At 53.7% G+C, this 102134-nt stretch overlaps 4 protein-coding genes and 1 long non-coding RNA gene across 7 annotated transcripts in view; 3 read left to right on the top strand and 2 right to left on the bottom strand.

Annotated features, from left to right (window-relative positions):
• The window catches only part of P2RX3 (purinergic receptor P2X 3), a 28055-nt gene extending 16642 nt beyond the window's left edge, over positions 1-11413 (top strand). Inside the window, exons 9-12 of the mRNA XM_049646749.1 lie at positions 9011-9104; positions 9419-9484; positions 10106-10183; positions 10618-11413. Of these exons, the coding sequence (XP_049502706.1) occupies positions 9011-9104; positions 9419-9484; positions 10106-10183; positions 10618-10731 (352 nt within the window). The 3' untranslated portion in view covers positions 10732-11413. The remainder of the gene's footprint in view (positions 1-9010; positions 9105-9418; positions 9485-10105; positions 10184-10617) is intronic.
• Positions 11414-15900: 4487 nt separating this feature from the next.
• Positions 15901-19308, bottom strand: LOC125933652 (proteoglycan 3-like). Its single transcript, XM_049646709.1, has 5 exons — positions 19248-19308; positions 18523-18836; positions 17711-17842; positions 16788-16899; positions 15901-16003 (listed from the first exon to the last, which is right to left on the bottom strand). The coding sequence occupies exons 1-5, from the start codon at positions 19306-19308 to the stop codon at positions 15945-15947; spliced, it is 678 nt and encodes a 225-aa protein (XP_049502666.1). The 3' UTR covers positions 15901-15944.
• On the top strand, positions 16009-23305 carry LOC125933660 (uncharacterized). Its single transcript, XR_007461049.1, has 4 exons — positions 16009-16219; positions 16778-16916; positions 18887-18965; positions 23109-23305. It is a non-coding gene; the product is annotated as an uncharacterized LOC125933660 (long non-coding RNA).
• Positions 23306-39372: 16067 nt separating this feature from the next.
• On the bottom strand, positions 39373-61530 carry SLC43A3 (solute carrier family 43 member 3). 2 transcript variants are annotated; one of them, XM_049646693.1, is made up of 12 exons: positions 61163-61530; positions 60792-60921; positions 54144-54190; positions 52723-52799; positions 52409-52501; positions 49870-50009; positions 48471-48568; positions 46977-47168; positions 46607-46726; positions 42489-42675; positions 41743-41866; positions 39373-40479 (listed from the first exon to the last, which is right to left on the bottom strand). In XM_049646693.1, the coding sequence occupies exons 1-12, from the start codon at positions 61344-61346 to the stop codon at positions 40378-40380; spliced, it is 1494 nt and encodes a 497-aa protein (XP_049502650.1). In that variant the 5' UTR covers positions 61347-61530; the 3' UTR covers positions 39373-40377. The 2 variants fall into 2 exon arrangements, with proteins under 2 accessions (XP_049502650.1, XP_049502659.1); XM_049646702.1 differs by having other exon boundaries at positions 39389-40479; positions 46977-47150.
• Positions 61531-85665: 24135 nt separating this feature from the next.
• RTN4RL2 (reticulon 4 receptor like 2) lies at positions 85666-100359 on the top strand. 2 transcript variants are annotated; one of them, XM_049646679.1, is made up of 3 exons: positions 85666-86050; positions 91657-92138; positions 98771-100359. In XM_049646679.1, the coding sequence occupies exons 1-3, from the start codon at positions 86020-86022 to the stop codon at positions 99518-99520; spliced, it is 1263 nt and encodes a 420-aa protein (XP_049502636.1). In that variant the 5' UTR covers positions 85666-86019; the 3' UTR covers positions 99521-100359. The 2 variants fall into 2 exon arrangements, with proteins under 2 accessions (XP_049502636.1, XP_049502630.1); XM_049646673.1 differs by lacking the exon at positions 85666-86050 and having other exon boundaries at positions 91491-92138.
• Positions 100360-102134: the final 1775 nt, after the last annotated feature.

The following is a 102134-nucleotide window of genomic DNA, read 5'->3' as shown; positions in this document are numbered from 1 at the left end:
CCCTCTCCTCGGGAGCTGGGGAGGAACCAAAGGGCAGGGCATTGATCGGCTCCATTTCCCCTTCCCCCCCCCCCCCCCCCCCCCCACCCCGAGCGCTGCTAAGACAGCTTTGCGACTAAAAGGCAAGGCGGTTTTGGATTTCCTCTCTTGGTGTCTGGGACAAAAAACACTTGTTCAGCTGCGAGATGTTCCTCATGCGGTAGGTGTTTCTAGTGATCGCTTCGTGTTGGAAATGTACCCACGAAGCTCGGAAATCTGGCACCTGCTCTGTTTCCACGCCGAAACGTGCGGATCAGCAAGATCTTAGGCCAATCGACAGAGACAGAATCGAAAGTGTGCCCTTGGCTTTGATCATTCTTTCTGCAATCTGGATTTTTCTCCTTCCAAAAGCCATGTGTTAAAAGCAGCCATTTCCGTCATCTCCCCAGAGACACTCGAAGGCCCCTTCGACGGGGGTGTATTTTGCTTGAATTCTCCATGATCCATTTTCCTCTTCCCTTTGTTTAGCTGGAAGTGGAAGAGAGGCCACTGGAGCGATCCTGAATTTTTACAGCCTTGTATAACGTTCCTGTCTAGCCTGTCCACACAACAACCAACTTTATTGTAGAATATAATGGCTAACCCTCACTGAGTGCTTACCCAGTGAGCCAGGGACTTAGCAAGTGCTCTTTGTGGATTATCTCATCAACTCTGAAGAATTTTATAGCTGGAAACTGAATGCTCAGAGGTTTCATTATCTGCCCAAGGCCACACAGCAAATACTGCTGGACTGGATTTCAAATTCTGACAGCCTCCAGAGCCTGTGCTGGTAACCACAAGTATCCCGGTAGGACCGTATGGTTACCCCCATTTTACAGATGAGGAAACTGAGACTACAAAGATTACTCCCGGAACAGACGGCTAGCCACCTGGCTCTCGGGTAGGTACTTCTTCCAACTGTGTGTCCGTTGATCTTTCCCTGCCTCATCAAAGATGAATTAATAGTAATATGTAAAAAGATCAACAACAAACCATTGTTTAAGTGTCTGTCCCTGAAGCTGATTAGGCTCCGAGAATATCAGTAAGTAAGTATGGCTTGGGGTCTTCGCTAAGGGAAGGCGTCCCAGCTCCAAGGATGTTGCCCCCCCTCCCCATGCAGTGAGTCTGCCAGGAGATATTTTCCTATCAGTATAAAATCAACTGTAAAAGTGTATTTCAGCTGGCAAAACTGCTTCTCACCAGGCAAAAGCTTTGCTGGGAACACCACTTCCTTCACTTGGAAACTCACATTCCGGGCCCTAGTTTTCCCTTACAAGTCCAACCCGGATCCCGCAAGTTTGCTGCTATTTTTTCTGCGGCTGTGACAGTTACGTGTCCCTGCTTTAGGAAGGAATCTCCATCACTCCATGGGATCGTTTCTAAACAGATGTCTGAGAGCTTCCAAGGGATTTGTACATTGTGATAAAACCCTTCTCCATTCAGCAGACGGTTATTGACTGCCGACTGGTGCAAATGTCAGCCCAGCGTGGAGAAGCGTTTCTAAGAGCTGGAGCCACCCGAGGCTGGAACTGGGCTGCTTCTGAAGGCAGCGAGTTTCGCCTCTCTGGGGGGATCCCGGGAGCGGGCAGCGGTGGCCAGCCTCTTGTGGCTAACGAGGGGAGGGCTCTGAAAATCTCTTCCAATTCCAGATTATATCAGGCTTTGTGACTCATACAAACGTGAACGAGACCAGTTCCTATGGTCAAGTGGAAATGATACAAACCTGAACCCAAATAACAAAATGTTTTATACGACAAATCTTTTGTGCCAGAGCGAGCCGAGAATAATGAAGGTGAAGCAGAGAGAGCCCCGGGGGGGGGGGTGAGGCAGGAGGCCTGCAGGCTGTGGTTGAGGCTCCCCCCCCAGATGCTCAGTGTGATCTTCAGCAAGTCTCAGCCCCTCCGGGGGCCTCAGTTTCTTCTTCTGTGAAATGGGCTGTTCAAAGGTGATAAGGCTCTAGAAGTCTGAACCAGTGCCTGTGGGTGTCTGGGGAGAGGCTTTGGAAGGTCGGGCTGCTGAAGCGTGCACTATTATTTATGGACCTGTCTCATCGGAACGTACTTTCAACCCTGCCCAGCAGAAGCACATCTGACAAATGATTTATTACGGTAATTGATGTTTGTACTTACTCATTCTTTATCTATTGCTGCTCGCAGCATGAGGGATCACGTGCGCGCGCACACACACCCTCCCGACCCCGACAGCTGCAGCCCTGCCTGGCCACCCCCCAGGCTCCCTGCCCCTTCCGGGCGCAGTGGCCTCAGGCGTCCAGCTCCATTCTCTCCTTGCCGCCCCGGCTGCGCTCTCTCTCCCCAGCAGCTGTTTTCACAGGGCACCAGCTTAGCAAGTCCTTGCGCCACCCCGAGGCCACCACGAAGTCTCCTTTCTGGGCCCTGTCCCGGGGGAGCGGCAAGGGGGGGGCATTCGAGCTCAGATCCCGTCTGTGCCCCCGGCAGGCCCAGGAGCAGGAACAGAGCGGCCGTTCTTCTCTCCAGCCCGATGATCACGGGATGATGTTCCCCGAAAGCCCTGTGCCTCACGCCCAGCAGCTCACAGAATCCTCCGTAACAAGCCCATAGCACCTGCCGGCAGCTCTGTTTCACATCTGGGGAGACTGAGACGCCCCCAGGTGAGGGGCTTCACCTCAGCTGATGAGGGCTAATTGGGAGCCGCGGTGCCAGCCCAGGACGGTGTCGTTTCAAAGCCCTTCCACCGACGGCCAGAGGACCGGGCGGCCGTGAGGTGTCGGGGAGGCAGGAAGTGTGGAAGCCTCGGGCCCAGCGCTCAGCAGGACGAAGCACTCCGCACATATGACGTCTCTGCTGTTGTCCCCGCTTCTCCTCCACAGGGGCTGGTTCCCACCGACAGCGCCTACTCTCCCACCCAGCCACCTGCCACATCTAAATGTTTTCTATTTGGGAGACAAACAGCCCGATGCTGCCACCTTCTAGCAGCTCCACCTAGAGAACGGGAGCTTTCCGAGAGGCCGAGTCAGGAGGGGGAAACCGGAGGCCGACGTGGCTAAACTGAGTCTGTGGGATGTCAGGAATCTGGGGAACCAGCGACAACTGCACTTGGTAGGCCCTTGGGCAACGGCGGAGCGTGGGGGTCTGCCTCCGAGTCCTAACTGTCAACCACAGTCTGGGGCAGCAGGTGCTGAGGCAGAGACCCCGGGGCCGGGCAGAGGCAAGACAGGTAGCTCGTTACAGTTACAGCCTCCGCCCCATGCTGGCAAAGCAGCTCTGGAGAAAAGGGAGACACCGGATTCCCCGTGTCTGCCCATCTCTGCGGTGTAAATACGCCTCCCTTGTCAACTCGAAGCTACAAGCGTGAGGTCGCCGAGTGTGGACTTGGGAAGAGACGCACGCACGGGCCCACCCGTCTCTGTCCTCCAGTCCACCGAGCTCCTGCGGCTTCTTCAGAGACACCGTGTCCTTTCCCGCGAGAGGGCTTGCGGTTCCCTCAGCTAGGACAGCTGCCTCCGCCTCTGGCCTGCTCACGTCTCACCTCTCCTTCCGGGTCGCAGCTTTAATGTCACTTCGCACAGAGCCTTCCTTGACTCTGCAGCCTAGCTCTTCACTCGATGAGCTCTTCGAATGGTGCTCTCTCCTTTTCAGCCCCGACGTCGGGCTTTAGCTACTTATGGGAATGTGTGGCTGTTAGTATTTCTCTCCCTGTGAGGAGAGCAGAGCTGGCCAAGGTATCAGCAGTGCCTAGCACAGTGTGCCAGTGCCTGGCAAAGGGTAGGTGTGCTCTAAATATCTGCTGGGCCCTAGTGGATGAATAGGAGTTTGCAAGGTGGGAAGGGAGGGGAGGGGAACAGCATGGGCAGAGGCAAGAAGTCCGTGTCTATGAGGTGTGCTCAGGAAGGCAGGCAGGGTGGTGTGGCTGTTACTTCTGGTGCCTGGCACCGAGGGAGCATCTGCCAGTAGGTGAGGAAGGCGGACTGGGCCCGGCGGGGTGTTGGTGGCGTCGCTCTCGCCAGCCGCATTTCCCAGCCGAGAAAACCAAAGCTGGAGAGGTAGGAATCGGAGGATTTGGGAGAAATCAGGGCCGGGCACGGTGTAGCTCAGCCCATCCCCTTTACAGACAAGGAAGCTGGGCATCCCTCTCCCAACACTGCATGGCCGGCGTGTGCTTCCTGTTCTGCTCCCAGCCAGTGACTCTGGGTCATTGGCTCCGGGTCATTGGCTCTGGGTCGAGAGACCCACCTTCCCAACACAGAAGGTCCCCCGCTGGAGAACTGAAAGCAATTGGCCAGGATCTCACAGAAGTCAGGCAGCGAAAAGAACAGTCTAGAACGCTGGCTACGAGTGTGGGCTGTGGCACTGGACTGCCTGAGTTTGAATCCCAGGTTCGCTCACCGACTGGTGGTTTGGGGACCTTACACAAATTGCTCAACCTGTGTGATCCTGGTTCCTCATCTGTAAAATGGGAAGAGCAGCAGTGCACGATTCCACGGGGTTGAGTATTCAATGCGCTAGTAAGTGCCATTCACTTGGCACAGTGCCGGGCACGTAGTAAGCACTCAGCACATGCTGGCCGTTCTTCCCACTGGTAGGACTCTCTCCAGGATAGATATTGTTTCATGTATCATGATCCTAGGATATGAAAGGAAAGGGACAAGCTTTAGGTACTTTTCCGTCCTCCCTGTGGCTCTTTCTGTTCTCACCGCTCGGTTGAGGAAGAAAGCTCAGAGAGGTTTCCACTTGTCCAGGGTGGAAAAATTAGTCAAAGACCACAGAACCACGCCCAGACCTCCAAGACTCTTGGAGGGGAAAATCCTAGCCATGTGGCATCATTGGAATTTGCTCTCTCCCTGGCTACTCTTGAAAACCTCCCTAATTTTTTTTTAATGTTTATTTATTTGGGGGTGGGGAGGGAGACGGGATCTGAAGCAGACTCAGCCCTGAGAGCAGAGAGCCCCATGTGGGGCTCGAACTCACCAACCGTGAGATCATGACCCGAGTCGAAGTCAGATGCTTAACTGACTGAGCCACCCAGGCGCCCCCAAAACTCCCCAATTTTAACTCACTCTCCGTTCTTTGGTGGGTAACTTCTCCTCCCTGAACCCCAGGTCTCTCAGCTGGAAAATTATGGATGTTTGTAACAGTCAGGGTAAATATTGCTAACTGCTGTAACAAACACCCCCTCAGCTCAGAGGCTTCACACAAATGTTTGTTTACTGCCCATGGCACAGTTCACACTGGGTCAGCGCAGTTGTTTGGGGAGCTGGGCTCCTGTCACCTCTTGAATCAGTCTCTCCTAGGGCCTGAGTTCACCCCTAGCTCCCCAGTGGCCGGCCATGAGGAAAGAGAGGATAAACAAGGTACGATGTTCCAACACACCTCAGCCCACATTTGGCAGACTTCACTTCCATTCACGTTCCATTGGCAAGAAGTAGCCAAGGCCCCCACCTTAGTTCAGTGCAAGAGGGCGGGCAATATGGTCCAGCCACGTGCCAAGAGAGAAGACACCCCAGACCCTGGTGCCACAGGGCTGGGCCACAGTGACGCTCACCGGCCACACTCGAGAGCAGAAGTCAGGACTGCTGGGCCCTTCCCTGCTTTTAGCCTGGGCCCTCCCTCCCTGAGCACCGTGCTTCCTCCCTCCTACCCAGGAAGAGAACCAGTCCCTGCCAACCCGCCTCCGAGGGTGGGTGGTTGGTGAGATAATGATCTTATCATACGTATTGCCTCTTGGAAGGCAGGTGCTGGAGAAAAACCAAGTCCGCTTTGGTTTTTCTCCCTGTTCCTTCACATTCCTTCCCAAGATAAATTTAGCCAGCCCTCGCTTTGAACGCAGTGCCCAGGATGCTGACTTTTTGTTCTCCCAGTCCATGTGAGAGCATTTTTCATGATGGTAGCCTCAGGCCGGGAATGCAGACTTCGGGAGCGCAGTGCCAGCCTCTGCCCTGCCCCAAACACCTGTGACCCACAGTCCCACCCCAGCCCGGTCCCCGTGGACAGCAGGTGCCTGAGCTCTCCAGGGATGTGAGCAGAACACAGAATACAGATGGGCTTTGAGATCTGGCTCCAGGTCTGCTTCTGTCCTTACTGGTCACCTAGAGCTCGGAGGCAGCACATTCAGGATTAAGGGCAGAGACTGGAATCCCGGCTCCGGCAGGTCACCTCCTCCTCTGTCTCCCCATCTACAAAATGGGTCCTCGCCCCTTCTTCATGAGATTAACTGCGTGAGATACTTGTCTTAAGAGATTTTCATATTTTATGGTATTCAGTTAACAGGAGTGGAGAAGGTGATGGTCTACACTTTTTCTCAGGCCAACCTGAAAGCCACAGTGAGGACTTCCTGGAGCCTCTGTCCATTCCAGATGCTTCTTTTCTGGACTTCTTTAAAATCTCCTGAGAGGCCTCCTTGGAGCACTGTATTCTTGGACCTCCTCGTCATCATAAGAGTGACTTCCCTTCTGGGGTCTATTTTGCATCCCCCCTCCTGCTGGTGCGGCCTGGTCCACTCCCTTCTGCCTGGTCTGTGAAGCCCTCCGCGGCCACCCAGACCATATCTTATTATATCTTGGAGGTGGGTCCAGCCCCTCCCCTCTGTCCCCATCCTCCAAGACTTTGCTTCTTAGGGTTAGGTCTTTGGGTTCCTCTCAGCCTCCTTCCTGGGGCCACTCCCATTTTTACTCTGGGTCTCTGTCTCCAGAAGATCATCCTGCCCTCCCCTGCCTCCCCTTTTGGCTGTAGAGTCCACAGGACACACGTTCCCAGGTCAGGCTCCCTGGGGAAGCTTCCCCTCACTGGCTAGGTTTCAGCCTTACTTTTCAGTCCGGGGCAACAGGTGCACCATGTGGGGACACACACACACACACACACACACACACACGCACACGCACACACTGGCCACACTGGCTGTTTCCCCATGGGAAACGTGGGGCCCAGACTCCTTCCAGACCCAGTTCACCCCTTCTTCCTCTGATGGCCTGTGGATGCCTCCCACAGCTGCACCCACCTGGAACCACAGGGTAGGGAGCTTGGCCGAGGCAGGCTCTGCAGACCAGGCTCCCAGGCCCTGCAGAGAAGGGCAGAGTGTCCAACCCAGAGATGGCGACAAGTGTCGCGGCAGTGCCTGTCCCAAAGGACGGGTCTCCATGTTTACCCCTGTCACTAACAGATCTGCAGGGGGGACATGAGCACCCCCTCTTCCTAAACATGAAAAGTGAAACCCTGAGGGCTGGGCCACATAAAAGGCCAAGCTGCCAACATGGAGTGGAGCTTCGGACCCCTTTCTGCCTAACTCCAAAATTCCTCACAGCCAGAGCAGACAGTGGCTGACATTTTATAAGTTTAGATGACTCTTCCCCAAGATGATCTTGTTCCCAAACCCGTGATCCCTCTGTTGTCTCAGCACTTGGCTGAGCATTTTACTCTCCCCGCTGTACAGATTCAAATGCAAACAGCCGTGGGAGGGGCGGCACAGCAGTCCGGGAAACCCCTTTGAGGAAGGAGTTTCTCAAGACTCCTCTTTCTGCTGGGAGAGGCCTGGGAACCTGTGGGGAGGGGTGCCGGGGTGGCTCAGTCTGCTGGGCTTCCCACTTGGGCTCAGGTCATGATCTCGTGGTTCATGGGTTCAAGCCCCGCGTCGGGCTCTGTGCTGACAGCTCAGAGCCTGGAGGCTGCTTTGGGTTCTGTGTCTCCCTCCCTCTCTGCCCCCTCCCCTGCTCATGCTCTCTCTCTCTCTCTCTCAAAAATAAAAATATTAAAAGATGAAAGAAGGAAAGAAACAAAAAAAAGAAAGAAAGAAAGAAAGAAAGAAAGAGAAAAAGAAACACTGATGGGGACACAGCCGCGGCACCACATCAGACCCGTGTCAGGCCCACACACCTATGGGGTTCTCTGAGCCCCTTCATCATCTCACTTGACCCTCACCGTTTTCCTGGGACACTGGCATCAGGAGCCCATTTTACTGCCGTGGGTTAAGAGATTACACTTTGCTGACACTAGGGTTTTGCCTAGCATGGGCAGGGCGTGGGGAGGGGGCCGGGGGCGGGGGGAGGATCGACCGGCTTTAAACAAATGCAGTTCACCTGCTTACTGACTGTGAAGCCACAGGCAGTCCCTTCACCTCCCGGGGCATCTTCACAGTGAGGTGCTCGGGGGCCCCCGTTTTGAAGGTGATCGTTCCTACCTGTCCCCAGCAAGGTTCCTGGCACCCAGCAGCCCGGGCAGAGAAGGTGTAGAGGATATAGTCCTGAACTTGGGCTACTTCACCCCCCTCAGAGCCTCGCTTGAAAAACAGAGCAGTCACGTCCCTACCCAGCAGGTCTGTGATGAGGGTAGAAGGAGACATGGTGTCTAAAAGGGCTTTTTAAAGCCTCTCTATAAATGCGAATGTATTTCTTCAGCAATAATAACAGCCAACATCGGCAAACATCTCCTGCCTGCATACTGTGTTCCAGGCACTGTTCTAGACCCCTGGGTGTGGGGTTCCATTCAATTCTCACAGCACTCCTGGGAAGCAGGACTTCTATATTATGACCAATAATGGAGGAACTTGAGTCTCAGAGGGGTTAAGGAACCGGCCCCAGGTTGCACAGGCGATAAGTGGCAGAGCCAGGCTTTGAGCCCAAGGAGGCTGACAAGCCTATGGGAGGGGAGCATCTGCTGCGAGCTGGGCCCTGAGATACCCAAACAAGTAAAACTGAAGACGCGTGGAGTCTAGCACAGCTCAGACTTTCATACACATCAGAATCATCTCTGGATATTATTTAAAAAGGCAGAGTCCCGGGCCCCACCCACAGAGATGCTGATTCCACAGGTTTGGGGGAGGGCTGGGAATCTGCCTTTGTAACAAGCCCCGAAGATAACGTCTGTGCAGAGGGCCAGCTAACCACACAGGGAGGACGGTGGCAGGCGTCCAGCAAAACCATCGATAAGAGTCGCTCAGTAAGCACGGATTGTAGGCTCCGGGGGACTCTGAAGGTTCAGGTAGGAGTCCCCAGTGCGACCCACCTGCCGCCTCTGGCCTCCAGGTTCGCCAAGTACTACAAGCTGGAGAATGGCAGCGAATACCGCACACTCCTGAAGGCTTTTGGCATCCGCTTTGACGTGCTGGTGTACGGGAATGTGAGTCCTCGGGCTGGGGTGACGGCAGGGCACAGGGGAGGAAACCCAGACCGGTCTTGGGCCCCGAAGAGCCTCCTCTGGTGGGGGCGGGGCGGGGGGTGCCAAGGTCCTGCCACTGACCAGCTCTGAGAGCCTCAGCTAGTCACATCTGTAGTCTCTTCGCCTGGGCTGGGGCGTGAAGGGCTGGGGCCTGCTGGTCCACCAAGAACCCTCCGCCCATGGGCTCTCTCTGGCTGCGAGTCCACGTTCAGTCTCAGGCCTCAGGACCTCGTACCTGACCCTCTGCCCACTCTCCGGGATCTTTGTGCATGCAGGCTGGCAAGTTCAACATCATCCCCACCATCATCAGCTCTGTGGCAGCCTTCACCTCCGTGGGAGTGGTGAGTTTAGCCCCTCCAGGCTCAGACAGGAGGCCAGTCAAGGTGGGGCTCCAGCTAGGGGTGGCGGGGGGGAGGGGGGGGATGGTGGCCCAGGTAAGCCCTGCTTCTGCCTAGAATGTAAAGCCTGACCTCTTGCCAGATACTTCAGTCTGGCAAGGGGACTGTCCCCCACCCCCAGACTGGGTCAGTCCTGAGTGAACATGTCCAGTCACGGAGAGCTCATTACCTCCCCGTTTGCGGGAGGGACAGACTTGGTTCAGAGCTCCTGTTCCCCACCGTGAAGGTGAGGGAGGAGACTCCAGGGGTCCACAGACCTAAGGAACAGAGCCCTGCTCCCAGGGACTCCTACCCCCTCACCCTCCGCTTCTCCCATCAAGTCCTCTCCCTGCATTTTGGTCTGGGGTCACTGCCAGGAGCTGGAGATTCGGGTGATGAAGACATTCTGCCAAGCCCCTGGACATTTTTCCAAGTGGAAACATCAGTCAGGTGTCTTTGGAGGACTCCTCCCGGCCCCTGGCCTGTTGTCTGCCTGAGGGCAATCATGCCCACTGCTGCTTCCTGCCAGCCCGCTCCTCCCCTCGCAGGGCAGCCCCACTGAGTCCACTCTGCCTCTTCCTCCAGGGGACTGTCCTCTGTGACATCATCCTGCTGAACTTCCTCAAGGGGGCCGACCAGTACAAAGCCAAGAAGTTTGAGGAGGTGAGCTGGGGAGGGTGGGGGCAGGCGCATGAGAGGTGGAGGGACAGGGCAAAGAGTGGCACTAGGCCCCAGGGACTCTCAATCGCTCCCCCTTTTGGAGACTTCTTCAGGGGAGCTCATTGGGCCTCGGTGCAAGTTGGGGGTCCAGAAAAGAGGGATTTGGCCAAGAATGGGCTCTGTGGAGACCCTTGGGGGCTCTGTGGGTCATCACTGCCAACACCCCCATCTACTCATTGCCCCTCTCCGTTTCTGGTTAGCTCAGGTTCCTGTCTGCCCTTGGGGTGCACGGAAAGACTGTTGGGATCACGCAGACTTGCTCGAGCTCCTGGATAAGGAGACCGTGAGCCCCACCTGCTGTGTCTGCCAAGTGGGGTCCCCACAGGAGGACCTTCCCCGTAGTTAGAGCACGATAATGCCAGCCTTTCTATCTGCAGGTGGACGAGACGACGCTGAAGGTCACCGCCTTGGCCAACACAGTGTACCCCAGCGACCAGACCACCGAGGAGAAGCGGTCCACAGATTCGGGGGCCTACTCCATCGGCCACTAGGGCCCCTTCCCGGGGCTCCATCTGCTCACCCTTGGGCTCCAGGCCTCCCACTAGGGCACCCACCTAGGCAAGGGGGGGAGGCAGAGAGGGGGGCCTTCGTTTCTACTGTTCACCCCAGGAAGCCACACTGGACCCAGGTGTCTGGGCCTCGCAGCGCTCTGGCAGACAGGTAGCCCTCCCTGCTAAGACCTCACTCTCCCCTTCACCCCTTGCCTCGCCCTTGTCTGCTTCCCTGGACCCCTAGGGCAGTAGCACCTGAGCTGCCCCTCTTCCCAAGAGTAGAGAGAACAACAGTGATAACGAGTGGCCACAAGGCACTACTAAGTGCCTGCCAGTGTCACGCACATTATCTCATTTAACCTGTAGAATAATCCTATGAGGTAGATATTAGTTTCCCTGTTTCGAAGATAAACTGAGGCTCAGAAAGACTGAGTCATTTGCCCAAGGCCACACAGCCAGGAAGCATGAGAGCTGGGATTTAAACCCACATCTAACCCCATCACCCACAACCCCACAAGGGAAGCGTGAACTCCCCGGGGGCATCTGTCCCCTCCCCGCCCCCCCCCCCCCCAAGCTGCTTCAGCCTTCCCCACAGCTACCAGGGTCAGGTTCAGCTTAATAAAGAGTAAGCCCCATGCTTTCAACAGGAACTCGGGACCCATTTTAGGGGAGATCAGTTAGACAGGGATGTGGGGGTCTCTTTCTCTGCCTCGAGTGGATCCCCAATTCAGAGGGAAAGAGGAAGCATGACTGTCAGCGAAGTTTTCCATTGCTCCGTCCCCAACCAGGAGAGGACCATTCTCTTCTCTCTCTGGGACCCCCACATACTCACACGCATCGGGCCCCCTCACTCCAGGAGTGGAACTAGCCCCCCACCCCCTTAGGCTGGAGTGTGATTCCCAGACCCCAGGGCCCTTTTCTAGCTGGGTGGTGCTTCTTTGTAACACCAGTGAACAGGCTCCAGTGAGGCCCAGTGCCCCTTGAGCTGCTGGCCAGCCAGGCCACCCCCCACATGGCCCTAATCAGTGGTCAGTCTTCTACTGCTAGAAACCCTCTCATCCCACTCTCCCGTGTACAGATGAGCCAACTGAGGCCAGAGAGGGGAAAAGACTTGTGTCACACAGTCAGTGACCAAGGGAGAACCCAGCTGTCCGGGCACTGAGGAAAGGAAGCAAGAGCAAGGAGCCAGAGAGGTCGCTGGAGAAGCATCTGGTCCCCCCACACCTCCATCAGCCTAACCCCCCCCCCCCCTCTGGGCTCACCTCCCGTGAGATGCCCGGGCATCTCCCCAGGGCAGAGTTCCGGAGCAGATTTAGGTCTTAAGGAAGCCTGAAGGATATACAATTTGGGGTATCTTTTTAAAATAATACTAAATTAGGTAACAGAAGGGGCTCCTGCAAGAGGGAGGCCCCAAAGTATCAGTTTCATTACCTCCCAGTAAAACCACGTCTGGAAAAACTGGAGCGGAGACATGACTCTGTGGTCTCAGCTGCAGTGAGCTTGCCTAGGGATGGAGGGCTCGCCCCTCTACAGAAGGCGCAGGGAGACGGGGAGGGGGCAGCTTTGGGGGTCACTCGGGAGGGACCAGTGTGGGAGCAGTGGGCACTCACAAAGGCCTGAATCCAGTGATTCCCCCCTCCCCCACCAGGGGAGAAGGCATCAGGCCCATCACCCCCCACACACACCTCATCCTCAAGCTGGTGGGGTAACACCTCCCCGGGGGTGCCCTCCGGCGTTGGGCCGCGTCCAGAGATCTGACCAACAGAGACGGCGGTGGAGGCAGCGGTTCTGGAGCCGGGAGACCCACAGACATCCCCAGCAGGGCTCACGGGGGGCTCCCTGCAGAGCAGCCTGAAGCAAACTTGTCCTCCCTTTCCTCGGTGCGGCGGCCGCCCCTGGGCCCACCCGCAAGCGTGTGAACTCGCGAGGGTGAGCCGGACGGGCAAGCCACGCTGCGCTAAGTCACGGCTTCGGTGTGCCAGGCCGAAGGCTGCTGTCTGTAGTGATAACGCTGCCGGCTGGGCTCTGCCGCATCGTGGCGAGAGATCCATCCACCCTGGAGGGGTCGCTGTGGCTGGTTACTAATCCTGCCGGATGGAGAAAGAAATCTGGGATCCGTGGAAGTTTGAACTGGAGCCCACGCTCCCTCCTAGCGGGTCCCTTGCGTCTTGAATGACTCCGCGTAGAAGCTAACTGCCCAACGGGCCCAGGGCGCGACACATGTCCTCTACTGCAACCCTCATCGTACAGAAGGGGGGCTGAGGCTAGTAAGGAGGAGGGACTAGACTGGCAGAGCCAGGCCTCAAAGCCTGAGCGTTAGGACTCCAGGGTCTGCAAGGTTGACTTCCATGCCACAGCTGAGAAAACCCAGGAAATCTGTTGGCGCCTTCTATGTGTCAGGCTAAACTAGGCATCTAAGCCGCAGGAACCAGAAAACCTCAAAACCTCATGATTTAATATAACCGAGTGGGTCAGACAGCCCCCTCCCTCCACCTGGTGGGTGTGCCCAGACACATGGGCGCCCAGGTCAAGAGCGGCAGGGAAGGGGGACCTGGAGGCTCATGGACCACCGAAAGGCCAGGCCCGGAAGAGGCTTATGTCACTTCCAACCACACTGCCTTGGCCAGACTCACTAGCATGACTAAGACCCCAACTTCACCGCAAGGAATACTGGGGAACAGCCTTCCTGGGTCCTCAGGAAGAGGAAACAGTGAAGACACCACCCTCTGCCTCATTATCCCCACTTTTAATGGCCTCTCTTCTCCACAACCCTCCCAGCCCATGGCCGCTGACAGTTACTCACCTCCTTCCCTTCTGTGTTCCTTCTCACAAAACCTTGTTTTCCGCAAGCCACCCATCAACCTCCCAGACGGATTAATAGATAACACTCTCGGGAGTTTCTTCTCCTGAGAGTATTTGCTTTTTCAATCAAGGACTTTTCAAGATGGAAAGGCCTTAAACATCCAAAGATATGAATATATAATTGTTGAAGTTAAGGCCCACTAACTGACAGTGTTGGACCTTTGAGGGGTAGCTTATCTACCCTATCGTGCCTCAAGCAAGCTTCAGTCTGCAAGGATCTGAGCTCCTCTCCATTCCCCTCCCTCTCTCTATCTCTCGTATTGCCTGGCAACATGTTGGGCAATTGGCATTGGCTACAGCTCATTCCCCATCAAGGAGAGAAGTGGAGGCTGATAAGAGGGAGCTTGCCATTCAGCCAAAATAGCGGACCCAGAGCTCCCTATGCAAAGCTTCCCTTGCTGACCATCCTTCCCACCACCCACAGCCAGATTCCACAGTTCTTTTAGAAGCTGAGCATCAAGAATTAGCTTGTTGAAGTATGCAAGGCAGGGATTTGGCTGGGGATCTGGCCCCCAGGCAGCCCCCTTTCTCTGCCCTTGGGAAGACCAATAATGCTGTGATTAGGAGCTTCCTACCTGATGTCCATCTAAGGCAGACGGGTACCTACAGGTAGTCCCTGGGTCCAGCATCGGTGACGTTCATCTCAATGCCCAGGCTCATTATCCGGTTGCCAGGGACCTGCTGATATTCAGGGGACCCACCTTCCGCTTTTCCACTTCTCCTGTGGTCCTCCATTCCTGTCCTATGCCATTAACTGCAGCACCTTCAGAACCAAAGCACATCTGAGAATACTGTGCTTTTGGTTCCTGAAGCTCTGCATCCCATCACGTGCCTAAACAGATACACACAGACACACACAAACGTAGACTTGTACACGGGTATGGCAGACATGCACATACATACACACTCACAAACATATGGGTCGAAGATGTACAAGTACCCACATACACATGCATGCACAGAATCGGGCATGTAAGGGTGCAAAGCTATACAGAGATACACAGACATCCAGGCATATCCATAAATATACAGAGACGTTGAAAATATACCCACACTCCACACACAAATATACACCGACTCATACAGATTTATGCATATATTTACAAATACAGATTCACGTATACACAGATAAAGACAGATATACAAAGACTGACTCATGTACACACCAAGATACATATACACACGTGTAGCTGGGCACTTACAAAAATACTTGTACATTCTCCCTGCACCCCATGTAGAGCTATACCCCAAGAAGCATATAAGTGGATCCTCTATCTATCTCCCTCAATCTCTCTCTCTCTGTCTCCATTCTCTCCTCTCTCTCTCTCTCTCTCTCTCTCTGTCTCTCTCCACCACACCCCTCCAACAACCCTGGGCTCTGTGCCCTCTTAATGCCCAGTCCCAGGTCGAGCTTCCTGCTTCTCAAGGCCAGATCCTTCCCGGAGCCCAGCATCATGCCTGAAAATGCAACATGTTCTGGCTAGGTGTCCCCAGGGGCTGAGGAAGTGAGGTGAGGGAAAGAAGCTGGGCCCCCGGGCTGTGCAATCAGGATGGGAGCCGCATGGCCACCAGAGGCTCTAACTTTTGCCCCCAAGGCCCTCCTGGTGGAAGCAGCTCCCTCCTAAGAATGTGTTCCCTCTCCAGAGGTAAGCTGGGAATGGGGAGGAGGGAGAGGGAATTGCAGTGGGGGAGGGGACACACCTGGGAATAGAGAGGAGAACACATCTCAGAAGTTGGGGACTGTGAACTCACACACTGGTGGCTGGGAGAATACAAAGTAGGGGCCAGTATCTGAGGCCAGGAAGACCCGGGTCTAGAGGAGCAGGGGGCCTAGGTGAGACTTCCTCCCTCTCACGTGGTCACCCCGGTGGACTCTCACCACACCCCACATACACCTCAATTCTTCAATGGGCAACATCGCCTCCACCTTGGAAAGCCACCCCCCTCCCACCCCACCCGGCTCCCCATCCCGGATCCAAACAAAGCAGGAGGGCCCGTCTCCCACCGCACCAATGAGGCCAACCCCCAGCGCCTGGGGGAGCGGGGAAGGGGGGGGGGAATCCGGCCCCCGCCGAGAAGGGTGGTGGAAAGCCCACCGCCCAGTCAGGGCTCGGCCACCGGCCACCGCCACCCACCCCCACCGGCGCCCTGCCGCCCTTCCTCCTGGCCACCCCGCGCCCACCCGGGGCCCTCCAGCGTGGGCAATAAAGAGACGGAGTCAGGAGATGCTGTGGGAAGTCTGGGTTTATGGCCAGAAGAGGCTGGGGGACAGAGCTGGGGCGCGGGGGCCAGCGGGGGGGGGGGGTTGCGAAGGGCGGGGGATCCGAGGCAGGGGCTCCGCAGCCACGGGCTCAGTAAGAGCAGACAAAGGGCAGACGCCTTTGGCATGAAGTGCGCCGCCAGTGACCACCTAGCAACGGAGAGCACAGTGACGTCAGCCGCTCGTGGCCGTCCTCCCCTCCTCAGGCACCACATACGGGTCCGGATCCAGGTTCCCGCCGGGGTTATGATCTGGCCGCTGTAGTTCCCACGCGTCCCCACCAGCTAACGTGATTCTTCTCCCCCGGGGCGGGGAGAGTGCTGCTAACTGCTTTATTCCGTTTCATCTTCACGGTGACGCCAGCAGGTGGGTGCTACCCTCACCCCCATTTCACAGATCGGGAAGCTGAGGCTTAGTGGGGGTCATAACCTGCCTGGGTCTCAGAGCTGGAGGCGGATGGCTACCGTCTTACTCCAGCACATGCGGTCTCAGCCGTGGTGCCAGCTCCTTCACATCTGGCATCCATGCTGTTCCGAGCTGGCGAATTATCTGTCAGCCAGCCCTCGTTCCCACATCTCTCTTTGGTCCCTCGTCCATATCTTACATTCACATCTGCTACTCTCATCTGTCACATTAGTCACTCCGCCTATCAGAGCAAGGAAAGCAGTCCCCGGGCCCTGAGCCTAGCTCTGTCAGTGAGGGTGGAAAGCCTCCAGCTAGCTCCCAGACAGGGCTCCCCATCACCTGGGTTTGCTCTGAGGAATCCCTACATTCCGGCCCTTCTCACAGAGGACATGTCCCCCCAGCCGGGGGAAGGTGTGAGTTTGGGGAGGTGTGTTGGGGTAACTCAAAGGGACAGTATGTAAGAATCTATCTCTCCACCCCCACCCCTTCCCCTTCCCCTTCCCCTTCCCCTGGCCCCAGTCCCCCTCACCTGGGGTGCACAGGGTCACACAGTTGCCGTGCCCTTGGAAAGGCTGCCCTGAGGCCCAGTATTGAAAATTCCAGCAGCTCCCATCGGTCCATCGAAACCTCCGACACATGAACTAAAGTGATAGACTGGGTAAGAGTACAGATGTCCAGAGAGACAGACCCAGGGGTCCAGAAAATGCTGAGTATTCCTTTCTCCTCTCACTGCCCACCCAGCGGGGAGCCAGATACCCTAGAGACCCATCCTTGAGGGTTTGCAGGCCATGACAATGCAAGAGCAACCAGGACTCCCAACTGTCGCACAGAGCAGGCTTGTCAAGCCTTACTGTGCATACGAATCTCCCAGGAATCTTGTTAAAATGCCAATTCTGATCCAGGAGGTCTGGGGTAGGGCCCAAGATTGGGCATTTTTAACAAGCGACCTGGTTTGCTGACCCTCCTGGTCCACGGACCACACCTGAGCAGCGAGCATCATGGTACTCATTTATCCACGACCCCAGACCTGCCTTGAGAGAAGAAGGACCCCATTCTAGAGATAAAGAAACTGAGGCCCCGAGGAAGTCATTCAGCTAGTAAGTGACTAAGCCGAGCATGGAACCTGTCTCCTGACTCCAGTGATGCGCTGGTAAATGTTCAACAGCCAGCTCTGGGGGAAGGTGAGAACACAGAGGGAGGGAGGAACCCCGATTTACAACAACTGCCAAGTTCTTTGGTGTATATATGTCCACTGGGGGCACGTTTCAGGCTACAGGCACGCAGTCACTGAGCAAGGAGCTGAGACCAGATGCCCACCATCATTGGTTCTCACTCCACTGCCTGCTGCCTCAAGGTCATCTCAGCTGCTGAGGTGAGGCTAGACGCCAGCAGAGGCTCCTTTGAGGCGATCAGAAAGAAGTTCCTGTCCCCCGAAGTTGGTGCCCCACTTACCCAGCGCCGGCTGATGGCTCCAATCCAGACCTCATTTTCATTGAGTCTTCTGGCTGAGCAGAGGATGCGATAATCTAAGTTGTAGCTGTGTATGGAGACGAGGTTGCCTCGGTAGCACCTCCTGCAGATATTCTGCAGAAAGAAGAAAACGGAGGGTAGAGAATTCGCTGGCTTTTCTCAAGTCTCTGGGTCTCCAGGACAGAGCCTCTCATCCCTTTTCAGGTCAGAAATCAGAGACCTGTCTGCCCCTCTCAATCCCATGTTTGGCTCCCTTTTGTGTTGTCAGGAACTTTTTGCAATGACTATGAATATTCAGAATAGTCATAGCTACCGTTTGTGGAGAGTTTTAGTGACCCCGAGACTATTCCCAATACTCCCCACATATTATCTCATTTAATCCCCACCACAACCCCAATGGGTTGGTACTGTCTATCTCCATTTTACAAATGAAGGTTCTGAAGCTCTGAAAGGTGGAGTGGCTCGCCCAGTAACACGGCCCATGAGAGTCAGAGCCAGGCTCAAACGCAGGCGTCTCTGATACCAAAGCCTTCCTTCCAGATCAGTGGTTCTCAAAGTGCCGCCCCCCAGACAAACAATACCATCATTACCTGGGAATTTGTTATAAATGCAAACTCTCAAGCCCCGCCCTAGACTTGCTCACCCAGAAGTGTGCTTTAACAAGACCTCTAGGGGATTCTGACGCACACTAGGTTTTGAGAACCACTAATCAAAAAGGGAACAGAAGGTTGAATCGAGTCTCTTCTCCCCTCACCCCCACCCCAGTCCTCCACAGTAGCTTCCCTGCCACTTACCTGAGCACATTTAAATTTCTGGGCCTGCCGCACCAACAGGAAGTTGCAGGTTTTGCACCCAGGACTGCTCGGAATTCGAATTACGTCTTCTTCCTTGGGGCACTGAAAGTCCTTGTCTAGGGCAGCTAGGTCCGAATCCATGGCCTCCCCGTCCTCAGATGTGACCTGACAGCTGGAAGCCTTGGCCTCCTCTCCCTCTGACTGAATCATCTCATCAGTCAGAGCCAGGTCTTCTCCCTGCTCCCCTGAACCTTCCAGATTCTGACTCAGATCCACTTGTATCTCATGGCTGTCCGGACTGCAGGCAGAATTCTCTGGGAAGGAGAGGTAACCTGCTGTCAGTTCTGGGTCTCCTTTCTTCCAGGACCATGGACAATGCCAAAGGCCCTACTTGAACCTTCCTAGAGCCATCTGGAGCTAATCCTGGATCTCCTTGGTGTTGGGTGAGGAGAGAACATTTGGGTCATAAGCACAAATGGATGAGATGCTAACTTCTGGCTGGTACCGAGATGTGTATTGTGGGGGTGGGTGGAGGCACCTGTGAAAAGCCCTTCATCTTCACAGGTGGGTGGATTTTAAGTTGAGATGGCTAATCAGAGATGGGCTGGGTCAACTGGAGAGGGGTGACTGTGGCCCTGGCCCCATGAGGCAAAAAAAAAAAAAAAAAAAAATACAGGAAATAGGAGAAAAGAGAAAGATTGGTAAGACAGGAAGGAGATGCTTACCCAGATGGAAAGCAGCAACTGTCCCCAGAAGGAGAAGGAGCAGGAGCAGTGGGCCTTTCATATCCACTCAGGTTTGGGATGGGGACACAACTCCAGCCTCCTTCCTTGTGGGTGTCCTGTGTGTCTGCACAGCTCTTGGCACTTAGAAGAGACAAAATTCTTGTTAACTGGCTGATTAAGGGACAAACTAGAGCATTCTTTCCCTTCCCCCAACCCCTGGGGAACAGACCCTGAGCTGGAGAATTAGGAAAAGGACATGGGGTGTCAGCTCAAGTACAAAAGTCCCTTTTTCTGAAAGTGCCATCACCGCTTCCCTGGAACGGCCCTTAGCTCAGACACTTGCCCCTGCAGGAATAAGCCTGCTCAGAGTCAGGGCCACTGTCATTCATGCTGGGGAATGAGGGGAGAGGATGGTGGCCTGAGGACAAGCTTCTGAGGTGCATGCCATATTGGGTCAAGTACTCACCTCCAGGAGTCTGAGGCTTCCACTCTCAGTGCTCCTAGCTGCTGGGACCCAGAGGCAGCTCTTATACTGGGCATCTGGGGAAGTGGGAAGAGGCCAGGATGATTGCTTCAGGCTGGGGTGGGGAGCAGTGGAGCTGATAAGACTAAGTCTTGCTCAGTCCTCTCACCGTTGAGCCCTGATGCCTGCTGGGACTCCAGAGACCTATCTCCCAAGGCCTGCTCCATATGTGGGCACCCAGATGCCCCAGTGTGTTCCAAAAGACCCCAGCTGACTACTGTCCAGGCATTATTACCACCCCTAAAGTGCCCCAGTCTGAACAATACCCCTTAATCCCAGGAGCAGCCTTCCTCTGGTGAATATCCCAGTTAATGAGGTAGGGAATCCCAGGAATCTGGGAGAGCATGTGGGGAAGAGGTGGTTGGCCAAGGGAGCCTCCGCCTTCCTGATCACTTATCTGGACCAGGTCCTTTAAATGCATCACATCCATGAATCCTCACCTTCACCTTATATATGGTTATCCTTACTTCACAGATGTGAAAAATGAGATTCAGAGAGAGAAAGCAACTTGTCAGGGTTGCACACGTAACAGGAGAACTGGGATTTGCAAGTCTTTTTGGCTCAAAACCCTTCTCTGTCTCTCTGTCTCTCCATCTCTGTGTCTCTGTCTTTGTCGCTTTCTGTCTGTGTCTCTCCTTCTCTTTCTTTCTCCCCCCCCTTTCTCTCTCTCTTTCCATCTTTAATGTGTGAAAAATTTATGCTCATTCTTTTATGCTGTGGATCTAGATCAAGGTTCTCAACCTTTGCTCTATCACTATATAGAGCCAAATCTTTGTTGTGGGGGGCTGTCCTGTGCATCATAGTAAGTTTAACAGCATCCCTGGCTTCTACCTACTAGATGTCAGTAGCACCTTCCCCAGTCATGATGATCAAAAATGTCTCCCCATATTCCCAGATGTCCTCTGGGGAACTAACTTGCCCCAGTTGAGGTTCATTGATCTAGAACATGCCATGTTGTCCAATCTCAAGTCTCATCTTCCAGCAAGGGGGCAGCAGTTGGAATGGAAAGTTTCATGCAGAGTCATTCAGACGCCCTGGGCCACCCTCCTCCCCATCCCCACTCCCCATCTCCCACCAGCTCTCTATCACCACTAGGGTCTCAACTAGGGGAAGTGAACAAGGCACTTGCCTCAGATGTGGAATTTAAGAGGGCACTAAAGAATTCAGTGGCCAAGAGAAACAATATTTTAATATAATCTTTTGTGAACATCAAAATAAATGCCAAAAAATCCATGAAGAACAAAATGTCAAATTTTTAATCAATCAAGCTCCAGCCAAATTCAGTGCAACACAGGGAAAGGCCAACAAGTGCTGAGCCCTGACTGGATATCACTGCCAAGAGCTAGAAGACTTGTCAAGGTGGGTGTCTCAACTCTGTGACATCCTAGCTGGGCCATGCATATTTGTTTCTTGGATTCCATTCCAGCCTTCCAGTACTCAAAGCACTAGGGACAGGTAACCCAGAAGGTGAAGAGGCCTGGGTCCTTCTCCCCCACTCCCTCAGTGTACCTACAAATGGAGAAGTATCTGAAAGCTCATTTCTGCACCCAATTGCAGAGTAACGGTCTTGGCCATTATCTCCCCGGCCCAACGGACTTGACTCTCAGCTTCTCTTCCTGTCTTGGAGGCTGGGGGATGGACCAATTCCAGGCCCCCAAAAACCTGGTCTCCGGATTTTGAGCTTGAGGCCTCCCTAGTAGGAGGGCTAGACCGTCTCTCCATTTTTCTTACTCATCCGGGGCCCAGGCCAGGGATATCATTTCATTTGTGTTTGGGATGACCACTAAAGTCAGCTAGTTCCATGAGCCAGCACCATGATAAGCTTTATGTGTGTCATTTAATTTGAACATCCATTTCATAGATGAGGAAACGGCATCTCAGAGAGCTTAAGACACAGCAAGTCAGAGACAGGCCTAAACCCAGGCCTTCCAGCCTCTTAGCCACCCCAAAGCTGCCTTCCTTCTGCCTCCTCTCACTGACCTCCCTTCTCTATGACTTACCCCTCTCCCTGTTGACCCTATTTTCTTTGCACACAAACCCTGGGCAAAGACATTCCATTGACTTCAATGACCTCCTTCCTCACTGACCACAGTGAAGCTTGTCTGATTTAAAACTGGAAATAATATTTTTGAAGGTCCACCACGGACCAAAGACTACGTTTCATTAAGGATTTTATATCTATGGTCCTACTTGATTAATTTTACAATCATCCTGCAAATTAGGTATTGCCTTCTCTAGTCTACGTATCTACTGCACGAGCTCAGAGAGGTTAAATTACTCGCCCAAATTCACACAACTATTAAGAAGTGGCCCTCATCTGTTTGACTCCCACATCCTCGCTTTCTTTGATATGCCCAACTGTGTTAGCCCCAGACAGTGTGGCCACCATTTTCATCATCCATGAGACTCCAATGTTCTGGCTTGCTGTTTGCATTTATATTCATAGGGATTTGAAACTCTGTCTCAAGATTCAGCCCAGCCCCACACTGCACAGAGGGTGGGTCTCTCTATCTTGAGGGGCAGTGTAGTGTGACGTGTCTTAGAATCATGAGTTAAAGTCAGCTCCTCTGTGGCTTGGTCTTCTCATCCTCATGAGTGGAGGCTCATGACAGGACGCTACATCTAATAAGACCACCTCTAATAAACCTCCCAGAACATTGCCTGGCACGTGGGGTTGGGAGGTGGCCCTTGTCAGGAAACCAGGACTAGAAATGTGACCCTAATCAACAAATAAGCACTGAGTGTTGATTGAGCTCCTGCCCTGTGCTTTGCATGGTGTAAGGAACTCCAGGGATTCTGTTGTAAGCAAATTGGCTTTACAGAACTTAGTCAACATCCTGTTGGAGATGAGAAATGACACACAAACCCATATTTGGGGATGTAAGCCCTCTTATTTCATTAATTTTGCTTTTTAAAAAATGTTCCTTGTGGATATATAGCATGCATCCTATAAAGTATGCTGTATGGTGGGCAGCTCAGGGGATTTTTACAGTGAATGCACCCTCAGAACCATGCCCAGATCAAGAACAGAATGTTACCCGCTACCCAAATGCCTCCTTTATGGCTTCCTCTTGACATTAATCCCCCACAGGGGATCTCCGTAGGCTGGAAGGCCCACTTCTGCCACAACACACGGTTCCAGCAGACTTACGAAGAATAAGACAAAGTCCACTTATCACTTAGCATTGAACCTGGACCTAGTAAATGCTTAATAAATGGGAAATAGTGTTACTCTTTATTATTCATATTGGAATAAAGGGAAGCCGTGTCTTCCCACGGCAGAATACAGTCTGTGAGGGCAAAGAGTGAAAGTTCTTCTTCATTGGCATCCTCCCCAGCACCCAGCCCAAGGCTGAACCCAGAATAGCGTTCCAGAGTTCCACCATCTTTGAATTCAGCAGACTGTCATAGAATGGCAGCTACAATGGACCTCGGTTTGATTTCCATCTTTCTCAACTAACTGTGCGAACTTGAGCAAGTGGCTTCTCCAATCTGGGCCACACTCAAAAAACTAAAGCTCTTGATTCACCTCTAAGACTCTGGAGCCATCTGTAATTGTATGTGTTTGAGGAGTCCAGGAAGAAAGGGGCTTCAGGGCATTGACTCCTTACTTTCTGTTCACTTCCCTGACGGAGCGAGGATTCCTTCCCCACCTCTGATTGAGATTCCCTCCTGTCCACCTGGGCTGGAGTCCTATGACCCCAAGATGAACCCAAGAGTAAGGGAGTGTGCCCTGCCTCTCCACTGTGCCCCATCCCTACATGACCATGTCCTGGAAGCGGCCACAGGATCCTAAGGGTAGAAAGAACATGCTGTGGAACAGACAGCCGAATCGCAACATTGGCCACATTTAGATGGTCTGTCTTGGGCAAGTCTTTGAACAGGGCCATAACTTCTCTGAGCCTGGTTTTATAAAATGGGGTAATAATTACTTCCCATACAAGGTCATCTTTGTAAGGTGCTTGCCACAGTAAGGGGTACATTGTGGGTGTGTAATAGGCAGCAACAATTAGTAGAGATTGTGCTTCTGTTGTAAACAACCATATGTTCCAGAATGGGAGGAGGCTAGGTCTTGTATTCCCAGGCCTTATATAGAGTTGGACATATAGCATGTTGTCCTATATTGGGTTTCCCCAGAAACAGGCCCTGAGACAGGATTTGAGTGCACGTAGCTTATCTGGGAGGTGCAAGGACATTTGTAGGGAAAAGAGAATTCAGATGGACAAGAGACAGCAGTCAATAATATGTGTGCTACAAAGCCAGCTGCCTCAGTGGATAACGGGAAGTTAATCCCATTGGAAAACCCTGGGAGACAGTGCCCAGTACATGCCTTAGAATCAGTCCACTTGAAGGGCAAGGGATTAGGACACTCATACTCCCACTCCTATGAGTTACAGACTGTTCCCAGGGACATGTTAATTTCCCGGCACATTAAGGCAACCACACTCTTGGGCATGCGGATGCAGGCACAGGACATGGAGAGTCCACCTGGAATGGTTGAAGACACAGGGGGGTTCTGACAGCATCTGCTCTGCTGGGGCTAGGAATTGGGTGTTGTGTGAAAAGAGCTACTGGACCCATTCTTCTGTCTCCAGGGAGAGTCCACAGTCCCCAGCCCATACTCCAGCCTCCCTGAAAGTGATCACTTCTGGCTTCTTTTATGAGAGACAGTGGAGTGGGGAGGGGCCGTCATTGTAGGGCAGAAAGTTCCTTAGGTGGGGCTAAGCACAGAGGATCAAAGATCAGAGGGGAAAAGTCAGTTTCAGGAAAGCAATTTTATTGTTGGGATCTGGAAGCAGAGGCAGCAGGCAGGGAGGGGAGGCAGCTATGGGGGCGGTGCTTTGGACTCCTGGCTGGGTCCAGCTCAGTAGGAACAGATGAAGGAGAGGCACCCGCAGCAATGAGATCGACACCAGTGGCCTCCTGTGAAGGCAGAACAGAAAGAGACCTTCAGCCTCTAGTGCCCCCTGACTCAGCCCCAGACAGGCCTTTCCTCCCCTCTGCTCCACGTCTCCATGGCCACGGAGTCTCAAGACCCAGAAGGCCCTGCCCAGCATCTCCTCTGGGAGGCCCTCCTACTCCCCTAGGCCCTCCCATCTGTCATCCCCACTCCCCCGGGCACCTCAGGTACACATGAACACACATCCGCCACCACAGGCCCACAGCCCGGTATGTAAAGTTCCAGCAACTGCCCGTCAACCCTGTGAAAGCGTTTGCAGCAATCCTAGAGGAGGCAGGAGGAGAAGATGTGGGGGGGGGGGGCTTGCCCTTGATCGCTGGACCATGACGGACACTGTCCTGGTCAACTGAAATGCTGATCTGCAGTGATCACCATCATCACATTCTATGCATCGCAGTGATACGCTCATCCTCTGGCCCCAGCGAGAGGTAAGCAGGAGTTGCAAGCCCATCACAGAGAGGAGGAACCAGGCTCACAGTCTCGCCCACATCCTACATGCAGACCGTGGCCCCAAACCTCCTTGCTCTGAATTCTTGGCCTTTCCCAGGACCTAGGCAGCCTCCTCGGTGTCCCACCCAAGTCGTCTATCTGTCCCCAGTTCTTTAGAGGATTGGAGGGGAAGCACAGACAGATCTGCAGCATTGTGAGGCACTGGCTGGGGTCAGGAGTGCACCCCACTTAGAGCTGGGACCCCGCTTACCCTGTCTACGACCTTGCCTCCGATCCAGACCTGGCGCTGGTTGAGCCCGCTGACTGAGCACTGGATCTCATCATTGAAGCTGAAGCTGAGGACAGAGGCGAGGTTGTCCTGGCAGCACCTCTGGCAAACTGACTGTAGCACAGGATAAAAGAGGAAGAGTGGAGTGCCCCCCACCCCACCAAGGAATTCATGTCACCTTAGTCTTGGGTCTCTAAATCTCCAAAATTCATCTTCCTCACCTCCATGCTCGCCTCCACAGCCATCTGAAGATTGGAGATCAAACTGCAGTTTCTGTTTCCACATGACCCTCACCTCTCACCCTGGCACCTCAGCAGGCCCCAGCCCCTGCTGACACCCCCAGGGTCTTCAGTGAGGAAAATAATGAACGATGCAGAGGCTGCAGACATCTATCCCCATCCCCCACTCCAGGTCTCAGTCTCAGCTCCAGGCCACTCATCCGAGCTTGGTTCAATTTCCTGGTCTTCCTTACCAGCCAGAGGCGGGGGCAGGTCTTGCATCCAGGAATGCCCTCCAGTTTCACTGTGTCCTCTTCCTTAGGGCACTGAAAGCCCTTGTCCACCTCATCCAGGGCAGAGGCCAACTCTACAGCACCCTCCTCCTCAGGGGCATCTTCACCTCCAGACCACCCCTCCTCTTCCTCCAGCAGTGTCAGCTGCCCCATAGGGGCCTCCACAGCCTCATTTTCTGGTATCTCCCCAAGCCTAGGCAGGGTCTCACCTCCATAAAGCTCTCAGAGTTAGACATTACAGTCCCTGGCAGGGAGAAAGGCCAAGGGCCCCCTTCTTCACATCTACGCCTGCTCCTTCCCAGCACCATGGACAGCGCCCACCACGCCCCAGGCATCCGGGAGGGTTCAGTCCTGGAAAGAAAGGTACCTGGAACCAAATCAACACAAGGAGAACCCAACCTCCTATAAGAGGTCGTAGTGTTAAAAGTGAGGACTTAGATTCAGGCAGTTGTGGGTTTGGGTACTGGTGCCATCACCAGCTTGGGTACTGGTGCCACTACCAGCTTTATTTTCTTGTTTGTGATATGGGTACGCAATACTATGTACCTTGTGGGGATGCTCTGATGTTTAAAAGAGATAATGCAGGGGCACCTGGGTGGCTCAGTCGGTTAAGCATCTGACTCTTGATTTCAGCTCAGGTCATGGTCTCACGGTTGGTGAGTTACAGCCCCACGTTGGGCTCTGTGCTGACAGCACGGAGCCTGCTTGGGGTCCTCTCTCTCCTTCTCTCTCTGCCCCTCCCCTGCTCGTGCTCTCTCTCTCTCTCTCTCTCTCTCACACACACACACACACACACACCCCTTGGGAGTGGGGTGGAGAAAGAGAAGGCATGACAGTAAGTCCCTGAGGCTCCAAGAAGCTGGGGCCTTTTCTGAATAGAAGTGAAAACCATGACAGACAGCCGAGGCTGGCTCTCCTGTGGGGCTGCAAGTGAAGAAGGGAACATTACCAGTATTGGTTTATACTTAATGGGCCCCTCAGAGTCTGTGGAATGAGAGAGAACTGAGAATCAATGATTGCTGGCCTTCCCAGGAATGCACAGCACTTAGGTAGTGGGGTCTCTCCTCAAAGCTCTGGAAACCACACACACACACCCAGGTCCTCCAGGCTCTGCCTCCCCCAGCCAAGGAGAGCCTTCACATGCCTCAGGAGCACGAAAGGCAGGAATGAGAAGTCTCGCCCCTACTGACCCCTGAAAGACACCCACGGTCCCAGCCAGCCCTCAGAACCTCCCAGCCTGGGTCAGACACCTCCCCAGAGATTGAACATTTACCTGAAATCCACTCCACCATGACAGGGAAAGCGCTTACCTGCCCAGAAGTCTTCCTGGGTCCTGAGGAATTCACAAAGCTCAGGTTCTCCTTCGCTCCATCCCGCAACAACGCTTTACAGTGGGGTCTTGGAGGAAGTGCCCCAGAGAAAGGAGGATCTGCCCCAACCTGAGGGACATGGGAGGGCTGATAAAAACCATTTTCTCAGGGTGCATAGGTGGCTCAGTGGGTTGAGTATCTGACTTCAGTTGGTGAGTTTGAGCTCCACGTCGGGCTCTCTGCTGTCAGCACAGAGCCTGCTTCGGATCCTCTGTCCCCCTTTCTCTGTCCCTCCCCTGCTTGCTCTCTCTCTCTCTCTCTCTCAAAAGTAAACATTAAAAAAAAGTTTCCTCACTTCCCTGGGGAGCCCAGTGATTGCTTCCAGATTTGTCTCCTGACACCCCTTTCAGGAACCTAGGGGCCATTCTGGGACTGCCCTGAACCAGTGGTTCCTCTCCCGGGCTGCACTTTAGAATCTCCCAGGGAGTCTTTCCAAAATACACAGCTCTCTGCTTCTCTAGTGGGAATGTAAACCGCCACACATATTTTGGAAACAAATCTGTCAATATCTATTAAGGTTAAAGGTGCACATAGCGCTTGATCAATTTCACTCTTTGGAGACTATCCTTTGGAAATAAAAGCACCTATAAGCAAGAACACTTTTACAAAGTTGTGTATCGCTTTACGGTGTGTAAAACGAAATTCTCCATGAAAACAAGGAGCTGACTGTCCTGTGGATGGATAGGTGGTGAACAGAAGGAAAAGGAACAGGGCGTTCCAGGCATGAGCAAACGTGTGGTGGTGACGTGACCTTGGCATAAGCACAGGACAGACAGTGTCTTTTCTTGCAAAACTAAAGTTAAGAGTGTACACATCGGAGGGGCGCCTGGGTGGGTGAGTTGGTTGAGCGTCTGACTCTTGATTTCGGCTCAGGTCATGATCTCACGGTTGGTGAGTTCGAGCCCCACATCGGAGTCTGCACTGACAGCGCGGAGCCCGCTTGGGAGTCTCTGTCTCCCTCTCTCTCCCCCCCCACCCCCACTCTCAAAATAAGTAAATAAACTTTAAAATAAAACAGCACACACATTGGAAAGGGGTGGAGAAAACAAGGAAGAGTACATCCCATCCTGAGTCAAGGAATGGAGACAGCCTTCCCTGGCATCCACTGATTTAAGGAGACAGAACGCAGGAATCAAAGAAATGACTCCAAACCAGCCTGCACAAGAAGCAGAATGCAGCTCGTCCCCACCCCCAGCCCCCCTGCAGGGCCACTTTGCATGTTCCACGAAACTGTCACAGCCAGACAGTGACACGATAGAGCCATTTCTTGAAGGTCTGTTGCTGCTCAGGGACCCCAACCCCCAAGGGAAGGCTCTCCTTTAGGCCACACAATCCAGGGTCTGAAATCCACAGCTTAAAGACCCTAGAAATTCCATCCAGGGTCACCTCACAGCTGTGTGACCCTGGACCACGTTCCTTAACCTCTCTGTACTTCATTATCATTGTTTAAAAAGTGGGGATAATTATACAGACCTCCCTGGGTGATCAAAAGGAACAAATGAGATGACGTGTGTGAGCTGCCCAGCCCCCTGGCTGCCTTCGGGTTTTCAGAATTCCACTTCCCGTGGACCTTGGGAAAGGTCAGGCCTCTCATTCTTGACAAGAGAGTGCCAAATAGATTCTCAGCCTCTCTTGCAGCTAAGGCATGTGACTAGGCTCTCTCAAATGGGAGCATCCAGGCAAGACTTTGAATCTGGAGCTAGGGACCAAGAAGTGGGGGCCACGAAGTCCTCTCCCTGGCAGTGCAATGGTGACATCCAGTTCCTGGGGCAGAAGTGTCCACAGCGCTAGAGAAGGGATCCAGGGCCCAGGCCCCACACTGCTGGCCACAGGGTCTGAATCACAGCAGCAGCAGCAACTGGGCCCCCCACACACACACGCACGCCCCTTCTGTGGCCTGGTTTTGGCTCCCTGGTTCTCTAGTCCTTCCTGCAATTTTACGAACTACCTCGTTTCCTTTTAATAAATTCGTTTTCCTACTCAGATCCGCCAGGGAGAGGTTCATCTGCCTGGCGCTAAGAGCCCTGACTGATGCAGCATTTAGCACAGGAACTGGCATTTAGTTACTGCTCAATAAATGACAGCTTCTCGTGTTAATAGGCCTAGAAGTGATCAAGGTCTTGGGGACTGACCCACATTAATCAAACTCTCAAGAGACTGATGTCTACATCTGGTGCCAATGACATACTTTAGGTTGACCTGTACCCACATAGGGCCCACTTAGGGCCTTCAGACCAGCACATTCCCTCCCTGCATCACAAGCTACAAATGTTGCTAAATTTGTGTCAATTTGTCACACAGCACAGAAGACTAATAAGATGTTACAGAGCTCCGAGGCCCATTCCTTCCCAGGACGAAGTTTATCGTAGGGGATTGGCACAGGGGAGTATCCGAAAGGAATGGTCTTGAGGACCTCCTGGAGAAGAATCCCGGGTCAGCAATCAGGAACTATGGACAGAGAAAGAGAGGAGCCAGAGGTCCCCCCCACCCCACCCCTCAGACCATAGCAGGCTGGGGAAGTCCCTTCTGGTCTCAAGCTCTGCCCTCAGAGGAGTGATGTCCCCCCCGCCCCAGAAGCTAGACCTCTGGGACTGACCAACTGCCTGATAACTGGGCTTGGCCAACACTCCTGTGGGGCAGATAAAAGGTGGTGAAAGGGCTAACATCATCCCAGGGCTGAGCAACCAGGAGATGGGGCTCCAGGCCATTGCTCTGTGAAATCGGCCTCAACAGCAGCTGCTGTGACACTTCCCTGTTTGGATGCCCTAGTGACTGACCTTGACCAAGAATGCAAGAGCTGAAAGTGACCTTGGAGATGACCCAGTCCAGTCTCCATGTCTCAGCCACGGAAAGCACCCCAGACGGGACTCAGAAGTCCCCATTCCCAGATCCATTGTTCTTTCTGCTCTCACTGTGAGATTACCCTTGGTCCCCTCCAGGCACCTCCCCTCCTGGACACTGTGGACTCACAGCAGAGTGAACAACATTAAGCCTCCACAGTCCGTGCCTCCCCTGCCCACATGCCGCCTTCACAATCTCCCTGGTCCATCTATTTCTGTCCATGTCTGCTGCCACCTCTCCAGCCCAGGCCACCATGTTTGATGATGTACATCAGAACCTGCCGTCCCCATGCTCCTCGTTCAGTGTCTTCCTTCTGCACTCACAACCAATCCAAACTCATTCCCACTGCCTACCACTGGTAGTCTGGCTCTTGTCTGCTTGTCCAACCTCATTGGTATGAGTGACCCTTGTCATACTGGTTTTAGCTCCGTTGGCCAAGCTGAAGCCTTCATGCTGGCTCCTTCAATCAGATCTTGGCTCAAAGGTCACCTCCCCAGAGAAGCCTTCTCAAGAGCTCTTTCTAAAGAAATCTCCTCCTGGGATGCCTGGGTGGCTCAGTCAGTTGAGCATCTGACTTCAGGTCAGGTCATGATCTCATAGTTTATGGGTTCGAGCCCCACATCAGGCTCTGGGCCGACAGCTCGAAGCCTGGAGCCTGCTTTGGATTCTGTGTATCCTTCTCTCTCTGCCCCTCCCCTGCTTGCACTCTTTCTCAAAATAAATAAATAAACATTTAAAAATTAAAAATAGGGAAAACTTCTCCCTTCCCATTCTGATATCAAGTTACTTTGTTTCACATTGTTCCATTTATTTCCATTTGAGCATTTACCAAAATCATACATCTTACTTATTTATTGGTTTCTTGTTTATGGTCTGTCTCCCCCAGTAGGAAGTAAGAACAAGGACTTTGCCTTTCTCATTTACTAGAACTCTACCCAGATCATAGAAGGAGTTTTCCAATTATATGATGAGTTAATTAATCAACTTGAACTCTGCACCTGGAGAAAGTCCAGCTGAGTTTAGATCAAGGTATAAATCCATCAATGTTCTGAGCTCTACCTACCACAGACACAATCCTGAGCCAGGCTCTGTGTTCTGCAACATTCATTCGTTCATTCATTCACTCATTCATTCATTCGCCTAAAATACTCATAGATAGTCTCTGGCTTGATATAGCTAAAACAGCAAGACAAAGAGAATGAACTTAGTAAAACAAGGAGGTTTTGCTTTAAATGGGCTTTCAAGGATTGAGGAGAGGAGAGGAGAGGAGAGGAGAGGCAGGGAAGAGGTGGGAGGCGCTTCCAGAGACCAAGCCATGGCGTGATGCTGCTGGAATTTGAGTCAGGATATGAACAATTTGGTGTTTCCTAGAGGTTAAGTCAAATCACCAGGGGCTTCTCTGCTCTGCCCTGAAGCCCAGGTCCTCCCACAAGCAGTGTAGATGGGGGGGGGGGGGCTGGTTCCTCAACCCCCTCTTACTCCTCACACCACAGTGATCTGGCTTCTGCCCGCCCACTGCTCCACAGAAACTACTCTTGCCAAACTCCCCACCCAACTGCCAACGTTGCAAACCTCAGCCCTTCTTCAGTTCTTAGCAGACTTGACCTCTGCATTGCATGACACCCCCTCACGTCCTCCTTCTTAAAAACTGTCTTAGCAACCTTTGTAATCATCCTTGCTGGTGGGCTCCTTTTCCTCCTCCAGAAAGTTAAACATTGGCAATCACCTGGCTTTCTGGTGCCTTCTTTCCTAACACTGCACACTTACCATGGATTATCTCATCTACATCCCTGTCTCAAGCTACCAAATACGTGCCGAGCACTCCAGCCCCAGCCCTGCTCATCAGGTCTGGCTGCCACTGCAGACTCACATATACGGCCACCTAATAAGTTCCCGACTTGAATGTCCCACAAGCATTGAGAATTCAACACATGCCAGGCTGAATTCACCCTTACACACACACCTGCTCCTCTCCTCGTGGCCACTTTCTCAGGAGGAAGCATCCCCTTGCACCCTAACCCCTACGCCAGGACCCTGGGGCCATCTCTTTCTTGAGCATCTCGTCAACCCCCGGAGCCACTCCTTTGCTGCTCTCCCAATCAACTGCTGGCCATCTTCCACTTGGATCATTTCAATGACTCCCAAATTTCTTTCCCTGCCCCCAGCCTTACCACCTCTCCCCGCCTCTGATACATTGTCCAGAGGCCGCCAAAATAAGCTGTCTAAAACCCTGCTGTTTCCCGGTCACACACGATCTCTCTAGCCTCATGCTTTTGCATCCAAGAACGCCCTTTTCCTCCCTAACCACTGTGCTACCCCTCCTCTTTGTCTACCTTTCAACCAAGGATTGCCTCCTCCAGGAAGCCTGCCCTGATTCTCCAAGGGAGCAGTAGAAAGGAGCCTAATCGGGGCTCATCTCTCTCTATCCCAGCCCCACCCCATCTCCTTGCCATGGGCTACCCACATGTGCTACATGCTCCCTGTCACGTAATGTTCCAAACAACCCGGTGAGGCAGGCACCACTGTCGTCCATAAATTACAGACCAAAAGCCTGAGGCTCAGAATGGGTACTTGTCGGGTAAGCGTCAAAACTGGGACTTGAATCCAGAGCCTGCACTCTGCCCTCCATACCTCAGCCTCCCATGGAGGTCAACTGCTAACACAAAGCGCTCCCCACTTGTTTCCCAATATGCAAGGCATGCACAGCAACCCTGTAAATTCGTGCACGGGGCAGGTGACACAACGAGAAGCAGGAAATGTGCTCCCTGGAACTGAAGAGACCCTGGCCCACCTCAGCAGGTTCCTTATCCCCCAGTCTCCGTTTGCTCATCCCTGAGTTAGAGATGCCACCCTCACGGGGTTTGGGGACGCCTAACAGGAAGGTGGTTATGGAAGAATCCAGGAAGTGCCCGGCCCCTGCTAGGTCCCCGACAAACACCAAGCCCCATCTTAGGAATAGAGAGAGCGCGTCTCGGAAAGGTGACGTGACGGTCCGAATTTCACGTAGCAGCAACCGATGGCACTTGAAAAAGAACTGACTCTTCCGCCTTCCGCGAGGAGAGGTGCCCCAGCATCTTTCACGTACTCATCACTGCGTGGGACAAAGTCACAGCCCACCAGGAGGGGCCAAGTCCGGAGCACCTGGAGCCCTGAGCAGTCGCTGCGCTGTCCCCACCTGGGGGCTCAGAAGCGAGACAGAGATCACGATGGGAAGTTCAGTCGGTGGGAGATGCTGGGGGTGGGAGGCGGGTGCCTTCCCAGACACAGCAAGGGAGGGAGGTTTGTGTCCAGGGCGCCCACCCGGCAGGTGGACACTGAATGGCAAAGGCAGGCTGGCCGTGGTCACTGATGTGTCTTGTGGACTTTCAGGTTTGCTGGTCCCAGCCCCAGGCCGGCCACACACACACCTCCTCAGCAGCCAGCTCCTGTCCATCAACTCTCCTTCCCTCCCCCGACATGACAGCCCCAGAAACACCCCACCCTTCTCCAAGGCCTTCTGGCTCAAGTCACCCTGCGGCTTCTGCAAGCAAGTCCCTGCGAGCGGGGACAGAATCTCAGAGTGGTGGAAGATTGAAACTGCCCTTTCCATCCTTCCTCCCTCCCCTCCTTCCTTTCTTCTTGCTCTCCCTGTGTGTGAGTGTGTGCGTATGTGCGTGTGTGCCTTTCTATCTCTGTCTTGTGTGTATGTCTCTGTCTGTCTGACTTTCCCTGTCTGTCTCTCTCTGTCTCTCCATATCTGTCTCTCTTTGTCTCTCTCTCCATCTGCCTGTCTCTCTCGTTCGCTCTCTCATATATATCCAGTGTTTCTTGAGCCTCTGTCCTATGCCAGGCAGGGCGCAAAGCCCTGGAGATACCGTGAGTCGTACAAGATACAGTTACTGCCCACATGGAGCTCTCAGCCAGTGGAAGACACACGTTAATTTTTTTGTGACCGTATGTTACACTGCGGCTGTGACAGGCTCTGTGCAGCCGGGCGCCTGGTCCTCTGAAGCCCTGTCCCAGGTCACAGGCTGGAGAGGAAGGAAGGCAGAGCTGGACTGAGAGCTCACGGAGCTACCGTTAACTATGAAGATAACGATGGCTGGGTGGGACTTGTTCCAAACAAAGAAAACTAAACCGTTTCACTTTTAAATAGTGTACTTGGCTTTTAACATGACTTTGCATTTATACTAAAAATTAGTAGCTGCTGCCTGGGTGGCTCAGTCGGTTGAGCGTCCGACTTCAGCTCAGGTCATGGTCTCATGGGTCGTGAGTTCGAGCCCCCACATCGGGCTCTCTGCAGAACCTGTTTTGGATCTCCTGTCCCCCCTCTTTCTGACTCTGCCCTGCTTGCGCTCTCCCCAAAATATATAAACATTAAAACAAATTAATAGCTGCTGTTGAGAAAGACCTACTGTGTGCTGAGGCCAAGGACTTTTAATCTGCAGCCTCACTGGTCCTCACTGCTCTCTGGGGTAGGCACCAGACCCCTGTTTCCGGTGAGGACACAGGCACCGTGAGGCTGTGGCTGATTCAGGGGAGCCCAGCCTGAGAGCAGGTGGGAAGGAGCTGTCTGTCCGGGCTCCCCCCTGGCCCCGAGCACCGCCCCTGGTGGTTCACATTCTTGGGCTCCCCGGTCCCCCTCACGGACTGCTGGAGAAACAAAGAGGAGCACAAAAGGTGAACATGAAGACTGATATTTTTCATTGACTTTGGCTTAAGATTTAAGGTGATTAGAAAGTCACTGTTTTGTCTTTGAAGTTTTCCCATTCTACACAATACAAGGGAATCTGTGTTGCTTTGTTAGGCAGAAACAAGCCGGGGCAGACGCTTGCAGGGTGTTTTCATCCCAAACCAAGGCAGTGACATGCAGACCCCACCGGGAATAAATTGTGGACACTCATTCTGCCCTCCCCGCTCCCCACCCCCACCAGCAACCACAGGTGTTACTGATGACCCCCGAAGCCATCACCCCTGCAGCCAGCATGGCAACCTGCTGCATGCCAGGGGAGGGTTGCATTCATGAACTCACATAATCCTTACAACCCCAGGATGTATTCCTACTGTTATCCCATTTTTCAGATGAAGAAACAAAGGCTTCATGAGTCTAAGTCCCAGAGCTTGTGTGGGGAGAAGCTGGAAGCTGGTTGTGGACATTCCAAACAGCGGAGCTCAAGCTGCCTTTGTTGTTTATTCCTTGTGCCCCCCCCCCCAGTTCCCCCCACAAGCCCCCCAGTACTTATCATCTCTGCCACAGGTGAGGAACTGAGGGTACCCGTGATTTAGGGCCTCTTCAAGGTCACAGGGCTGGCCAGTGCCTGGAAGGCCCAGAGCCTTTCCCATATGCCTCCTACATGAGTCCACCTGGGACCCGGGAGGGCCCCTGGACCCAGGAAACAGATCGCTGAGGGGCCCAGGAGCACATGTTTGGAGTTAGGGAAAAAATCTAAGCCAGGGAGATGGGCTGGTGTCACTAAAAGCTTCCATCCTGGGTTTAATCACCCTGCGCAGCCAGCCCTGCAGTGACTCCTGGTGGCCAGTGCGACTCAGGCAGCAGCGTGTCCAGGAGCAACCAGACGTGTCCCTCCCCTATGGAACTCCTCATCGCCCAACGAGGCCTGAAGCCTGTGCCTCGAAACCCAGATACAAGTGTCCTCCCACAGGTGTTTGAGGAAGGACTCTGTCTGTCCCCCGGTGTCACGCCCAGTGCATTTGGGAATCATCTCTCCCTTGGGGGCTGGCAGGAAAAGGCGCTCCAGGAATAACCGCTGGGCTCACCGCTCCAAGCTTCGAACTCAGAAGAGAGGGTCCCCCGGCGGCCAACGCCTTTAGCTGGGGAAGAGTTGGCACCGGGTCAAGGGACAATGATTAATGGACGCAATCTCACTCCTTAGAAAGTCCCAAGGTGGCTCTTTTGGTTCTATTATCACCTACTTCTCCATCTGCTGACCTAGGCTGCTATCGTGGTTCACCATCATCTGGGACGCCCTTGCTCAGGCTGCAGAGGGGGACAGAAAGAGAGTGGGGTACAACATACCAAGATGTCCCCGAGGGGACACCCCAGAACAGGGTGGGGGGGGTAACTAAGGTGGGGCTGACATTTTTGACAATTTTGATGGCAAAGAAGAGCTTATTTTAGTGATCGCACATACACTGTCACATGCTGGGGAGAAAACATGCCGGCAGGTTAACCGTGGCCATTTCCGAGGGGTGCAATTAACAAGGATACCCCTTTCTCACACCCTTTGTACTCTGACCGGTTTCACAACCACCGTACGTTTCCTACGTAAGAGCGAATGCAAAGAAAAGGCAACGTCTAAAATGCACGTGACCTTAGGAGTCAGGTCTGGATTGAAATACCCACGCCACAACGTGCCGCGTGCCCGTCTGAATGAGCTGGGACATGACTCGCCACGCGGAGCCTGACGTACCTGGTTCTTCATTTGTCAGATGGGGCCGATGGAAGGGACTGACATGGTCACACTCTTCCTGAGGCCATGGGCCGTTCCTTACACAGCGGGAGTTCTCTGCCCCAGGCACACGCGACCTGACCTAAGGGTGGTGAGGACAGATCTGCCCCCGCCCCTCTCCCCCGAGGCTGGAGGCCAGACAGGTTGCACTGGGAGCCTGTCGCTGAGCAAAATCAAAACTTGTGAAACCCCTGAGTTGCTCACTTTGTTTGAAAGAGCCGTTGGGTCCGTGTGAGGAGGAAGTTGCAGGAAGAGGGCCCTCGTGACAGAAATAGGAGTCTGCGCCCATGGGCTGCTTCTCTTAGCTTACTCATCGTCCCCAGAAATCATCTCTACTCTCTCCGGAAAGAAGTGTTCTCTCCACTTCCTGGCCATCCAGATACTTTTTTTTTTTTTTTTTTAAATAACAGCTCTATTGAGATATAATGCACATACCATGTAATTCGCCCGTTTAAAGTGTATAATTCAGGGGCACCCGGGTGGCTCAGTCAGCTGAGCGTCCGACTTCGGCCCAGGTCACGGTCTCACGGTTCGTGAGTTCGAGCCCAGCGTCGGGCTCTGTGCTGATAGCTTGGAGCCTGAAGCCTGCTTCGGATTCTGTGTCTCCCTCTCTCTCTGTCCCTTCCCAGCTCATGCTCGCACTCTGTCTCTGTCAAAAATAAGTAAACTTAAAAACAATTAAAAAAATAAAGTGTACAATTCAGTGGCATTTCGTATATTCTGAGGTGTATAATCATCACCGCTATCAATTTTAGAAAGCTGTCATCTCCCTAGAAAGAAAGCCTTCAGCCATTAGCAGTCACTACCTCTTGCCCCAGCCCTAGGCAATCACCAGTCCACTTCCTGCCTGTATAAATTTGCCTATTCTTGGACATGTCACATATGAATGGAGTCATGCTCTATTCAGTCTCCTGTGACTGACGTTTTCATTGCCACAATGTTTTCAAGGTTGCAGCATGCATTGGCTTCATTCTCTTTTATTGACAAGCAATATTCCATTGTATGCATATACCACATTAAAAAAATTTTTTTAATGTTTATTTATTTTTGAGAGAGAGAGAGAGAGAGCAGGGGAGGGGCAGAGAGAGAGGGAGACACAGAATCCAAAGCAGGGTCCAGGCTCTGAGCGGTCAGCACAGAGCCCAACACGGGGCTTAAACTCTTGAACCGTGAACTCATGACCTGAGCCAAAGGCAGATGCTTAACTGACTGAGCCACCCAGGTGCCCCACATATGCCACATCGTATTTGTCCATTCACCAGTGACGGACACCAGGCATCCTTTCTGAATTTAATATATTACCATTAATGATAGCCGTGATCATGGAGCACCTGCCATACGCAAGGCATTTGACCTAATTTCTAATCCTTGCAACTGCTCAGGGAGATGGGCTATTTCGCCCATCCTACAGATAAAGAAACGGAGATGTAGAGGTGAAGTGGCCCATCCGAGGTCCCACTAGTGACACAGCAAGAATCAAAGATGGGCTGACCCAGGCCCCCAGTCCATGCTCTTCCCATTGTCCCATGCTGTCCCCACCCCCATGTGCTCTGCTCTCGCCTTCCAGTTGGCTGTGAGGCCAGAAAAAGAAAGAATCCTCTCATTCACCCTAACTGGGTGGCCAGCACGCATGAGTCAACGAGCCAGGTGACATCCAAAGGCCACCCCATGGGGGTCACTGCCCGGGTGATGAGATGTTGTCATGCAAGGAGACAGGTGCTGATCACCAGGAAGGGTACCGAGTGCTGGGAACTCATTGCTGCTAGATACCCCGAGCAAAGACTTTTAGAGGAGATGATGTTTTTAATATATTTTTTAATGTTTATTTATTTTTGAGAGAGAGACAGAGAGACAGAGAGACAGAGAGACAGAGAGCGTGCAAGCAGGGGAGGGGCAGAGAGAGAGGGAGACACAGAATCCAAAGCAGGCTCCAGACTCTGAGCTGTCAGCACAGAGCCCGACGCGGGGCTCGAACTCACGAGCTGTGAGATCATAACCTGAGCCGAAGTCAGACGCCCAACTCACTGAGCCACCCAGGCACCCCCAGCAGAGAGGATATTTTGAGCAGAACCCGAGGGGACCAGGCAGATTGTCCAGGCAGTAGAGACAAGGCAAGCCTGTGCAGAGGAGCTGATGTGCTCCCAGGCCCAGAGACCAGGAAGCTTGGTCCACGGGGATGTGTTCTGTCCTCCTAAAGGTGGGAGGTGAAGAGTACGGGGAGAAGTCGGAATCACACTGGGGGAGCCTGCATGCCAGGCTGGAGTCCGAGCTGTGTCCTGTGGGCAGCAGGAAGCCACTGAAAGTTCTGAGCAAGATAACAAAGTAAAAGCCTTCCATTAGCTGTCTGTTTTCTCTGCTGTCTGTTTTCAGACCCAGGTTCCCAGGCCCCTGGAAATTCTCCTGCAGTTTCACAGAAGAGCTGGCTTCAGACTCTTGGGCATCTTCGTGCCTCCAGAACCTAGGACAGTGCCTGATGCACTGTAGCAGCTCAAAAAAACAGTAGTTGAATGAATGAATGAATGAACAAATCAGTCTGCCTGACAGCCTCTCCCCCTCACCATCCTCTCCTAGTGCCTCTGCTTGCGTGTTCCAAATTCTCCATCTCACCCACCTACCCTCTCTCCCTCCCAGCCCCTCACCTTCTCCCCCCCTGGCTACCCCTCTCCTTTCTGGTCATGAGTAAATAAAGGAACAAAATGCTCATGTCCTCCTGCCGTGTGCTAGGCAGCAGCAATTACTTTACTTTTTATTCTTCTTTTTTTTTTTTTTTTTTTTTTTAGCAGCAATTACTTTAAATTCTCACAACAGCTCTCGGGGATAGAAATGATTAACTACACTTTGCAGGTGAGGAAATTGTGATTCACGGTGGTTACGGGACCTTCCCGGCGGCTGAGTGCCGGAACTGAGACTCACAGGGACCTTCTGATTCCATCTAGGGCTCTCGGCTGGGGGTGTGGAGTGTTGGGGGAGGGTGGGGAGGAAGAGGAGGCAAAGGAAGGAAGCATCAGGCCCATGTCCCAGGACCAGGAGAGTGGGTCCCGGTCTGAGGTTCCACCTCTGGGTCCAGCTGCTACACTGGGGATGCTGCACCCAGGTTCTTTTGCCCCACTCCCGCGGCCACTCCCCAGGCTGGAGCACCCCCCCTGGGGGAAGCACAAGCAAGCACACACATGCACACACACGTGCACACACCAGCCCAAAGCCGTGAGACCCACACCAGTAGTTGCCTCAGGCAGAGAGATTTTATTTTTCTATAAGATTACTCCCCAGAGAAATGTTTTCTGTTATGCCCAACGTAAATAATAGAGGGAGCCCCCTCCAAGGGCCGGGCCCTGTCGCCAAGGTCACGACAACCGTACTCTTCACCTGGAAGCTTACCTGGCACAAAGGGCTCGACACACAGAGGCCTCACAGCCAAAGAGGTCCGAACAAGTAGGTGACAAACCTCCTCCCCATCACATCACCTCCCCTTAGACCGGGTGTCTACCAAGGTCATGTGCTTCCTGCTCCGAAACTAAGAACTTCCATGGGCCTTTGCTCTGGGTCCGTCTGACAGCAATCAGCGTGGCAACGGGGCCTCTTCTCTTGTTAATCTGGGTGTCAGCTGGCCGTGAAACGTCTTTTATTTTTTTAAAGAAACAGCAATGGCCAATTAATACCAATAGCCTGGGCAGGCAGAGCGCGCCTGGACACGGGGTCCTCCAAGGCGGGGAAAGATTAGCAAAGCGTCCTCAGCGTGAAAAGCAAGAGCTTCAGAGCTAGGCAGTCGCAGGGGACTTCCGTTCCCGCCGGCATTCCCAGTACACCATAAAGGGGTGGACAAATGTCAAGACAGTGGCCAGCACCAGCATCACGTTCACCTGGCGGGGAGAGAGGGAAGGGGTGAGGTCAGAACTCTGAGCAGCACCAACAAAGGAACAGCCTCGACTTTCTCCTGAGACACTACAGTGCCCGGGGGTGGGGGGGGGGGGGTGGGGAAGACTTCTTTTTCCTCTCTGCCTGGAAGAGCAGAGTTGGGTAGGGATATCGTGCCCATTTCACAGATGAAGAAACAGAGGTCTTGAGAGCGCTCAACGACCTGCTCAAGGTCACACGGGAAGTTGGGGACAGTGGCTGGAACACACGTCTTCTGAATACGGTCAGGCTCGTCGGACGTCACAATCGAGGCATTCTCCTCAGTTCTGAAGTTCAGTCCCTTTTTTTTTCTCCCAATGACTGACTTACGTTTCTGCTCTACACTTTGCTACCCTTTTTTTTTTTTTAATTTTTATTTATTTCTGAGACAGAGAGAGACAGAGCATGAGTGAGAGAGGGGCAGAGAGAGAGGGAGACACAGAATCAGAAGCAGGCTCCAGGCTCTGAGCTGTCAGCACAGAGCCCGATGCGGGGCTCGAACTCACAGACCGTGAGATCATGACGTGAGCTGAAGTCAGACGCTTAACGGACTGAGCCACCCAGGAGCCCCTTGCTACCCTTTTTTAAACGAGGCTAACAGAGCTGTGCGGTGGTCGGAATATGAAATTCAAAGTCAAACGATTTCTGCTCCTTGGCTTTGTGCTTCTGAATGTCTAAGTCACGGAACCCAAATCCCTGAACTGATGTCTTCAATCTGCAGAGAGGTGAACCACCACACCAGCAGGGCTGGGCCTATGAGTACCCCTCCAGTGTGGGGACGCAGGGGTGAGGGTACAGAGCTCCCAGCCCTCGGAATAACCGTGGAAGCCGATGCGTGTTGTAGTCCCAGGGCCGAGGCCAGGGCCCCGCAAGCAGGAAATGTCTTTCAAGTCGTTGGTTTTCATTTGAAATGTTGTGAGCATTTTACATTCTCTGCCAGAGTACGTCTGCTTGTTTCCACACACATGAAGACTACATTCTCCCCAAATCTCTTGGCAACCCCGCAGGTGAGTCTTGTAGTTTCAGGTACCCCTGCCTTGTGGCAGGGGTCCCCTGCTACCCCAGTTTGAGAAATAAGACCAAGGATGCCCCCATGTGCAGAAACATTCCTAAAGGAACCATCTCAGCCAGATGTGGGGCGCCCCCTGCGGGGGCCCCGCTGAGGCACCCCAATCTAGATGTCCTTGCTGGCCTAAGGCCAGGGCCACGCCCCTCCCCACAGTACTCACGTAGAGAGGGTCGTTCTGAAGGGGGCCTTTGATGAAGGTGAAAATGGGGAACTGGAGCAGAGACACAATGGCTGACAAGGCCATCACCAGCCCAAAGAGCTTCCCGAAGTGCTCCGCAGGGAAACTGGGGAGAGAGACAAACAGGGTTCTGGTGAGCTCCAGGAGCCCTCTTTCCAAGGAGGGGCCTGGCCGTGGTGGGCCCGTGGCAGCCACTTCTCCCAAGTCCCCCAGTCCTAGGCCTGGTTTCACTCACCCACACCCAACACCCACACATCTCTTCCCCCCTCACCTTTGCTCAAACACAGAACATGGAGGAGGTATTGTGCGGGGCCCCGGGGAAACAGCAGGGACCCAGACACAGGCTGTGCCCACAGAGGTCTCAAGGAAAAGACAGACACATGAACAGGTCAGTATTTGCTAGGTGATGGGTGCACTCTCAGAGGAAGCAAGACCAGAGTGCCAAGGGCACAAAGAAGGAAGACACTCTCTTTCTGACTCTGGGACAGTTGAACCAGAAGCGGGCCTTGGAGGGTGTACAGGTAGATAAGAGAGGCAGAGAGGAGAGCTGATATGAAGGCTCCAGTTTGTGAATGTTCTATCCCTCCCACCAGCTTCTCCCGCTACCCCACCCTCTACACCTGCTCCCAGACCCTGCCTCCCTCACTGGACCAGCCCCAGGTCCATCCAGCACACTTCCCTTTGCGCCCGCAATCCCCGGTGGTGTTACGCACCCCAAGCCCACTTACGCGAGGGTGAGGAAGGCTGCGTTGCCCCCGTAGAGGAAGGAGCGGCTGATCACTTGCAGGATGAAAGTGACATACTGGAGGGGCAGGATGGGGACCGAGGCACAGAGGGCGAAGCCCAGGCACAGCAGAGACGTCAGAGCCAGAGAAGGCACCGCCGAGCGGAGGGCCACCGTCATGGCCGAGGACCCTGGTCCAAAGGAAAAAGAGGCTGCGCATGGAGGCGAGCACAGTGGAGGATGGGGAAGGGACACAAAGATGCGAGAGGAAGTCGAGCCACCGTCCCCGCCCCGCCAGCCGTCCGGGCAGAAACCTCTTCCTCCCACATGCTCATCTCCAATCCATCCCCCAGTTGCCATTCAAGTGCACCCACTGCTCTCTACCCCCACTGACTCCACCTGGTCCGTGGGTCACGTGCTCTGGCCCCTCCAAGCCACAGCCATCTATTCCGTGTAGCTCTCGGGTGATGGCAACATCAGTGCCGCAGCCACAGGACGGATGGGCAGCAGCTGACGGGGCCAGAGGAGGCCGTGTCCCGGAGCCCCCTCGGGAGGGAGAGAGCTAAGGGCCACAGCGTGCAGTGGGCACCTTCACCCAAGAGAGGGCGAAACAAAATATAATGTGGGTGTGCGTTACAATATCCTGTAATCATCTGCAACGGCACAATAATACTTCAGAGAATGCGGACTAGACATATATCTTCTGCATTTCTTTAAAAAGCCATAAAAATAATTACCTAAAGAAAGAGGGAATGAATGGGGGTCCAGGGAACAGGAAGGGAAACGAAACTTCTTCAAATATATTGTTTCACAGCTTGGAAAAATAGAATTGTTTGCTAGTAAATGACTAAAAATACAATTAGGCGTGCCTGGGTGGCTCAGTGGGTTAAGCCTGATTTCGGCTCAGGTCATGATCTCGCAGTTTGTGAGTTCAGGCCCCGTGTCAGGCTTTGGGCTGACAGCCCGGAGCCTGCTTGAGATTCTCTCTCCCCCTCTCTCTCTGCCCCTCCCCTGCTTGCACTCTCTCCCAAAATAAATCAACTTAAAAATAAATTAAATTAAATTAAAAGAATAGGACGAGGGGTGCCTGGGTGGCTTGGTCGGTTAAGCATCCGACTTCGGCTCGGGTCATGATCTCGCAGTCCGTGAGTTCGAGCCCCGCATCGGGCTCTGTGCTGACAACTCAGAGCCTGGAGCCTGTTTCAGATTCTGTGTCTGCCTCTCTCTGACCCTCCCCCGTTCATGCTCTGTCTCTCTCTCTGTCTCAAAAATAAATAAACGCTAAAAAAAAAAAAAAAAAAAAAGAATAGGACGAAAACAAAGCAATCGCAAAAACTCAGAAACCAATGGACATGTATATATGTCAAGATGGTGACTCTTAAAACACAGTAATTTGACTGTACATCTCTTTGGGATATATCTTAAGGAGAAGGAAGGAAGGAAGGAAGGGAAGAAGGAAGGGCAACAGTACTCAGCAATCATTATTAATAGTACTGATATTGCGAAGCCAGGCATTATGTATAAGATATATTTCTAAAATACTATACATGTGTATATGTATACAGTGCACAGCATATAGAGAAAGTGTATGCAGTATATGTAAATAGCATTATTTAGGAACTACGATTTTCAGAGGAAGAGAAAAGAGACACATATAAAATCAAGAAAGTAAACTTTGTTTTTTGGGGTTTTTTTTTTTAATGTTTACTCATTTATTTTGAGACAGAGACAGAGAGAGAGCACAAGAGGGCAAGCGGAGGAGAATCCCAAGGATTCTCCCAAGAATTTAGAAATTCTAATTTCTCCCAAGAAATTAGAAATCAGAACAGAGCTGGATGCAGGGTTCGATCTAACAAATGGTGAGATTGTGGCCTGAGCTGAAATCAAGAGTCAGACACTTAACCGACTGAGCCACCCAGGTGCCCCAAGAAAGTAAACTTGGAATTAAAATGTTACCTCTCTCCAAGGCCTCAAAGCACAGACAACCCAGGAGAACTGGAAGTTCTAGCATCCAGACTGCAGTCTTTAAATACCATTTCCCACTTAAAGGGACCCAGGACTACTTGGGGAAATGACTGCTTCAGGTCCAGGGCAGGAAACTTACCCCGGGACACGGATCTGAACATGTCGTTGTGTTAGGGAGTAAGACAGTCTCTAAACCCACTGGCGCTGTGTGAAAGGACACAGACTCTGACCTGGTGGTTCCCAGTGGCCAAAGAAGATGGACCGATTCGAGCATAAAGAAGAATCGTGACAGACATGGATGGAAACATGTCAAATATATTTAAATTGGTCTTTTTTTTTAATGTTTATTTGTTTTTGAGAGAGGGAGAGAGGCGGAGTAGGAGCAGGGGAGGGGCAGGGAGAGAGGCAGACAGAGAATCCCAAGCAGGCTCCGCAGTGTCAGCACAGAACCCGATGCGGGGCTCGAACTCAGGAGCTGTGAGATCATGACCGGAGCCAGAGTCGGACGCTTACCCGACTGAGCCACCCCGGCGCCCCTGTCAAATATATTTAAAATGAGACTTTAAAAGAGAAATGATGTTAAGAAATAAAGTAATGAATGAAACAATGGAGAAGTGACAGCTCATCACCTCTGGAGGTTGCTAGGGCACCAAGTCAGTACTCTGAAACTGGTAAACAGAGGAAAAGCCAAGCACTTATTTCAGGGTACAAAGCCACCAATGAGGGAAAGCTTTTCTTTCGGGAGGAACTCTAGCAAGTAAAAGCAGAAGGAAAGACAGAAATAGAAAATCTCCATTTTGCAATCCTAATAAGATAATGGATCCCGGCAGTGATCGCCAGGAGCGACTAAAATCATTAGCCAAAAGGCTGATGGGAAACTCGGTAATGGGTGCATCAGACTGGCAATGTCTGGACCCACTGATCAATCCTAACATCGTAAGAACAGACACAGCGAGTACCAGGGGCTGATAGGAACCAGAGGAAGCCCGAGGCTCCACCTCCGAAGCATGCTCCCAAAAAAATATTAAACTGCGTCTCCTCAAGCCTCCAATCTGCCTGTTTACAGGAAATACCCAATCAAAGAAACATTTTTAAATGATACCAAAGGATGCCAAATCCAATCTGGGGGAAATCTGACAGAGCAAATGACCCAGTTTCTTCAACAAATAAACAACAAGAAGAAACAAAAGGTGGGGGGAGGGGACGGGACATACAAATGTAAAAAGATACGAAAGGCTCATCAACCAAATACACAGCGCAGACCCCGTGTGCATCCTAATTTGAAGGAACCAACTGTAAAAAAAAAAAGGCATATCTGAGACAATTTGGGAAATCTGAACGGGACTGCATGTTAGATGGTATTAAGAAATTATTGGGTTCTGTACGCGACCATGACATGACGGTACCGTTTACATAAAAAGGGCCTTGTTTTTAGAGACCCAAACTGAAGTATTTACAGAGGAAAGGATCTGATGCCTGAGATCTATCTCAAAACACACCAGCAGGGGTAGGAGGCACAGTGCGGGGGAAGAGGGTACCTCAGCGGCCCCCTGTTCCTCTGGTCTCAGAATCCAAGGTCTCATCCACGCTCCTTGGCTCAGCACCGCCTGCCCCTTGTTACCTCCCCCCCTTCAGCACCTTCTCTATGCCCTGGGTCAGCCGGACATCCCCTCTGGGATTCCCCAGATTCCCCCACTATTTTGCTAGCTCCTACACCATCCTGACCTCAGCGTATTCCTGGGCTGCTCTCCCAGGGCCCTCCTCTTCCTCTCCTCACTTCTTGCTCATCCTTCAGGCCTCAGCTCAGAAGCCACTTCCTCCAGGAAGCCTTCCCTGACATCATCCGCATCCTCACCCAGCACAGGCTTTGTGCCTATGTGTCCCCATCACCCCCACCCCGGGAGCTGACTGCATGGATGGCAACGCCTGATCACCTGCCCTTCTCCATTCTCTACGCAGAGAACAGCTTGAGAACAAGGGCATCCCTGTCCCGTCCGCTGTGGAATCTAGAAGTATGGCTTGCACATAATTCACACTCCGTGACTAGTGGATGGATGAATATGGATGGATGCAAGCAGAGAAGGATTAAGAACAAAAGAGAAGGGGACTCTGGCAGCGCATGAAGATTCCTCCTCTTCCGGGTTCTCCAGGCCTCACCTGTGCTTTTCGCTTCCTTCTGGTACTTCTGCTTAAGCCGGTCCATGAGCAGGCCGTTCCAGGGGGCACACAGCACTCCGAAGAACTGAGTGATGGCGAAGGCGTTTGTGTAGGCGCTGACTGCAGAGGGCAAACAGGGGGTGGCTGGTAAGAAACTTCCAGCACTGCCTTACGGGAGAGGACTCTCCCCACCTGCCTTTGCCCTGCCTGTCCCTCCTCCCCACACCCCTGCTCAGACCTTCCTCCAGACCACATAGCCCCACCGAGCTCAGTACGCCCCCCCCCCCCACCCCGCCTCAAGGTTCCAAGTCCCCGGCAGGGACACAGAGGCGGGCTGCACCACCACCCCACCCCCAACCCTGCCACGTACCTAGCGCCCTGTCACCCTTGGCCAGGCTGGTGAGCAGAGAGTTGAGGGTGCCGATGAAGAGGTAATGCCACAGCTGTATCACAGACAGCCACACCAGGTGCCAGGCGAAGCGCTGAGAGAGAGCATAGCTCCAGAAAGAGCGGGGCTCCTGCTGCTTCCCTGGTCCCAGCGCCTCTGATGGAGAGGAAGGATCTGGGCATAAATTACAAGGTACGGGAGTGGGATGGGCAGGAGTGTAGGGGCCTCACAGGGCAGCCTAAGGAGTGAGCTCACCTTCTCTTGGCTTCCAGGCCTCATCTGGCATGTTCTCCGAGCTGCCAGTAAACAGCACGTCCCCACCCCTATACCTCTGTTATCCCGGCCCCACCACCGTGAATGACCCACCCACGTTCCCCCTCCGTCTGCTGAAACCCCATCTGTCTTTCGCAGCTCGGATCCAATGACACTTCTTGCACCAACACTCTCCCAGCCAGGACAGGGAAGAGAAAGACAAGGAGAACAGAACGTTCGTTGGAGACGAGGTGAGGGTTAGTAGGCGGACAGCCACTGTCTCAGCAGCCCCTCGCGCCCCTTCCCGTGCTTTCAGTACCAGGATCCCAAGTCTGTTCTGGAAATCGTCCCCTGCCTGAGTCCTCGTGGTCCGGGTGGGGCTGTGAATGACGTGTCCTGCTCCTCACCCAGGGTTGACCAATTCGATCGCTCTCCCTGGCGAGGCCGACTGGCTGTGATTTTAGCCCGGGATCCCCAGGGGCATCCTGGTTCTCCTCTTCCCGGGGCCTGGCAAGTTCACGTTCCCCTTAATTTTGTGAGCTTTCCCAGAATCCTGTTCTTGCTTCTACCTTGTTGGCAGTGCTTTGGGATGTTTGTAACCGAAGCCCCAAAACAGAGGAAGGAAGGGAGGCGGCAAGGGGATGAGAGAGGTCGAAGGGGGAAGGGGGGAGTTGGGCAGGACATCTACAGGCAACGGGACAAAAACAAGGCAGACTCAGGGACTGAGGGGTGGGAGGAGGGGAAGGCAAATGACCTGGGGGTTGGGAGGACGTCTAATGAGACTAGGAGAGAGAAGAGGGGCAGAAAGAGAAAGCACAGAGGTCTACGCCCTTCCATGGACCCTCTTGTAAAAGGGAGGTGAGGTGGGGTGGAGAAGACCCCCCACATCCTCTTCTGGATGGACCGTTCCTTTTTTTTTTTTTTAATTTTTTTAATGTTTATTTATTTTTGAGAGAGAGAGAGACTGAGCATGAACGGGGAGGGGCAAAAAGAGAGGGAGACACAGAATCTGAAGCAAGATCCAGGCTCTGAGCCGTCAGCACAGAGGCTGACTCAGGAGTCGAACTCCCGAATCGTGAGATCATGACCTGAGCCGAAGTCAGACGCATAACTGACTGAGCCACCCAGGTGCTCCTGGACGGACCTTCTGTGACTCTGAGTCCCCGGGGCAGCTCTGGAGGCAGAGCACCAGGTCAGCCGCGGGGCTGAACCCGCAGGACTCACCCTCCTTTGCTGGAAGGGACTCCTTGGACTGCAGCTCCAGCTTTTCGGACTCTGCCGTTTTCTTCTCTTCCTCCCTGGCGTCGTTCCCAGAGCACAGGCTATGGACACAGAAGCCCCCAGCCCAACCCCAGGACTGAGAGCTGAGCCTGAGATTCAGGCTGCAGGGACTCCCAAATTTCACTGCACAGGCCACAGCCCAGACCAGTCGCAGCAGAATGTCTGGGCACAGGAGCCAGACTTCCGTAACTTTTTTACATGTTTATTTTTTATTCATTTTTGAGAGAGAGCGCGAGTGGGGCAGGGGCAGACAGGGAGGGAGACAAAGTATCCTCAGCAGGCTCCCAGATGACAGCAGAGCCCAACACGGGGCTCGAACTCACGAACCGTGAGGTCATGACCTGAGCTGAAATCAAAAGTCGGACGCTTAACCGACAGAGCCACCCAGGCGCCCCAGGCTTCCTTTATCAAACCATATCATTGTCATTATCATTATCATTATCATTATCATTATCAAACCTTTATCATTATCAAACCATAATATGATTCTATTATGCAGCAAAGTTTGGGAACCACTGGAAGTGTGGGTAAAGCGGGCGAGGCCTGGGTTCAAATCCCAGTTCTGCCTCCTCCCAGCTATGGAAACTTGGCTCAGACTTAGCCCTCCTGAGCCTCATTTTCTCACTTGGAAAGCGGAGATAAGGATATCTATCTGAGAGGATTATCATTCAGTGAAATCAGAGGGCACAAGGGGTGTGGCAAATAGTAAATGAGCACCAGTGAATGCCCCTCCCCCCACTACCTGTGGTGCTAACTAGAAAAATGGTCACATTTCTGCACCTGCTCTGTTCTCTAACCTTTGCAATGGGACTTTGCAGCTCTGTTTCCACAGCCCCTGTATCGGGGCTGGCCTTGTGACCTGCTTCCGCCAAGGGAATGCAACAAAAGTGATATTGGGCCAATTCCAAGAAACCCTGTGCACGTCTGCACTGTTTCTTGGAACCTCGGAACTAGCCTAATGGAGGATGAGAGCCACGTGACCCAGACATCTTTGTCACCTTGAATGACTGCCAGACAAACCCCATATGAGGGAGGCCATCTTCACTAGCCAGCCCCCAGCTAGCCCACCAGATGACCGGAGGCATAAGTGAGCCTGTCAACACCATCCAGGTCTGTCTCTGATTAGTAGAACTAGCCAGCGACCCACAGACTCATGAAAAATAAGAAATGCTTAATGTTACTGAGTTTTGGAATAGTTTGTTACACAGCAATAGCTAGCTGATACACCCCCAGTCTAGTCCTCCTGTCCTGTGACAGGAGGTCACATCTGTCCCACCCCTGGCTTCCTGCCGCAGGTCAGTTGAAAGGTTCTGGCCCACGATCACCAGATCACAGTCCTTACCCGTAGCTGTAGTTCGAGGGCACCGGATAGGGGATGTGCCCTCGGGGCATCAGGAGGAAAGTACGCCCGACATGCCAGGCACTGAAGACGGAAAGGAAGATGAAGGAGGCCTTGAGGCTGATGCCTTGTTCATAAAGGAGCTGCAGAAGGAGAAGGGGAAAAGTCAGCATAACACCCATATTCGTGGCAATCTTAGTTATAACATCCAAAAGGTCGAAGCAAACCATTTGCAGAGAAGTAGGTAAACGAGCTGTGGCACATACATACAATGGGACCTTAGTCACCCTTAAAGAGGAGGGAGGTTCTGGCACGCGCTACAACATGGGTGAACTTGAGAACGCTCTCCTACGTGAAATAAGCCAGGCACAAAGGATAAATACTGCATGATTCCACGTGCATGAGGTCCCTAGAGCAGTTCAATGCACAGAAACAGAAACCAGAAGGGCGGTGGCCTGGGGCTGGGGCAGGAGGGGGGACAGGAAGTCAGTGTTTAACGGGTACAGAGTTTCTGTTTTACAAAGTTGAAAGGAGCCCTGGAGAGGGACGGTGGTCACGGTTGCACAACAGTGTGAACGACCTCAATGCCACTAAACTGCACACTTAAAAATGGTAAAGGTGGTAAATTTTATGTGATGTGTATTTTAGCCCCACAAAAAAAGTCAGTGTAAGAAGCACGAGCTGTTGGGGCGCCTGGGTGGCTCAGTCGCTTGGGCGTCCGACTTCAGCTCAGGTCACGATCTCGCGGTCCGTGAGTTCGAGCCCCGCGTCAGGCTCTGGGCCGATGGCTCGGAGCCTGGAGCCTGCTTCCAATTCTGTGTCTCCCTCTCTCTCTGCCCCTCCCCCGTTCATGCTCTGTCTCTCTCTGTCTCAAAAATAAATAAACGTTAAAAAAAAAAAAATTTTTTTTAAAAAAAGAAGTACGGGCTGGAGCCCCAGCCTGTCACAGGCTCTTGCCTTCCACCCTGAACGCTGATCAAAGACGCCTGACCCACACACAGGCTCACCCTCACCCCATGGCTCAACCAGCAGGGGAGCCATCACGTCACCCGTCACCACGGCCTTGCAGAGTCTCCTAATATGGCTTCTCAGAGACCTGCCAGCCTACTGCTTTTTTATCTTATTTAACAGCAGCCAAGTCCTTTCTCTCAAACAAAACTTTACACAAAAATTCAACTTATGAAACACACCGGCAGGAAGAACCCAGTTATCCTCCCCCTCGTTCTCCTTGGTGACCGACATAATATCAAAGAGAACCCCTCAGTGTTCCTCAACACCCAGTTTGAAAACCGTTGATGTAGCCCAATGTCCTCCTTTCACGGGGGGTGGAAGTGAGGTCCAGAGAGGTGCAATGAACTGCTCTAGGTCAGAGGAAGCAGCAGCAAGGTCAGATCAAATAGAGAACTCAGCTCCTGCTCTGTCATTCTCTCTCCTTCCACCTCTAAGGAGGGAAGAGAGAAAGGAAGGCACACCCAGGGGAAGGAGGGAGAACCAGGAAAGTGACTCTTATACCAGGGGTAGAGAGGCCTGGGTAAGTGCCCCTGGGGCTCAGTCTCTGGGTGCCCCTGCAAGCCAAGGCGCTCATGGGACTAAGCTAGTCTCATGTCTAGTAGTGACTCCCAGAGCTCCTCTTCTCTTTCCCGATGGCCCATGGGCTGTGCCAGCTGCCTCTGGCCTAACACAAAGCCTGGAGGGAAGTCCCAGGTTAGGCAGCTTCGAGCGTCAAAGACCCACACTCTTTCATTCCTTCCACTCAGTCATCCTTAGTGTCCTCCAGCTGGTTGCCTCATAATCACAGCATAGCTGCCACAGCTCCAGCTATCACATCCTGCCATCACAACATTCAAAGAGAAAAAGTGGGAAGGGGGGCCAAGGAGAAAGGCTTTCTGTCTGCTCCGCTCTCACCTTCCATCAGGGAGGGGAAATGTCCCCTAAACTCTTCCAGGACATACACCCTTCATCTCATTAACAAGGACTGGATAATATGACCACCTCTACCCATCACTAGCAAGGGGGACAGGGATTGCCACAATTGGCTTAGATCAATGAGGGTTCATCCTCTGGGTTGGCACCTCACTGCCCAGATAGAATTGTTAGTAAGGAAGAAGGTGGAGTGGCTTCTGGGTGAGCCACTGATAACACTGGGAACGGCCTCTCCCCTACCCCCTGAGCCCCCAAATCAGCCTGTAGGAGAGCTGGAGAGGCCTCTGTGTCTGCCCCCGCTGCTCCCACCAGCTACCTCTCACTTTTTTTGTCCAAATCAGAAGCTCACAGGTTCAAACACCCCACTCCAAAGGGCTCCCAGCCTCGGCCTAGCACCAGCCGGGGCACACCATAACCTCTCCCCAAAACTCCTAGGTAGGCATAAAGAGCCTAATCACTACCAGGTGAGGCTCTAGCAGCAGACAGGTCCAGGCTCAAGTTCAAGAGTCACGTTTACTGGCTGCAGGAGGGTCGAAGGAAAGAAATCATGCCAAGTTCACAAGACAAGTGCCTGGCACGTGTAAGTGTTCCGTAAATGTTGCTAACGGATATTTTTTACCTTAATGATGAGGAAGACAGCCGAGGAGGAGTCAAATGCTCCATTGTAGAGGGTGATGATGGTCGAGCGGTGTTTACCAAATAGGTTCCCAACCTAGAGAACACATGAATCACGTATCTGTCCGTGAAACAGTATTTCCTGTGCACCCAGCATGCACCAGGCCCTTACTCTACCCAGACCCATCTCCATCCCAGGAGCCGCTGCCCTGGCTTGAGCCAACCCCACAGGAGGTAGCCAATGCGGAACAGCGCTTGTCCCTCCCTCCACCCTCCCCAACCTCCCGCCAGGTGCCTGGCATTAGGGCAGGCTCACACCTGCAGGTTGGTGATCAGGAACAAGATTCCTCCGACAGTGAGCATGGGCATGGCCAGGAAGAGCAGGAAGGCCGAGTCTGGAACAGTCAAAGACAGAGGTGGGGGTCATGTCACAGTGCGACCCAAACGTGGGGCCCCAGACTCTGGCTCCCACCTGCTCCAAATCCCCAACAATCCTGGGGTCAGGGCCCCAGTGCCAGCCAGCCTTCTAGCATCCTCTGAGAATCTTAAGATGGTGGTCAGGGCTCCCCCAAATGTCCCTGCAGAGGGACCCTCTGGAGGTCTCCTGAGCCACTTCTTCCCCACAGAAGGTGGTCCCCAGTCTGTAGCAGAACTGCACGCCTACAGGCAGAGGCAAGACTCCAAGCGAAGCCACTGTTCCCTTCCCTCATTAAGCCACAACAGCCCCTCTCTTTATGGTTGATATTGCCGGGGAGAGAAGCCTGGATTCGGCCCCCAAGGCCAGCCTCTAATTTACTGCACGACTTTGAGCTGGATTCCGAATCTGTGACTCAGTCACCTTATCTGTTAAATGGGAATAACCGTCTTTGCTCTTCCTATCGCACGGGGTGCTGTGAAATCCGAGCACGAAATGGCCATGGACTGTGTTTCCCTGGTTCATTAAACTTGGAGCACTTCCCGTGTGCTTGGCCAGCACAACCAAGACACCAGGAAAGAGCACTTCCCCCTACAAGTCTTCGCAAGGCATCTCTCTCCAGCCTCAGTTTTCTCCTCTACACAATGGGAGAAGAGGAGAATGAACCCGACTGAAATTCCCAGACCGTGGAAATTTTCTATGTCCGTAAACCGGTAAAATTTGAAACAAAAACTTTTAACTACGATAGGGTTGTTGACTTTTGCCCTACTAAGTAAGGGTATTTTCAAAAAGAACTATCTTCCATACTATCCTTTTGTTTTAAAAAGAGAACACATGAGCCTGGGTGGCTCAGTCGGTTAAGTGTCCGACTTCAGCTCAGGTCGTGATCTCAAGGTCTGTGAGTTCGAGCCCCTCATCAGGCTCTCAGCTGACAGCTCAGAGCCTGGAGCCTGCTTCGGATTCTGTGTCTCCCTCTGCCCCTCCCCCACCTGCACTCTGTCTCTCTCTCTATCTCAAAAGTAAATAAACATTTAAAAAAATAATAAAATAAAAAGAGAACACATTAACACGGACAAGATGAAGGACGGAATCTTTCAAATAAATTCTTCTGTCTGAAGCAATCCCTCCATTGTCCTTATTTTTTTGCATTCTCAGTAGACTAGACTGGTTTCATAGACTGGCAATCACTCCCTCAAAGATTCTTTCAAGCTCCAAGTCTGTGGATCTCTGATAATTGTGGGGGTCAGTGTTTCCTACCCATCAGCTTCCCATCTACCAAGTGCCCCTGACCTTGTGTCCCTCCCACCCATCTGATAGCACTCACCTGCAGAGATGAAAGCTATGGTGAGGGTGGCACTGGTATAGAGAAATCTGAAACATACAATGGGAGATGGAAAATGATGTCAAGAAAAGACAGAGAAGATAGAGCCAAGGTCCTCCCACTTGGGGTCCCAACAGCCAATCCCTTGGAGAAAGGGATTAGGGCCTGGTCTACAAAGCAAAACTTAGAGTTCTAATTCCTTTTTGCTGTGTGATCTTGGGTAAGGCACTGCCCTTCTCTGGGCCTCTGGAGCCTTTTCTATATAAGGAAATGAGTGGACTCTTCTAGAAATTCTAGGGCACTGTGATTTCAGGACCCACAATCCCAAGGTTATGGGGATCTCTTAGCAGTATGGGGGTCTTGCAAGGCATGCGGTAAGAGAAGCCATGCCTAAGTGTGATGTTTTGATTTACAATAGGAAATGCACATTTGGTCCTTGTCCCCAGTGCCTGACACAGGGCTCCTGAAACACCTGTAAATTCTTCAGTGATAAGAGCATGAAAAGCATCTCTGTTCTAATCAGGTGACTCCGGGTCGGCTCCTGGATGGCTCTGGGTGGGGGGCTGGTCACCAGAAAGACCAAGCCAGAATTAGAAACTTGGTATTTTTAGCCCTGCCCCCCACTTCTGCAAAAGGGGGAAAGGGTCTGGAAATGATGAATAGGGCTGGAAATGATTAATAATTGATCAAGCCTACGTGAGGAGACCTTCTGGGCTGGTATAGACAACCACAGGCTGAGGGGATGTCACAGCCCAGACTTCACCAGAACAAAAGTTCCTGTGCTCAGGACTGTCCCAGACCTCACCCTACATATCTATTCATCTGGCTGTTTATCTGTATCCTTTATCACGTCCTTTAATAAACTGGTAAACATAAGTAAATGTTTCCTTGGGTTCTGCGAGCTATTCTAGAAAATAATCCAGTCCCAGGGAAAGGCAGTCATGGGAACGTCTGATTTGTAGCCAAGTGAGACCAAAGTTGCGGGTGAGTTGGGGACCTACCACCTGTGATCGGCATCTGAAGTTGGGGGGCAGACTCATGGGACCCAGCCCTTAAACTGGGGGATCTGAGGCTCCAGATAGATGGTGTCAGAGCTGAGTTACATTGTAGGACACCCAGCTGGTGTCACAGAATTGCATGGTTTGGGAAACCCCACACACATGTGGTGACCGGACGTGTCAGGAGGACAGTGTTCTGTTGAAAGTCAAGGAGAAATGCAGGAGGCGATATGTAGGATTTTCCAATACAGTTGGTGTCAGTGAAGCGGGAGTTGCTAGAACGGCCCAGGCTCAAAGAAACATGTGCGTCCGGAAAGAGAAAGGACGAAAGCATGGGGGATGAAGAGCCCCTGGCTCCTGGGTGGCTCCCAGGTGGCCCCGTGGTGACCGGGGTGTGGAGCAGTGGCTGCAGTATAATCAGTCACTAAAGGGAAAAGTTACCAACCGAATTCAGAAATGGAGCCAACTCCTGGGGAGTGGGTTCACCAAAGTGCAAAGTAATAAGCAAAAGCTGAAACGTACAAGTTCTTGGTTACCGGGATCCGTGATAGCAAAGACGAAATTAAAAGAGAGCTGGCTCAGATCCTCATGCTAGACCGAGGTCAGATTTGGGGCACTCTGAGCTTCGGCCATTAGCCTCCAAGTCACCCCCAAGGGAAAAATTATGCAGGAGCAACAGAAAGTTCCTCTAAGACCTCTGGTCCCCAAGAAGGTAGTCCGTGTGGGAGGAGGCAAAGCCACGGACCTGGATGGTGGCTGGGAGGAGTGGCATGGTGCAAAGGAGTTGCTACATTTTGTGGGTGGGTACCCTCAGCTTCCTGGGGATCCTTTACCGAAATGGGCTGGGTCAGTGACTGACCTGGGGGCTGTGTCCTAGGTTTTGAATGCAGCAGACTGGAAGTGCACGGGTCTGGGTTGATGCAGGACCCAGTAGCTTGTTATGGAACAATCCACACACACAGGAGGTTATTCCTGAGGGCACAGCCAGCCCGGTGGACTGGATAGAAACCACTGTAAGGTGGTGTCCCTCTACAAATGGAACAGTCCAGATGGGGCAGCTAATCCCCTTTGTGTGCAAGCTGTGTGGGAGTCGCTTGATGGTGACCTGTGCCCAGATCTCAGAGGTAAATGCTGTGGTGAAGGGGGCCCCTTTCACGTGGGCACCCCATGAAAACCTATTGCTGCAAAAGGACAAAAAACAGTTTGGAAAGGCTTACTGAATCGCTGGCTCAGCTTCCCCTCCTGGGTCTTATAGATGCTAATAAATATATCAGGCCAATTAACAGAAGAATGGGGAAAGGGGGAGGGGAGGATCAAGAGACTGGTCTTAGAAGAGTAGAAAATTTTTAACAGTTATTAAGGAATAAGGTGAAGAAAGCAAATCCCGATGGGGGTGGAACAGAGAGGAAACAGAGGAGAGTCATGAGGTCATCCCCGGAGGGTGGAAATCTTCAGAGGGTTATAGAGATGTGCAATAAAGGAAATGGACATTTGATAAGGTTAAAAGGTGTTAATACAACACTGCCTAAGGCGGGGGGCAGGGAGCCAAAGGGACCCCTGATGGCTCCCAGCATTAAAGTGCCTGCACACAAGTCCGTTCTATTCATCCCCATTTACAAAAATGTTAAAAGCCAGAAGACAGGGGCACCTGGGTGGCTCAGTCTGTTAAGCGGCCAACTTTGGCTCAGGTCACGATCTCACGGTTCGTGGGTTCCAGCCCCGTGTCAGGGTCTGTGCTGACAGCTCAGAGCCTGGAGCCTGCTTCAGATTCTGTGTCTCCCTCTCTCTCTCTGCCCCTCCTCTGCTCTCTCTCTCTCTCTCTCTCAAAAATAAACATTAAGGGGCATAAAAACGCTATGAAAGTTGGGCTGTTTAAACAAGCGTTCTGTAAAGAAGTTGTGTCTACCTCACCTGATGTCTTATGAGAATGCATACTCTGCCTGGCCGGGAACCCTTCCCCTATCTGATGTGGGAAAGCAGCTGCTGACAAAGTCCTAAGGAGGCTCCGGGTAGGAAGAGAAGGGTTGATGGAAGAAAGGGTAAACGTTCATAGGAGACCCAGCACGTTGGGACAGGCTTTGTGAGAATGCTGGTCTCTCCTTTACCTGAACTGTATTATGGGGGTGGCCACTGTGTGTGTCCAGGCAAGGACACATCTAGCCTTGTAGACGGGAAGGCATGTGAATCTGCCCTTCATGTTAACGGAGCATGTTAAATGGGAGCCAGTGAGACTGCCTGAGCCCAGACGGTGTGGAATAGAAGGTGGAATACTGGTAGAAGACAAATGCTCTGTGCCATGACCTTATGGGGAGCGTAAACTGGGACTCATGGCAAAAGTCTGTGGTTACCTCCCAGCGACAATGACTGGCATCTCAGACGAGGGAATTTCCGTTTGAGGGGCATCTATTGTCTTGCTCTCAGACATTAACTGAATCCACACAGATAACCGAAGTACATCAAATGATCTTAAAACAGGAAATACCCACAATGTCTAGCATGATGTCGGAGAAATGCTCTAATGGGGACAGCAATGCCCAGAAGAATTCCATACTAAAAATAGCAATGGTTAAACAGGATCGTGTTGCCTGGGGACGGCACGGAGGAGACACCACGGACAGGGAGCCTCTTTTCCCCTAAGGCGGACTCTGGAACCATGTGGGGAACAGATGGAGTCTACCGTCCCCTTGGACGGTGCCCTCTAAAGACCTCTCGATTAACCAACAAAGAGCGACTTGGCTGTGTTCCAAGATGAATGGACAGCATCCTATTTGGAAGGCCCCACTCTGATCCAAAAAGGTACAGACAGATCAGCTCAGGGGGCTCAATGAACTGCATGCTGCTGTCCTAGCAGAGAGGAAAGACATCTACAATGGAAAAGGCCCCGACCTTCGGGTTCTTACCGACCCACTGGCCTGGCCATAGGGTCACATAGGAGGACACTGGAAACCTGGCCATACAGGGCACAGCCCTATGGAAATCCCTACGGCATCTGAGGGGTGCACTAAGATAAGAGAACAGGCTTTATGTGAAGGGGTTGTCTCTCTTTCACCCGACTGTCTTTTTTTTTTAATTTTTTTTAATGTTTTTATTTATTTTTGAGACAGAGAGAGACAGAGCATGAATGGGGGAGGGGCAGAGAGAGAGGGAGACACAGAATCGGAAGTAGGCTCCAGGCTCTGAGCCATCAGCCCAGAGCCCGACGCGGGGCTCGAACTCACGGACCGCGAGATTGTGACCTGAGCCGAAGTTGGACGCTTAACCGACTGAGCCACCCAGGCACCCCTCACCCGACTGTCTTAAGGGGGGTGGACTCTACGTCTGAACGGGGACCGTTTCCCCTAGCTAGCACAGTGGCTAGAGGAATTCTCCCTCCCTCACACAGTGGCCACAGGGCCAGGACTGCCACGACAAGGGCTGGACGCAGGGATGATTCCTAAGCAAGAAACTATGTTTTTCACCGTCATGTTAGAATTCCTAAGGGCCTGGTGGGGCAGACCTGCTGTCCCTCTATCTGCCAAATTTGGGACTGACGGTGAATGCTACCACACTGCCTGGTGGGAAAGACAGCCTGCTGGTTCTGTCCCTGTGTAACCTTGCCCTGTCTGAAAGGGGGTGGGGTGAGAGGGAGGCACTTGCTGGACGGGTGCTTCTGCCTGTGGTCCAGATCCGCACGGTGGCGAAACCGAACACCCCTTCCAAAGGTGGAAGTGTTACGGTATGGACGGAGAAAGGGAAAGTTAGCCGGTAAGGGGATGAATAAGCGGGCTCTGTGGCGAGGGAAATCCAGTGTTACACGAACGCTTCGAAAGCGGCTCAGGGCAAGAGGGCATGTTGCCTTAGCTCAATGATACCAGACGCCTGAAGGGTAAAGGTATGTAATGCCGAGACCACGCCTGCTTTTGGAACCTGACAAGATCAAATGGAAGCCTGTGCATAAGTGGCCCTGGGAGACACTTTCAGATGCTGCAACGAGGGCCTGGGTAGTTATTCATGACTGAATGTGTTTTGGATAATGTGCCGGTATCTTTTGACCTTTATGATCGTTTCTGCTACAAGGGACCCACGTTCAAAGACCAGGAGTGCACTGTGGCATTGTGGTTTATCATAAGAAATACATTATTTGGTCTTTGTCCCGGATCCCTGACACAGGGCTCCTAAAACCCTTGTAAACTCGATGACAAGGGCACTAGGAACATTTTTTCTTCCAATGGGGTGACTCCAGGAGGCTCCCGCACAGCTCCTAAATGGGCACTGGTCACTGGAAAGACTAAGCCATGATTGGAAGTTTGGGAGTCTTCAGCTGCCCTCACTCTACTTCTCTAGAGAGGGGAGGGGGCCTGGAAACGGTCAATACTCGATCAAGCCTACATGAAGAAACCTCCATAAAATCCCGTTAGGATGGGGCTCAGAGTGCTTCCGAACCTGTATCTTTCATCTGTATCCTTTATCTGATCCTTTAATAAACTGCTAGAACCTAAGTGTTTCCCTGAGTCCTGTGCGCTGTTCTAGCAAATAATCCAGCCCAGGAGGGAGAAGGTCATGGGAACCTCCGATTTGGGGCCAAGTCGGACCAAAGCTGGGGGTAACCTGAGGGGCCTGCTCCTTGCAATCGGCATGTGAAATGGGGGGCAGTCTTGTGGGACCCGGCCCTGAACCTGCAGGATCTGACGCTTTCTCCAGGTGGATAGCGTCAGAGCCGGCCTAAATGGTAGGACACCAGCTGACGTCACAGAATTGCTTCGTGTGGGGGAAAAACCCCACATACTTGGTGACCTGATGTGTCCGAAGTAAGTGTTCTATGTGAAAGCAAAAGGGAAACGCAGGAAGGACAGAGTTTTTCCGAACATCTGAAGGCCAGAGGGGAGGGAGGGGACAAAGGAAAGGGTGGGAAGGAGACAGGGAGCCAAGGACCAAGACAGACTGAGATAAAGTCTTTCTATAGACAAAGTCTTAAAGAGCAGGAACTGGCTTTATCAGGCAGCCCTGCAGTCCCTCCATCTGATGGCTCATTTCCCATGCATGTGCCAGGAGGCACCTGCTCTGGGTCCTATCAAGGCCTCACCAGGCCACTGCTTATCGCTGAAGTTGGCCAGCTGCAGTGCCACCCTGTAAGGGCGAGGCGAGGTCCCTTACCCTCCATGAAACCCCCACCGTCTCCCCTCCAATCAGGGGGTCGGGCACTCCCACCACTGGGGATACCCTAACCCTAACCCTAACCTTACTAAGTGTCTGGGGAGTGACAAGGGTAGATGGTGAGGAGGATGACAATGAAGCCTGGGGGACCTGGATGTGAGGTCTTGTCGGACATATAGACAAGGATCCCTGGGGTGAAGGCAGAGTGACCATTTTAGGTTCCGTGATGTTAACCCAGGCACCAGGCCAGCCCTCACCGGAAGTGGGCCCGGGCTCGTGCTCAACTTGAATTTACATTCACATGGAACGGAGGAAGAACAGGGCAGAGGAAAGGGTAGTAGGGGTGCAGGGAAGAGGGTGGATCCACACAGAGTCCACATCCTGGGCTATTTCTGACAGCTGCCAGGACAGGGCCGGGCAGCGCGGCCCAATTGCCTGACCGGGTCTCCCTCCAAGCGAGGCCGCTCCCAGAAGAATTCCTCTCGCCTATGTCTGCCCAGGCCGGGCCTTTGGCACTTACATGGCTATGAGGCGAGCCACGGTGGTCTTGAACCTGTCAAAGATGTAGCCGGCAGGGAATGTCATGAAGTTGTTCATGAAGGACCCCAGGGTGAAGATAAGTGAGAACCTCTCATCCTGGGCTTTGCAGTCTGGAGGAGAGAAAGGGGAGATCTCAGGGAGTTGACATGTGACAGCCCCTAATTACCCCTTGGGGGCTGGTACTTCCCTCCCCAGGTACCTCTTAGACCAAGGTCAGGGAGTTGGTGGGGAGGCGCACACTCCTTTCTGCTCGGCACAGAGAGGCTGGCGGTGTGGGCAGGGGGTGGGGTCCCTCCTGCCCCTTCCTACTGCCTGGAAACCAGACTCTACCTCCCTAGGGACGTCCCTTACCAGGCTGCGCCGTGAAGTTGCCCGTGGCCCCGGCATCTGGTTCACACAGCTCGTCAAAGTAATGCTCTGCTTTGAAGACATACACCAGTGATGCCCAGCCGAAGAGGACGCCTGCAAAGCCGAGGCATTCCAGCAGCCCTGTCAGCAGGGTGGCCACTCGGAGACACAGACCCTGGCCTTGCATGGCCTGAGCTGAAGCCGGTCCCCAAATCTCACGGGGGGCCTCCCGCGCTGACCACAGGAGCTTCGAGGGCTGGCCTTCTGAGCACTTGGAAAATTCCTCTGGCAAGCCCTTCTGTTCAAGGAGGCTGTGGTTCTGGCTGTTTCGGGCCTGGGCAAAAAACCGGCAGTGGGAGACTGTCCGGATCCTGTAAAATAAGGCAGAGGCTGCTTGGCTCCGGGGGGTGGGGGGGGGGGGGGGCTGGGGGGAAAGGTAGAGGTGGAAGGAGGGTTCCCCGGAGGGGTGGGGAGAGAGGCCAGCTGTTAGAAACAGCTGCAAAAAAGCCTCTCTGCCCCACATTGGCAGCACGTGGGGAAGGAGGAACTGAGCCCAGGTCTGGGGACCGTCCACAGAAATAGTAACAGCGGCAATTCCGGAGGGGGGTGGGGTGACACTTCGTATATGTCCTCACAAAGTCTCGAACAACCTGGCAAAGTTAGCGTTTTGTTTTCTTCAGTTTACTGACAAGGGAATAACAGGTCCAGGGGATGTTGTCAACTTGCCCAAGGTCATGTGGGCTAGTTAGTCACAGCACAAGCCAGTGGAAAGCCTAAAATATCGCACTCCAGCGGGACCTTCCCTGACCCGGGCTAGGACTCCTCCTGCCTCTCCGCGTGTCACCCTCTGCCGCGTGTCACCCTCTGCCCAAAGGGAGCCCCGGGGGACCCGCGACCCTTGCGCACCCGCACCCCCACCGGCACCCCCTCCGGCACCTGCACCTCCCTCCCAAGCTCCCCGAGAAGGCGCCGCAGGGGTCCGTGGCCTCCGCTTCTTCCCCCCCCCCGTCCGTCCCCCACCCCCCCCACCCCACCCCCCCGCCGCCGCGTGGCCCCAGCGCCCTACCCCGCAGGCCGCCTCGCTGGGACTCCCCTGCCACCCCGCGCCCTTCGGCTTTTGGATTCGCGCCTCTCGCCGCCCCTCCCAGCCCCGCCCTCACCCCCACCCCCCACCCACGCCTTGCTCCAGTCCCGAAGGGCCCTGACCAGCGGGGGGCGGTGTCTGGGGAGGTCCACCCACCCCCCCCCCCCCTCTGTCACTTCCTTTCTCCCTTGCTCACAGTTTTGGCCCTTGGATCTCCAGTCCGTTATCTCCCGCCAGCCCCAGCAGTGTGTGTTTTCCTCTCTCTATCCTCTTCAGCCGTCTGGCCCCTTTGCCCATCCGCCCTCCCCTAACCAAATTAGTTTCAAAACTGTTGCTCGCGCAGGCAGACCCACGGAAAGGAGCACAAACACCCCGCGCACATGGAGGAGACAGCTACTGGCAGACACACGGACGCACACAGACCCCCTGTTCCAGGCCCTTTAGCTTGACCACTAGGGTGGGCACAGAACACATTTCCGCCTTTTTGCCCACCCGCTCAAACCTCTGTCCTGATCTCAGTCTCCCAGGGCTGCCGACAAATCCCCAGCACAGAGGCAGAGAGCCAAGGACCGGGGCTGAACTGTTTTCCAGAACCCATCTCACCCCACCCCCCACTCCCGTGGGGTGCCCTTGCCTTTTCACCCCCAAGGACCCCTTTGATTACTTCCTGCCTCACCCCCAGCCCAGGTTCTGAAAGATTGTACTCGCCAGACTGCATTATTAAGTATTCATTCATTGCTCCATTTTTTATTAATCAAAGACATATATAATTGCCCATTGGAGCTTGTGATCAGCATGAGAAAGGCAGCTGAGCCAGCTGTGGGGCTATCATTCTGGCCCAGAGCAAGAGGGCTGACAGCTTCCTTGACCTGTGCGGCCGGTTCCCCAGTAAAAGCTGTATTTGCAGGGAGAGCATCTTGCGTATTCCATGCAGTCTGCAGACCCCCACGCCCAGCCTTCTGGATTCCCCCTGAGGCCAGGGACTCGAGCTATTCCAAGCCCACACTTCTTTTTGATGAGACAGAAATAAGAGATTAGAAGAGTGGATGGCCGGGACCAGAGAGTATTTTCCAGATCTCCACCAAAACACAAAGAATAAAGAAAGTGTGCCCACCAAAGTGACTGCCTGCATGGGTCAGGGGCACTCACCCCAGGTCCTATACCCAGGTACTCACCACAGCACCGGGGAAGCTCTTGGCTGCCCTACCTGGAAGGTGAGGACCACACTACCTTAATTACAATATTTGTCACCAAAGGAATATGAGATAAGTTTATGAAACCCTTGCAGGTATGGTAGGCCATCACCAGACTGCAGATGATACTGGGTTCTCCAGTTTCCAGATCCGTAAACGGCCAGAGAAGCAGCTTTGAGGGGGACTTCGAAGGAATTTGACCAAGGTCGGGTCACCCTACAAAGTCTCAGTGTCTGCCCAACCCCCAAACCTGTGCTCTTAACCCTCCCAGTCTTAACATCGGATATTCGGACATTAGAGAAAACAAATCTTGTCTTAAAAAATTCATTGATGGAAACAACCATAAGGAAATCTAGCCACCTGGGGACAAACAGGCCTTAAGATGTCAGATTTTTCTATCTTACTGCAAGACACAAAGACACTGAAATTAATTCAAGCCCTCTCTCCTGCTCTGGCTTACATTTTGGTCTCCTGAGGACCTGGGGGGATCAGTGAGTGTGGGAATAGCAAGGGAGGAACAGAAAAAAGTCAAAGCAAAGAGAGAGATTTTAAAATGTAAATCTGCAGGAGCAGGTCCGAAAGGCCCAGCTCATGGGCTGTCTATGCATCCAGGACTGGAGCTCGGGACTTGGCACAGGTCACTGGGGCTTCGTCCTCCTTATCGTGTTATCTCAGGGCAGGGGGAGGGGCTCCCCGTGTCCCCACCCTACACTGCCTCAATGTCTGCAGGAGGCACTGCCTCTAGTCATGCGACAGACTTGCTGAAATTGTTGGGACAGAATATTAGAATGTTCTCTGAAGCGTTCCCATTTTATCTGGTTCGAGTTCCAGCAGCTAGCTGAGGCAGACGCCATTCCCATCACTTGCTGCCTCGCTCCGATGAGGATTGATGTGTAACATCAGAGAGAGGACTGATTATAACAAGGTCTGACGGGGCGCCCGACGTCTTCATTCCTTTGCTCTTTACTTCCTTCCTTCCCCTTCACCCTGCGTCTCTTTTTATTGATTGATTCCCTCAACCAATAGACAGGGTGCGCTAGGCTTCGTGGCCGGGCTGGGATTCAGAGAGAAGAGATTCAGCGCCTTCCCTCAAGGAACTCATTCTTTAGTTAGGGAGTCAGACCATGAAACCCAGGCAGAAGCCAGCCCAGCACATCCAAAGGCGTGGAGCCTTGACAGAGGGAGAACATTCAGGAACGAGCTAGAGCAGAGACTGGCCATGGTAGTGGCTCAAAGCCGGAGCGGCCAGCTAAGTGAAGGCATTTGGACTTGGGCCCATGTCAGTCACGTCCTATTGATCCTACCCCTTAATACACCTCCTATCCATCCTTGACCGCTGTCCTGCTCAGACGCTCATCATCTCTCACCCGGACGTTACCTCCTTCCAGACCCACACCGTTCCGCTGCAGCAGTTGATTTCCACGGTCCCCAGTTGGTGACACTACTTAACTGCTCAAAACCGCTCAGAGGCTAGAGTTCCAGTCAGCCGACTGGTGAGGGCCAGTCCAGGCCCTGGGACACCAGCCATGGGACATTACTGCATCGGAGGGAAGAGGAAAGCACCGAACTGGATCTCTTGCCTCCCGTACAAGTACCGGTGCTGGGGGGCTTTTCCCTCCCATGATCATGTCTGGATATCCAGGGTCCACCCTGCGGATGTTTTTGTCGCAAGGGGGTGTGTGTATTTAGATCGGGGAAGAATGGTTTGGCAAACAAGGCAGTTCGGATGAGCTGCACCAAGCCATCCTTGGGCACAAGCAAGTGGCCGGTCTTCAGCAGGGCCACCTTCCAGTGCAGGCCCCCCACCCCTAGCCCCCCAAACTCCCCCCCACCCCTTACCCTACCTCCACCCCAGCACTGAGCTCTTTCCTCAAACCTTCTCCAGATAACCTCAGCCAGGACCCGCCATCCACACCCTGTCGTCACTTTCCGGGCAAGGTGAACCCACTCTTTCCTGCCCCTCGTCCCCTCCTAAGTTTTGATATGTGGAGACACCGTGAGCCATTCGTGAGCCATTCGTATAAAGGGCTTTGCTTTCTGATCGGCGAAACGATCAAACAAACAAAACAAAACACAAACTTCTTTGTCCTTTCAGGATCCGGTCTCCCGTAAATCAAAATGTTTGGTTTTCCCCGGCTGGGGTCTTGAATGAGCTTGTTTTGGAAGTCAAAAGATAAGCAAACATTTTCTCTTTCATTTCAACTGAGGAGAAGATGCGAATCATCTTGAGGCAATACCAAAACAAAACCAAATTCCCACGCTGATAATTGGGCCACTTAGTGATCTTACTGATTCCTCTGAGTTCAGTTTCCTCGTGTATGAAATTGGAAGCAGGCTGTTGGACGGATTCAAGATAACGTAAGGACATCACCCAACTCGTACACTAGCTAGCAAATAGCAACTAGGGGCACCTGGCTGGCTCGGTTGGACGAGCACACGACGCTTGATTTCAAGGTCATGAGTTCGAGCCCCACGTTGGGTGTAGAGACCACTTAAAATAAACAAATAAAACGTGATGAATAGCCGCTATTGTTGTCACCAAAAATGATTTAATTACTGAAGAGCAAAGAGGAAATCATGAAATCATTTTGAGGAGGATTGCAAAGTGCTCCTAACCTAAAAGAGAAATAAATAAGGAAGAAAAAAAAAAACCCCAAAATACTGTATAATGGGTGAGTTGGGCCATTTGTCCCAGAAGCCCTACCCCAGAGAACCGATCTCTAGGCAGCGTCCAGATAAATGCACATCAGTGTCAGCCGGGTGTCCTGCCCCGCTTGGCCGGGCTTGTCCAAGCAGGGGCTTGGTTGATTACACTCTGAGCTGCAGGAAGGAAGTCTATTCAGTGAATCAAAGTAAACAGGGAGGGGAAGGAGTCTTACTGGTGACCCTTCAGCGTAGCTCCCACTGCCTTCAGAACAGCTCCGACAAGGGTGGGGAGCCTCTTGGATGAAGCCCTGAATGAAGACGAGTCCTCCTTGCTCTGGGAAGACCTTTCTGTAACCGAGGGTGAATCCTAAAGCCACCCAAGAGGCACCCGGGAGAGGGGGCTGCCCCAGCCTGTCAGGTCAGCCCCTCATCCTTGGTGGATGGTGGAGTCAGAAGCCATTGCCACCAGATCAGCCTCCCTTCCACCATGCAGAGAACAGGGAGCTTCTGAGCCAGTCCCTGTGATAGAAACGGGAGCCCCGGGCCCCACTGCACTCAGCCCTGAAAGCCTCCGGGTGCTCCACTCAGCTGTAATTCCACGCGCATGAAGCAATCGTATATTGGTAACTCGACTTTGGTATAGACTTTGGTAGAAACAGAGTGCCGTGGGTGCACTGACAACCTCTGCATCTCCGAGGCTGAGGACCGGGCTGGGGGATGCTGTTGATACCAAGGGCTGCCCCCCTCCCCCGAGAAGAGTAAATATCAATAGTACCCAATGTTCACTGAGCACTGACCACCTACGAGGCACTATTCTAAGTGCCTCGTACTTATTCTCTCATTGAATCTCCTAACAACCCTATGAGAGCAGGCGTTGTGATTAGCATCCATTATCTGGGCCAACTGAGGCCCTGAGGGATTAAGCCATTCCCGCAAGCAACTTCACATCGGGAGTAAGTGGCAGGGCTGGGATCGAAATCAGAGCCCCGTGCTCTTAACCAGTATCCCACCCAGCCTCCCTGAGGGGGCTCCCCCAAGCTCTAGACAGAGCATGAGCTCTGGAATTGGGCTGCATTGAGTATCAACTATTAGTCATAGGAATGGGGGTGGGAACCTCGTTCAGAAGGCATCGTTGATTGAAACAAGAGAGAAGCATCGCTTTCCACTCTGCCATGGGCCTGTGTCTCCCAGCCCTACTCACCCAAACACCCCCACAGGCACGCTCACGAAAGCAACAGGATTTTCCGGATGTCCAGCTCCCCCATGAAAGAAGGAACAAGAAAGAGCTGGGGCCAATGGAACGCTCTATACTTTTGTTGTGGGGAAAGGCAAAGAGAAGCAGAGAGAATCTGGAACCGTTTCCTTGGTGCTACGGGGGTAGGGTGCAGGGATATCAGAAATTCACTGGGAGAAGCGAGGGGAAGGGAATTGGAGATAAGTGGGATCTCCACTTGGCAGGAGAGCACATGTATGATGGACTCACCCTTCCTCGCTGCACTGGCTAGACTCAAACCCGAGGGGAGACTAGAAAAGGCCCCTCAGGATCTGTAGACAGAACAGGCTGCCTCCTGACGCCGCCCTCCCCCTCCCCACACAGAGGAGGGCAGCAAAGGCCTAGAGGGTGCGCATGCCCTGGGAGTCTCTGCTTGGAAGCTGAAATGGCCTGACAGTGACTCAGAAACCACGGATGTTCTTGAGGCTGATGGGTTCTTATAGATTGTACAGGCAGCTCCCTTCGTGGGCTGCGAAACCACAGGATGGGCCGTGACCACTCTCAAGGAAGGAGCCTTACACGGCAAAGAGCCCTCTGAATCTTAAAGCAAACACAGACCCCGCTCCCTCCGAGACCAAAGCACCTCTGGGGATACAACAGGCCCCAACGGGGACCCTTGTCCTAGAATTCTCCTCAATGAAAACATCATTTGGGGTAGTAATACAGGCAACAGCAATGACAGCCTTTTACCAAGTGTTGCTTGAGGGCCAGGCATTGTGTTCAGAGCTATATGTGTTATATATATAATTATTTCATCCTTAAAGCCACCCCAGAAGGTAGCTGCTCTCATTTTGCCCCCTTTCGAAATAAGGAATCTGAGGCCTAAGGGAGATAAAGTAACTTGGCCACATCGCACGGACAATAAGTGGGAGAGATAGACATTCAACTCAGGTCGGCGGTCTCCAGGGCCTGTGTTTTTAACTACATTTTTATGCTATAGTGTCCTTTGTCCTGTGCCAATGTCCTCCTCCTCCAGGAAGCCCTCCTTGATGCCCCCTTCCTCTACACAAAAGTCCTCTCTCCATCCTCTTGGGTCTCGCAGCATATCTTTTTATACCATTATTTGGACATCTCCCTTATACTACTTTGTAGTATTTGCCTCCCAGACTCTTCCTGGGAGTTTGGCCATTGTGATGAGGTGTGGGGGAAACGACCTACACTAAACAAACTCATACGAGACTGATTGATAAACCTGGAAGGCGGTTTATTAATTTACACTGAGAAATGAAACCAGCCGGCAGACGGGAATCCTGAGGTTGACTGGTCAGCACAATCTCTTTCAGGAAGGATAGACTTTTGGGAAAGGAAATCAATACCAGAAGGTTCTTTGTTCAGTACAAAGTCAGAGTGAAGGGAGTTGACAGACTGACACTTAGGTAAAGCTTGACACACCCCTATAAAGCCTCCTACCTGCCAAGGAGTCCGAATCCAAGGCAGGGATCCCTATGGGTGTCCTCTTCTCTGGATAGTGCTGGATTGTTCTGGATCCCAGGAAGATCCTGCCTTTCTGGCTGCCTGTATCATGACTGTGCCTAGCCTTTTTGTTAGCTTGTTTGTTTAGATTATTTCTGCATACCTGATAGAACTGAGAGGGAATTTACCATTGAGACCCAGTGAAGAAGAAGAATCAATACTGTGCTGCCCTTTGCAGAGCCTTGACTTCCACGCGGCCATTTCATCTCTGCGCTGCTTTGCAACATAGGGATGGCAGATGGCAAAAAAAAAAAACATGGAAGCCAGACTGCCTAGGTCTGAATCCCGGAGAGTCAGTTTCCCCATCTCTCTGTTGCAGATAATAATAGCACCCTCCTCATCATTTGTCGGGAGAGTGCAACGAGTTAGTACACATAAAGTGCTTAGAACAGTGTCTGGCATCTGGTAAGCACTCAATACTTGTTAGTGATGATTAATAATTCATTTTATAGATGGAAAAACTGAAGCCCAGAGAGATAAAAAGTCAACTAAGATCATGCAGCCAGTAAGTGGCGAAGCGATCATTCAAAAGCAAACTGGCTTCCTTTAGGTGCCAAGGGTTTCTCCCAAACCCAGTTTCTTAGCCTTCACCCTTCATGGGAATCCCAAGAGGAGCTTGTTGAAAAATGCAGATTCAGGGGCGCCTGGGTGGCTCAGTCGGTTAGGCGTCCAACTTCAGCTCAGGTCATGATCTTATACTCCGTGAGTTCAAGCCCCGCGTTGGGCTCTGTGCTGACAGCTCGGAGCCTGGAGCCTGCTTTGGATTCTGTTGACTCCTTCTCTCTCTGCCCCTCTGCCTCTCACTCTGTCTCTCTTTCAAAAATAAATAAACATCAAAAAAATTTTTTTAATAAATAAATAAATAAAAATAAAAATGCACATTCACCACCCACCAGAAAGGGTAACCTTTAAAAGGATGAAACCATCAAGGTCTGGCGAGGACTCGGGACAACCAGAGGGAGTTAGGTAGGCACCGTCACTTGAGAAAGGTATTTGGCAGTTTCATATGGAGCGAGAAAACACCTGGCTGGTGTCAGCCAGGGTCAACCAGGGGAGAGAACCACTCTTGGTGAGGTGCTCGGGAATTCAGCCCTACTCACTGTGGGAGCTGGTTAAGCACTCTTGGGAAACTCTGGTCTTTGCTTCTCAAGTTGGAGCTTCGATGCCACAGGTCAGACAGCCAGGAACAGAAGGCGGATCTGGGCGAGATCAAGGAACAGGCTGGACCCCATAAGCTCTAACCGGAACCACCCCCTCCCCCCCACCAAAGGATGAATTTCTGAATCCCAGAAACCCCGTGTCAGTTTTGGCTGTGTCTGTCACCGACGATGTGGGTATTTTGCAGAAGCCAGTGTTTCGCCACCAGCTAAACACAGACACACGTGGCTCAGGAGGAGGAACCAGCTGCTTGTTCCTGTCAGCAAGGGGTGTCAGCGGAGCAGCCACAACATGTGTGAGCTACAGAAGGGCTGCTGATTCCCTTCCACTTTCCAAATCCCCTCAAGAATCCCCCCCTCGTGGCCCCACCCCAACCAGAAACATAAGGAAGAGAATCCTGTGTTAGCCACCACACCTACCCTACGATCAGGCAATTCCACTCTAGATATTTACCCAAGAGAAACAAGTGCATATGTTCACCAAAAGACATGTGCAAGAATGTTCATAGCAGCTTTATTCATAATAGCCAGAAGCTGGAAACGGCTCAAATGCCCATCGATAGGAATACGGCTAAACAAATTGTCCTATACTCACACAATGGAATACCGCTTTGCAATAAAAGGAACAAAAGTATTGGTACACACAACATAGATTAATTTTGCTGCCATGATGTTGAGCAGAAGAAGCCAGACACAAAAGCATGTATGATGTACAATTCTTTTTGCGTTAAGTTCAAGGACAGGCAAAACCAACTAGCAGTGACAAAAATCACAGTGGCTGATCACTGCCGGGGACAGGTGGGTTAATCACTTCGCCACTTGATGGAATCTTGGGGGCCCCTGGGAGTGTTCTCTGTCTTGATCTCGGTAGCAGCTATACAGTTCTAGCCACATGTCAAAATCCATTGGGTTATACACTTAAGGCATGTGCCCTTTACTGAATGTATGCTGTGCCTTCGTTTCAATTGGAATGCAGATTCCTGGCCCCGCCCCCAGAGATACCTACCAGCTCTGATGCCCTTGAGGGACCACCGTAGGGGAAAACGGCCCTGTGTGTGCCTCATTTCTTCAGTTTGCTCCCCACTCTGTATAGACAGTCATCTTTGAATTCATCTGAAAACCAGCCTTTTCGAGGAGAGAGAACATCCGATTTTAATCCTACTTCTCTGGGATTTGGAAAAGCAATTCCAGTTCAAAAAGCATCCCCCCCCCACACACACCCCCGCCCAAGGTGTGGGACTTAATCAAACAAAGCTCCTTCCTAGAAAGGACATCAGGAAGGTGTGCTAACAGTCTCTGAAAGTCGAATTGCTCTTGGTTTTAAGATGCCAGGTAGGTTTCACGGACCATTCCTTTGGGGACTTCTAGGAATGGAAGCTACTGTGTTTTCACAACACTTTCCCATATCCTGAACACCGCTCAGCCGCCCTCTCCTGGCAGGATCGGGCCCAGGACAGCTGCCTCTATCTTCAGAGGCTGAATCATTTAGGGACCGGAGGTCCCCGCTCCATGACAGGGAGGCACCCTCCCTGGGGAAGCTCTTGAAGGTCATGAGAGTCCCGGACGCGATGGCCTGAGCTTCCGCACAGCTCAAAATGAGGCTAATTCCCTTTCCTCCTGTTTGAAACCCAGCCGTACCTGTGGAGCAGGTGACGCCGATGTGTGTTCAAGTGCCTGTGTCCCCTCCGAGCCTCCGTTTCCATCCTTCACTGGTGCACGTGGGCTGTGCGATGCTGCATCCTGATGGAGGAAAGGCAAGAGACAGAACAGTCCCAAGTATTCACACAGTTCCCCGCAATTGGCCAAACAAAGCCAAATTCCTCAAGCCCTCCCCGAACACCTGCGTACCACCACGGCCTCTCCCCTGGCCCCCGCCCTCCAGCTGGAAAGGATGCAGAGTCTTCTGGGAAGGGTTTGGTTTCAGGGTCCCCAGTGAGAAGCCGATACCTCCTAGAGGCTGCTCATCAGTGCCAAGTGGATAGGTATCTGGGCTCGGGGGAAGTGACACCAAAGAGGTGCCATTGACAAATCAAGTGAATAGGCTCCAGCCCAGCACCCAAGCAAGTGAGAGAGGCAGCAGTAGCACAGAGATGCCCAGATTCCACTAGGCAGTCAGAGGCCTGAGGCTTCTGGAAGAGCAGATACAGGCTGAGTGTCCCTTCTGTGCGCTGTCACCCTGCCACAAGGTGACAAGTCAGCTGCTGAACCTCCCTTCCATCTACCAAAGCCAGGCAGCCAGGGCAGCCAGAGAGCAGCCTGCTACACTGTGACTTGAGCTACTTGAAGCTGGCCTGCCTCACCCTGCCACTTGCTGATGGGCCCAGTCCCACCACCTCCTAACCCACCCCTCCACCTTCCCCCCCTCCCCCCACCACCTCCCCAGCCATATTAACAATGCAAAGGAGAGGCCCCAAGTGGACTCTGGAAACAAAGAGGTCCAAAGCAAGTCATGGGATTGGAGGAACACTGACCAATCAGGCTCCAAGAAGCAGGGCTGGCAGATTGATCCAGAAAGGGCAGCAGGAACGAACTGATACCTGCTGAGCTCTGTGCATGGCTCGGTTTATACCTGGTCATGCTGATGGATTCCGTGTGTGGAGGGTCTGGATATCTCAGGGCTCAGGGGTGATGCATATAATCACCTATGCACCTATAGTTCCCTGGCTTGGGGACCAGAAGGGCCCAGAGCTGGAGTTACACCAATCAAAAATGAGCCCTGGGACTGAGGCTGCCTCACGCCTGCAGAAAGTGCCCAGGGAAGCTGGAACCTGACCCTGAGGCAAGACTGGGGGTGCCTGAGACCAGTCCTGGGAGCACTGGCTTAACTGGCTTGGAGAAAGACGCATAGTCTGGACTATTTGGGGACCTAGTCCTGAGTCATTTGTCCGGATTCCTCAAGAGAGGAGACTCCAGGAAGATGGCAAGAACAAAACTGCCTGAGGACTTCCACTAAAGAGCTTCAGTATCACTGTGAAGAGAGCTGTTCCCCTCTCAGCTCTGACAGGAAGGAGATCTGCCCCCCTGGGAAGGGGCCATGAGCATCAGCAGGAGGCTGGAGAGCAAGCAACAACGGGCATGAGACAGGACAACCACTCAGCGGGGCATCTGGGTGGCGTTGGCCCCCAACAAGTCTACAGGATTGAGGCCTGGGTGTCAAAGGTCACTGTGATCTCTGCCCAAGCCTGTGTTGGCCATCCCTGGTCCACAAGCCTCCCTCCAGCTGTGACACACTCTCCCTGCGTGACTATGAATGAGCGCCTTCTCCTCTGAGCCCCCTCCTCAACCAGAAAAGAGGACGGAAATTGCACGGAGCTTTCTCCCAGAACAGCAGATCTGGAAGCCCTTGCTCTGAATCTGCATGGCACCGTGCCCTCCATCATCAACGTGGTGGGCAGCAGGCCCAAGAACGCTGGCACTGAGTGAGGGCCTCTGGCTGGGAATGGCTTTGGTGCTGAGATGCTGGGGTGTGTGGAGGGCCAAAAGGTGGCCCAGTCAGGGAGAGAACTGCATGTCACCCCTCAGGCAGGCTGCCTGGGCTCCGACACCTCATGGCTGTCTGTCCCTCACAGGGAGGACCCGCCACTCTCCATTTACTAAAGTGATCTGAAACTTTGAACAGGCCAAACAGTTCCCGGGCCTGGGTCCGCCTCACAGAGCCCTCTGTGCCACCTGGCTCCCGCAGGAAGCCCCCTGCTTTATCCTTTACTGCCTCATCTCCATCCAACTCCTACTCATCCTTCAGAGCTTTGCTCAAATACAACTTCCTGAAGAGCACGGTCACGGAGCCCCAGGGCGGACGCACTGTGGCCAGTACTCTTTCGTAGAATCGATCTTTGCTGGTAATTACACATTTGGGTTTGGGGTGACCTGATTCCTGAGTCCTCCCCCTGCCCTTCAGGTGCATAAACACTCACCAGCACACAACGGGGGTGGCCAGTTTCTGTCATTCAACAACTATTCATTGAGCGATTGCTGGGGGCCAGGGGCTACAGAGGTATCGTGGGTAAAAAGTCAAGTGGGTACAAAGTCAACCACCCTGCTCTGGTGGAGCTTACGTTCTAGTAAAAAGAGACAGCCAATAAGCTGTCTATTTATTATAATAAATAATATAAAAATATAATAAATATCTATTTATTATAGAAACCTAATAAATAGATAACTTACATAGCACGTTGGCAGGTTATGAGTGCTTTGGGAAAGAGGAAAAGTAGAGCAGATGTGGGGGTGTGGGTGGAAGCATGAGGTGCCAGACTAGGTGGGGAGAGCTCATTGGAAAGGGGGGCACAGGCGAAACCTTGAAGGAAGCAAGGACTTGGCAGAGGGCCGCTGGTCACCGTCACATCTCCAGCCTGAGGCCCCGTACTTGGCACCCAGTAGTCATTTGAGAAGTTACTGAACAGAAGAATAGACGTGTGACTGGATGGACGGTCTCTGTGTAGCTATGTTTAATGTCCAGCCAAGTCACTGTTACCTGGACCTAGGGGACCAGCATGGTCATTATGGTTGGCCCCTCCCACAAACATCTCTTTCCTCCGCCCACTGCTCAGCAGTCACGTGACTCAGCTCACCTGCTGGGCTGCCCTGATGAGTCCAAGGTCGTTAAGGTGGTATCACGTTCCTCACCCAGGAGACTGATTGGGGATCCTGATTTCAGTCAATCAGTGTATATTACCCTCCGGATGATGATTAGAGGGGATTGACCTAAGATACCCCAGGGAGAAGGGAAAGACTTTTAGCCCATGACTGGCGGAGGCCTGCTTTCTCCTGGATATGGATAAGGAGTTATGTGCTAGCAAATTTGGGTTGAGTTTTCCAAAAACTGAACAAATACGGGCCCTTCCTTCCACTTCCACATGTGCTGCCTTGATCCCTCACCAGGAAGCTTTTCCCAATTTGCCAAGGTCGTGGAGGGGTCTCCACACTGTCCTGTCCTCTCTCTGTGTACCACCCAGCATTGGCTCCTTGATTCTCACCACCACCCTGTGAAACACATATTATCCCCATCTTAGAAGCAAGGAGATACAGTGCTACAGAAGTGAAGAAACTTGAGTTCGGTGAAGCTACTGAAATATACCTTGACCAAAAAGCTGCCTCTGAAGCCATGACCAGCTGCCGGTCACAGAAGGGAGAGGACAGAGGCTCCCGAGGTCCTGCACATGCTGTGGAAGAGGCCAGGGGTCCAGCCGTCTCGGGGTCTCCCGCCTGGACCCACCAATGCTGGTCCCCTCCACTTGCAGCCTGGCTATCTCTCATTCCTTAGGTGGGTCTTGCCTCAGGCAAGAAATTCCTCTTTTTTTAATTTTAAATTTTAAATTATTAAAGAGATAATATATGCCCCGGGTTTTAAGAAACAAACAGCACAAAAGGTTACGTAGTAAAAAGTAAGTCTGCCATGATCCAGGGCAGGGTGGCTGTGGTGGGCACGTAGCAGGGGGACACGTCTATTACTCACATCCACAGACCCCTCCAATGACCCTGAGAGGCGAGCACGGGCTCCTGGCTGGACAGACACCGCTGCAAACCCAGCACTTCCCTCTCAAGGACTCTCAAGCAGACTCCTTCCAAGACAAAATTCTGGGCAGCTTCTGTTACTTGTTTTGTTTATGTCCTTCCAGAGATAGCCGGTGCATGCATCAGTATGTGTGTGTGTAATTACATATATTTCATCCCGCAGGGTTTGAAACAGGTGATAATACACCACCGCATTGTTCTGCACCTTGCTGTAACTTCAAATCTCTGCTTTTGTTCCTTATAAGAACATAGAAACTTCCTTCATTCGTTTCTTCTCTTCTTTTTCTTTTTCTTTTTTTTTTTTTAAAGTAGGCTACATGCCCAAAGTAGGGCTTGAACTCTCAACCCTGAGATCAAGAGTCCCATGCTCTACCGACTGAGCTGGCCAGGTGGCCCTTCATGCTTTTTGATGACTGTATATGGATGTACTAAAATGTATGTAGCCAATCCCTTTTGATGAATTTAGGTTATGTGTGTTACATCAGATGCTACCACAAACAAGGCAGCATTGACTATCAATCTACAGATGCCTTTGTGTTCATTTTAAGAATTACCGAAGGATAATGTCCTAAAGAGTCAATTTTGGGGTCAAAAAGGATATTCGTTTTCAACATAATAGCTGCTGTCAAACTGTCTTGCAAAGTGGTCAAATAATACTCCCTCCCATAACGAATGAATACCTCTTGCCCCTACCATGGAAAGACAAGAAATTCATGGGCCCACTATGCAGGGCATGGAGGAGGGAGCGTCAGCCTGTCACATTACCCTCGTCATTAATAAGATCAAGGACCAGAATGGTAAGAGGAAGGACTTTGGGGTCAAACAGTACAAGACTTGAGTCTGGGCCCTGTTACTTACCTGCTATGTGCCTCAAGTAAATGTCTTAACCTGTGGACCACAGCTTCCCAACATGTAAAGTAGAAATTCAAAATCATATGTATTTCACAGGGTCATTATAAAGAGCCAGTAATAAAGTGGTAGTTATGCAAGGTAAATTAGTTCTGGAGATCTGTACAACACAGTGCCTAGAGATAATAATACTTCGCTGCACCCTTAAAAATCTGTTAAGAAGGTAAATCTCATGTGAAATGCCCTTACCACAATAAAAGAAAAAGAACTGTTTGGGGCGCCTCCCGGGCTCAGTCAGTTGAGCATTTCAGCTCAGGTCATGATCTCATGGTTCGTGAGTTCGAGCCCCACATTGGGCTCTCTACTGTCAGCGCAGAGCCTGCTTTGGATCCTCTGTTCCCCTCTCTGTCCCTCCCCCATTTGTGGTTTTTTTTTTCTCTCTCTCTCTCTCCCTCAAAAATAAAGACTTCAAAAATATATTTAAAAAAAAAAAGAATTCGCTAATGGATATACTTTGACCCCAAGATGGGGAAAAAAAGAGCCAACAGAGATTATGTATACATAAAGCTTCTAGTATAGTGCCTGGCACACAGTGGGAGCTTAATATCTGAGAATTAATTTTTGTAGTCGGCAGCCTTCTGAATCTGAGTGTCCTCTTTGTCCGTTAATGGCTTTGATCTGGATTTGGCTCAAGCAAGCCCTGGGGAAGCACTGAGCACAGGAGCAGGGAGGGGGCACAGGGTGGCTCTCAGGGCCCCAGGCTGGGAGGGGCTGGTGGACTCCAGAGAGGTGATCTGGCTGGGACCGGTTCAGGCCATGGGAATGATGGTAGCCGATAGGGCAGATGGTGTGGAGGAAGTAAAATGGAACGGGAAGTCGAGTTAGACTGTGGCATAAGATAGTTCAGTTTTTCCTAAAGGGGGTTGTGTGTACAAGATGATCTTTAGTGATTTTTATATACTATTAATTTCTTTAAAATTTTTTATTGTACACTGAAAAATATAACCAACACATTTAACAGATGATTCCAAGGGGCTCTTACTTAGGATAATGCCAGAGTAGGCGTTTGAATGTTTAAAAAGTGAGTTGATTTAAATTTAAAGATTCAGTAAATCATAGTACATGATGTGTGAGCCACAGTTATCCCCCAAAGCATGATGGCAATACATTAATGACTGAAGTTCTTTAAACACTGATGCACAAAGCCAGCGATGGAATTTAGTGCAAGTTCTGGAAGCAGACAGCATGAAGATCAAGCCCAGCTCTGCAATTTACCCTGTGGGCACGTGGATCTCAGATTCCTGATCTGTAGAATGGGCATAATATTAGTTTTTGTTCACAGGGTTGTCATGCAGATTGAATGAAATCACATACGTGACTCACCTCCCTGTCTGGAATGGAGTAAGCCCCTAACAAACACGATCGCTATAATTATTAGAGTGAGTCTAGGCTAAAGAGTTTTGATTTTATTACCAATAATTGTGGTTTTGTTCATATAGCATTCTGTTGTGAAAATAATATTTCTATTTTTCACATTTATTTTTGAGAAAGAGAGAGCATGAGTGGGGGTGGGGCAGAGAGAGAGAGGGAGACAGAGACTCTGAAGCTCCAGGCTCGGCTGTCAGTGCAAAGCTAGACGTGGGGCTCAAACTCACAAACTGTGAGATCATGACCTGAGCCCAAGTCAGACCCTCAACCGACTGAGCCACTCAGGCCCCCCTGAAAATAATACTGCAACATTAACATAGAAGATTCTTTTTTTAGTGTTTATTTATTCACTTTTGAGAGAGAGTGTGTTGAGGCAGGGGAGAGGGGGAGGGGCAGAGAGAGAGAATCCCAAGCAGGCTCCACACAATCAGCTCAGAGCCCGACTCAGAGCTTGAACCCAGGAACCGCTGAGATCACGACCTGAATCTAAACCAAGAATCAGATACTTAACCCACTCCACCCAGGCGCCCCGACAAAGAAGATTCTTAAACAAAAAGGAAAAGCACTCATTCTCCCAACCTTAAATAATTTTCAATTTTGCATATTCTCTTCCAGACTTTGTCAACATGAATACTTACTGTTCATAACTGCAATCACAGTGTTCATGCAAATTTCATATCCTGCCTTTTCTCAACAAACATGATGTTATAAACATTTTCCATGTTTCTGCATATTCTTTATAATTATCTGTTTGTGGCTGCCTAATATTGCATTGACTGGATGAGCCTTGGTTTTCTTAACCATCTCGCTGCCTGGAAAAATGTAGAAGGATAATGCCAGTGGCATTCCATGACCTTTTTTCATCTACTGAATTATGTTCTTAAGATCAATTCCCCGAAGTGAGATTAATGGGTCAAAAGGTAATAATGTTTTTGAGGCTCCTGTTACATTTTACTAGATTGTTTTGCAGAGTTTTGCATGCTGCTTCCAGAGATGTAGGAACACAGACTTCATCCAACGTTGCCAGCGCTGGGTGATGGTGTTTATGAATTCTGCTAATTTAATAAGTAGGAAACGCTATCCTGAGACTGCCTTCATTTCCATCTCTTTGATCACAAACAGGTTGAACTATTTTCCAAGTATTTGTTTACTCTCTGCTTATCCTCTTGGGTGAAATCGTTGCCCATCTCCTTCACCTGTTTGTCTGTTGAAGTCTTAAGGTTTTCCTTCTTAATTTGAGCGCTTTAGAGTTCATAGATATTAATCATTTGCTGGCCAGATTTGGCCATGGGAGGCTTCTGAGCAGGAGGTCATCAGATTACAACTACATTTTGGGGGATTAACCTTGAGATTAACTGAGGTAAGTGGGTTGAGAGACAGAGAAATCTGCCAGTGGCTACTGTGCTTGACGCCATAGCAGGAGCGTGAACTGCGCAGGGGTGGTGGGAATGGGTAGGCGGGTCCGTGTCCCCCATACGAGAGCTTGTGGCTCTCTGCCCTGTCTCCCACAATGCCCTTCACACACATGCACTCTCTCGCAAATTCAGTGGCTTCAGCCCACAGAATTTAAGGGGAAAGGAATTATCCTGTCCTGTCCATTCACTACAGAAATGAGAAAAAGCCCACAGGGAATCACACAGGAGAGGGGTTCCATAAGCACCTTCCTTCTCCGGGGTCTCCTGGAGGTAGCGGAGGGGTTGGAGAATTGGTGCAACAGGAAGGGGGCATCATCAGAGTCTTTCAACACATAATGTGGGTTCCCGGTCTAACAGAATCTAAAGCAGCTCATCTAATAGCCCCCCGGCCCCCCAGGCAGGCCTTCCCAATACTTCCCAAAGCCCACTTTCCATCCCAGACTTGCCCCCTCTGCTGGACGTCAATGCAACCAGCAGCACCTTGCACCATGATTATTTACTAGACCATGCGTCCAGGAGGTCAGCGCTGTTTGCCGAGTGCCTACTCTGTGCCAAGGCTGTGCCCAGCGCATGAAATAAAGTCAAAGAAAACATGGACCCTGTGCTTGGCAAGTTCACACTCTAGTAAGAAAGGGAGGCTCTCTTCAGCAGGAAGGGAACTCCAGCAGACACAATAGGACCCAAATTTCTAACCAACAGACCTTCAGGGAGCCAAAATTCTGACTTTTGGTCAAGACTGGCATGGAGCTTCATGAAACAAGGGAAGATTCACACAGACCTGGATTCAGAGCTTGGTTCCACAAATTCCTAGTCATGTCAGCTCTGATGAAGTCACATGACATCTCAGCATGGCTGCCCCTAACATTTGCAGGCTTAACACTGCAGATGGAAGGTAGGTACCATAGGCTGGGAGGTTTCTCCTCACCCCACCAGTCCATGCCAGGCAACCCCTGCCCACAAGTACCCCTGGCCTCTTACCCACACCAGCCTTGTTCCTTTGCATTCTTCAAGGGAATCTGACATTGGAAAACTAGGTTCAAACATAGAATGATCTAACTCCATGGCGTTCTACACACAAACTCAGCCACCTCCTCTTGTCTTCCCAAACATAGCTCCATCCCAAACAAGGACCTTACATACATCCTACGTAGGAATATCCTACCCACATGTCCAAGCTCCAGCTACTCCCCACAAACAGCTGCCCGATGGGAAAAGACACTCCCATAAGCCCTGGAAGTAGATTTGGGCCATTTGAGCAAAAGATTCCAGAATTCTGGATACCCACAGTATGGTCTAGAAGGGGAATACAGGCTCCCAGAGGGCATATCCCCTTGGTTGCAGGGACTTCACGCCCCATGAAGGGATGCTGGCTAGAGGAGGACCCGAACAAAACCCTTTAAAGCATGGGACCCAAGGCAAGAAGGATCTTTTGTTTTTTTAAGTTTATTTATTTACTTTGAGAGCAAGCACAAGCATGCGCAGGGGAGGGGCAGGAAAGAAGGAGAGACAGAATCTCAAGCAGGCTCCAGCTGTCAGTGCAGAGCCCCACATGGGGCTTGAACTGATGAACCGTGACATCGTGACCTGAGCCGAGATCAAGAGTCAGACACTTAACCGACTGAGCCACCCAGGCGCCCCCTGGACAAGAGGGATCTAAGAGTAATACTACCTCTCTGAGGAATCTCTATCGGTAAACAGGGGATGTTAATAGACCCTGCCCCACAGAGCTGCTCTGAATGTTAAATGAGCCAGTGCACATAGTTCATGACATGAAGTGGTTAATAAATGCCAGTAACTATTATAAATAATATAAACGGAAAGAGACCCTAGAAACCAAACAGGGAAGGAGAAAACATGTTGTAACACCCTTGCCCTTTAAACTACTTTGGTTTATGTTTTTTTCCTGATTTTGGAAAGCAGCCCTGTCCCCATTAGGCGGGCAGAGTAGGACTTTGGGTGGGAGGGGAGAAGGTTCTGGGTGAAAAGTGCAGGCCCTGCCCCCGCCCCAGCACGCAGTCACTGAAAGGCTCGGGGGCCTTAGAGAGTCCCTAGAAGTTCTGACCTGCCCTTGGGTCCCTCATCACACCCCCAGAGCTGGGAAGGGAGGGTAGGGCAGCATGGAAAAGGATCTAGCTGGGAGGCTGCCTTCCAGTAGCTTCTGATTCCGGAAGGAGAAATGAGGATGCCACAAAGGCATGGCTCTGGGGACCCTTCCAGTGTCCACACTGCTCCTTTCAATGATGGGGAGCCTGACGCCCAGAGAGGAGAGAGGTCTGTCCCAGGATACACAGCCATTTGGAGGCTGGCTCCAGGCTAGAACCGGACTTGGAGCTCGGGCCTTGATTGTGTTCATCACACCAGGCAGTGCTGGTCCGTGCCAGAGGGAGGGAGAGATGTGGAGGCCAGACACACACACGGGGTAGGAGGTTCTAACTCAGTGGCGCCTGGGTGGCTCAGTTGGTTAAGTGTCCGACTCTTGATTTCGGCTCAGGTCATGATCTCACAGTTTGTGGGTTTGAGCCCCATGTTAGGCTCTGTGCTGACGGCAGCTGGCATGGAGCCTGCCTGGGTTTCTCTGTCTCCCTCTTTCTGCCCCTTCCCCCTTCTCAAAAATAAATAAACTTAAAAAAAAAACAAAACAGGTAACTCAACACCGACTCCCAGAATCAGCTGTGACCTTGGGTCCCCACCCTACCCTCTGCCACTAGATGGCAATATCTATTTCTGCCGGTTGTTGTGAGGCTGAAAAAGAAAATTAATAGTAATTTTATTAGAGTTTGTTGAGCACAGGGTCAGGTACTCTGTTAGGTTCTTTCATGTTTTATCTCATTTAATCCTCAGACAACCCCATGCCCTGGGAACTAGTACTGCCCCCCTTCCATTTTCTGGCTGAGAAAACTGGGGCTAAGAACGGGTAAACACCCTGCCCAGCGTCCTGGAGCTAAGTCAGCAGCGGAGCCGCGGTAGGAACCTGCCCTGGACCCCAGAGCCACCCCCACTTTGGCCGCTGCCCGCCAAGTGTCCTACACAATGAAGTTGCCAAATCAGGTGTCAGAAAGAGCCAGGGACATTCTGTGGACTCAAGAGATGGGTTCCCCCAGGGGAAACAGGAGCCCTGGGGGTCACAGTGAGAGTAGGAGTGCTGTTAGTAAGTGGGCACTCGTAGAGGAAGTCGAGACTCACCTAATGTGTGCCAGTGTCTTGTTTCCTGTACCTGACCTCCTTTCCAAAGGAGGTTTCCACAGGAGGGACCCTCCCCCTTCTCCGGGAAAATCCATCCATCCCATCAGTCCATTCCTGAAGATCCTTGGGTTTCCCTTGGGGCTGCAGATCCACATACAGCCACCAGAGGGCAGGCCAGCTCTGTGGCGAGTCCAGAGGACCCAGTACCCCCAGAGACTGGCCAAGTAAGTGTCCAGCCAGGCAGGGATGGACCCAGATGCCCTATGACACAACCGTCCTTTGTATCTTGCCATCAGCTTACTCCCTCGGATGTCAAAACATCTAACTGTAGAAGCCAAACTCATGTTCACACGTGGTGCCTGATTCCACTGGGACAAAGATCTTAAGAACCACCACCAAAACAGTAAGGACAATTGGTTATCACCACGGACACGGGTCAGAACTTCATTTTACTAAGCACTTTCTCATATCTTGAGTGGTTGGAGATGTACTGAAGCCTTATGAGTATGTTCCCACTGTACAGATGAGGAAACTGAAGGACCGGAAAAAGGATTAACTTACTTAGGGTCACCTAGAGAACGCTGGTCTTCAGACTGGAGGGAGAGTGGTTTCCAATTCCCTGACCGTCTGGAGGTGGGATTGGGGGGGGGGGGGGGGGGGGGGGGGGGCAGGGGGATGCAGGTGTGGACAGGGAGAGAAACAAGGAGTCAGAACGCTCTACAGGGAAGGCCAAATGCATTGTGGTACTTCCTGTAAAGCAACCATCCACCCACCCAGCCACCCACCATCCATCCATCCATCCATCCATCCATCCAAAAGGGTTCATTGAGCATTTGCTGGGGACACAAAGACGGAGGAGAGGAGTTTCCTGCCCTCAAAAAGCTGGCAGTCTAATGCGGGAAAGTGGTGAGTCAGCAGATTATAAGAAACTGCACGGCTGTACAATGGGATGTGAGCAGAGGGTCTGCGACCCTCTGAGGGGCGGCCAAGTGGAAGGTGTCTCTGGGTCTCCCAAGCCCTGAAGGAGAGGCACGGAGCCAAGGATTATGGGCAGGAGCACCCCTTTCCAACCGCATCTCACCCAGGGATGGAGTCTCCCCTCCCAGCTTCCCGTGCTGGCCTGTGTTGGGGGCCAGGGGTCCTCCCACCCCTCTCAGAAGAGCGCGGGCCCAGGGAGCCGATGACAGCACACCTGAGTCAGCCCGCCGCCCACCCGCCCCTCAGCGTCTGTCTCCGCATCTTGTGATATTTCGCTCCCCGGGAGCCAGCCCCACTGCGCTCCGGAGGCAGCTCGGCAAACAAACCCAGCGACAGATTGTGCCGCGGCTCATTCCGGGGAAGGACGCCAAATCCCACCCTGCTACCCCCAACACTCCCTCCCCGCCGCCCCCTCCAGGCCCTCCTCCCAGGCGCGGGGCCTCGGCAGGGTGGGTCCCAGGAAACGCTGGGGCCTATTCCTGCCTTCTAGAGATGGGAGGGGGGTCGGAGCCCCAGAGACGCCCCTTTCCGCTCCTGCCTCTCCTGAACCAGAGAGGCGCGGCAGAGGACATTAGGTGAGGAGAGAGCCCAGGAAGGGCAGGCGACAAACCGGCAGGGGGCGCCCGAGCGTCCAGGTGCAAGACTGCCGAGAGCCTGCCAATGAAATGGGGGTGGGGAGACGGAGGCAGACACCGAGAAACAGACAAGAGACACAGAGATGTAGAGGCAGAGAGGCAGAGGGCCATGGGACAGAAGGGAGGCTACAGAGACACGGAGAGACGGTGAGAGAGACAGAGAAGTTAGTGATAGAGACAGATGCATAAAGATAGGAAATGACAGGGAGAGAGGCAGGAGGGAGAGAGGAAGGAATGGGGGGGGGTGGAACAGAGAGACAGAGACTACAAAATATGAATAAGGGTGGGGGAAGAAAGTGAGAGAAGTCGAATGAGAGCCAGGGAAGAATGAGAGACTATGGGTGGAGCGGGGAATGAATGGGGAAAAGAAACCGGCATTTATAAAGCGCCGACTGTATGCCAGGGGCTGCGTTGGACTCTGGCACCGACAGGAGAGGAGGAGCCAGAGAGGAGGCAGCGGGGGCGAGGGGTTCTTTTTCTGTGCTCCCGGGAGCGGCTGCCCGGGGCTCTCGCGCTTCCTCGGGTGGGGCTGCGCGCAGATGGCCCTGGCCCGCGCGGCACGCGCCGCTCCCGCAGCGCCTACCCCGCGGGTGCCGCAAGGCCACCGTCCCCGAAGCGCCTTCCCCCATGGCCGCGCGCCTGTCCGGAGTCGGGGCGGCTCCGAGGGCCGGGTGCTGGGCGCCCGGGGCGGGGTCGCGGCCGGGGTCATTGTCCTCGCTGTCTTTGTAAGGAGACGCTTAGGTCACGGATCGGATGGTATAGCCTCGAACGCGGCCACACGAGGCGCGAGGGGCTCCGTCGGGATCAGAACGCAACCCTCTTTTAGAGGAAGAAGCAGCTCGTGTAAAATCAGTGGTCTCTTCCCCACGCAGGAGATGAGATATTCCCTTTAGGTCACATCACACTCACACTTAAAAATGCACACACTCGCACGCGCACCCAAACTTGCACCCCCTCGCAAACGCATTAAGGGCACACACACCCAGGCCCTATCCCCCTGCCAGCCATCCCAAGTTCACTCGCGCCAAACTCTAGCACTCCTCATGTTTCCCACCAGTGCAGCCCCGCACGCTGGTGGGCACTCTGCGGCTCACCCATCCGCACACTCACGTGCCCCCCTCTTCCCCGGGCCCGTTCAGAAGGTCGCGCGCAAACACTCCAGAGTCACACCTTCACAAGTGTCCTTGTGCGCGCGTGCACGCTCATATACACTCCATCTTGCACACGCAAACTCTTGCATATGCTATTCTTCTAGTCGCACGCACTCCGGGCCTGGGGTCTGCGAACGGAAGGGAAAGTGGAATCTAGGAGCTCTCCCAGGAAAGAGAAATGTGGAGGCCTGGACTTTGGCGCTGGGGACGCGGCAAGAAGGAGAGGTGACCCAGGAGCCCATCTCCTCCGGGAAAGTTGGGAGGGGGGACTGGACAAGTCCACAGGGTTCCCTCACACTACTGCACCGCCGCCGCCCCCCTCCCCCAGGAAAGGATTTCTCTCGAAGCAAGGCTTCGCGAAGGCGATCGAACACCGTCCTCCGGGTTCCCCCAGGGGGGGAGGGGGTCGGGATGGAAGGGGCTGGAGAGCCGCGCCCGCCTCCTAGTGGCCAGGAGAGGGTTAAGCCGGCTGGCTAGGAAGCGAGGGAGGAGCCAGCGAGTGCGGGAAGGAGTGGGGGTGGTTGGGAAGTGCATCCTCGCTGTCCCCACTCTCCCTCGGCGAGCAGCCGGGGCGCACGGACCGACGGACTGACGGACTCGCGCGCCGCTCGCGCTGCTGGGGGGCGCTGGCACCGGGCGTCGACGGCCAGCTCCAGCCCTCCCAGCCCCGTCGCGCCCCGCCCCGTCCCGTCGGGGCCGATGGCTCCTCCCGAGGCCCGCAACCCGGGGGGCGCAGGGTAGAGCCTCGCGGCCCGGCCACACAGCCCGGGGACTCCCGGGCCCTCCCGGAGCCCCGCGGAGTCCCCGCCGTCCGTCCGGCGGGCTCAGGGAGCGAGTGGGAGCGCCCTCCCCCCGCCGCCCCCTCCCCCGAGCGTCGAGACAAGATGCTGCCCGGGCTCGGGCGCCTGCTGCAAGGTAGGGACCTCAGCCCGCCGGCCGGCGGAGGGCAACCCGGGGAGGGGAGCCGGGTGCCCCCTCCCCCCCGGGCGTGAGGGTGGGGCAGTCGTGGGGGTGGGAAGGAGCCTGGGGATGGGGGGGAGAGCTTAGCTGGGGGCCCCGCCCCCGCGCCCAGGGTGGCCGGCTGGAGGAGCTCACCCGGCTCGAGCCTGCTGGGAGGTGCGGGTAGCTCGTGACCGAGGGGGGACGCAGGGGCAGGCGGACCCGGCCCGGGCTCCACCTGCTCCGGGGGACGCTGAGGACTCTGGCCGGCTGGGGAAGCGCCGACTCAGCAACTCCTCGTGCCCCGTGCCTCAGCACTTTCCAGTCACCTGGGAAGACTGGGGGTGTGGGTAGGGGGCTGTCTGGGAGGATGGGAGGCTCGGAGGGAAACCCAAAAGGCCCTGCCTGGTAAGACAGATGGAGGGCGCTAGAAGGCGGGGTGGGGGGGTAGCTTCACGGACTGAGTGACAAACTAGGGTGTGGACCGGAGATTGGGGGTGGGGTGGGGAAGGGGTCAGAGAGAGGGGGAGAGCAAGAGGCAGTCGGTGATGGAGAAAGTGGTTTAGGGGAGAGACGGAGAGAGAGGAGGAGGAATAAAGGTTAGACGGGAAAAACCTGGAGGGAAGTGGGACCCAGGTGAGGCCCGAGGAAGAGAGAAGGAAAGGGGAGACCAGGTTGGGAGAGAGATGGAGAGAAAGCGAGGGAATGGGACCCAGAATCGGGAAAGGAGGATGCGTAATGGGAAAGAGGGAGGTAGGCTGGGACCCTAGGGACCAGGAAGGAAAGGGGAGTGGGAAGACGGGGAACCTAGAAACCAGAAAGAGGTGGTGGATGGAGATGGGGTGTCAGGAGCCGGGAAGAGGATCCAGGATGAACACCAGGATCACGGACAGCGAATCATAAATGGGAGAGGGGCTGGGCCTGGGGCTGGGGCTGGGAAGGAAGGAGGGAAGGAAGAGGAGGAAGGGGACTAGAAGGGAGAGAGGTGCCAGAGGGGGCTGCCTAGGGATGAGACAAAGAGGCTTCTGGTAACCACTTCCACGTGGGAAGCCCTCCATTCCCAAAGCGCCCGCCTGGCCCGTCCCTTCTCCCAGGCAGTGGTCGGTGGGCCAGCCCGGGGAGCTCTGAGCTCAGGGCCTTGGGGGCGGCTGTGAGGGGGCAAGGGTGAGGACACTCGAGTGGGGTGGCAGCCTCCAAAGGTGGGCACCTTGGCTGGCTGTGTGCTGCCATTTATATCTCTGGGCCCTGCCGTCGGATCCTGCCACCGCCACCCTGGCGGCTGCTTATTTTGGGGTGTCACATTCTGGCAGAGTGAGAAGCTGTTTGCAGCAGCTCTAACCCTCTGTCACCCGCATCGGTGCTTCCCCAGGCCCCTGCGTCACAGGCATCACTGCCACCTCCATCCTTCTCTGCGCCCCCACCTCCTCAGCCCCTACCCCCCTCAGCATCTGCCTGCCAGGCCGCAGCCCTTTCCCAGCCTTCTGGGTCTGGCACCGTTTGTTGTTCATCTGGGACCCTGTGCCCTTCCCGCAGAGCCAGAGCCCTGGATGCCCCTTCCAGGGGGCATCTTTTCCCGGGGCCACTCTGCCCGCTGGGTTAGCACCCTGGCATCTGCCCCCCAACCCAGAGTCCATCCACCTCCTCCTCCTCAAGCTCCTTCTCTCACCAGAGCCTCGGGACTAAAAGGTGGCTCTTGGGGTGAGAACCTTGTTTCTGAGCCTTGGTACTCCAGGGTGATAGCCCAGAGTCCTTGACAATGGTCTCTCGGTGAATGGATACGTTTTGGCTCCGGGCCCCTCAGCCTTCCGGGATCGATACCATGTACTGGCCTCTCCGCTCCCCGGGCAGGTCAATCCTCACCCTATCTCCTGGACACTAGTCATTCCTTTTTGACTCCAAAATGGGCCGTCCCTTAAAGTAGCCACAAGCTGGAGCCCAGAAGAGGAAATCTGCAGAGAGCCTGGGTCCCTTCTTTGCTCTCACCCGGAAGGGCATCATGGCTGGCCCAGCCCCGTGCACCTGGGTGCAGTTTCTGTCTCCCTTTACCTTAAGGGCAGTGACTGTCACACTCAGCTGTGGGTTCTGTGGATGATATGGGGTCTCCAGCTGCAGAACCTGGGGCAACTCATTTTCTGTGCCTGAGCCTCCCTCCCCTTGCCTGAAAATTGGGGGCAAAAATATTGACCTCACGGGGTTATGTTACATTATACTCTATGCGTAAAGACACTATTTCTCTACGTAGAAATACCGTGCCTGGAGCACAGTAGGTGCTTAATGACAGATGGCTTCTGCCCACCCCTGCTCTGCGCTCCCCTGCGGCTCTAGCCATCACCTGCTGACTTTAGAAAAAAGGAAGAGGAGGAAAGAGAGAGGACGGGGTGAGCCAAGAGGGTGGGGGAGGCTGTCACCACCAGCTTTCCTCCGTCCCTTATAAGTAGTGAGGGCTTCAGTGAACTGAAGGCTTCAAGAAAGATATTGAAGGCAGACTGTCAGACATTCATGTCAGGAGGCCTGAGCTGCTCACTCAGAAACTGACCCTTCCCCTTTCTGGCCCTCAGTGGCACTGCCTGTGAAATAAACGTTTTGGCCACTGACGTACCCACTCCCCCTTCCAGCTCCGACGCTCTGTATCTTGCCCTGGCCTTTGCTAGGGAGTCACAAAATGGGAGCTGGGAGCAGACATGTGGTCCTCAGGGAGGGAAAGGAGACAAGGCCTGGAGGGAAGGAGTAATGGTGAGGAGCCGTGGGAAGCAGGGGGTGGGGAAGGGACCGTGTGGCGAGAAGAAAAAGGGCTCACACCACGGGCACAGACCGAGGGCGGAGGAGGGAGAGAGGTGCGGCCCGCCAGCCCCCACTGCCTCTGCCCAGGAGCGCTCCAGCAAGGGCCGGGGGTGGGGGGCAGAGAAACCCAGCGCCCCCCACCTTCCCCTCCTCCTTGCCTCCAGTGAGAGCTGCAGCCTGAATTATGGATGAGGCTCCTTGGGTTACAGCTGCTTTGCACGGCAGAGAGGGCCAGAAATGGTAACAGAGTCACTGTTACGCAGCAGCTGTCACAGAGGGGCCCCCTGCTCAGGGCCCCTCCTCAAAGACCCTGCAGGGAACACCAGCTCCAACTTGGGGCAGTGGGCCGTGATGGAGGGGCGGATACAGGGGCAGGTGGAGGGGGCGTGGGGAAAGAAGAGAGGAGCCCCCTGATGTGGGCAAGCAGGGGGCCAGGGAGTTGTGAGTCAGCCCCGGCACCCTTGGCCTCTAGGCTGGAGGAGACCCTGGGGCCAGTGAGTGGCCCCTGACTCTGGAGAGCGGTGGGATTGCACATCCTTCCCCTGTCTCTCCTGGGGTACCGGGCAGCCCTGGAGGCTGAGGGAAGAGCTCCCTAATCCTCTGGAGGGCTGTGGCCTTCAGAGCTCACACTCTCTTGTGAGCTTGTGGATAAGGGGTGGGATTAAGGATCAGAAAAAGGATTTGACTTCCCCTGGCGTCAAGTCCTTGGGGAAGCAAGCTCAGAGGGGGACTGCTAAGAAGAGAAGTGTCCTGGCCAGGCATCAGGAGACTCCTTTTTGGTCCCTGCCCCATCAACCACTTTGCTGTGTGACCTTGGGCAAGTTCCTTGCCCTCTCTGAGCCCCAATGTGCCCTCCATAGAATAAGAACTTGAACCCGATGAGCCTGGAGGACCTGTCCAGCTCTGAGATCTCCTGTTCTTAGCCCCAAACCTCAGTCCTCCTGAAACCCACCCAGGGTTCCCTGCTGCGCTCCCTGCCCCCCCCTTCCCCCCCCCCCCCCCGCCTGGTTCAGATGAGGGGTGAGAGACACGCCCCTCCACCCCACGTGGCTCTGAAAAACTCAGGAGGAGAAAGTAATCGTGAAACGCCGCACGGGGGAGGGGTGAGAAGGGCCGAGAAACGCGGAGGTGGTGTGAAGGAACGGAACAGCAGCCGCTGTGTCACTGAGTATTACATCACACCCAGCCTACACACGCACGGGGCCGCACTCACACACACGCGGAGTGCAGCCGGCACACGCTCGCACACTCGCACCGCACAGCGCCAGGAGGGGCCCGGTCAGAGTTGGGGTGGCGCCCGAGGTGGGGGAAGAGGAACACCGCACACATCAGGCATGGGGTCTCCCGCCCCCGCACCCGTGTGTCCCCCCAGGCGAGGAGGCGTGGCAGGGGGTCCACGATACCCACGCCACACCCCTTGCCTACCATCACACACACACACACACACACACACACACACACACACACACACGCCACACGGCAACCTCCAGAGCACAAGGCACCATTTAAAGTCACAGACCCTCGGTCTCTCCCCTGGAGTCTCTGAAGCCCAGAAAGCCCAGAAAACCTCGGGTCCTGGGTCCAAGCACCCATCTTCCTCCCCTCGGCCTTCATGGGCCTAATACATTGCTTGAAGCAGAAGGCTCTCAGTCTATGTGTGCCCAGGGAATCAGTGTCCGGGTTGTGGGGTGGAGGCTCCCCTTCACCCCAGGCCAACATGCCAGCAGAAAATCCCAGGAGTCATCTGGAAGTCATGGTAAAGGGCAGAGGTCAAGCTAGGTCCAGTCCACAAGCTTACGAGCTGCAGGGAAGGCAAGAAGACCAGGGGACAGGGATGGACGAGGGGGTCCTGCACAGGGATACAGGGGGCCTAGACTCGGCTCTTTAGCCCCAGGCCCTTAGGCCTGCTTCTCCATCCGTATCATAAGAAGGCTGAGCTATTTCCAGTATTCAAGTTGCTTGAAAATATATATACGTATATGCATCTTTAAGTGACTTCGAATGAGAACAGCGTGTGGTATAAAAATGCAGATTCCCAGGCTGCCCCCCAGGAATTCCGATTCTGCAATCTTTCCAGGACCACCCGGCTGATTCTGTTGCAGGCGGCTGCTGGCCCCAGATAGAAACGCACTTGCCCCTGGTCCCTAAGGGCCCTTCCAGCTTGGAGAGGCCCTGGTTCTTCCAAGGTGAAAGGTGAAAGCTGCCGGCAGGTGAGGGAGGGGGCTGCAAGCAGCAGTGGATTCTGCAGGGCCAGACCCCAGGTCAGCCAGAGAGGGCCACCATGCACGGGCCTTAGATTCACCAAGGCTCTCAATTTAGTTCCAGCCGATCTCAAATGGGGGCGACTCACTCCCCAAGGGACATCTGGCAATGTCTGGAGACATTTTGGTTATCATAACCAGGGGGCAGGTGTGACTGGCATCTAGCGGGTAGAGGAATACCCGAAATAGGACATCATATAGGACTGCCCCTGGCAGCAAAGAACCATCAGGCGCACCACACCGAGGCGGGGCGGGGGGAGGGAGCCCTGGCAGTCCACATGGCCAAACCTACCACAGTGGAACCAGTTGAGAAAAGACCACCACTCGTCAAACAACGTTAAACCTCGCTGTCTACAGTGCCCTCTTGGCATCTCTTTATTTTTTAACACACCAGGAGCCTCAAAAATCAGAGGTGGCTGGGGCTTCTCGCGACTCTAGGGATGCACCCAGAACCCCTCCCCGAGAAGCCCTGCGGTGAGGTGTCCCCTGCACCCCACCCTGGCCCGCAGCCCACCCAGACCCGCCTCCCTCTCCCCACAGGTCCCGCCTCGGCCGGCCTCCTGCTGATGCTCCTGGCCCTGCCCCCAGCGGCCCCCAGCTGCCCCATGCTCTGCACCTGCTACTCGTCCCCGCCCACCGTGAGCTGCCAGGCCAACAACTTCTCCTCGGTGCCGCTGTCCCTGCCGCCCAGCACGCAGCGACTCTTCCTGCAGAACAACCTCATCCGCACGCTGCGGCCCGGTACCTTCGGGCCCAGCCTGCTCACCCTGTGGCTCTTCTCCAACAACCTCTCCACCATCTACCCGGGCACCTTCCGCCACCTGCAGGCCCTGGAGGAGCTGGACCTCGGCGACAACCGGCACCTGCGCTCTCTGGAGCCCGACACCTTCCAGGGCCTGGAGCGGCTGCAGTCGCTGCATCTGTACCGCTGCCAGCTCAGCAGCCTGCCCGGCAACATCTTCCGCGGCCTGGTCAGCCTGCAGTACCTCTACCTCCAGGAGAACAGCCTGCTCCACCTACAGGTGAGCCGGCCCCGCCCGGGGCGCGCGCGCGCATGCGCAGAGCTCTCCCAGGACCCCGGGCTGCTCCGTCCAGGTGCCCATGGGGACACCCATCCTGCCAAAGCATCTCTATTTCCCTGCCCCTTCTCTAAGTTTCTGTGTCCCTCTCACTCTCTCCAGGCGGGGTTCTCTTTTGTTTTCTCTCCTCTGTCTTCCTGTCTGTGCCTGTTTGGGTCCCTTGCTGCCTCTCTCACTAACTCTCCAACCCCCCATCTGTCTCCCTCTGCCCGGCTGTCTGTCTGTCTATCCTTTTCTGTCCCTCTCTGCCTCTCTCACCAACTTGCCTCCCCCATCTGTCTTCTTCTGCCTCTTCTGTCTGTCTCCCTTCACACGCCCACCCCACACACTCCCCCATGTCTGTCTGGGTGTATGTGTGTGTCTCTTTCTGTGATCCCTCCTTTCCCCCTTGGCTGCCTTCGAGGGGCTCTGCCTTTCACCGGGCACCCAGCCCGAAGGCCTTTGTGGCTGATTTTCTCACCTGCCCCCACACCCTCCCACACCCCGGGGAGGAACAGCAAGAGGGCAGAGCCCCTACCATTATGCCCCATGGGAGGCTCTGCCTCTCTCCAGCTCACTGGGTAATGGGACGAGGGCAAGTCCTCCCCTTTCTGGATTCCTGTCCCCCAGACCTGGCATCCCAGTGCAAGGGAAGAAGGAGAACAAAAGGGTAAAGGGCTGTTAAGTAGCTGGAAAATGGATGCTCTGGAAACGGAAGGAATAACAGTAATTGCTATTTATTGTTATTGTCATTGATCTAAATATTGTTTATTGTTGTTGTTATGCTGACTGTTTGACAGCCAGATCCTCCCCTTCTATTTCCCCAGGAAGCAATCACACACCCTCCAAACCACTCTGGAAGAAATTCCTCCCTTGGCTACATAGCCTCTGGCTGGAAAGGGGGCAAGGACATCCAAATTCTCCCCTCTCCCCACATAAGCCTGGAAGGCTCTTGCTCCTCCCCAGGTCGGTGCCTGCCTGGTCTCACCAGTGTGCCAATTTGAACATCAGGTCAGTGTTGACGTGGACAGTGTTAATGACAATACCCTAACAAACCTGCGTCCAGCACCCATTATGGGCTGGGTGCCAAGGACTCAGCAGGGAACAAAACAGACCAAGCTCCCTGCCTTCAGAGATAGCATTCTAGTGGGGGGAGACAGACAAGAAGAAAAATGCAGAGGATGCTGGAAATCTTGTCATGGCTATTATCACTGCAAAAATAATGATAACAGTAGCATCCACTACTGCTCAGTGGGCACACTGTGCGTCTGGCACAGGCATCGACAGGCATCGACTCTGGTGTCGTTTACAGGCGTGTGACAAATTTTGACCGTCCTGAACCCCAGTTTGCCCATCTGTAAAACGGGGGCAGCAACAGCCCCCATCTCCCAGGGATTTTATAAGCGTTCAGTGCATGAATAATTTGTAAGGCACTTAGAATAGTGCTTGGCATACGGTAAGCACTATATAAATGCTTGTTAAAACACTATTTTAAAAAGAGAAACAAACCTCATTTAACATTGGTCTTGGTGAAATGGCCCATCTTGGACCCAATCCTGGAGATTTGGGTCAACCTCTTGGATTATCCTGAGGCCATGAGTGGGTCCCAGAATACTCCCTCCCTTTTCCTGCCTGCCTAAATTCGCCTCGGATCTCAGGATGTATGAAGTCTATTCGGCCACCTCACCTCATTTCCGTAGCCCCGTTGGAGGCTGTTTCCTCCACAGATGAGGAAGTGGAGGCCGAGAGTCCCAAAGACTTTGTAGATAGAAGGCCTCTTCCCGCGAAGTCTCTTAAACCACTGCACAGAGGCCACGTGACAGGGGGCTAGCGTGTCCCACCATCTCGCTGAGCCTCACGGAAACCTGGCAATAGGGACACGGGATAGAAGCTCCCGAGGCCACTCAACCAGGAAGGGCGGGTGGCATCTGAGCCTGCGTCCACTCAGACTTCTCCACCGGGCTCTGTCCGGGCACAGGAAGTACAGCAGTGTGGGCTCCCCTTTGAGAGCACACGCCTTGGAGTCTGCTAAACCGAGGTTCAAATCCTGGCTCCCGTAGGACTTAGGACAAATTACTCAACCTCCCGGCCTTCCATTTCCTCATCTCTAAAATGGCAATCGTGATGGTACTTAACATTTATCTGGGACATTTTGTAAGGTGGAACACTTAGCCCCGAGCCACACTCAATGCGTGTGTTATCATCATTATCCTATTACAGCCAGTAGTTCAACAACTACTCCTACGGAGCCCCTGACCTCCTTAGCAATATAGATCAGTTGGTTCAGAATGACGACTTTGGGGCCCGAGGGCCCGAGTTGGAATCCCCCTGCTCTATTTTCCGACTTACTGAACTTTAGGCAAGGTTCCCCCCCACTCTGAACCTCAGTTTCCTCATCTTTAAAAGGGGGAGGATAAAAGTAATACCTGCCACAAAGAACGGCTGTAAAAAGCAAATGCATTTGTGTATATAAAGCACATAGGTCAGTGCAGAATAAATCATGTCATGATGACATGACCCTCCATCGACCCTCAGGCCACAAATGGCAGCCAGAGCCTGGGGTCAGGAAAGGCCTAGGCAAAGGGGGCCTTGAGTGGACACGGTGAGGGCAGGGGGTCCCCTGAAACGGGACATGTGAGTCAGGCACCCCTTGGTGTGAACGGTCCTGGGGATCATGGGAAGGAAGTGTCTTCGCACCTGGCCCTTCATAGAGGAGAAAGAGCCAGCCTCTGCCTGGGAGATGCCATAGGCAGGTGAGGAGACACGCGGGCTGGGGTGAGATCCACAGAGTGCAGGTGTGACCCAAGATGGCGCCTGCCCAGAGAGGGGAGCTTCGGAGGCGGTGAGAGGGCCACAGCTTTTCAGGAAGAGGAAGGTGGAGGTGGGATGGGGTGGAGTTTCTCATGGACCGTCTGTTGTAGGCCAGGCACTGCACCAGGGGGGGTTCGCTCATCACTGGATATTTACAGAGCACCTGCCATATGCGAGGGATTCTGGCGGTGAACAGAAACAGTGTCCCTGCTCTCCTGGAGCTGACGTCCTACTTGAGGAGAACCAGATGATAGAGACACCAGGTCTCTCCTTTAATCGTTACAGCCTGCACGGTACGCAAGGGCAGTCTCTGCACTCTGGCAGATCCGAATTGGAATCCCAGGTCCGCTTCTGATTTGCTGTGTGGCTCTGGGCAAGTTACTTAACCACTCTGAGCCTCACCGGGCCCATCTGTAAGGTGGAGAACATGACCTGCGCCTCAGAGGTTTGTTGTGGGGGCGGAAGCACATGCTGCTTGCAAAAGGCTCCGCACGAGGGGCGGCTCAGGGTAAGCGTCATTCCCCCCATTTAGCAGCTGAGGACGCTGACCCTCAGCAAAGCTCAGGCACCAGTCTAAGGTCACCCAACTGCTGAGGAGCGTAGCCTAGCATTGGCCCCCGTCCGCCTGACCCCAGAGTCCACATCCACATTCCACCATACACGGCTGGCGGACCCTAGCCAAGTGGCTTGCCTTCGGGAGCGCCACTCTCCTGTTCTCTGGAAGGGACATAATAATGTTATCGGCCTCGTGGGGTCGCGATGATGGAGTTGCTACATGGGACTGGGCAGCACAGAGCGTGGCACACGGTGAGAGCTCAGCAAGTCAGCTGCCTGACGATGCTGACGCAGACGATGACGGTGACACCTGGCACAAACTGGTGAGCATTGTGAGTGGGGGTGCCTGGCACAGAGTAGACACTCAATACAGTTTTGTTGAATGAATGAGGTACATTCCAGGACTCACTTACTCATAAATATCAGATGAGGTTGGATCTTAATGATCAACCATCTCCAGTCCCTTGTTTCACAGATGAAAACACCTGAGGCCCAGAGAGGTTCGTGGAGCTGCCCAAGGTCACACAGCCCAGCGGCTAGCACGCCAGAGACTGGAGCTGGGAGGGTGGAAGGCAAAGTGAAGAGCAGGATGCTGTGGGGGAGGGGTGGGGGGGCAGGGCAGGGACGCTGCCTTGCGATTCCAAATGGATGCAGGGAGCTGTGAACTGACCTGGGGGGAGGTGAGGGAAATGTGGTTTTCCGAGATGGATGTGGATGACTTTAGCAACCGCTGTCAGCCCTGAGGGAGGGGGTGATGTGGGGGGGTGGGGGGGTGGTGAGGGTGAGGGCTGTGAAAGTCAAGAGCTTATTAATGCACAGAGAACGTCTGAACAGGGAGAGAGGAAGGCCGGGACTTGAGAGCTGCAGCCCAGGAAGTGGCTGTGGGATTTGGCAACAGCTTGGATGAGGGGAGGGGTGTGGACCCCCAGACGGAGGCTCAGCAAGGGGAAGGCCAGGACTTTTACAAGAGGGAAAAGGGGGCAAGGAGAAGAGGTGGGAATTAAGGCATTCTGTAGCCCCCAAGTTGGGACTGTGGGTCAAAGGCGCCTGAATTTCTGGGTTGTCTGAATCTCTGGTGCTCCCTTCCTGACCTCTGGAAGTCCCCAAAGTGCCGATTACCTCTGCTTCTACTCCCGCCCCATACTGATCCTGACCAGGGATCTCTGGGTGGGGCCCACTATTGCTAACACTCCATAAAAAAACCAGAAACCCTAACTAGGTGTCTCAGTGGAAGGGTTTCAGAGCCCACTCCCTGGCGGGGGGGGCCAGGAAGACAAGGACAAGGAAGGCCAGACTGGGACAGGCTGAGGCCACGGCTGTGCAGAGAGCCCACTGGAGACCTGAGCTGGACACACGGGGTGGTGGCAGCAGGGGGCAGAGAACGCTGGTGTCAGAGACAGCCAAGAAGGTTGAGGGGACGGATCTCAATGTGGCCAAGAGGAGGGTTCTTGGCAGGCTCAGTTCCTGTAGCAGAGAGGGCGGAAGGCAGATGGGAGGGGGCGAGCAAATGCGGGAGCTCAGGAAGGTGGAGGCTGTGGGTGTGGGCTAGGAGTCAACGCCCTCCCCCCACCTGAGAGCCAGCGACCAGGCTCCTGAGTGGGATGGGCGGGATCATCCCCCCTGGCAGGAACCGGTGGGAACCACAGCCTGGAAACAGGACCCAGGGGTGAGCTGCCTTGAGCACAGCGTATGCTCTTATCGCTGGGAACTAGACTTCCTGGGCCTGCTGACCACAGCGATGTCCCGCACAGAGGGGTGGATCTCAGTGCTGGGGTCCTGGGCCCTTCATCTCTCTGGGTCTTTGTGCTTTCCTCCATAAAGAGTGGCTGGGCCGGTGGACCCCAAAGCACTGACTCCCAAGTCTGGCTGGCCATCACCAAGCTGGTGAGCTGGATAAAATGCAGAATCCACCCCCCTGCCTCCTACCCACCCTCCCCTGTGCAGCATACCTAGACCTATTCCCTCACCCCCATTAATTCTAAATCAGAGCTCAAGATCCTTCCAGCACTAACTTGGCCTGATTCTGGGACCCCCCACCCCCAGCCCCAGGCAGGCAGGCGGGGCAGCCCCTCTAAGGGGACCAGTGATGCAGGGCATCAGACAGCAGGTTTCCTTCCCCTTCCCTGCTGCCTCCGGGGGTGGGGGGAGGGGGGCTGACGCTTGGTGCCATTAATTTCCCAGCCAAGTAGAATAGCAGAATTTTTGAGCCCCAGGAAGCTCCTCTCTGTTAGAGGAAAAGGGATGGACCTAATTGTAACTGAGACCCTACTGTCGTAATAACCACCGTTTATTGGTGGTGGTCTGTGTGCCCAGCGGGTACTGTATCCTTCCAGCATGATCTCACCTAACCCTCAGGTTGTTCTCTGGGTTATACATGCTGAGGAAACTGAGGCTAGATGAGGCTAAAGAACGTGCCCGATGTAACGCAGCTGGAAAGAGGGCAAGCTGGATCCGAAGCCCTGGGCTGTCACTCCAGAGCCTGTGGGCTTCACTGGACCGAATCCCAATGTGCCAGGCACTGTGCCCAGCACTTCACCCATCTGCTCTTTGTGTGGATCGTCTTCTTTAATCCTCAGAACAAACCCGGGAGGAGGTACACTCATCCCCATTTTATAGATGCGGAAACAGGCTTAGAGAGATTACTGGCACGGCCAAATCAGCAATCTTGGCCAACCCACAGAATGCCTACCCCTGTGGAAATCCTGTTCTAAGGAACTGAGTGTATGTTGCTTATCTAATCTCCACATCTCACAGGTGAAGAAACTGAGTCAGAGATCCTGAGACTCGCCCCAAGTGGCACAGTCAGGACTGCTGGATCCAGGGCTTGAAGTCAGGCAGTCTGGCTGCCCCGTCTGCATACTTAAGCAAACCCGGGGTTCTCCTCCTCCAAGTGTGGTCCTCGGACCAGCAGCATCAGCACCACCCGGGAACAGAGCCTCAGGCCGCACCCCAGACCTGCTGAATCAGGAACCCAGGGGGCAGCACGCAGGCCCCTGCAGGAGATTCAAAGCACTAGCGGTCTAAGAACCACTGCCCCCAACCGTATCGCGTTCCCCCACCTTACCCTCTCCGCGGGTGAGGGGAGGCAGGATTCAAACCCAGGACTCCGAATCAAAAGGTCAAACCCTTTCCGGTCTACCGCAGCGCTCCCCCTCCCCTCCCTCCTCTCCACCCCCCTCTAAGGACCGCTCTCTTCTCCCCCCCCCCCCCCCCCCCCCCCCCCCCCCCAGGATGACCTGTTCGCGGACCTGGCCAACCTGAGCCACCTCTTCCTGCACGGGAACCGCCTGCGGCTGCTCACGGAGCACGTGTTCCGCGGCCTGGGCAGCCTGGACCGGCTGCTGCTGCACGGGAACCGGCTGCAGGGCGTGCACCGCGCGGCCTTCCGCGGCCTCAGCCGCCTCACCATCCTCTACCTGTTCAACAACAGCCTGGCCTCGCTGCCCGGCGAGGCGCTCGCCGACCTGCCCGCGCTCGAGTTCCTGCGGCTCAACGCCAACCCCTGGGCGTGCGACTGCCGCGCGCGGCCGCTCTGGGCCTGGTTCCAGCGCGCGCGCGTGTCCAGCTCCGACGTGACCTGCGCCACCCCCCCGGAGCGCCAGGGCCGCGACCTGCGCGCCCTCCGCGACGCCGACTTCCAGGCCTGCCCGCCCGCCGCGCCCACGCGGCCCGGCAGCCGCGCCCGCGGCAACAGCTCGTCCAACCACCTGTACGGGGTGGCCGAGGCCGGGGCGCCCCCCGCCGACCCCTCCACCCTCTACCGAGACCTGCCCGCCGAAGACCCGCGGGGGCGCCAGGGCGGGGACGCGCCCACGGAGGACGACTACTGGGGGGGCTACGGGGGCGAGGACCAGCGGGGGGAGCAGACGTGCCCGGGCGCTGCCTGCCAGGCGCCCCCGGACTCCCGCGGCCCCGCGCTCTCGGCCGGGCTGCCCACCCCTCTGCTTTGCCTCCTGCTCCTGGCGCCCCACCACCTCTGACTGCGGTGCTGAGACTGAAGAGGCCATCGTCACCCCCCGCCCAGCCCCACCCGGCTGAGGCCGGCCGGGCCCTGTCCCCGCCCCCGGCCTTGCTGCCTTCCTGTCCCCTCCCCTCTCCTCTCTTCCCAGGGGACCCGGCCTGGCTAGGCCTCTCCCTGCCTCCTGGGCTGTTGGCTCAGGGCAGCCCCCGGAAGTCTGGACGCGTCTGGTGGCTCAGCCCTGTTCTCCCCAATCCGGCCATTAACTCTTTCCCACCCCAAGGCTGGGGTGGGACACCCCAGGCAGCCGCTGTCCCCTTCTCCCAGTGCCCACCGTGGACGAGAGGGGCTTTCGTCCGCAGAGCATCTTCCACCAGCAGAGCCTTCGGAAGCTCCCGGGAAGGGAGCCCCACCCAGGAGCCCTTTGGAGGGATGCCTCACTTGGGGCCAGGCTAACCTGAGGCCCCTGCTTATCCTAGCCCCCCTCAACCTCCCGACACCGGAGGAATACTTTTCTCCTAAGTCTACCCGGGACATTTTTTAGGGTGCCCGGAGAGAACTTTCCTCTCCACCGTGGCCCCCGTGTGGTGAAGATCAACATAAGTTGTTTGGGGAAAAAAAAATTTATTAAAAAATTCTATTATTTTACCTTCTTCTGTAAGATTTGTTGGCTCAGGACCTCAAAAGAGGGAAGAGGGCTTAGAACCATCGGGATTTCAGGGCCAGGAGGGTTAGAGAGAGAGGAGATCCATCCCATGCCATCAAAGCGCTTCTTGCTGGCTGGAGCCCGTGTGTATGCTGCTCCCCGACGATGAGAAGCTCAAGACTGAGGAAGAGGGGTGTTTGCGGAGCCCCAGGCAGGCCAGGTGAAATCTGACAGCCAAGAGTAGGGGCTGACATCACCTCACCTCCCCATCTGTCCCAGAGAGGCAGCTACAGCCCACCCTGTGTTGTCTGGCCCCTGAGGAGCTAACCCTGGGGAAGGCCTGCAGCCTGGTTAACAGCTCCCTCGCAGGCCCTGTTCCTTCAGGAGGGAAGAGCATTTCTCACCTCACCCTGCAAGGAGAAATAACAGACATCCACGGTCACAGCCAGCCCAAACATGGCTTTGGGCAAATCTGAAAAAGGCACCTCTTCCTCAGGGGAACCCAGCCCCACAGCACAGCAAACACCTTAGCAAGCGGAGCCTAAGGCTGAATTTCAGCTCACACTGGCCCCGTTGGCTGAGTGCCTTTGTGCAGTGTACAGCCTAACCCTACAGATCAATGTTCTCTTTCCCTTGGCTCCTGCAAGGTGGGATGGACCAGGTCAGAGAAGCAGTCCTGCAAGCAGGTTAGAAGAGAGACTGAGGTCCTAGGGTGACCAGAGGGACAAGAGTCCCAAGTTGGGGTGTCCTGCTGGCTTGAGGTATGACCAGAAGCTTCATCTTTCCAGTGTGTGAAGGGGAGACTGAGGGAAAGGAAAAAGCTTGACTAAGAAGGACTTGGGATGGAGCCTAGGAGTGAGTCTCACCAGAGCAACCTGGGGAGAAGGTGGATGGTTTTCATTTAGGATTAAGAAGCTACCTTGGGGGGTGGGAGTGGCAAGAGAGGGGACCCGGATGCCAGCGCTCAGACGGGAGGGGTGCTGAGGTTCTGTGACTCTGGCCGGGCAAGTCAGAAGGCTGGCCAGGAGAGGAGGCAGAAACAGGAAGGAGTGGACACTGAAGGCCTGAGGCAGGCCGACTTTGGATAGGCGTGTGGGGTGGGTGGGGAGATAGTGAAAACGGCTAGCTAGTCAGGAACCTGGGGAGCTCTGGGTCGGGGGTCTCCCAGGTGCCTGTGTCAGGCTGACTTTGAGGAGGCTAGCTACTGGGACCAGGGGGCCAAGAGCTCTGATGGAGGATGAGCTGCTGGGGGCTGGGCAGGGCAAGGGAGGGTGCTGGGAAATCAGATGCAGGCCGTCCAGGTCACAGAATTATCGTTGTGAAATATTCATGGGCCTTCGGTCCAGATTCTATTTCAGAACAGTGAAAGCAAGAGGAGTGTGTGAGCCTCAGGAAGAAGCCTACAGCAAAGCCTCTTTCCACCACCCCACCCCCACCAGCCCAGACAGACCCACGGACGCCCATCACGTGCACACCCACGCTCACACGCTCTCTCACACACACTCACACAACACAGAGCTACGGAGCACGTGCAGGCAGGCTGACACCCACGGGTCCCACAGACGGGCAGATGTACCCCAAATACCGGCGTGCACGCATAGCCGCACGGCCACCGAAACAGGACTCCGTGCACCGACCACCTCCAGAGATCTCACTTGGCACAGACCCCCAGCGTCTCCAACTCAGAGTCACAGCCTTGAACCCCACACCCTGAAACAGGAGGGGCTGTTAAGACCGTCCAGTCCAACTGCCGGTGCTCTGATGGGGAAACTGAGGCCCAGAGAGGGGAAGGGATTTGTCCAAGACTCCCCACCCTGGAAGGAAACAAAGCATCGTTCACCTCTACCCACATTCTGCATTGTCTGCCAGGCCCCCCGGCTGGCTGTGCTTAACTCCTCTCTCTAATGTCCTGTGTCTGCTCACTTACCCAGTTCTGTCTCAACCCACCCCTTCCTTTCCATCCCCCCACCACCTCCCTGCTTCATCTCCT

The sequence above is a fragment of the Panthera uncia genome, chromosome D1, assembly GCF_023721935.1.
Source record: "Panthera uncia isolate 11264 chromosome D1, Puncia_PCG_1.0, whole genome shotgun sequence".
Lineage (NCBI taxonomy): Eukaryota > Metazoa > Chordata > Mammalia > Carnivora > Felidae > Panthera > Panthera uncia.
This window is presented reverse-complemented; position numbering and strand designations above follow the sequence as displayed.

Coding starts and splice junctions, on each gene's coding strand:
- LOC125933652 (XM_049646709.1), bottom strand. CDS start 19,308: ATGAAAGGCCCACTGCTCCTGCTCCTTCTCCTTCTGGGGACAGTTGCT. Junction 18,837..19,247: donor AGTTGCTGCTTTCCATCTGG/GTAAGCATCTCC, acceptor TCTCCTTCCCAG/AGAATTCTGCCTGCAGTCCG. Junction 16,004..16,787: donor TGTGACCCTGTGCACCCCAG/GTGAGGGGGACT, acceptor CTCCGTTGCTAG/GTGGTCACTGGCGGCGCACT.
- SLC43A3 (XM_049646693.1), bottom strand. CDS start 61,346: ATGCAAGGCCAGGGTCTGTGTCTCCGAGTGGCCACCCTGCTGACAGGG. Junction 48,569..49,869: donor CCCTCGAACTACAGCTACGG/GTAAGGACTGTG, acceptor CTGTGTCCATAG/CCTGTGCTCTGGGAACGACG. Junction 47,169..48,470: donor GTCCCTTCCAGCAAAGGAGG/GTGAGTCCTGCG, acceptor ATTTATGCCCAG/ATCCTTCCTCTCCATCAGAG.
- RTN4RL2 (XM_049646673.1), top strand. CDS start 91,557: ATGCACCCAGAACCCCTCCCCGAGAAGCCCTGCGGTGAGGTGTCCCCT. Junction 92,139..98,770: donor ACAGCCTGCTCCACCTACAG/GTGAGCCGGCCC, acceptor CCCCCCCCCCAG/GATGACCTGTTCGCGGACCT.